Source organism: Cryptomeria japonica, chromosome 1 (genome assembly GCF_030272615.1).
Source record: "Cryptomeria japonica chromosome 1, Sugi_1.0, whole genome shotgun sequence".
NCBI classification, from domain to species: domain Eukaryota; kingdom Viridiplantae; phylum Streptophyta; class Pinopsida; order Cupressales; family Cupressaceae; genus Cryptomeria; species Cryptomeria japonica.
Window position 1 is genome coordinate 275,903,467 of NC_081405.1, and position 144,179 is coordinate 276,047,645.

A 144,179-nucleotide genomic window follows, 5' to 3' on the forward strand; every position below is an offset into this window, starting at 1 on the left:
TATTCATTGCTTTAACTCATCCATTAGATTAAGGATAGTAAGGTGTAGAGTGAATATAAAATTTCTCAAGGAATTGTTTCACCTCCTTGTTCTTAAATGAGGTACCATTTTCAGAAACAAGGGTGGAAGGCAATCCAAAATGAGAGATAATTTTTGTTTAAAAGGAAGCTATAGATTACCTCAACGATAGTGGATCTTAACAATATATCCTCGACCCACTTCATGAAGTAATTAGTGGTTGTAATGATGAAGGTATGGCTTTAGAAGAAGGAGAAGATATCTTACCGATAATATCAAGTCCCCAAGTTTGAAACAACCAAGGAGAAGCTTGGGATTGGAGTTCTTATGTAGGAGATCAAATAAGATTACTATGTTGTTGAGATTGAGGGCATTTCTTGACAAAATCAAAACTTAATCTTTCTTCATTGTTTGCCAATAGTATCCCATGTGAATCAACTTGTGAACAAGGTACTTACAACTGAAGTGACCACCTATAGAGTCTGCATGAGCTTATTGGAGGGCGAGGGGTATCTCAGCTTTAGTCAAACATTGAAGGAGAAGGCCATTATAAGATCTACGATAAAGAACATTAGATAAGATGATATAGAAAGATTAAAGTTTTCAGATTCGAAAGTGAGTATTCTTGTTAGCATCATCAAGAAAACTTTCAGATTTGAGATAGTTGTAGGCGGCCTACCCGAGGGTGGAGTTTCAAACACCTTGCTCCTCTTTGAAATAAAAGCCTGAATGTCTTCAGAATAGCTTCTCCTTTCTTCATATGAGTGGGATGGCATGACCATACACTCAAGAGATCTTCTAAGTGGCGGATTTCCAAAGACCTTGCTCTTGTCTGTGATTAGAGCTTGAATATCAGTAGTGTAGTTGCCCTTGTCTTCTAATGGGTTTGATGGCATTAACACACATTCTACTGCCCACTCTACTTGGTTATGATGGATTAGCCTCTCCATCCTCTTCAAGGATACAATCCGAGGACCCCCACTAGACATCCCTCACAAAACCACTTTCTTCCCTTCAGTCATGAACTTTAACTCCATGGTTTGCAAGTTAAGAGTGATCTCACCAAGAGACCGCAACCACTGAATGTCGAGGACCACATCATTGGTCCCTCCAATATTGACAACATAGAAGTCATCCTTGACTTCATAATTACCAAGCTTCATTGACATGTTCGACACCATCCATTTATAACAAAATGTTGATCCATCAACCACCATGACCTTGAAGTCTTCAACATCATTAGTGATAATACCTCTCTTGGCAACATTAATCCTAGCGTCAATGAAGTTGTGAGTTGCTCTGGTATCAATTAGCGCAACAATTCTGTGCTCTCCCAATGCTCCTCGAACTCTGAATGATTCATTCTTGTGGAAGCTAGAGAGTTGGGCAACTATACCCTTATCATCTCGATCACTTTCAGGCCCTTCTGGAGCCTCTTCATACTCACTTTCCTCTGAATCAAGCTGTTTTTCTGAATTTTTGGAATCTAATCCATCAACTAAATTTGCTTCCATTTGCCGAGCATTACCCTTTCCATGACATCTATGATCTGGAACCCAAGGTTCCTTGCATGAATAACACAAATTCTTCCTCCGAAGTTATTGAAAGAGCTCATCATCCATCTGGGGAGGGAACTTCTTAGGCTGGTTAGAAAATTTCTTCTTGTCTTTATGGAATGGGAAAGGCTTTGACTGAAATTTAGACTTAGGGGCAGCCAACTCCATGTTTCTAGCCTTCTTGATTGCATCACCCAAGGTGGGTGGGTCAAAGGCTTTTACCCAACCTCTCAATGGTTCTTCAAGTCCTTCAGTGAATAGGACCACCAGTCTTTTCTCTGAGATACTACTAACCATAACTGAAAGACTCTAAAATTCAGTTATGAAGGTGTCCATAGAACCCTACTATTTGAGTTGTGCTAGCTCTCTAAACTTCACCTCTGGATCCTTGGTATCAAATCTTTCTATCAACTTTTTGGTGAATTCAACATAGGTATGGATCAAATTGTGACCAAGGGTGATCAACCCATGGTACCACTATTCATGAAAAGCTCCATCTAGGTGCAAGGTGGTGAACTTGATGGCCTCTTCTTCGGGCATAGGTCTTAAGGACAAGTAGCTGTCTAACTTCTGCACCCAAGCTCTAGCCGTGCTCACACTGCTTCCATCAAAGTGTGCTAGAGTGACCTTCCCAAGGGCCCATTGAAAGTCTCTGGGAGTGGAGTGACAATTATCATATCTCCCTTCCCTTCTCTTGTTTTGATTCTTGTATTGGTCAAGAGACATAGCATTTTGAATCTCTTGGGGAAATGCTGCATACTCCACAAAGCTGGCCCGAATCTCCTCAACTACAAGAACTTCCACTTCAGGAGGTGGTGTTTCCCTTGGAAGGAAAACAGGTTGCAATGGCCTAGTCACTGATCCAATAGGCATTCCATTACTATGGTTGTCATTGTTGCTGCCATTTCTATTACCACCAAAGTTGTTGGAAGTATTGGCATTATTACCACTCATATTCTGATTTGGATCTTGATTATGCCCTCCTCCAACACTCTGCCTAAAGGTGGCTATCATCTGGGACATCATGTCCATCATAGTGTCAAATTTATTCTCTATTTTCTCTACAACCATAGCTGTTTCATTATGTCCAAATAGTCTTTCCCCCATTGAATCTGCTGAGTCCACTGAATCAACTTCCTTATCTCTGTTTCTCAAGACTTTTGAAAAAGTCTCTTCAAAAGGCACTGCAGGAATCTGATACAGTTGGCATCTTTGTTCTTTGTTGTAGTAGCAAACATCTCTATCACTCATGGAGAACTCTATTTACCCTGACTTCATAGGCTGGTAGGAAAAACGAGCTTGATACCATTGTAATAATCCCACTTATTTTTTCGGTTTTCAAGCACAACAAATAGTACAATGCACCCGTTAAAGTTAGGAAATATAATCCCAATGCTACTGAAGAGTAACCCTTCCACTTTCTAATCACCAAGAGCCCAATGTGGGAAGGTGAGAGCATACAATGATAAGGGGTTCGTTAGCTCACCAACCTGCTGGAAATTACAATGCAAATACAATACTGGGTGACAAGCCAGGCCATTCCACTTTTCAGCAGGATGAAGAACAAGAACTTGGCGGTAAACCAACAAAGGTAACAAGAGCATAACATAACCAAATCACTCTACCACTTATGTAGCAAGGGGACTTTTACATAAAACTATCACTCAATTGCATATCTTAGCGGGAGGACAATATCACTCAACCACTTGCTCAGTGGGAGGACAAAACTGAATTACAAAACATACAGGTGGCTAAGCCATCCTCTTCCACTTGTTCAACAAGAAATACAACATAAAATGAATTGGTCAGTACTACTGAAGCAATTCTTACAAAGATAGAGATGTGAAAGAAGATATTATTTCCGAAAATCGTTATCTTCGTAACTAGAGAAAGAGCTTGGCGATCTTAGCAACTCTGTACCATCCTGATGACCAAACCCTAACTTACTAAAAATAGTAAGTTCACATTCCACCCCTGACAAGTCTTGTCGAACTCCAAGGAACATGGGAACCCTTAATAATTCACCTTTCCACATAGCCTACGGGTCTCCGGAATAGGCCAATGGACCACTGAATGCAACATCACAAGGAAGGGGACATTACAACCCTTCTCTTTCAGAACAGAGGAAAAGTCCTCATTACCCAGGTACTTAGCCTTGATGATCCTACTCCAATCCGTATCCTTATTCAGAAGCTTCCAGGCAATTTTAGTCATAAGGGCCTTATTGAACCTTGAGATCTTACAAGTTCCCAAGCCACCCACAGCCTTGGGAAGACAAACTTTGTCCTAGCCCACCAAGGTGAGCCTCTTCTTTTCTTCCATTCCTGCCCAAAGGAAAGTCTTTTGAATGTTTTCCAGCTTAGCAGCCATAGCCACAAATATCTTGAATAGGGAGAGAAAGTACATAGGAATGCCCTCGAGGGAGGAGGAAAGAAGCTGCAATTTCCCATCACTACTCAGGAATCTACCTTTCCAACCAGCCAACTTCTTCTGCATTATTTCAAGGATAGAGATCCAGAAGGAATTAGAGACATCTTTAATAGTCAAGGGGAGCCCTAGGCAGGTACCAGGGAGGGAGGCCCTTTGACAACCAAGGATTCTGCAGACTTTATCTTGGAGTTGGGCATTAGTGTGAAAGAAGTAAATGTTGCTCTTTTCATAGTTAATGTGTTGGTCAGATGCCAGAGCATAGGCGTTGAGAAAGGATTCTCGAGCCTTAGCTTCCCAAATAGAGGAGACACCAAAAATAATAGTATCGTCAATGAACTATTGTAGAACATTGGGGGGCGTTGTAGAGGCAGGTTTGATGCCCAGGAGAGCACCCTTGTGAACCATAGAGTTCAAGTTAAAGGCCAACACTTCAACAAGAATGATGAAGAGGTAAGGGGATAGAGGATCCCCTTGCTGCAACCCTCTGGAGGCCTTGAACTTCTCCAGAGGGCTCCTGTTTAGCAGCACAATGTAGGTGACAGTAGATATGAATTCCCCAATAAGTTTGATGAGTTTGTCTCCAAACCCCATATCTTTGAGAACTTTGAAAAGGAAGTTCCAGTTGACCTTGTCATAAGCCTTGGAGATGTCAAGCTTGAGAACCATCCTTGACTAATGACACTTATCCATGGAGTGGATAATCTCATGAGTAGAGATGACCACATCAAGAATCTATCTACCTGGAACAAAACCCTTCTGAGAGGGGCTAATCAAAGGATCCAAGAAAGGTTTGAGCCTATTGACAAGAACTTTGCTGAAGATTTTATAAATAGTGTTGCAGAGACTGATAGGGCGGAGGTCCTTGAGAGTAGATGCCTCTTGATTTCTAGGGACAAGGGCAATGAAGGTGTGATTGAGTTTGTTAAGGAGCCTGCTCGATCTGAAAAAATCTCTAGTAGCCAGAACAACATTAGGGCCCACCACATCCCAAAAATCTTGAAAAAAAGCAGAGGGGAAACCGTCAGGACCTGGGGCTTTGAAGGGGCCCATAGAAAAAACAACAGACTTGGCTTCCTCCTTAGAAACAGGGGCCAAAATAAGGTTGTCATCTTCCATCAAGAGGGGTGGTGGGAGGCAGTTAAGAAGGTCCTCCCGAGCAGGGGCCTCGAGGTCATCATCGTCCCTAAATAAAGTGGCAAAATAGTTGGTAGTTAGTCTGCTCAAACTATCAACATCATTGACCACCTGATTGTTGTCGTCCATGAGGGAAGAGATGTGGTTTATACGCTTGTGGATAGTAGCAGATCTATGAAAGAAAGTAGTATTTTATCACCCTCTTTGAGCCATTGAACCCTAGATTTCTATTTCCAGTAGAGTTCCTCTTTGTGGGAATTTTCCTTCCATTTTCTTTGGAGGGCAGCCTCCATATGGGTGGCTTCAAGGGAGTTTCCTTGATCAATACGCTCTTGGATAACAGTATGTTTACTATTGAGCTCCTTTTTTTGCTTGAAGATATCCTCGAAGGTGTATTTGTTCAATCCCCAGACGTTTCTTTTGACCAAGTCAAGCTTTTGGGCAATCTTGAACATAGGAGTACCAAGTATGTTGGTGCTCCACCATCTTTTAATGCAATCCTTGAACTTCGGATGAGAGTTCCTCATTATTTCATATCGAAAAGGATGATTCTTCCTTGCAGCATTTGTGGTATTCCAAAGGAGCAGGGGGTTGTGGTCAGAGACCGTTCTGGGGAGGGCAGTGAGCTTCAAGGCTGGACCAATTCCCCAGTTGCCCAAGATGAGAAATCTGTCAAGTCTGACTTGAATAAGATCCTTTCCATTCCTAAGATTGGACCAAGTGAATTTTTTCCCCGATAGTTCCACATCCATTAACCCATTCCTACCAATGAAGTCAGTGAGATCAGTCATGCTGTTAGAGTACTTTGTAAGGCCTCCCAACTTCTTAGAGGGGATCAAAGGAGAGTTGAAATCAACCGCAATCAACCAGTGGGCATTGACATTATTTTGTATTAGAGCAATTATGTCATTCCAGAGCTTTAATCTACTAGATCTGACATTAGGGGCATAAACATTAATAAGAATGTAGGAGTCCAACGGGGAAGAGAGTTCAGAGACCAAAAGGTTGGCCGAGGAGGAGAGAAGACTGCCAAAAAAATGGGAGGGGTCCCACATGGTGACCAAGCCACCAGAGGCTCCAGTAACATCACTAATAACAAACTTTGTACCAGGCCAAATTTTCCCAGCAACAAGGGAAAAGGAGGACATAGACATCTTAACTTCTTGGAGAAGAAGGACCATAATTTTATTTTCAAAAATACACTTCTTAAGAGCATATTGCTTTTGGGGGTTGTTAAGGCCCCTCATGTTCCAGGAGAGGACCTTCATTTCTTACCTTTTATGGATGTCTCCAAGATCCGTTGCCTACCATTGGCAATATCCCTTGCTGCTTCCTTTTGTCTTGATAGTCTCTGTGATGGCCGCCCCGCTTTGAGATCCGTCCCCACATCAGGCTTTGCATTCCTGGTCTTGCATCTTTGAGTAATATAGCCCTCATCAACAAGAGTCATGCAACCACTGGATGATGCACCAGGGGCACCAGTTGACAGGATACCCTAGTTCAGGGTGGGAGACACCAATAGGGAGTGAGCTATCTCTGAGGCGAGAGGGGTCCCTCGCAATCTCACCATCTTCCAATTGATCAACTAGTGAAACCGAGCTGACCATCCAAAAGATGCACTGTTCCTTTCGGGCTGAATTAGAGGCTTCCTCCATAATATTTACAGGAGATTTGAGAAGGTTGTTGATACTCTCAGCAAAGGGGTATTCTTCCATAGCCGGGTCCTCGATTGCTAAGGGAGGTAGGTCCAGGCCAGGAGTAGGAGTGACAACAGGCCCCACAACCAGGCCTTGATGAATAATAGGAGCATTTGGCACTGAATCTTCCACCTGGGCTGATCCCTTAAGCTTGAGGGACTAGGGGGATAGAGCCTTGCATTGGGAAATAAAATGCCCAGATTTGCGGCATTTTTGGCAGAAGAGGGTAGTATGCTCACAGTAGCTTGAACACAGAAATGAGCATAGACTAGGCACGATTTGGATTTGGTGATATCATCAACACCTACAAAATGACCAAAGGAGTTCCCAATCCATTTGAAGATGGACTCATCCCAGTATTCAAGGGGAAGCCCCAGGAGCCGAAACCATACCAGAGCAGTTTTCTGCAAGTTAGCCACAGGGTCAAGCCAGCCTTCCAACGATAGAGGGAAAGGTTGTTTCGACCATAGGACCAACATCCATAGAGGACAAGGGCGACATCCTCCTCAGCAGTGAATTTGAAGAGGAAGAGGGTGCCAGGCATGGCACTAACAAAAATACTCCCTTTCAGATTCCATTTGTCCTTGACCCATTTTCTGACCATCTCCACCATGGGGTGTAGGGAGAAGAACTTCCCCACCAGAGTATTGGCCATGTTTTGTAAAATGCGGTCCAAAACAACGTTAGGAGGCTCAAAAGACATTCCCTCCTTAGTTTGCGAGTAGACGGAGACAAAGTTGGGGTCCACAGTCTTAGTATTTCCGACCAACACATTTTTCCAACCTTTGAGATTCGCGTTAACAGCCGGAAGCTCCGTAGTTAGAACAACCAAAATGTCAGGAATAGGATCAGAATCAAATACCATGGGTGTGGCCAGAGAGCTCTTCGAAGAAGAACCGTCAATATGGGGCACCGTCAGACCAGAAGGAGGAACCGTCGTGGGACTAGGAGAGGATGTGATAGACAGTGTCAGCATCGCAGGGTCCAAAACGGGGTCCGTGGGTGGTGGGGGGAGATCCCCACCAACAGACACCATCATGAACGGGAGAGGTTTAAATTTTGAACTTGCAGAGCAGGAATTTTTATCCTATTGCCACTTGTCAAATATTTAAGTTAAAAATAATTTTGGAGGGAAAATGAATTTTTTACTTGTTTTTATCACTACACGTAGTATAGAAATCAAAGCTACTGTATTCGTAAAATAATTCAACAACTCTAGCTCTATTTTTTAGGAGGCCCCCCTCCATAAAACCCCAAACTTATTTGCCTTCCCAAGATATCTTTAATCGCCTCTTAGATGTGTCATGAGAATGCTCTTATTACTACACTCCCATTAGTAGTTGCTAATGCATGCACCCACTACACGCCCTACCATTCTTCTAAGAATTCAGATATTGTCAGTTCTAATTACACCATTATCATAAATGAAGTTAATGATTGAGATTCTATACTGAATTCATTGATAGAAAATAAAATCATTCCCACCTAAATACATATACAATACAAAATATGGTTCAATACATAATTAACATATAAATATAGAATATGTATATATCTATTCATATATAAATTAAAACCATTCGAACATAATTAATTTCAAATCTATTTTGAAATAAATTTTGTTTCATTACGTAGAAGGCGTCACCTATATGAAATGAATGACCTGCTTGAAACAATCAAGACTAAAACGACCCCTCAAATGTGCAAGATGATCAAATTGATCATGATCATTCATTTTCGTTGCCACGAAAATTTCTTTTACCGATGGACTTTTTTTGGGGGGGCATTGCAAACTACTTTTACCCTAGACGTTTCTTGCATGCTGCTTTTCCGATTGAATGAATACACATCCATCAAACACACCAACTCTGTAGAGTGATTTTAGTGACTGTGACAGAAGATCTAAGTCATCTATTACTTCCTTGGCGGCTGCGAACTAAGGGAAAGCCTGAATTCATCGGTGCCCATGAAATAATTTGTAGATTTACGTACTTGAATCATTATACATTTACCTTGCATTCACCTTTATTCATATTCATATAGTTAAGTTCAATTTTAAAATAAAATACGGGTAACACTTCTAAGGAAGGAATATATAACTAAGAATAAATAATATAAGTAATTAAAATATGATTTAGATAAAAGGGTAAAGGAAATGCATTTTGTACTTTTTAGTTAATTTAATAATATACAAGTAAAATTATTTTGAATTAATAAGTAATATAAATAAATTAATATTTTATAATGTTTGTAATAATTAAATATAAGAATGTGAATAGACTTTTCTTTCTTATAAGTTTTGAATTTATTTAAATAAATTAATTAAATTTTGTATGGGATCTTGAATGTAACTAGTTGTACATGATGCATTCATTACAATTTAAATGCACATAAATAACTTTTAAAAATGTAAAAGATCAAGGATTGGACTAAGTTTGTCATGTGTCATTGTCTTCCAATCATGCATTTGAAAAAATAATGCCTAGAGAGAGAGAAGAACATATATATGTTGAAATGAGTAAAGTGAATTGTTCAAAATTTACATCCGTACTAATATTTGTAATCAATTTAACAAAATTATAGATATTTTCTAAAATTAATGGCTATATAATTTAATTAACACTGTATTTTTTCTTATCTATTTTCATTTGGCAATGTCGTTAAGCAATCCTTTTCTCACTTTCTTGGTGCAATATATGGACTATCTTGAATGCATGCATATATTTCATGTGTGAAGGTGGGATACATGCAAAAAATCACAAGGCAAAATACTTTTAATATGGTTATGAATGTAAGTCCTTGGTGATCAATGTTATTGACATTAATTGATGCTCTTTACGTTGACTTATCTTGTGGTTTATGGATTGTTAAGGTCCATGTCATTTGAACAAGAATCTAGCATGACCCATTGTGGCGTATTTGGATGATTTAACTTGGAGAGTTTAATCAATCAACTTTCCTTGAAATATGCATAAATTTAATACATTTTGTGAGATGTTGAGGAACTAGATGAGCATTGTTAGATTGCAAAGTTGCTTAATATATGGAGTTTTGTTGAGAAATAATGATTCATAAGGTGTGAAGCTATAAATCTATTTCCCACATCATGTTAAAGAGAATATTTAATTAAATTTTAAATTTTGCAAATGCACCACACTATCTCTCAAACTTCTAGAAACATGAGATGTCCCACACAACATTCCACCATTGTCAATCCTATGTTCTAGATCATCCCATCATCATAATGAAACCATGCATCTAATTTATTCATCAATGTCTATTCCCCTTTTTTATTAATTGGATGTATTTCATCTTCTAGGAAAAATATGTTAGTATTATATGTAATGGGTAGATCTAAGAGATCTTAAAGACAATCTGATGAGTCCTTAAGCACATGATGTATTGGATTGGTGGATGCTTCCCATGGAGTCATGCCACAGTTTGATTGTTGACAAAAAAGAAAAGAAAATATCAATTCTCTATTGTCAATATCTCCTTCCCTCTAGATATCCATCCTTGTTCTCTCTCTTTCTCTCTCTTTTACCTCTCTATCGATCTACCTCTCTCTTACAATCATATGTCCCTATCTATCTCTTTATTTTTATTTATCTCCTTCTCTAAATATCTCTTTCAATATTCCCACCTCTCTATCAATATCCCTCTAACTAACACTCTCTCCCTCTCTTTTTCTCTCTTTTACCGTATCTCTCTCATATATATTCTTCTCTTTATATATATTTACCTTTCTCCTTTTTTTAATTTTTCCTCTTTCAAACACCTTCCTCTCTCTCCCTCTCGCCCTCTTTCACTTTATACCCTCATCTTTATCTCGAACTCTTTATATATTTTTATGTTTATCTCTCTTTCTCTTCATCTCTCTCTTTGTTTCATTAGATTCTTTTAACTCAATTGTTTCTCCATATCTATCTATCTACATTTATTTTATCTATTTCCCTCTCCCTCTCTCACTCCATCTCTCCTACTCTATATCTCTATATTTATATTTACAACTTACTTGAATTTCTCTTATCTCTATCTATCCATATCTTTCTCTAGTTCTATCTCCTTATTTCTTTATCTCTCTCCCTATCTCTAATTATTTCTATATCTCTTTATTGCCCTCTATCTATATCTCTCCTTCTCCCCCTCTCCATCTTTATACATTGATCTATCTCTCTCCACTCCTTTTCTTCCTTATCTCCCTCTCTACCTATATCTCTCTCCCTCTCTCTCTCTACCGATTTCTCTCGCTCTCCCGCCCTCTTTCCTCCCTCTTTCTATGTCTCCCCTCTCTCTTTCTCTTTGTCCCTCTCCCTCCCTATCTCACTCCCTATCTCTACCCCTCTGACCTTATCCTCCCATATATATCTATACCTCTCTTTCCTTTCTCATATATCTCTATCTCTCCCTCCTTATTTTGTCCCTCTCCATATTCTCTTGTTTCTATCTCCCTCTCTCCATATCTATTTCCCTATCTCTACTTCTCTTTTTTTGTTTTACTCTCAATTTATCTTTTTGTTTTTTTCCCTCTCAGGCTCTCTCTCTATATCCTTATATCTCTATAACTCTATCATCATCTATATCTCTCACAATCTATCCCTCTCCCTCTTCCTCCACATCTCTATATCTTTCTATGTCTCTTTATCTTTATCTCTCTTTACCTATCTATATCTCTCCATGGATTTATTTTCCTCATCATCTCTCCCTCTATCTTTATCTCTCCTCTTCTATCTTTACGCATTCCCCCCTCTTTCCCTCTCCTTTCTATACCTCTATGTCTATATCTCCTTGCACATTCATTTCTATCTCTCCATATTTATTATATTTCTCCCTCTATATATATCTTGTTATCTACCCATCTTTGTCTACCCCTATATCTCTCTATCTAACTATCTCTCTATATCACTCCCAATATATAAATTTATCATTCTATCTCTCCCTCTCTCATTCTCTTCCTCTCCCTCCCTATATATTTATCTCTTCCATCTCTATCTTTCCATCCTCCTCTCCTTATCTCTCACTCTCCTCTCAATATCCATCTCCTTCTCCATATCTATCTCTATCCCCTATCTCTATCTCCTGACCCCTCTCTCATTGTTTATCTCTTCCCCCTCTATCTCTCCTTATTTCTATCCTTACCTATCCATCTTTCCATCTCTCTATATTGTAAACATAAAATGAGCATATTGATAATGGGCTCTAATTATTGACCTTCCATGTCTTTTCGGTGTAACCATTGCACACCAAGGTGCAATTGCTAGTATTTAAATAGTAGAAGAAGAGGTTTATGATAATGGTGTAGACACCTAAAAATGTCTCATTGATCATGTACTAATTATTCCTCTAATTGATTAAATAAATTAAGTTAATTAATATTATACTTCTAATTTCATTTTTCCTCATAATCTTACTAATTATTCTATTTCTTATTCTTTCATCATTTAATCATTTTAACCATTTTCTAACATTGATTAAATATTTATTATTTAATTAATTTTGATTAATTCCATAATTTAAACAATCTTTATTATTTAAATAATTATATTCTTAATTTATATCTCTAATCATCTAATCATTAACTCTTTTCTAAATATTAATTAAATATTAATTATTTAATTAATTGTGATTTAATCCTTTAAATTAAATAATCTTTATTATTTAATTAAGTTCCATTTCTAGCATAATTAAATAGTTTCTTTAAATTATTTAATTAGCTAATTAATTCTTCCATTTTCAAATCCCCAAATTCTAATTTCATTTAATTTCATATTCTTCTTAATTCTTCCAAATTCAAATACATGTGCATAATTTCAAAAATCAAATGAAAATCAAAGTCAAGTTCTAAATATATTCAAATACTAAATTGAATTAAAATAAATTCAATTATTTGAATAAATTTCATGCAAAGATTAAATTGAAAATCTAAGTTAAAATGCAAGCACATGCTAAATTAATTAATTAAATCATTTATCTCTCCAGTCTCTATTTCCATCTTCTAGTTCTCTTTGTCATCTTCTTAATTTCCCCCAATCATTCTTTTTCTTCCTTCAGTTAGCTTTTTCTCAATCAGTTGACTCAATTAATCTATTCAATCTATTCTGTTTCACCTCCAAGACAACAGTTCAACTATCAATCAGCATGTGAGCTCACCTGAGCTCCACCTCTTGATCATTATGTTCCATCTTTCAATCAATCTTCTCCAAAAATCTATAAATTGAGCATTCAATCCTCACAATTCCTCTAGATCACACACTTCAAATCTTTGTGTCAATTGCAGGTTGCCAGTGCAATATCTGAGAGCCATCATACCACAGAGAGAAGAAGAACAATGGAAGCTATGATGCATAATAGGGAGTTTCATATTGCTTAATTTAATTCCATTTTTGCATCTATTTCATTGGTTTTATGTTTGAATTGCTTAGATAGTTAAGGATTCGTGATCGTCCGTATTTCCTATTTAGCAATGGTGTATTTGAGCATGCTACAAATGGTACTCCATAATGGGAATGTGAACATGTTAGCACTTTTCCTTCCAAGGTAAGGTTCCTCCATTAGTGAGCATTAAATCAAAGCTAAAATAGGGGTAGACAAAAAATCTATGTGTTTGGTCAATCTTAGGTCAATAAAATTATGAGTGTTTCTTAGATTAATAAGAATTATAGAGTACATGTTTCTAACTCTACTAGAAATTCCACATCGAACAAATAAAACTTCTATTTCATATAGTGATTGCCCAACATTAATCTTTTGTCATAGTTATAAGAAAACCACTTTCCTTGACAAGCTCACATCATTTCTTTGGTGAGTTATTTAACAAGTGTTGAGCAATTATTGGGGTGGGGACATGGTGATTCAACACAATGTTCCTGAATGGGTTGAAGTTAGAGAATTAGTAGTAAATTATGAGATTATCTTCTACAAGGTTTCCCAAACCTATGACTACCATCATATCCTTGGGTTTCAACATTTACCTCAACCTAAATTTCCTCCTTGAGGTCATCTATAAAACAATTTGTAAAGAAGTCATCGATCAATCCTTTAGTTTGGTTGCAACTTTTTCAAATTCATTTTGATAGTCATGAATAGAACAAAGTTATCTCATTTGGGTTAAAGATATTTAAATAAAGGCTTCAAATGTATTGGGACTATATTGAATCAACAATTTTTTTAAAACTTAGTCCAAATATTTTCTAGTGATATATAGTAGGGTCTATACCATTAAATTTGAGAAAATTAAGTTTTAGGTCATAAGGCATGCACTTGGAGTGAAAAATAGATTCAAGGCTATTAGAAATGTTTTGGGGTGAGTCACAATTAAATATATGGTTGAGAGAATCCAATACTTAGCTTTCAAGATTAAATCAACCATGTAAGGAATCCATCATTAAGAAGGCCCTGATGGGTATGCTCAATTTGAATTTGGTGGATAAGAAAGTGAAAATGAATAAGTTATAGAAGATTAAAAGTTTTAGCCTCCTTGGGAACTCATTTTAGTAAAATTGTTGATGGATTCATTCATAGATCTTTTAAGCTAATTTTAGATTCCATAAGGTATTAGAGTAAAAAAGGTGTCTCTATTTTAAATTTGGACAAAATTGAACAAGTTTGGGAAAAGTTAGGATGAGCCAAAGGTTAAGCCTAGATTGGGAACAAATAGACCTAATGACTAGTTTCAGGAACACTTGGAATATTATACTAAGTTTTGAGTTCCCTCATAATCCTCAATTGCTAATTTTAACAACTTATTACTTTCAAATAATTTAATATCAAAGCTAATTATGGTTATTGTAAAATAACAAAACTTGTCAATAAGTTTATTTTCCTTAAAAATCTTGATTATGGAAGACAATTATTTTTAAAGATTGTTCTAGTTCATGAAGGAAGTGTTGATAAAGAAAGAATGTAGGTGTTCCTAAGGAATATTACAATCCTAAAAAACTTGAAAAGGATTTTTCTTATTTACAAGTTAAAACAATAGGTATTTCCTAGAGAATAGTGAACATCTGACATGTTTAGGATGAAGAGTAAAGTTCTAATAAAAAAGGATATGACCAAATATTCTTGTTGGCTTCCAAATCCTTAACAATAAAAGAGAGTGTTTGAGCTCATAGTAAACTTGGACACTCTTTAAGGATGAGTATGTGTTGGGTTCTCTCAAAAGGTCCTACCCCCAATAATCGTCAAGGACGACGTAGATTCTTTAATAATCTTGACAATTTGATAACTAAAGAGAAATACTAGCATGGGTTTTAATTAACCTTTTAACCTCGACAAGAGTACATTCTTGATAAGTGGAGGGAAAATCATAGAGGTTATCAATGTGCACCCAAAATGGGAAATCTAATGAAGACACATGGTGACTAATCTATGGACCATTTTGAAAATTGTTTATTTATCATGCACCAGAATTAAAAAGGGGAAGAAGCTAATGGGACTTTTTCCCAATGAAGACTAGGGTTTTTAAAACCAAGGAGAGATGATAAAATAGAGGGAAATTTTAAAGAGATACAACAACCATGTGCAGAGTTTGTTGAGAACACTAGGGAAAAGAAGATGTTGCTAGTGAAGATATTGATGTAGGGAGATGGAACAAAGTAGATTTTTTCTATAAATAATCATTGTAAGTGATATTTGAATGAATATAATAAAACATATCATCTTTAATATTTGATTCTATTGTGTGTTATTGTATGCATGACTATGCTACTTTGTAAGGGACCCTAACCATGACTGTACCAAGTAGCATTAGAGTCAATAAGCTCATTAGGAAAATTTGTTGTAAGAGTTTTAGTCATTGGGTTGTGTTATTTTGTTATAGAAGTCTTGTAACTACATTCATATTTTTTTAGTTGTCCTATGACAAAGAAGCTATGTACAAGGTGTAGAGTTCCTCCACTATGTAGAAATGGGTAGGAGTCTACAGAGGTACATCTTCCATATTTTTGTTGAGTAGAGGAATTTTTTAGCAATGTGAAAGTTTTGTTAATAGAGAAAGTTGAATAACTAGAAAAATTTAGAGCTAGAGAAGAGGCTTGTTGACAAAAGGAGAAGCTATGGAAGAAGAAATAAGAAAGATAAATAAAGGATCCCTATAAATGTTGAATGAACTATTTGATAGTTTAGAAACAATGTTGAAGCTCGATTGTCATAAGGATGAGGTTACAAATTTGTAAGTCCTAAGGTGTCTCAAGAAAACCCTAGAAGGTTCTTTATTGAAGAGGATTATGTAACTGTAGAGGGCTTGAGCTCTAGAATCATTTATATTATAGAAGAGAAGATGTTTGTAACTATAGTGGGCTTGACATCTAGAGGAATTGTTGGAGGTGTATGCAAGCCTAAAATTGTAAAGGGTAGAGAAGAAGGAAGAAAATAAATTTACAAGATATGTTTGATTGAAAGTTGTGAGAGATTTGTTGAAGGTATAAATAACTATAGTTGTCAAAGGCTTATACCATGGAGTTGAGATATGGTTTCAAGTGAAATCTTGTAATTGTAGGGGAGATACATAAGTCCTAAGATTTTGCATAAGCTTGTTAAAGTTTGGGAATACGTCTTCAAGACATGGGATAAGAAATCTCACATGAAAAAGAATTGTAAGACTCCTATTTTGAGAAGAAAAATGAGACAAGAGTTATGAAAAATTTGTTATGGAAGAGTTAAAAATGTTCTAGGCTAGGTTAGATGTATTAGAGATTGACGAATATAACTGAGATGGAGTAGATAAGAGGAAATGTCAAGAGAGAATTTGTGAAGGTAGCATGGTGAAAAATCATGAAAGACATGATGCTAAAGGATGTGAAGAAAGGATAGATTTCCATCTTGAAGAGGGAGAAGAATTGGGCATCTCTCCTAAAGTAGAGAGATTTGAGATTAATAACATCCTTTTGAGAGAGGATAGTGGAAAGATAAATAAAAAAAGTGTTGTAGCCCTTGGATAGAAGGGGAATGGGAAGACAAGCATGTGGAAGTTTTAGGATAACCAAAACCTGTCTGTTGGTAACCAAAACCTATCTGCTGGTAACCAACCATAACAACTAGTGTTGACATCAATGACAAAACATCAATGCAACACATAATCAATTCATCCATAATGCCAGCAATCTCCCCCTTTGGCATTGATGGCAACACTGGATGTGAAAAACATCTAAGTACCAAAAAATGCCAAACAAGTCTCCCCTTGTGGAAGACAACCAACAATCTCTTGAATAACTCTCCCCCTGTGAATGATATCTCTGTAAAGTTCTGAGTTTGTTTTTCACATTACTATCTCTCCCCCTTTGACATCAATTCCAGAAATTTGAAAAAAATATCAAAGAAAAAATATAAACCTCTGAATCTCAAAGCTAACTACTCCCCCTGAGTAGTAGCACCACTCATCAGTGCCGAAATGAATAGTATCTTTGATAATGCATGTCAAACTGATGACAAACTGCATCAATCAAGTCTCTATCGGAGGGGCAAAAACCCCTAACCTGTCTCTCAAATACTCAAATGATTCTTTAGTGTTCACATAAACGAATTTGACTTCATTTCCTTCTACCTTGTCCTTCAGAAAGTTATACTTTATTGATATATGCTTAGTCTTAGAGTGAAATATCGGATTCTTAGACATGTCAATAGCTGCAGAGTTATCATAGTAGATAACTACCAGTTCACTACAATTTACCTTGATAGCCTTCAATATTTTCTTCATCCATAAGACTTGAGTGCAATTAGTTGCTGCTACAACATATTCAGCTTTTGTAGTAGATAAAGAAATGCATGACTATTTTTTGCTGATCCATGAAACCAGTTTCTTTCCAAGAAAGAAAGCTCCACCATAAGTTCTCTTCCTTTCATTAGTATCTCCTGCTCAATCCGAGTCAGTATATGTACATAAAGTGAAATCATCATCTCTAGAATACCATAAGCCATATTTTGTTGTTCCTTGCAAATACCAGATTATCCTCTTTACTGCACATTCATGATTTTCTTTAGGATTACTTTGATATCTTGAAACAATACTTACTGCATTCATAATATCCAGTATAGTCTGCATTAGATATAGCAAGCCACCAATCATAGACTTATACCTTGTCGAATTTATTGGTGTAGAAGTATCCTTGATAGATAATTTCTCACTTGTCACCATAGGAGTACTTACCGGTTTGGAATTATTCATACCAAATTTCTTCAACAATTCCCTTAGATACCTAGTTTGACAGATAAAAATGCCTTTGTCAGTTTGAGCATTTTGCAATCCTAAGAAAAATCTCATCTAACCAATCATGGACATTTCAAATTCATTCTTCATATTATTAGAAAATTCCATGCACAATTTATCTTCTCCTCCAAAAATGATATCATCAACAAATACTTCAATAATCAGAATATCATCATCAGTGATATTATAATATAAATTACTATCAGCACTGCCTCTAGTAAAACCAAGCTTCAAAAGATATTTATCCAATCTTGCATACCAAGCTCTAGGAGCTTGTTTCAATCCATATAAAGCTTTCTTCAATCTACAAACCATATCTTTATCATTTGTCAGTGAAAATCCATTAGGTTTCTCAATGTATACTTCTTCCTTGAGTTTACCATTCAAAAATGCACATTTAACATCCATTTGATAAACCTTATAGTTCTTATAAGTTGCATAGGCAAGAAATAGTCTAACAACTTCAATTCTAGCTATAGGTGCAAATGTCTCACCGTAATCAATTCCTTCCATTTGAGAATATCCTTTACAAACCAATAGCCTTGTTTCTTACAACTTGACCATCCTCATTCAGCTTATTCCTAAAACCCATTTAGTTCCAATAACATTCTTATTTTTAGTCTGAGGAACTAAAGTCCAAGTCTCATTTTTCTCTATCTGATCTAATTCATCTTCCATAGCCTTTAACCAATGTTTATCTTTACAAGCTTCAATAACAGATGCTGGTTCAATTTGAGAAATAAGACATACCTCTTCATTTGTCGGTCTTCTTCTTGTCATAACTCCCTTGTTCCTATCTCCAACGATTTGATCTTCAGAATGATTTAATCTTACATACCTTAGTGTCTTCTGAACTTCAGGTTCACTGCTATGATCATTAGTCACAATTGAATTTTCTGATTGTACTGGTGTAACTGTCTTAGTTCCCTATACTGGTTGAGGCATTACCAGTTCAATTATGATCATTTCCACTGTCAGTTCCCTGTCATATGATATAGATTGATTTTTGTATTGCTCATCCACTTTCACATTAGCGCTCTCCATAATTTTCTGTAATATTTTGTTATAACATATATATGCTTTGCTTTGAATTGAATAACCAAGAAATATCCCTTCATCACATCTAGGATCAAACTTCCCAATTGAATCATCTCTTTTGATATAGAATTTACTTCCAAAAATTCTGAAATATTTAATAGCAGGTGTATGTCCAAACCATAATTCATAAGGGGTCTTACCGGTTTCACCTTTGATGTGAACTCTATTGAATGTGTAGACTTTTGTACTCACTGCTTCTCTCCAGTAGATGTGAGAAAATTTGGCTTCCATCATCATAGATCTTGCTGCATCCAAAATGGTTATGTTCTTTCTTTCCACTACTCCATTTTGCTGAGGAGTCTGAGGTGCAAATATTTGTCTCCTAATTCCATTTGTCTCACAATAACTGTTAAATTCATGAGAAGTGAACTCACCGCCTTGATCTGATATTAGACATTTGATTTTCAATCCAGTTTCTGTTTCAACCTTTGCTTTAAAGATCTTGAATTTCTCAAAGGCTTCAGACTCCTCCCTAAGAAAAGTCACCCACATCATTCTATAATAGTCATCAATTATCAGCATGAAATACCTATCACCTTGAAAGCTTCTAGTCCTTGCAGGACCACATAAGTCAGTGTGAATCAAATCAGGCACATCATTAGATTTATCATGTATCCTCTTAAAAGAAGTTCTAACTTGCTTTCCCAATTAACATTCGTTACATACTAGATTATTAGGCTTCATAATCTTAGGTATATCTCTAACTGCCTTAGTTGAACTGATTTTAACAATACAATCAAAATTAACATGACACAACCTCTTATGCCATAACCAACTCTCATCAATATGAGCAATCAAACATGTCTTATTACCAGTGTTCAAGTAAAAGATATTACCTCCAGTCTGAATACCGGTTGCAATCTCCAAACTAGTCTTGTTAATGATTTTGTATTTTCTATCTTTAAACTGAAGTTGGAAACCCTTGTCCACCAATTGACCAACACTCAAAATATTATGCTTTAAACCTTCTACGTAATAGACATTATCAGTATTATGCTTATCATCCAGAGAAATAGCACCTCTACCTTTGATCATACTGTAGATAGGAATCTGGAAATCATCAAAGCAATATGGGAATTTGGTCTAGTTCAATCACAAAAACTGAAATGCAATGATAACAATCCTAATTACACTCAATAAAGACATGAAAACAAGACATCAATTCAAACGCAAACCATTGCAAACTTGAATGTCTCCTTCATGTGGCTCCATTGTCCTTCTTTCTCCTTCAAATAGCTTTGTTGTGGATCTCACCTAGTAGTGCATAAGCATGATGTGAAAGCAAGTAGACAAGATGATAGCACAAGAATACTCGAAGCGTGATTGATTTGACCAAGGATCAGGGATCAGGGACCTTGATTGAAGAAATTCATCCAATTTATAGATAAATTGGAGAAAAGACAAAATTAGCATGAATTTGATTCAAATGGAAATTGCAAATCAACATGACAAATTATGACAAATTTGCACTTTCTATGCAAAATTGATTGATTGACAATTATGACAAATTGCTATGTCAAAATTGATTGATTGTCAATTATGACAAATTTGCTATGTCATTCCCATGAAATTAGGGGAAATATAGGAGAAAATTGATGAAAATTAGAAAATTAGGAATTAGGAGAAATTAGTAAATTAGAAAATTAGGTAAATTAATTAATAATTTTTCATTCATTAATTAATTCACAAAAAGGGAGGAATTAGTTAGCCAATTAAATAAACATTTAATTGTGACAAGAAGACTTAGGATAAATAAATAAATTATTTAACCTAAAGGGAGAAATGACAAACAAGGTTAAACGAATAAATCATGAAACCCTAGAAGATGAATTAGAAAATGCAAGGATGACAATTAGGTCTTGACAAAGGATCATTGATATCGATTCGATTTGATCATGATTCTGACTGACAAAGGACCAATGCTGACAAACGATTTGATAAATGTGCCAATTGACGAGGAACAATGACTAATTGATCCAAATTGACACGATTGAGAAAGACGATGATCGATGACAAATTGATCGCAAAAATGACAAAATTGACAAGAAGACAAGGATCGATGACAAAATAGATTGCAAAATGACAAGATTGAAAATGACCATGATCGATGAAAAATCGATCGCAAGACGACAAGATTGAAAACAACAACGATTGATGACAAATCGATCGCAAGATGACAAGATTGATAACGACAACGATCGATGACAAATTGATCGCAAGATGACAAGATTGATAACGACAACGATCGATGACAAATCGATCGCAAGATGACAAGATTGATAAGAGGACAAAACCCTAATTAGGATTGATGATGTCCAAAATGAAATCCAATTGACGATGTCAAAATATGACAAATGAGCACGCACATTGATGCGACAAGATAAGATCGACCAAAATCATGACAAATATTGTTATCTACAAGACCAAATTCGAAAGCGAGACAAATGAAGAATGCAGAAGAAGGACTCGATGCTCGCAAATGATAAAGACCAAGTGCGAATCATAGGAGGAATGTTAATGCGATGCAAAAACCCTAAAATAAGGCAATGCGTCAATGTTAAAGTATGATTCCGCAAGCATTGACCATTTTTAGATGTCTACATTTTGCCCCTCTTTGAGACAATGCGATTTCAAGCATTGTTTCAAAGAACAATAATGAAAATGCCCCAGACACTAACAATGACATATGAATGCCCCCTTGAGGAATTGGCCGGAAACATCCAGAAAAGAGGCCAATTGATCGATAAGAATGATAGAACATGATAGGAGCAAACAGACTGACAATCAGAGATCGGATGCATGAAGGACAAGCAATTGAAAGCGCAAAAGACCACGACCAACATGAGATGGAGAGAGTGCATGTCCATCTATGCACTGACAAAGATCTATAAATGAGACAAAGAGAATGAAAATTGCTCATTTGCACTAGCCAAAGAGGAGGATTTGTTGCTCTGGAAAAGGACACTTGCAGAGAGATGGCGAACATTCCAATGGCAGATCACCTCGGAGAACATGTATGCACCTACAGATGACCGAACGATGTGGGAGCAACGGTATGTATCTCAAAAACACATATTGTCAATTCTATGAATTTTGATCTCTTGCAGGACATTGCGGGGCCACAGGGAATGCAGAAACTGACTTCTGCGCCTGTGTGAGCGCATCCTACGCTTGTGTAGGGTATTCTGTGCTTGTGTAGGGTACACAGGCACAGGTTGTTGCTACACAGGCGCAGGACTTATCACACAGGTGCAGTTGTGCATTGGGAACCCTAATTTGGCCAAAAACAGCATGCGAATGATCCGAAAAGTGGGGGATAAGAATAGGATAGGTCAAAATAGATGAGAAACACCCTGATTTGGACATGAAACAAGGAAATGCAGCCCGTAGGAGCAACCCCTAAAACTGACAAAATGTGCCCCAATTGTGATGCAAAGTCGACAGTATCCATTGATCATGCAGGAGAACTGACCTGACTGCTTCATGTTACGACATAGACTCAAAAGCACAGATAGAGATACATTAGCAGGACTTGGGATATACTATATCACATTCATGCCCAAGATTAGGGCAAACACAGGACTGCTTACCGCATTGGCAGAGCGATGGCATTCAGAGACGTCCTCCTTCCATCTGGCGACTGGAGAGGTGACTGTGACACTAGAGGATGTATGGCGTATCCTCCGCATTCCGATTCATGGAGAGATGATAGAGTATGACCCAGTGACAGGGAGAGATGCTTTGTGCAGATTATTTGAGTGCGACGTAGATGATTTGGACATCGTAGAGAGGGAGATTGGCTGGGAGACCATGGCATCAGAGTATGATCGATGATATGTGGTGATAGCAGTGGTTATAGCATGCCTACTAGCAGGAGACAGACGAGGACATGGATTCCCTATTGGATGGGGAAGAGTGCTAGAGCAGATGGTGACAGAGGGGACGGTGTATGCATGGGGACCATGTGTACTGGCTATGCTATATTTTCAGTTACATCAAATAGTATATCAGGGAGTTCAGACTTTGAGCTGTGGAGTCACACTACTACAGGTATGGGCATTTGAGCACATAGCCATATGTCGACCGATTGCACAGAGACAGGTAGTACCACACCAACCATATGTGTATTGCTATGGAGGAGCACTGAGACAGGGTCCTTTTGGATACATATTGTATTGGCGACACGAGCTAGACAGACTGAGAGAGTTCTTATGGAGGCCATATCTTGATTGCCCTGGATGGTCAGATGATAGTAATGAGCTATCATATTGTAGATAGGAGAGATACCTAATTGGGCGACCAATGAATCACCAGAGAGTGATTGAGATGTACCTGCCAGAGAGAGTCAGACGACAATTTGGAGAGAGGCAAGATGTACCTAGAAGGACTGCACACTTTGCCCGATCTCACAGAGAGACGAGTCAGTGGGGGAGTATGATTCAGCCACACATAGCCTATGCCGATTTCACACAACTACAACAGAGACAGTGGGATTGGAGATCAGATGTGGTGGACGCCGGGATGAAAGAGGAGTATGAGCGATGGTTTGCACGACGACAGCCAGTGCCATTGACTGATCTTGATATTCCGGTACCTAGGAGACAGGAGGACTTCCCACTCATAGGAGAGGAGGAGGGAGATGATGAGGACAAGGAGGATGAGGGTGAGGATGAGGATGAGGAGGATGATGAGGATAGAGATAATGATGAGGATGACGATTATGAGCCAGATTCAGCCGATCAGGAGTCATTGCAGGATATACCCATAGAGCCGGAGACAACTAGGATAGAGGAGATGGAGATGTGCAGGGCTACCATAGCCAGTCAGCATGATCACATTGTGACATTAGAGAGACAGAATGCCATCTTGAGGACAAAGCATGATTAGTTCAGAGCAAAGATAGCCAGACTTACAGCGGCTCCAGATACAACAATAGCCCAGGCACAGCGAGAAGAATAGAGAGTCACTGAGTATATTGGGTTGATTAGGGATGCCAGTGCACAGGAGATGGCACAAATGTTGGTAGAGACCAGAGAGGAGATACGCCATTGGAGGACACTATATGAGAGTGCAGTTCCACCAGATCAGAGAGCAGCTTCATAGCGGGCACGATCGAGGACAGAGAGCAGGGCACGCTCTCGGAGGTCAGTGAGCAGCATGGGGGTGAGTGGACCTATGAGACCACCATAGCCAGGACCAGGGGCAGGAGGAACATCATCCTTGAGACATGGCAGGGATGAGGAGGACAGAGGGAGCACCCAGTGACAGAGGCACGCGCTCCTTACAACAAAGACATATGACATTATGTAGTGTGATATTATATAGTCAGCATGTGGGCCATACTTAGGACAAACAGTCCAATTTTGTACTCCGATATTATTTTGATATACGATATGATATGCATCAATATGATGGAATGCAATGTGTTATGACTTATGTTATTTTCCATGTATGGATGGCGTATGCACTGTTTATTGTGGAACATGTATGGATACATTTTGATGTGTTTTTTGATGCATTTATGATATGAAATGGATAAAAATGCTTGATGTGATGCAAACGTACTAACCGATGAATGCAGGATGCAGCTTACGTGTTTTGGAGATCGGAACACTAGACCGAACTGAATACCCAAACTGACGGAAGAAATGTTAGTAAGAAGAAATGAGACAGAGGACAGTTAGAGGCGAAGAAAAACTTGCTTTCACTAATGCACTTTGTAGGTGAGAACCTTTATTTAATGTAGCAAAATGGATGCGTAGCATCATGGCATTGAAGGCCAGAGCTTAAATGCAACCCTTTTTGCAAAAGACAGACACATCCCAGACAAACAACAATCACAACAAAAAAGAAAGGGACCGTGGACCATCTCGGTCACTCTAAATCACTCAGGGACATCATCGAGCAACATAGGAACATGATCGAAGCCAAAGATAAATCAATAAAGAGATAAGACTCACTAATTCCAATAAGTCAAACAAACATCTTGATCTTCATTGTCAAAAGTTGAAAGTGTTGATAGGACGATCATGCTGTCTGGTTTCAGGAAATGTGGTACCCCGTCTAAGACAGGACACAGTCGGGTTTCGAGTATACCACACCCTGTATAAGACCCATGATAATGTGCCAAGGACGAACGATATTAATGTTGATTGATTGATATGACAATTGTGATCAGTTTGAATGTGTGGTTTGATTGAAAAAGGTTCATCTATTTATGCATGATTCTAGTAAAGCACAATGTGTGATTGCGTGTCGTTGGAGGGCTGCTCAGTGATCTGTCTTATGCACAAGGGGGATATTTTTTTTGTTTTGTTTTTCGAGATTTTACAAAAAAAATTTTGTGTTCATTTTTTCAGGACTTTATTTGACTTTTTAGGGATTTTTTTTCAAGACATTTTTTGATTTTTTGGATTTTTTTCAGGACATTATATGATTTTTAGGGATTTTTTCAGGACATTATATGATTTTTTTGGATTTTTTTCAGGACATTGTTTGATTTTTTTGGATTTTTTTTTAGGACATTTTAGCTTAAAATGAACACATGATTTTTTTTATGTTTTTGAATGATTTCAATATTTTTTCAATTTTTTTGATTTTTTCAGGACATTTTTCAATTTGTATGATTTTGCCCCCAGTGTCTAGCAAGGCAAGGAATATGACAGGTGAATAAATAGGCTTTCTGAAATGTTGGTGGATAGAGGGAAGACAAAGGCCTTTTATCATGGAGACAATACGGATGCAATTTTCAAGGGCTATTGCGTGATGGGACAAGAGACTGGATATGACAATGTAAAGCAGTGACATGGCATGAGGGACATGTTAAGAGGTTTTTGAAACTACATGTTTAAATTTTGCGTCCTTATGTCAGATCAAGATCAAGGAATGAAAAAGGGTGTATGGATAGTGATAAGATATGGATAGGATAAGAAAGACCAAGAATGGATAAGGGACATGGACTGAAGGTCGGGATTGGCTAAGGGATAGTGGCAGAGAGTTGCAATAAGATAGGGAATATGGATGAAAGGTTGTAATAAGCAAATGGATAAATACCAAAAGCTATGATGGACTAAAAGCTGCAAACAAGATGCATGATGCTCATGAAGATCCTCAGCCTTGTCAAGATCAAAAGTGGAAAGAGGAAATGGACATGAGGGACAATAGGATAATGGAGGAGTATGACATGGGTTCGATAGAATAATGAAGGGCAATATAATATGAAGGAGGAAACCTGCCCCCAAGTGTGGTGTGCAAGAAGTTCATAGATTACGCATGATGCCTGTTTGCCAGGTTTTCACCAGTGGACGAATTATTTTTGCTTTATTTTTTTTCTGTTGTCTTTTTTTTTTTTCACTTTTTTTTTTTGTTGACTTTTTCAATAGAAGATGGACACATGATAGGGGATGGAAGAAGGAATCAAACGTCTTTCTTTTTTTTTGGATAGTAGCCTTGAAAAAAAATGGACCATGACCTTTAAAAGTATGCTCAAAGACGTTGGTAGGATAAGGACATGGAAAATAAGATGAAACTAAGGCAAGGATTTATGTAGAGGATTGGATCAAAGGGATCGAAGGATGGAAAATATGCATTGGATAATGGATAGGGTATTGGAAGAATTGGGCTTCAGTGGATGGAAATGAAGGCAAGATCAACATTGGCACACACCTTGAGGGGTGATGGACTAATGGAGGAAAAATGGATCTCAGATTGTGAGATTTGGATGGAGGAAAGGCTATGGATTTTGGGACATAAGGGCCCAAAACGGATGAAGAAGGTGATGGAGGAACAAATTTGAGAGGGTTGGATGGAGGAATAGCAACTTTGGATGCCAAGTTGGATGTTTCTTTAGGATTTTGTGCTTCAAGGAGTCGCTTAGGGATCCACATGGTTTTTGATTTTTCATGCTTTTGTGGTTCCTTGGAGTGCATTGCTTGCACAAGGGATTTAGGAACCCATATATATTTTGACTTTGCTTTATTTGGCTCAGTGGGCCTCTGTGGCCTTTTGGATATTTCTTTTTCTTTATAGATCATATTGTTCTTTGTTTTGACATGTCGATTATATTGGACATGTTGATCCTTGAATACATGTGGATTGCTAGACTTATGGCGTTTATACTTGGCATCCAAATTGCTTGGAGAGGGAAATGAATGCATGGATGGATAGGAATGAAGTGGACTTCTTTTGGATGGATGAAATTTACTCAAGGACGTGTGCCTTTGCTGACCTTGCATAGAGGATGAAGGGATATAAGGACCTAAGATGGATGGAAGGGATGATGGGGAAGGGATATGTTTGGATTTTGATGGAGGGATACCAATTTCTTGAGAGTGAGTTGTGTAGACATGACCCTTAAGATCTTCTTTGATATGGAGGGGTTCTTTCTCATGAAGGTCTACTCCTTTGTCTTTATGAATATCTTGACTTGTAGGATACTCTTTTCTTTGGGAAGAAGATGCGAGTCCATAATGAGGTGGATATGATATGAGAGAAATAATGAGATCTTGAAGTGGATCAGATTGCACCAAAGTGGAAGAACCCATTATGCAAGTCGAGGGTTCATGAACATCTTGCACTGACACGTTAGAATCATGAGGGGGATTAGGATCATGAGGGGGACTAGAATTGTGTAGTGGACATGGTTCAATGATAGGCTCTTCAAGAGATGGAATGGGAGAAATAATGGGATCATCAAAAGAAATGTGATCTTGGAGTGTATATGGAGCATTAAGACAAGGAGATGGAGGAACAAAAGGATCTTGTGGAGGATTTAAAGGAATAATTTGATCTTGACAAGGAGGAAGATCATTGGAATCCTCTTTAAAGGTGCTTTTCTCTTGACTTTTAATGGGATCATCGGAAAGGATGGAAGGGATATCTGGAATGTCAATGGGATTTGAAAGGACATTTTTTTCATGAAATGGAATGGGATCGTTTGGGATTGGATGGACTAGGATATCTTGATCTTTCTCAGGGAATGGAGTGTCAATAGGACTTTGGATAGGATGAACAAGAATAGGGGAATCATCATGAGTGTCTGGGAACATGGGGTCCTGGTCAACAATTGGATGGGATGATAAGGTTTCAAGATCTTGATCTTGATCTTTTTTAAGACATGTTTCTTCATGCTCTAAATTATCCTCTTGACATGGGGTTGGACTTTGGATATGCATGGAGGATTCTGACAAGGGATCAATGTTTTGGCATGAAGGAAATGCACTTTGAACATTTGTGATGGATTCTGGCAAGGAATCAATGCTTGAACATGAGGAAGAGGGACTTTGATTGGGGTCCTCTAAAACAGGTAATGGCAATAAAGTGCATGGTGGCATTGGGTCTTGTATTTCTAAAACATGACAAGGATGTGCATCATGAATTGGATTATCGTGGCAATCAATTATGGATAGCCCTTGGGTGTATTGTTTGATGAGGACAATATGGAAGGTTCTTGTGAAACTTCTAGAGGTGTAGGGATAGATGCCACTGGAGAGTCAATTTGCTTGCGAGGGGATGAGGCATTGCTAGACACAAGTGTATTATTTTGATCTTCCTTAAAGAAGTCACTTGGTAATTTCCTGAAGAGCATTGCAATAAAGCCACCTTTCTTTCGAGGTTTTGACATAGTTGTATCTGGAATTTGAACTTGTTTGGAAAGGAGTTGGTTCTAATCTAATGTCATGTTTTGATATTGGACTTGGTTCAATTGTTCTGACATGTTTGAAACTTGGGTTGGTGTGTGCTGCAACCTTTGTTTTTGAATGTTTGGTTGTGGTTGTTGACATTGATATTCCACCATTGGTTGAACCATTTGTGGACATTGTATAGTTGGTTGGACATATTGTTGAAATTGGACCATTGGTTGTATTGGTTGTATATGTTGAACAATTGGTTGAACCATTGGTTGTATTGGTTGAAAATCTGCTTGATAGTAAACACCTTCTTGTTCTTGTTGTGGAGGCACATAATGTTGAAATTGATGTTGTCTCTTTTCTTGAAATTGTTTCATCATCTCTATTTGGGAGAGGAGAGCTGGTATGTCTGATCGTTCAAGAAGAGATCTTACATCAATTGGCTCAATCTTTGGATTTCGACCTGGAAATTTTCAAAACATTTTGGACATTTGTGATCTATTCTTCTCAATGTTTTTCACTCTTTGTTCCAAAATCTCATTTTCTTGAGCTAGTTTCTCCTCTAGTTTTTGTATTTGGACATTTACATCATCATGATAAGTTTGATCGATATTGCCTTGTTGTTGGGTTGGATATAATTGTGATTGCCTTGGATTAAAATTCGATTGCATTGTCGGTTGATATGTCAAACTTTGTTGCATCATTGGTGCTTGGAACCTTGTTTCAATAGACATGTCACTATGCAATGTTTTGGGATTTTTGATTTTAAAAGGATGATGTATGATATGCAACTAAATGCAAACTAAATAGATGAAAAATGCAATCTATGGCAAGAATGCAACCTATGTTTTTGTTGTTTTTTCAAGATTTTGACAAACTCATGAATGCAATTCTAAGAATGAGACCCTTAGGAAATTGGAATGATGTCTAGACCTCAAAGGACAAAAGGACAAAAGGACCAAGTGACAAAAGGACAAAATGACAATGTCTCCCCTATATGCTTGGATACTAAGCTAGGTTTGACCAAATGACAATAATGACAAAAAGAGAAAAGGTTTGATAAGGTCTAGACTTCCTAACAATGACTTAGGGTTTATCAAAGATTTGGTTTACTCAAGTATAACAAAACCTAGTTTTGACACTATATGCAAAGGGACAATTACTATGCAAATGACCCTAATATGATATGATAATGACCTAAACTTAATGAAGAGACCTAGGGTATGCAAATGTGACCTAATGTTATGAGGACAAGGATGCAAATGCAAATGTATGACAATGTCAACCTAAGGCAAAACCTAAGGTTGAGTTATGAAATGGTATTACTCTAATGCAAGAGGACACATGCAAATGGATGAACCTTATTGATATGCAAAGGAGTATGACCTAGGTGAAACTTAACCTTGGTAATTGACAATGAATTTGCAAAATGCAAACCTAGGATGAACCTAAATCTAAGTGACATGAATGTTGAGACAAGATTTTGAAAAATGTTTGACAACCATGTTTGAAGGTGTTTTGAACTTTGTTGAATGAAATACTCTTGTGTTTAACCTTGTTTTGAATCAATTTGTCTTGTTTTTAAAATGAGACACAACTCAACTTTTGACAGGCAAAGAAGACAAGATATTTTAACTTAGACTCAAGACAATCATGCTCATTCACACATTTCTTATGGTAGGTAAGGATGGTAGGTACTTGAGAGGTAGACTCGTTATGAGATTCAAGGAGAATACATAGATGCTTGACCCCACAGGCTCTCCTCCACGACACTCACTTCTCAGGGCAGCCAAGCATCAGTCCCCATGGAAATCTCCCCATGGCGAACTTAGTATCTCTTCCAAGTATCCGAACTTGTCCTTCACAAGCAACTAGAAGGATTTTTGGCCTCTAAATACAAGGTGTTTAATAAGGATTTTTGTTAAGTGGTACTCCTTGGTGTCACACAAGCGTGATTGAGACATAAGCCCACCAAGATACCAAACAAATGTAGTCGCGCAAGCATGATTTAGATTGTGAGGCCCTACTTAGATGCTGATATGAGAAAGAGTCCAAGGGTCATCACTTCCCAAGTAACTACAATTCCCACGTAACCCTTCCTTCAAAGCTTTCACCCATCAGGTATTTATTTATAGTGAGTTAGAATGCCAAGGTACTCTGGCTATGCTCACTTTGGGTCGTTCCCTTCTCACGATTGTCACTTGCTTGCAAAAGAAAGCAAATGGTCGGGAAGGCAGGCCCTCTAAAGGTAACAAACAATCCAAGCCATGAGAATGGTATCGAAGATCTGGATTTCTGATCACCCTAAGAAGGATGAGAGCATACTCTCCTACTCCAATGTCAAACTCGACAAGCAAAGTGAACACATGTTCATTCCATCCTACTTAGCAAACATACTAGGCGCCTAATTATGAATTGCAAACACAAAGTTTGGTTGGAATATAAGGCAACCTGCAAAATCACTAAGTTAGGAGTTTGATTTGCTTGGTCTTTGACTAGCGAACCTGCAAACAATTCATTAGTAGTTTGTGAAATAATTCTTTGTCAAGCATTTCGCCACAAAGCTACCAACAATGTTAGAGAATCAAGAGAAATGAATCTCCATAAAAGTTGTGATTTTTTGTCCTCTTAGATTAATCTATGTGAAATTTATCAAATTTACCACCCTAGATTAATCTAGATAAAATTTGCATGAATGCATGATTAATTTGCCAAGCTAAATTAATCTAGATGAAGGTTGCATGATTTTGTTTTTGAAAATTTTAACCATTTACAGCAGCATAATTAAGAATGTCATAACTTCCTTAATATTTATCCAAATCACAAACCGTAATATGATCTGGAAAGGTAAAAACGTGATCTAATATACCTAGAAATCATTTATTTTAATTCTACATGAAATTTTTTACGTGATCAATTGATTATGACTGTTTTTTTTTAGAAGAAAAATTTGCAATTTCTCCACAAAAAAATCTGCAACTTCACAAAACATTCAAAAAAAAAAATTAGATCCAAGCATGTTCACGTCGGGTTCACCAATTAATGTAGCTAGGAATCTGGAAATCATCAAAGCAATATGAGAATTTGGTCTAGTTCAATCACAAAAACTGAAATGCAATGATAACAATCCTAATTACACTCAATAAAGACATGAAAACAAGACATCAATTCAAACACAAACCATTGCAAACTTAAATGTCTCCTTCATGTGGCTCCATTGTCCTTCTTTCTCCTTCAAATAGATTTGTTGTGGATCTCACCTACTAGTGCATAAGCATGATGTGAAAGCAAGTAGACAAGATGATACACAAGAATACTCGAAGCGTGATTGATTTGACCAGGGATCAGGGACCTTGATTGAAGAAATTCATCCAATTTATAGACAAATTGGAGAAAAGACAAAATAAGCATGAATTTGATTCAAATGGAAATTGCAAATCAACATGACAAATTATGACAAATTTGCACTTTCTATGCAAAATTGATTGATTGACAATTATGACAAATTGCTATGTCAAAATTGATTGATTGTCAATTATGACAAATTATGATAAATTTACTATGTCATTCCCATGAAATTAGGGGAAATATAGGAGAAAATTGATGAAAATTAGAAAATTAGGAATTAGGAGAAATTATTAAATTAGAAAATTAGGTAAATTAATTAATAATTTTTCATTCATTAATTAATTCACAAAAAGGGAGGAATTAGTTAGCCAATTAAATAAACATTTAATTGTGACAAGAAGACTTAGGATAAATAAATAAATTATTTAACCTAAAGGGAGAAATGACAAACAAGGTTAAACGAATAAATCTTGAAACCCTAGAAGATGAATTAGAAAATGCAAGGATGACAATTAGGTCTTGACAAAGGATCATTGATATCGATTTGATTTGATCATGATTCTGACTGACAAAGGACCAATGCTGACAAACGATTTGATAAATGTTCCAATTGACGAGGAACAATGACTAATTGATCCAAATTGACACGATTGAGAAAGACGACGATCGACGACAAATTGATCGCAAAAATGACAAAATTGACAAGAAGACAAGGATCGATGACAAAATAGATTGCAAAATGACAAGATTGAAAATGACCACGATCGATGACAAATCGATCGCAAGACGACAAGATTGAAAACAACAACGATCGATGACAAATCAATCGCAAGATGACAAGATTGATAACGACAATGATCGATGACAAATCGATCACAAGATGACAAGATTGATAACGACAACGATCGATGACAAATCGATCGCAAGATGACAAGATTGATAAAAGGACAAAACCCTAATTAGGATTGATGATGTCCAGAATGAAATCGAATTGACGATGTCAAAATATGACAAATGAGCACACACATTGATGCGACAAGATAAGATCAACCAAAATCATGACAAATATTGTTATCGACAAGACCAAATTCGAAAGCGAGACAAATGAAGAATGCAGAAGAAGGACTCGATGCTCGCAAATGATAAAGACTAAGTGCGAATCATAGGAGGAATGTTAATGCGACGCAAAAACCCTAAAATAAGGCAATGTGTCAATGTTAAAGTATGATTCCGCAAGCATTGACCATTTTTAGACGTCTACACATACATGCTTTGTCATCTCCAAGTCTGACTTGACCGCCATTGTATTCTTGCAAGGACAAAAAATTTCTTTTATCTCCAGTCATATGATGTGAGCATCCACTATCAATCACCCATTCATCCTTATCTTCAACTTTTGCTGCCAAGGCCTTTTCTTCATTCATGATGCTCGGTTTCGGTTCATCTTCCTTTAAAGCATAGAAAACCCATTCCTTTCCATTGCCGGATCCACTAGCAGAGTCTGCTGTTGGTTCACCCCCAGAGTCATCACTTACTCCTTCCTCATCCGCTATGTAGTTCTGTTTACTTTTCTTGAATCTATATTTGTTCTAGTTAGGCTTAAATGATTTCTTAACTCTTTCCTCAAATCTTGCATTCCTTTCAGGACATCTAGATGCAAAATGACCAATCTTGTTACATGCAAAACATTTAAAAGGTTCTATTCCTTCATACTTACTTCATGTCGGTCCTTTAGACCTACTCTTCTAGCAAATAAGGCTTCAAGTTGCTCAAATTATTCATCTTCTTTCCTCATATCTTCCAATTCTTTTGCATATAAGGCTTTCCAATCACTTTTGTCGGTAGATGATGATGCATGAAAAGCAGGTTCAAATTTTGCAGCTCCAGAAGATCCGAATTCTTCAAGCTCAAAAGAAAATAATTTCCCAATCAAAATGTCTTTGTTAACTGAAGTGTTTGCCATTGTTCTCAGCTCATTAATTGCAGTTGCCTTCATCTTGCAAGCCAGTGGAAGGGCTCTCAAGACTTTGGAAACTATTTCATCTTCACTTAGAGGTCCTCCACAACATTGAATTCCCATAACAATATTATTTACTCTTTCCATAAACATAGCAATTCTTTCATTATCTTCCATCTTCAAGTTTTCATACCTTACCCGGTAACCATCAAGTTCAACAATTTTGACAGTAGGATCACCTTCATTCAGAGTTTGCAATTTATACCACATAACCTTTGCTGATGATTTATTAGTCAATCCCATGATTTGTTGATCAGTAAGTGCACACAAGAGGGCTTCTCTAGCTCTACAATCATTTTTAATATTCTTGTTCAGGTCTACAGGAGCAGGATTGTCGGATGCTAGATCATAAGGTGTGTATCCTTTCTCAATGATCTCCCAAATATCCTTGCCAAGACATCTCAGATGAGTCTCCATTCGGATTTTCCATATCCCATAATTTGTTCCATCAAGCTTAGGGATTTCTCTTTTGAAAAATAGTTGTCGGTGGATTTGAAGTGTTAGCTGTCATAGGATCTACCTCAAGTGGTTAAGCTTCTGCAAAAGAGGACCAAATCTCTGATACCAATTGTTAGGATAACAAGTGAACAACTAAGGGGGGGGGGTGAATCAGTTGGTAACATATTATATCAATTAATTCACTTAATAACCTTTAACCGGAGCATATAAACATTAAGTACCAGAATAACATAAATAAATGTCGGTAAGTAATGTAGCTTAACAATAAAACAAATAATCAACACAATGCAACCATACCACATAACACCATGATTTGTATGTGGAAAACCCAAAAAGGGAAAAACCACGATGGGAAGCCTACCCACAGTCAGATGATACTTATGCAGAAAGTATGTGTTACAACGAGGGGCCTGCACATGCAGGAAGGCACACTGCATAGAGCGTATTGCTCATTACAAAAGAGTCTCACTGACTACGGAGAGGTAATAACCATCTCAAGATAAATGGACAACAATCCAAAATAATGAACTGTCAGAGATAACATCTACCATGCCTGATTACAGTCCCAGTTAAGCTCAATACCAGAGGCCTTTAACCTCTTCCTTAATCCCAATTCGATCACCTATGATTGACCAAATCTCCTTCGCATATGATATTACATTCCACACCACGAACATATGATCTACAATGAGATCTTACATCAATTTATACCAACCCTAAGGCCTAAACCAATTAGGTTGGCCACCTAAAAGATATTACAATGATATGCCATGTCGGCTTAAGACCAAAATAACAATAACCAATCCATAAATTATCCCGGTAACATGTAGAGAACACGTTAACATGATACGGGTCCATAACCTAGATAGGTACCAGACCTAATCTGGGTCCACCACGCCAAAGCAATGTCTTCATTCAGTTGAAGCACGGTCAAAGAACATCTTCAACATCCTAAAATCCATCTAGAAGCCACACCAACACCACATATGCATCTCGTCAAAGATTCCTCAATGGAAGCTCTGTTGGTTAAACCTTAAACCAATGTTAATATAGGTTTACAAGAGTGTGTGACAGCATCTGATTACCAAGTCCATACCAACTGACCAAAACATGCTCCAGAAGCATGTAACACATAAAATCAAACATACTCCATAGATCCAAACATGTCGGAAGTGTCCAACAGATAGTCCCTTCTGCCGGTAACACTAGATCTTCTACCGGTAACCAAAACCTATCTGTCGGTAACCAAAACCTGTCTACTGGTAACCAACCATAACAGCTAGTGTTGACATCAATGACAAAACATCAATGCAACACATAATCAATTCATCCATAATGCCAATAGGAAGGAGCCCAAACAGTTATAGAAGAAGGAAAATTTGAAAAGGAAATAATTAGGAGAAGAAAGAAAGAGGAAAATAAAAATAAAATGGTCATTGTCAACCATATATTAGTTATTCTTGAAGAATGTGAATAAAGAGTGTGTGAAGAGAATAATAAAACATCGAATGCTAATCTAGAAGAAGATAAAGAAGATGAAAGATTTTAGAAAATGGACTTTGGGATCCCTATATTGTATGAGATAGATTCATTTGAGGATGGTATCCAGTTGAAAGAGGAGATAAAGAAGATAGGAAGATTATCAAGGGTAGGAATGTTAAATGAGACATAAGAAGATGTGGATGAGGCAGTCTTTGAGGACCCCTTGTTTAACAAAGAAATGGACAAATATTATGAGAAGAACATCATTGAGGTGGATATTAAAGAAATAAATAGATTGTTGGAAGATGAATCCTATTATTATGCTAACATTGATTTAGATGCATAGATAGCAAGGAAGAGGCAACATAGTGTCATGTAGATGGTATTGAAGAAGCAAATATCCTCATGCTAGAGGAACGAGGAGGACATAAAAAGAATGTAGTTGAAACATGTCTTTTAAATGAAGACATAATAGTGGAATATAAGTAGTTTTCACATGTAGAATATGTTGCATCAACATAAATCACAAAGGTAATGAATTATTTATTTAATTTTATAAAATTGATATTTATGTCGAAGAAATAAAAGAAACGGTGGATGATAAGGTGTATAATAAAGTTGCTAGTAGTAGAATTCATCCTTTTGAGGATATAATGAATTCAATGCAACTAAGAATAAGAGAAGAAGATAGAGGAGGTGATGAGAAAAAAGGTTGATAGAAAAATACGAAAACTTTTGAATCTTATAATTTTTGTAATGATGAGGTGAGAAAGAAGTGAACAAAATATTTTTGGTGGAGGTGGATAAACAATAGTGGGTTTGATCCTACAAAAGGAGAAAGGAAGAAAAATATTCTTGGTGGAGGAGGACTGGTTAAGATGAGTTAATTCTAAGGAATGAGGAGGATAAAAGTGGAACTAGGCGGAGTTGGTTGGTTTATAGTGAGTAAAATCCCACAAGAAAAGAGAAGGAAAGAATAATAAGGAGGAAATGGAAGGTCTGTGGTGGGTAGAAGCCCATAAGAAGTGGAAGAATGTGGAAAGTATTTTGGACGAGGTCAAGATATATTGGAAAAGGGTCTACAAATAAAGTGAATATTGAAGAACAAATTTAGCAAAGGAAGAAAGGATCCACTATTACCAAATGTTGGAAGAAAAGAAAGAAAGAAACTATTACATGGTACTAGCCATAAAATTGTAGTATGTTGTAGGTTGTTTTGCAACTTAATAGGGAAGTCTTACTACTTAGCTTCATTTTGTGAGCTATTCTCACAAACTTCTTACTCAAAGTATCCAAAACTTTTAATTTTTTGTTTACTTTTGGTTTTTTTTGTTAGTTTTTGGTAAGTTTTCTACTAGACAAGACCCTTATGGGTATCTACAATTTGAATTTGAGTGAAAAATGGATTAGTTATTGTTGATAAAAGGTTTTAGATTCCTAAGGAGTTGGTTAAAAGTTTAGCAAGTTCCTCGTTAGAACGATTAACAATTTAAAATTTGGGCAAAGTTAGGATGACTCAGGGCTTAGGCCCAAATTGGTAACAAATTAATAGAATGACTAGTTCTGGGAACACTTGAAACCCTCGAGTAAGTTTTGAGTTCCATTAGAACCCTCAATTGTTGATGTCAATAATTTCTTCCTTTCAAATAATTTCAAGTCAAAGGTATTTATGGTTCATGGCACAAAAAAACTCATAAATATGTTCTAGTTCATGAAGAAAGTGTTAACGAAAGAAGAGTTTAAGTGTTCCCAAGGTAGCTCAAAATCATGAAAAAAATCTAAAGGACTTTGTTTATTTAGAAATCAAAACAAAAGGTAGTTCCTAGAGCATATAGAAGGTTCGACAAGTTTTTGATGAACACTAAAGCTCTAATCAATAGGGAAATGAACAAGGTCCTTGTTGGCCTCCAAAACCTAACTAATAAAGAAAAGTATTTGAGTTTCTAATAAACCCTTAAACTAGATAAGCATTGGTATGTGTTAGGTTCTTGAGAAAGCTCCCACCCCTAATAGTATTGAAGGAAAGCATGGGTTCTTTAAGAACCTTGACACCCCAATAACTAAAGATAAATGCTCCATAGGTTTTTAATGAGCCCCAAAACCCCAAAGAGAGAAAATTATTGGTAAGTGGAGGGAAAAACATAGAGTTGTGTCCACATGTACTTGAGAATGGCAATTAGATGAAGACACGTGGTGACCAATCTATAGATTTCTTTGAAAATCGCTGACTACCATGCATACTATTATAAAAGTGGAATAAATTTGTAGCTTAGGGACATTTTGGCTAATGAAGGTTAAGGTTGTTTAAACCAAGGAGAGGTGGGAAAACAAAGGGAGAAAATATTGAAGAGATAACCATGATTAGAACAACTGTCATGTGTAGAGTTTTTTAAGGGGAACACTTGGGAATTAGAGATGTTGCTAGTGGGGAATATTGCTATAGGAAGATGAAATGAAGAAAAAAATTTATTTTGTAAAAAATCATCATAAGTGACATTTGAGTGAATGCAATATAACATGTTATCTTCGAGATTCACTTATTTTGTGTGTTATTGGTTGTGTAATTGGGCTACCTAGTATGTGACCCTAGCCATGAATCCACTTGTCAAATTCTTTTAATTTAATGGTCACTACTACATATGTTTTCATAGATCAAGTGTTCACCATCATAAGAGGGATCCTAGGGTGGTGAAAAAATGATACATCAAATTTATATAACAAGATGATCATTTTGAAGAGAGGATAATAATAAGACATTTAGCCAAAGAGAAAAGAAAATTATCTATAGTTTCCTCTAGGGAGAATGTTTCGCAACAATCTAGCTAATATACATGAATACAATTTTTTTCTTAAAAATAAGAATATAATGAATAATATTGCATAAAAAACAAAGTCATATTTTATTTTTGGCCTCTTAGAGGGGGTAACCTCCTAGAATAATGCTCAATAAAATATAATTCATTGATAACCCATTCTTTTATTAAAACCCTCAATTTGAAGTAGGTGTACTAGAGATAACTTCTAACTCCCATGCATGCGGAATAAACTTACTTGACAAAAAGGTTGGAACTTACAATGCTTATGCATCTAGCAATTTTGATTAATACCATCTTAATACAAAAGGAATTAGTTAGGAACAAATGTTTAGGATTGCATGTCATAATAGAGAATGTGTCCCTTAGCAATTTTTAAAACCCTCTAAAGGTATTTATAAAATTATCACTCTAAATAGGAAGTAAACAAAGATGAATTTAATGAATCAAAGAGAATAAGCACAATATGATTATGATCAAATATACACAAGAAATAACACATTTATAAACAACCAGTGATTTAAAGATGTGAAATCATTAACAAATATATATCATGTGTCATACACAAAATTTTAGACAATATATAGATAGAAATAAACCAATCCCAAATTAACAATAAAACAATTCTAAAATACTCATTAGAGTTATTCATCTTTATTAGACTAAATACTCTATATTTGACATCTTATTTCCTAAAATGATATAATTTATCTTACCACAAAATTTATCAATTAATTAATCTAAATTAATTTATACATACATATTTTGTAAATTAATTAAAATAAATTATTATCTTTTGCAAATATACAAACTATGTTACATTTTCATTTAATTTTTCATTCCATATATAACTAAATAAAATATCATTCACAATCTTTAAACTTAACAAACATAAAAAATCATTTTCACATTTTGAAAAAGTGGTAAAAGTGTTTTCTAAATCTGCTAATTCGATACAATTGATAAATTTCTTCATAAAAAAATCTCTCTTACCTCATAAATAAATTCAAATTTAATATAATTTAAATAAAAATAATTTTAATAAGCAATTGTAATAGTTACATGAGAGTTTATTGCTTTGATTTTATTCCAATATTCTCCGCCTTCCTTTAAAGTCTCCCACCATTCATTTGTCCCACCTGAGTCATAATAATGGAACCGCTCTAAGTTTTTCAGTCGCTCCAATCCCTCCACTTTCTTCACTTTCGGACAAAACCATAAATTGAATTGTTGAAGGCATGCCATTGCTCCATCCTCCAATTCAGGGAACTCCTCTAATGAAGAGAAACTATAAATTTTTAAAATGCGGAGTTGTGGAAACCCTCTTGATTCTCCAAATGCCAATGGAAATTCTCTGCACTTCTGGTTTAATTCCAACACCAACATCACTAGATTGGGCATTCTTTGAAACTCAGGAAAATCACTAAATTCAAACCGACTTAACTCTAATTCCCTCATATTTGCCAACTCACATATCCAACTTGGTACTACAAACCCCTCTAATGTAAGACTTTCCAGATGTTTCATTGCTCTCATTTTCTCTGGAAACTGTGGTAACTCCATTTCTTTCTCACTTGCAGACCACGTATTGTCCCTGATATCCAGATGACGCATCTTCACCAATTGCGCAAGGATCCCTTCTTCCAGCCTCTTCAGCTCTATCTCATGCTTAATAATTAAGAATAGTTCCTGAAGCTGAGTCATATCAACCAGATCATCTAAACTCATGAATTCGTCCTCTTCTATGGAGAATTGCAAGGAATCTGATCGCAGTGTTCTCAAAGAGGCCAACTTTGATATTCCCTTTGGCATGCGATCAATATCCCAGCATTCCAAATGCTGAAGACATCTAAGTTCACTTATCCATACTGGTAATTGAGTACAATAGTGAGGTAAAGCAAGAAACAAGAGGCTTTTCATATGTCTCACACACTCTGGTACCTCCCTAATCTTTGTCCCACTTAAATTCAAGAGTTTAAGAAGGATCATCTTTCCGAGAGATGCAGGCAATGCAGTGATGTTTGTGGAGCTCAAATCCAGAATGCGCAGTCCTCTCATAGTAGTAAACAAGCTTTCTGGAATGCTTGTAATCTTTTCATTATGAGACAGTGTGAGTGTACGGAGATAAACAGGATGGATCTCTGAGATGGCCAAATCATGCAGATCTTTTTTGGCCAGTAAAATCCGAGACCAGCCCATGGCACCACTTGTATGTGAAGACACTTCTTCAACAGAGAAAACACTTTTATCTTCTTCTGATATGTGTGTGGCCAAATCATACAACAGATCATGAACTTTACAATATTTTTTTGAATAAAACCTCCCATGTCCCTCATATACTTGAACCAAACACAGCTGGGCAAGTTGATCTAACCAATCCCAACCCATATCCCACTGGTCCTCTCCTGCGCCTGGGATGAATCCTTCCCCTATCCACAGATTTATCAAATAGTTTGCAAATATCTCTTCATCCTCGGAAAAGAATGAAAGACATGCAAAACACGGTTTAAGGTGTGCAAACAAAGAGTCATAACTCAATTTTAAAATCTCCATGATAGGGTCAGGATCACCAATTGGAGTAACTACTCTTTCGAGCTGACGGCGCTTCAACTCCCATTTGCTGAGAAGTGTGGTGTTGGCCAGAGATGCTGCTATTGTTTTGATAGAAAGAGGTAAATTTCCACATTGCTTTACAATCTTCCGGCCCTCCTTTTCCATGTCCTTCAGAACTCTACTTCCCACACCATCTGGAAATGCGTAGACACAAAACAAGGTCCAACTGTCTTCATCTGACAAATTTTTCATCTCATAAATTCGAGCCCCTGAATTTACAGCAACCTGCCTATTTCTTGTGGTAACCACAACTTTACAATCTTTGTCAGCTGGCAGACCAAGTTTATCAATCAGAGAATTTTCAGTAGATAGAGTCTAGAGATCATCCAACACAATAAGAGATCTTTTCCCTTCAAGATGGTCATGAATCAATTCAGCCGCTCTCTCTTCACTCACAATCTCACTATGTATACCTATGTGGGAGGCTATATCATGTAGCAAATTCTTGAGAGAGTAAGATTTAGAAATAGAGAGCCAAATTGAATGATCAAACTTGGATTTTGCCGCTTTGAAGACATTTTGGAGAAGAAATGTCTTGCCAGAGCCGCCCATACCAACAACAGCTATGACTTGAACTTCTGGGTTTTCCAACAAACCTACCATGTCTACAAGTTTGGATTCTAACCCCACTAGACGTGAATCTCTGGGCAGAAGACTAGATTTCTTCACCTTTGTTGATGTACTTGTTGACGCTGCCTGGTCTGCATGAAGACCTTTCTGATGTTTCCCAACTCCCTTAAATGTCTTTCCAACCTCTTGTTGCACGGCCAAAGCAATCTTTGTACACAGCATCTCGACATTACTGACAATTTTAAGGCAGTGACGATTCAAAAGTGTTCAAAATCAATAGGGAGAGGGTAAAGAGGAAAAATTAGAACATTGAATCATGATAGATTGGAAGAAAACAACATAGACAAAATATGAAGAACTAAAGGGCAAAAATAAACTAGGCCTTACTCATTAGATGTGTTGAATTCGTAGCCAGAGATGAGTGAAGAAGAGTGGAGGGCTGTTTTCCACTGACCAATCATGTCGTCGCCGAATCTCCCCTTTTCTTCATGTTTGGCGAATGCAGCTGCATAAACTCCCTTGTCCAGGTAGCGAAGTTCAAAAGGCTTCACATCACAGAATATGGGAATAAAGCGAGCCTTGGTTTCCAACATGAGAACCAGCTCATCTAGACACCATGAGGACTCCGCATATCGTGGTGAAAAGATGGCGATCTGCACTGCAGAAGAGTATATCGCATTTTGTATGGCAGAGGGAATCGAATCTCCCAATTCTAATTCCATATCATCAAGAAATGTCCGACATTCCTTTTCCTCCAGTGAATCGTAAAGGGCAAAAGCTAGAGTTTCTTTCACATCAGGGCCTCGGTGATTGATAAATGCATCGTATACTTTTTTAGATACAGCAGGCGTTTCCCTTTGAAAATCACTGAAAGAACGCTTGTGAGAAAAGGAGGAAGACGCCATGAAATCAAGTGCCAAAAGAGGAATGGAAAATATATCTCAGACTGATCTGGATTTTGAAAAAACCACTCTTAACACGCTTTCTCTCAACTATCTTTCAGATTCACTTCAATGATCCTGCTGTGATATTTGATCACCAATTTCTTTCGGATACACCAACAGTACCAACACAAACACAACTAGCCTTGATAAACGGAAACCTAAACACTTGAAGGGTAGGTACGCACCCGTATAATGAGGGTAATGAGGGAAAAGTAAGAAAACCTAAACACTTGAAATTGAGAACAGATGTGAATGGAACTTTTACTGAAAGGAAAATTGAAGCAGTAACAGTAAAGCTGGTGAGAGAGATTATGGAGGACAAAGAAAAGAGATTACATGTGGGACCAGATAACACTTACTCCTCACTAAAGCCCTAAACGCAATAACATCCCATCACCCATGAGTCAAAATGCTATAATTGACAGTTGCCTACTGTGGCTCAAATAACAGGTAGCCAGGAACATGTTTTTCTCTGCACGACTTGACTTTGTTTCAGAGTTCACATGGCAAGTAGTCTGTTAATGATGAAAATGCTGAAACGATCAGCATCAGTCATCACCCATGTGAGATATCCGTGCAAAATTGCGTGAAGTGTAAGCTAGGCCACTTCATTTTCTCCATGAGTTTTCATTTTCAAACTTTATTTTCTGACAAATATCCACGGAATTTTGTGGACGCGGCTTCTTCCCTTTGAATGGTCCACAGATGAGCAGAGAATTATTAAGCATCCTCCCCCACAAAATCTGCATCTTTATCTTCATAGTGACGTTTCTAATTTGAGTCCACACATTCAATTTTATTGCTGGCTTGCTTATTTATTTACTCATATAATTCAAACGCTGTGAAATCTTTCATACGGTGTACGTTTCAGTGCATAGCCATAATCTTCGCTAATCGCCCAGGGAAAGTGAGGTTGTCTTCTAATCTCACAATGGCAATGATCCTCTGTTAACTATTTATTTCAATAGGTTTCCAACTAGTTTTTTGGTTTTGTGTTTTATTTTTCATTACAAAAGATTTTTGTAATTGCAATTTTTTCATAACTCTCACTGTGCAAGTCATTAATGTTACAAAATCCATTTCAAAACTTCTTGAAATGATGGTTTTGTGTTTAATAAATAAAAGGGATTTATGGTATGGAGAGTAGAGGTATTCTTAATTGCAAAATACAAGATATATATACTACAAATTAATATTAGGGATATGATATTATAACATATATTTTTTTTCCCACAAATCAAGATCAAATGTGGTAACCAAATATTTTGGTCAATATTAAGAAAAGCAGTCGTTCAATTACTTCCGATTATACGTATTATATGCTTGTTATTCAATTGCACTAACTATTACATGTTTAAAATTGGTAATTGATGACATTCATATTACACTTGTTTGAAGTTATATCATCAATTTGTAGTCCTATTTATATATAGTAGGAGTTAGAATGGGGATATGATAGTAGAACATCCATTTTCTTTGTAAGTAATTGAGATAAAATGTGGCAACACCATATTTGAGAAGATAGTTGTTCAATTACATTCAAGTAGATTATATGAGTTGTATGCTTCTTGTTCAATTGCACTGTTTGCAAAAAGATTATAAATATTTATATTATTGTGGTGTTTCAAGTTATATACAACTTGAAATACCATTATAATATAACTATTTGTAACCCTTTTGCAAACTTATATAACAACCTTTTTGCACAAAAGGTTATAAATATTTTAATTATAATATTATTTCAAGTAATATATAATTGTTATCTAATATAACCCATAACTAATATATTTTTATTTTAATGAGATTCAAGACACACACACACACACACACACACACTAGATATGTATACATATACTTATGTACAGATATGCATATATATATCAACAATGTCAATGTTAAGGATTGTATACACAACTTCAAATCCCATTATGATAATGGTTGTACATAAATGTTTTTTCTTGATTTTATGGTTTATTTTTCTTATATATGTGTGTGTGTGTACATGTATATACGAGTGAACTCACAATAGTGGTTCCCACTTTTTTGCCACTTTTGACACTGAGATGAACATTTTAAAAATAATCTTCAACTTCTGAGAACTATAACTTTTAAACTATTAAAAATTTGAAGATGATGTAAATTAGTGATTTGTAGCATTTTGTTTGTAGATTATATATACATTTTTTTCAAAAAAATTTGAAGGATTTTAAAAAAAAATTCCATCTCCCTCAAAAAGTAGTTTTTTACAACAAACTACATTTTTTAAGAGTGATGTGCCTCCCAAAACGCATAACTTTTTTTCTATAAATGATAAAAATTCAATTCTTTTGAATTTTGGTTTGTAACATCAATATCCAGGGCTTGCAATTGATTTGATAGTGATATGTTCAATATTTTTAATTTTATAAAGCTTTGAAGTCCGACTAGTCATAATTCAGACATAGGTTTAAGTTTGAACACATAATTTGTTCTATATATATCGAAATTAAATTTATTTATTTTGTTAGAAAGAAGACATCAATACCTAGGGCTTACATATTTTTCAAATTTTTTTTGAATTAGTTTCCTATTTTTTCCAATGCGTTGAACAGAGAAGTTCATGTTCGGTGAAAAACCAATATTCCATAAAATTAAAAAAAAAGAACATAATAAATTCAAAATATAACAAAATTATACTCGTTGGAAAGCTTGCTCCAAGTACTACCATCTAATATTTTTGGGTTATCAAGATTATTTCATTCGTTCTTTGAACCAGAGCTCCGAAGTCATAAATTCTTCATAACTCTGAAAATTTTTGGGAGAAACCTCTAACAGCACGGTTTGAATGAACACTGGTTCGAGCGAATGGGGGTTCGCTCGAACCATAAGGGGTTCAAGCGAACCCCCATTCGCTCGAACCCCCATGCTTAATTGTGGCCTGTACTTTTTGGTAACGGTCAGGTTCGAACGAACCCGACCATTTTTAACTGTCGAGTTTCGTTCGAACCCAGACCGACGCAATTTTTTTTTTTTTCCATTTAAGGTGGAGTCGTATAAATGTCCATAATTTTTATTTATTTTTATCACACAAATGATTAAAATAATTCACATTTTTGGATGAGAGAAGACATTTGAAAACTATTTTGAGTGCAATAATTTGAAGATATTTGAAGGTTTTTTTAAAAGCATGGGGAACGGCAAAATAAGACTTCAAGGAATTATTCTCTCGAAATGGAAGAAAGATATTGAGAACAAAGAAGACAAACATATTATGATGCAAGTATGTATTTTTATTTTTATTTCTATTTAATTTTATATGTATTACGTACCAAAAACAGTGTTTATTTGTTAGTATTAATTAGTTCAATATTTTTTATCTAATATTTTTAATGAGAATTAATTTAAAACATCTTAATTAAATTAATTGGAAATAGTCTAGGATTAAAAATAATTTCGTTTTAATTGGAAAGCATAATTAATTTGAGATAATATGTGTATTTGCAAATTTCAAATTCCATTAACTTGCTTGTTGTGTAATTGCATTTTTCTCCTAGTATATAATTAAGTCCATTTATAATAAATAAGACCTATTAAGTAATAAAATTAATAAGACCTATTATGTCATAATTTAGGTTCTAACTTATATATATTGAATATTTAAGACATGTACTTAATTTCATGTGATAGGAAGTTAATATCACATAATATATATGTCTTAAGGGGAGCCAAGTATATTAATGTGAAATGTTTTTTGCATACGTGGTCATATTAATTTTAATAGTAAGGCCTATTATGTGATAAATTAGGACTATTACATTGATTATAGGTCTTAAATGTGACATAAATTTAGAACCTATTACATGTCATAATTTAGGTTCTATTTATATGACTTCACGTATACAAAAACATTTTAGATTAGGAGGTCTATTATGCAATAATAGGTCTTAAATACACATGTGACAAATTATAGTCCACCTGTTATGACAGAACAAATTAATATGAGGTCACCTTTATCTTATGCATGCATCAAAATATTTTTACTTTTGTGTGGGGGAAAAAGCGAGACTAGGTTAACATGCCCTAATCCTACCTTTTGACACACATTACGGAATACGAAAGAGCCTAGAGATATCGCACAATTGGCTACTTCTTTTTGTGAAAGAGAGAGCCACGGGATATCTATTAGGATTTCTATTCCTTTGTTGAAATTGGAAGATCAAATGATGCAAGTTCAATCCCTAACCTCAAAATGCAAGTAGGAACTAATGACAAGATTGCAGAATTGAACTTAAATGATGGAAAGCTGTAAACACAAGGATAAGACAAGAATGAAAATGCATACCCGGAGTTAAAATCTGACTGAAAATGTTCGGGACGGGGGCGCGGGCGCCACTGTCCTGATTCTACCCCTGAAACTGCTCCGGAAACTGCTGTTTTTGCACTTTGGAAAAAGCTGTCAAAAATGCTGAAAATGTTGTCGGACCAGGGCACCCAGCGCCCCTGTCCCAGGGACCAGGGTGCCCAGTAGGGACCAGGGCGCCCAGAAGGGACCAGGGCGCCCAGCGCCCCTGTCCTGGCAGGACCAGGGCGCCCCACGCCCCTGTCCTGGTCTTTTTCTCTGAAATTTGGTGGGAAGGTCGGTCTCAGTCTGCTTCTCCCGGATCTGCAACCTGCGGCGTTGTCCGAGTCCTGAAACCTGCACTTATATCTGAAAAGGTGTTTGGGCGGCTATATAGGGTTTTGCCTTAGTCAAACCCCCGCTTCGGTGATTTCCACCTCCACGAATAGCCAAGTTGTATTGTAAAATGTATTGTGTGTGTAGACCTAGTGTGTGTGCAAGGTCCTTAAATGCAAGAAAGCAAACTAGAGCAACCTAGAAAGTAAACCCTAATTGCTTGTAAATGATAATGTAAATGCTCTAAATCAAGATACAAAGTGATCTAAAGCATGAATAAAGGATATATTGAAGCTTATGCAAAGACATGAAAACAACATGAAATCATACCCAACCCTCAAGGGAGGAGTACAAGCCAATCTTCAGTTGGTAATTTCCTATTGTTCTTCAATGTCTTCCAAGCCCCAAGTGGATGAATGAATTTGATAGATGCTTGATAAAATGATGTTGAGTGTTGTTGAAGTCCTCAAAGATCTGCTCTTTCGCTGCATATGAAGTTCCTTGAAAGCCAAAAATCGGATCCTTTCAAATGAAGAAAGAGAGCTCTTATGTATGAAACCCTAGGTCTTAATTTTGACTTTTGGCCGACCTAGAGATTGAATATCCCACCAATTTCTTAGGGTTAAGCTTTATTTTATGATTGGATCGTGCTCCCAAAATTTCGGGAAAAATGTCCGGGACCATGTTGCACGGGCGCCATGGTCCCGACAACTTTTCACCAAATTTTCAGGGCCGTCAGATATGATGATTTTAGAGAGAATCCTGAAGTTACAGGTGATTTCGAGATGTTTTGACCCCCGAAATCAAGCCCCCAAGTTCAAAATAGGACCTAATTAGGGTTTTTGATTAAATGATGTATTGGAAGAATAAAATGAAAGGGGCACACTTTAATGAAAGGGCCCAACTTTATGATATGGGAGATGATAAAATAGGACCTTAGACCTAATTAATTTAATTAATTAAGTGATAAAGGGGAAATGCAATGCAAAATGCAAAATGCGCCAAGGCGGGTGCTAAACTAGGTGTGAAATTGTACCACCCTAGCAAGTGCGTACAATTTACGACGCTACATTTAGCCCCCACTTTAGCGGTCATATGAACACTACGTGCATATGCAAGCTAAAGTACAGAAAAGTAAACATTATTTGAAAAAGGATATATCCATAAGTCTGTTGAACGAAGCCCCCAGCGGTATCTGCAGTACACAGTTAGGAACCACACCCTACAAAACACACGTTAGACCACAAAATCACCTAATGCTTACTAAGGAAGGTGATGAAAATTCAAGGGTAGCTATATGCCCCCCCCTGTTTCGGCTTGCTAATTTTAGTGAGTTGAAACAGGGTATCATGTTTACCACTTCGAATTGTTAAAGAATATTGATGACAAATGCTCACAAGAAGATTTGATATGAGATCAAAAACTAATGGAGAATCATTTGGTAAGAAAGAGGACTAAATCTCAATTCCAACACAACAAAGAGTGTGAGGATTTGGGAGTTCTCTAACACAAGATGAAGGATGTACATGGAAACAAAATGCAAAGAGAAGAAAAAGAAAGGAAAAAAAGGCATGAATACACACATTGGTGATCCATGAGTTAGACAAATATAACATCTTCTAGAATAAGACAAAGAAGAGAATAAGAATGCAATACTTTCTTCTTTTGCGAGTTGAAAGTGATTCTTAATGAAGGATGACGCTCCTTTTAACGCAATTAGGAGAGTGAATTCATTATAGATGTATTTTACCAAGTGCAAAAGAGGTTGTAGTCAAGGACTTACACCTCTTGTAAGAGAGAATCCTTGAACAAACAACAAATGCCTACAAGGAATAACATCAAGTAATAAAGTTCACACCATCCACGAAATAGGAAAAAAAGTGGATCCTTAGATAAAAATAAGGAAAGATCATTGCCTCAATGAGAAGGACTTACACAATCTTCTAGGGAGAGATTTGGACATAAGCAAAAGAAGAGATATATGAAATCACTCTTGTCCCCATAGGAACAAGAAAATTAGGCTATTATGTTGCTTCAAAAAAAATATGATTGCACTTGACATTGTACCATTATGAATGACAATGAGCCCCCAGTAAATGAGCTACCAATGTCACATAATGATGAGCAACATAATAGCCATTAATGTTATTTAAAGACATGATAGATTGAATGAGGTATTTGAATATGACATGCTAAATGCTCAACTATAAGTGAGATCAAAAACATGTATAAAATTGAAGAAGAAAAGTCACAAGAACTCTTAGAAGAGGGATGAGTGTAATTTATTAGAGCCTTATCCCTGGAGGAAAGGACTTTATGATGAATAGGAGATAAAGATTCATAAGTGGATTTAGAAATTTGAGGGGATTCATAAAGAGATTTGTTCATTGCCAAGATTTCCTTATGAGGGGAATGAGAGTTGATAGAAGTAGAAGATGATTTAGTTGAAGTGAGATCATCATCACTACTAAATATAGCATTCACATTGAGAGATGGTCTTTTAGATGCTTTAGTGCGTTTGCAGGGATTATAGCCAAGTCCAAAGGCATAATTGTGAAAATTAGTCTCTAGAGGAACTTTTATCCCTTGTTCATGAGCACCACAACCATTTCCATGATACCCATGCTTAGCAAAAATGCGAAAACCACGACCATAACGATCAGCCATTTCAGGAAGAGAAGGTGGTTTTTCATAAGACAAAGAATCAAACTCTTCATAATTAGAGGTGTGAGGAGAAGAAGTTTGAGAAGCGGCCACAAAATTATTGCTCATAGATTCAGGTAAGACTGATTGATCTCTAGTTTCTTCCTTCTTTTTACCTTTAAGATCTCTAGGAGGAACCCTATATTCACCTACAAAGGTGGGATTAAAATCAAGAGATCCCCAATCGTCTTCCGTGAGAACCTTCTCAGGATCAAAAGCCTTTTCATGTGTAGACTCAAGTCCAGAAGGATCTTCTTCAGGAGCTTTAGGCTCATCCAAAGAATTTTGATTATCAGAGGGTGATGATTCATCCATAGGTATCTTGTTTAACGAGTCATCACTAGAAGAGGAAGGCTTAGAAGAACTCCCTTTGGAAGTAGATGTTTGCAAACAAGCCTGAAGTTTAGTATCACCTATCAAGGTATATGTCTTATTGTTATAAATAAATTTAACTTGTCTATGCAATGTAGAGGGGACAGCTTGCATACTGTGAATCCAGGGTCTCCCTAATAACAAGTTGTATGTTAGATTTCCAGACATAACATGGATAGAAGTAGGCAAAGTAACAGGTCCCACTGTAACGGGTAAGGTGATAATACCTAATGAAGACTTAGCCACATTATCAAAGCCTCGAATGGGATGAGAGTCAGGCTCAATAAGGGATGTATCCACATTCATCTTATGCAATAGATTAATGCTACACACATTAAGGCCAGAGCCATTATCTACCAGTGTTCGTCTTATAGCAGTGTCATTTATGATAACCACAATCATCAAGGGATCATATTGTTGTTGAATTTCACTAGTAGGCAACTCATCTTGGGTAAACACAATTTGAGCTTTAGGATTCATCACAGAGTTAACCAAAGACACTATATTACTAGATGTATTAGGTGGAGGAACATTCAAATCTTTCAAGGCATCTTGTAACATTCCATGATGAGCAGAAGAAGTTTGGATCAAATCCCAAAGGAATATCTTAGCAGGGGTAGCTTTAAGTTGTTCTATGAGATCATAGTCCTTACTAAGCATTTGTGAAATACGAGGCGCTTGAGGAAGAATAGGTTGGGAAGGAGGAAGTGAAGTGGGGATAACTGGAGGAGGACTAGGTTGCCTATTGTTTCTTGTGTTATAGGTATGAGCAACCGCATGATAACTCTCTCTAGTCAGTTGCTTAGCATACTCATAAGGGCTCTTAGAAGAATAACCACCTTGCACAGTAATAATGGGTTTCTTAGGAGTGCAAAAAGAATCATTAGCATAACCACCTTGAACCACTAAGATAGGCTTATTTAAAGGTTGAGAATTTTGAGAAGGACAAGCACCTTGGATAGTGAAGAGGGGTTTGTTAGGTGTCTCATTCACATGTATCAAATTGATTGAGGATGGTTTAGAGGAATGAACAAAAGTGTTGGAAGAATTATTGATAGTCTTCTCTTGCACTAAAATCTTATCATGGATTAAATCAATTTTAGGAGAGAGACAAGGGGTAAGCATTGATGTTCTAGTAGGAAGAGGAAAGGTCAGATCATCCTCTATCATCAAAGGATCTACATGGGGAATAAACTCTCTAGGAGAAGGATCAACACTACTCTCTAAAGTCTCACTTTTGAGAGGGAGATCTTTGAAAGAAATGTTAACCATCTTGCTTTGAACTAGGGTTTCCTTATGAGTAGAACCAAGTTGAGGAGAGGGAGATGCTTTATTTTTAGAGGGAGAATAATTGAGATTCAAGGAAGAGGAGAAACTATCAAGGGAGTTTCCAATCTTGATTTCATCCCCTTTGGCTAGGGGTAGAGAATAATCTATACCTTCTTCTAATGGTTCATCCCAAATAGTGAGGTTGTTGAAAGGAGTGTTTGAAGTATTGTCAATTTCGGGAGAGGAGATAACATTGTTTATTAATTCCTCATCCTTAGGAGGGAGAGCATCAATAGATGTGTTAAACTCATCCTCTTTCCTCAAAATATGTTCAATATGATCTTTAGGGGAGAGAGAATTAAGGAAATTGCTTATTATTTCATCTTCTTTCTCTAAGGGATGCTTATGGGTAAGACAAACTTTAGGAGAAGGGTAAGCATTTATCATTAATTCATCATCTCTAGTGGGAATTTTGTTGGAAAAGGAAAGGCCATCACTAGGGATTGTAGGGATAATGTCATCTTCTTGCACAAAAGGATCCTCATGAAGGGAGTGTTCTTTAAGAGCCACACAGTCATCAAGGTCATCATCCAATAATGCATGATCATATCTATTAAAAGGTTTATCTTTTGATTCAAAAGGAGATAATTCCTCATAGAGGGGATTATTGAACACAACCATGTTACTAGATTCAGTGGAAGAGTTGATAGGAATGTACCCTTGAGAGGAACCATTTGACTTATCTTTCTCATCACATCTAAATGGCATAGTAACAAGGTTTATGAGTTTTTGGTAAAATGAAGGTTTGGTATATTTAGGTTTCAAACATTCATCTAAAGCTTTATCTAACTCATAATCATCACAAATATGATCATCTTGCAAATAAAAATCTAACATTTTGAAATTGCATAAAATTTAAACACACAATGCAAAGAAACACACTTTTTTTTTTCTTTTTAATGAAAATGAAATGAAAACACACTAAATCTAGATCTAGATCTAACAAATGCAATGCAAGAGGAAGCAATGATAGATTCACGTCGGGTTCACCAAAATGTGTAGGGGAAAAAGCGAGACTAGGTTAACATGCCCTAATCCTACCTTTTGACACACATTACGGAATACGAAAGAGCCTAGAGATATCGCACAATTGGCTACTTCTTTTTGTGAAAGAGAGAGCCACAGGATATCTAATAGGATTTCTATTCCTTTGTTGAAATTGGAAGATCAAATGATGCAAGTTCAATCCCTAACCTCAAAATGCAAGTAGGAACTAATGACAAGATTGCATAATTGAACTTAAATGATGGAAAGCTGTAAACACAAGGATAAGACAAGAATGAAAATGCATACCCGGAGTTAAAATCTGATTGAAAATGTTCGGGACGGGGGCGCGGGCGCCACTGTCCTGATTCTGCCCCTGAAACTGCTCCGGAAACTGCTGTTTTTGCACTTTGGAAAAAGCTGTCAAAAATGCTGAAAATGCTGTCGGACCAGGGCACCCAGCGCCCCTGTCCCAGGGACCAGGGCACCCAGTAGGGACCAGGGCGCCCAGAAGGGACCAGGGCGCCCAGCGCCCCTGTCCTGGCAGGACCAGGGCGCCCCACGCCCCTGTCCTGGTCTTTTTCTCTGAAATTTGGTGGGAAGGTCGGTCTCAGTCTGCTTCTCCCGGATCTGCAACCTGCGGCGTCGTCCGAGTCCCGAAACCTGCACTTATATCTGAAAAGGTGTTTGGGCGGCTATATAGGGTTTTGCCTTAGTCAAACCCCCGCTTCGGTGATTTCCACCTCCACGAATAGCCAAGTTGTATTGTAAAATGTATTGTGTGTGTAGACCTAGTGTGTGTGCAAGGTCCTTAAATGCAAGAAAGCAAACTAGAGCAACCTAGAAAGTAAACCCTAATTGCTTGTAAATGATAATGTAAATGCTCTAAATCAAGATACAAAGTGATCTAAAGCATGAATAAAGGATATATTGAAGCTTATGCAAAGACATGAAAACAACATGAAATCATACCCAACCCTCAAGGGAGGAGTACAAGCCAATCTTCAATCGGTAATTTCCTATTGTTCTTCAATGTCTTCCAAGCCCCAAGTGGATGAATGAATTTGATAGATGCTTGATAAAATGATGTTGAGTGTTGTTGAAGTCCTCAAAGATCTGCTCTTTCGTTGCATATGAAGTTCCTTGAAAGCCAAAAATCGGATCCTTTTAAATGAAGAAAGAGAGCTCTTATGTATGAAACCCTAGGTCTTAATTTCGACTTTTGGCCGACCTAGAGATTGAATATCCCGCCAATTTCTTGGGGTTAAGCTTTATTTTATGATTGGATCGTGCTCCCAAAATTTCGGGAAAAATGTCCGGGACCATGTTGCACGGGCGCCATGGTCCTGACAACTTTTCACCAAATTTTCAGGGCCGTCAGATATGATGATTTTAGAGAGAATCCCGAAGTTACAGGTGATTTCGAGATGTTTTGACCCCCGAAATCAAGCCCCCAAGTTCAAAATAGGACCTAATTAGGGTTTTTGATTAAATGATGTATTGGAAGAATAAAATGAAAGGGGCACACTTTAATGAAAGGGCCCAACTTTATGATATGGGAGATGATAAAATAGGACCTTAGACCTAATTAATTTAATTAATTAAGTGCTAAAGGGGAAATGCAATGCAAAATGCAAAATGCGCCAAGGCGGGTGCTAAACTAGGTGTGAAATTGTACCACCCTAGCAAGTGCGTACAATTTGCGACGCTACAACTTTTAATTTTCAAAATTGGAATTCCTAATTTATATCAAAAATTCATTTTATGTGTTATTAGTGAGAGATTGAGGTTTTCAAAATAACTCATCAATATTTATTTCCACTTTTTATGTTTATGTTTATGTTTATTTGTTATATTAGCGCAAAACAAAATTTAACCTTAACACTATACGTAAGGAATAACATAAATTAAACGATAATAATAAACTAATTATAATTCTTCATGTGTAAATCTAGAATTAAACATCAGAAAAAAATTATTAAAATAATTATCATCTTCTTGAAATATTAATTACTGAACAAAATTTAACTCTAACTCTAAACCTACTTGCACACTAAATAAATTTGAGCCCTAATCCTAACCTGAGAACAAATTGAACTTTAAACCTAAACCTAATTTAATTAGAGTTATAACACTAAGGTCCTGAAAGTAATTAAATTTAATAAACCAAATCGAACCCTAATTTTAACACAAAGCTTTAAGCCAAATTTAACACGAACTTGTTGAAGAACATGATATTATAGTTGATGAACATAGGGAGGAGATTGTCCAAGTTGAACCAATGGAGGTTGAAGGAGAGGGGTCAAGCTCCTTACCTCCTACCACAGATATGGATGAGCATATTGTGGATCTAGCTAAATAGGTGAAGAGAAATATTTCTTATAAAAACTTAGATTATTTACTTGAAATGGATGTGGATGAGTTGAAATGTCTCAGTGAAGAACCTAGACATACTAAAAGGAGGTCAATGAATAAAAGTGCAAAAGCAATAATGTCTCATTTCAACAATCTTGATACTACACTAGAAAAAACTCAATTGTTATAAATTGTATTTGGGTAAGTGCACAAAGATGGTGGTAAAAAAGGGGGTATAAGTGAACACTTTTTTTGTCTTTTCTGAAATCAGGTGAACCTGAACTTGGAGGCAAAATTTGAAAGTCATCCACTCAAGATATGAAGATAATCAAAGAACAAATATTGTATTACTTTGAATCTAGTTTCCAAACTACTAAACTTTTTCAAAATTGGATAAGATTAAGGGGGTCAAATCCTTCGCGCACGAAAAACTAACCCTGATTTTTTCTGAAAAACATAACATAGTGTATGACGTGCACATCAAAAAAGTCATAGTTAGATTTAGTATTTCGACAAATCCTTTAGCAGAAAGATAGTTAAGAGTGAGCACTAGAATATGTGTATTTTTTTGTAATTTTTTGTTGAGTATTTTTTTTTTAATGAATTTTCCAATCGAGCACATCCTGAAAAATTAGGTACCTCTTCGTGCACGAAGCATAAGTTGCACTAAACAAATCAAAAATACAATTTTTTTTTAAAATTGTAAAAAATCAAGTGCACTACAATAATATATAAAGTTTTTTAAATTTGGATAAGTATATCAAAAGTTATTCAAAAAATGGTGCACCTATGTCTGTGAGAACTATGGAGACACTAGTAGAAGAAATTCAATAATAATATGTTATTGTTATTCAAATTGAAAATAAATTATATGGTTAGAAAGCTCAGAAGATGGGTGAAAATATGGTGGCAATTTTAGAAATACCCACTTTATGAAGTGTAAACCTGATGATGACAAAGTCAATAAACCAAGTTGATAAAATAAAACACGTCAAAAATGAGAGAAATGGAGGGAAATCAAACTTCCAATCCGTAGCTTTGTCATCCAAGCCTATTTCCAAGCCTAAACAGTCAAAAGCGCGTACGAGGTACTTATAGTGTAAACAATGCGTACGTGCTTGTTTCCCTATAAACAACGTGTACACGCTACCTTTACTATAAACAACATGTATGCGCTATTGTATAATATGATATTCTATGTATAATATATGTATATACATATAATATATGTAATATATAATATGTGTATAATATGACATTGTATATATAATATGTTTATATACATATAATATATTAAACATATATATACACATGTAAGTGTATTGTCTCCCCCTCTCAAACACATACAATCTCTCTCTCTCTCTCTCTCTCTCTCTCTCTCTCTCTCTCTCTCTCTCCATACCCCATACCTCTTTCTCTTCTTCTCTCCCTCCCTCCCTCCATACCCCACTGCAACTGTGTCTGTACTTCTATAGAAGTAAGTGAATTTATTTCTTGTCTACAACTTCCTCTTTGATTTGTATCATGTATCCTCTCCTAAAAAAATTGACTGATGGATTTTTGTGTGTATATTGAATAGGAGGAATAGGGTTTGAAATTGAACCACGGGTGTATTACCATGACAAACAAGGAAACTTGTAGTAATATTCTTTTCGAATGTGTTTTTAATGAGCAGAGCAGATGTGGAAAATAGTGTCAATAAAGAAACATGATGAGTCAGAGTACCTACAATATGTTTTTCAAAAGAAAACAACAGGTAGGAAGAGAAAGAGGGAGACTAACATAGATGATGTCTTGTAGAATGATAGTGGTAGGTATGCGAGATTTCCCATGTTGTTACACAACGCCTGTCACTTAAAGAAATTAAAGTTTGTTGTATGCATGGTAGTGGTAGTATATGATGATCATCACTTGTTAAATAGCTTGGAACGGTACATACCCATGAAAGAAATCAAGTGTGTAACTCCTATAGTCACAATTGAGATCAGTCTTATAACCTTGCAAATTTAATAGCATCATATATTTTGGAACTTAGGCAGTACTCTTAAGGTTAGGTCAAGCTCTTACACTTGATTTTTAGTGAAGCCTCGTTGTTTGTTCGCTTGGAGTCTCGTTGTATGATGTTCTATTCATAACTTTAAATTTAATAGATCATTTTATTAGCCCACCATATGACCACTTAGGTGTCATTAGAGGTCGTATTGTTTCCTAAGAGGTCATATGGTACCCTGTGACCCCTTAAGACGCCTCCTCTTTCCCTCCCCCCTACTCTCCCCCCTCTCCCTCTCTCTCTCTCCCTCTCCCTCCCTCTGCCTCTCTCCCTCTATCTACCTTCCCTCCTCTCTCTCTCTCTCTCTCTCTCTCTCTCTCTCTCTCTCTCTATACCCCTTCTTCTCTCCCACCCCCCTCTTCTCTCTCTCTCTCTCCCTCCCTCTACCTGGGCAGAAGACTAGATTTCTTCACCTTTGTTGATGTACTTGTTGACGTTGCCTGGTCTGCATGAAGACCTTTCTGGTGTTTCCCAATTCCCTTAAATGTCTTTCCAACCTCTTGTTGCACGGCCAGGGCAATCTTTGTACACAACATCTCGACATTACTGACAATTCAAAAGTGTTCAAAATCAATATGGAGAGGGTAAAGAGGAAAAAGTAGAACATTGAATCATAATAGGTTGGAAGCAGACAACCTAAACAAAATATGAAGAACTAAAGGGCAAAAATAACCTAGGCCTTACTCATTTGTGTTGAATTCGTAGCCAGAGATGAGTGAAGAAGAGTGGAGGGCTGATTTCCAAATGTAAGGACACGCTTGTCCTAATCCTAGTTAAACCAAACTTAAACTCACTGTTTTAATTAAAAATTAAATTAATCATTATTGCACATGCAAAAGCAATGATTATCAACATGCAAGTAATAGATAAGTAACTGAGTAAGGCCTATTACTTGCGTGTTGATAATCATTGCTTTTGCATGTGCAATAATGATTAATTTAATTTTTAATTAAAACAATGAGTTTAAGTTTGGTTTAACTAGGGTTAGGACAAGCGGGTCCTTACATTTAGAAAGCAACCCTCCACTCTTCTTCACTCATCTCTGGCTACGAATTCAACACAAATGAGTAAGGCCTAGGTTATTTTTGCCCTTTAGTTCTTCATATTTTGTTTAGATTGTCTGCTTCCAATCTATTATGATTCAATGTTCTAATTTTTCCTCTTTACCCTCTCCATATTGATTTTGAACACTTTTGAACTGTCAGTAATGTCGAGATGCTGTGTACAAAGATTGCCCTGGCCGTGCAACAAGAGGTTGGAAAGACATTTAAGGGAGTTGGGAAACATCAGAAAGGTCTTCATGCAGACCAGGTAGCGTCCGTCAACAAGTACATCAATAAAGGTGAAGAAATCTAGTCTTCTGCCCAGGTAGAGGGAGGGAGGGAGAGAGAGAGAAGACGGGGGTGAGAGAGAAGAAGGGGAGGAAAAGCAGAAAAAAGATTACATGTGGGACCAGATAACACTTACTCCTCACTAAAGCCCTAAACGCAATAACATCCCATCACCCATGAGTCAAAATTCTATAATTGCAGTTGCCTACTGTGGCTCAAATAACAGGTAGCCAGGAACATGTTTTTCTCTGCACGACTTGACTTTGTTTCAGAGTTCACATGGCAAGTAGTCTGTTAATGATGAAAATGCTGAAACGATCAGCATCAGTCATCACCCATGTGAGATATCCGTGCAAAATTGCGTGAAGTGTAAGCTAGGCCACTTCATTTTCTCCATGAGTTTTCATTTTCAAACTTTATTTTCTGACAAATATCCACAGAATTTTGTGGACGCGGCTTCTTCCCTTTGAATGGTCCACAGATGAGCAGAGAATTATTAAGCATCCTCCCCCCAAAAATCTGCATCTTTATCTTCATAGTGACGTTTCTAATTTGAGTCCACACATTCAATTTTATTGCTGGCTTGCTTATTTATTTACTCATATAATTATTAAGCATCCTCCCCCAAAAAATCTGCATGTTTATATGCTTGTTATTCAACTGCACTAACTATTACATGTTGGTAATTGATGACATTCATATTACACTAATTGATCATTTACATTCAGATGTTGTTTGAAGTTTGAAGTTATATCATCCATCTGTAGTCTTAAGAGGTATTGTATTTAAGGGCTATATAGTAGGAGTTAGAATGGGGATATCATAGTAGAACATCCATTTTCTTTGTAAGTAATTGAGATAAAATGTGGTAACATCATATTTGAGAAGATAGTCATTCAATTACATTCAAGTAGATTATATGTGTTGTATGCTTCTTGTTCAATTTTACGGTTTGTAAAAAGATTATAAATATTATATTATAGTGGTGTTTCAAGTTATATATAACTTGAAATACCATTATAATATAATTATTTGTAGCCCTTTTGCAAACTTATATAACAACCTTTTTGCACAAAAGGTTATAAATATTTTAATTATAATATTATTTCAAGTAATATATAATTGTTATATAATTTTAGTGGTTTCATCTACTTTTGTCCAAAAAATTAAAAAAAAAAAATTGTTATCTAATATAGCCCATAACTAATATATTTTTATTTTAATGAGATTCAAGACACACACACACACACACACACACACACACACACACACACACACACTAGATATGTAAACATATGCATATATATCATCAATGTCAATGTTAAGGATTGTATATACAACTTCAAATCCCATTATGATAATGGTTGTACATACATGTTTTTTATGTTTTTTCTTGATTTTGTGGTTTATTTTTCTTATATGTGTGTGCGTGTGTACATATATACATATATACATATACACATATACATACACACACACTTTCACACACACACACACACATACATATGTATATGTATATGTATACATACATATATATAATATACATGTATGTATACATATGTATATATACATGTATGTATATATATATATATATACATGTGTATATATATATATATATATATATATATATATATATATATATATACATGTGTATATATATATATATATATATATACATAAAAATCTTTTGATTTATTTGGGACATAATGACCAAAAAAGCTATCGATGATAGGGATCCACATAAAAGAGTTGCATAACTGAGCAATATCATACTTACATGCATCATTAACCAATGAGATTGTAAAGCGGGTACTAACATTGCAGATTGCTGCATTTTATCTAGAAGACCTAAAGTAGCAAAACCATGAGTTAACATAGCACTTGACGCGGTGATTGCACCTAACCACCAAACATCCTGGCCCCATACTTCTATAACTATATGAATCATGGAGGAAGTACATGAAAGAAACATGAATGACTCATACAAATTACTTAATGGTAAATGCCCCGAATAGAGCGAATGAGTAACTAATACTCCCATTATACAAATACATGTCACTATCATGCCCTTTCCTCCCGAATTACTTAGTTCTTCACTTTTATAAACTAAGGTTCCCCAATAAATGAGAGTGACAACAAAAGTAAGAGAAAAAGAGACATGAGCTGATATATGTTCTAGAGTTATAAATATCATAATAAACCCATTTATTTGATTTAATATAGGATTCATTTCGTAAGAGAAAGATAAAATCGATTGATATGTCATCAATTATATTAACATAGATCCACTACTTTAATGCCTGTTTCAAAGATTGAAAATTTGGTATCCAATTGTGTAAAGGCGAGAGTAGATCTATGAATAGGAGATCTTGTGAGAGCATCTACAAGACCTAAGTCATTAATAGGTTCCCCAAGAACATTAAAAATTCTTCCAAGAGTAGTTTCACCAATTAGAACACTAAGTGGACCTCCTGTATCAATTACTTTCATTCCTCTCATCAAACCGTTAGTAGCACTCATAGCTACAACTCTAACCTTATTATTTCCTAATAATTGTTGTACCTCGCAAGTCACACTTATTGGCTGACCAGTTGTATCGTTATCTTTAACTATCAAGGAATTGTAAACTCTAGGCATATTACCTGGAGGGAAATATGTGTTGAGTACTGGGCTAATTATCTGATCAATACGTCCTGCCTTCTTTTCTACAAGTGTGGGAACTCCAAGAATAAAAGGATTGGTTCTCAGGAGTAAATTGTTCCTTTGGAACCCCTTGATTTAATGCCAGAGAATTTCCTGTAGCTATCCGGTAGTATTCATCTTCTCCCGGTAATAGATAAACCATTTTTTCTTCATTTGATCTCTCAGATAGCCTATAGAATGGACTTTGTAAAGAGTCGTAATGACCAAGCGTTGCATAAATAGATAACAATCCAATAAGCCCAACATTTATTCCTTCGGATGTCATAATCGGACAAATACGTCCATAATGACAAGGATGAATATCCCGTGTACGAAAAGTAGACGTTCAACTTATCAATCCTCTAGGGCCCAAAGAGCTCACTTTTCGACTATGAACTATTTCTACCAATGGATTAGTTTGATCCAAAAATTGTGATAAAGGGTGTAAACCAAAAAAATCTTGAAAAGTTTCTGTTAATGGAATTAAAGTTTCCAATTTATTAATTATTCTCTTTTTAGGATTGGTTGATGCAGATAATATAGTTTTTTTAATTGCTTCTCTAAAATCAATTAGGATGAATCGTAACTGCTCTTGTAATAAATCTGCTACAGAACGAATATATCGATTTTGTAGGTGATCTATATCATCGGGTACATTGTACCCACCTATGCTACACACTATGTTAATGAGGGACTTACCTACTAGTTACTCTTTCTCATAGCTAAGAGATTACTGCATATGAAACTACGGGTTCTTCCTTTATCTCTACCATTGGTGGTTATGGATCTATAGGCTCTGATTTAGGGTAACTTCAGTCAGCTGGCTATGTATTATATGGATTTGGATCGGCTGGGGAAGTGGTGAACCACTTCCCAGCTATGCTCCTCTATCTGCTCCTTACGCCTTAGCAACCTTTGCTTACCTGAACACAATGAAGGTGAGGTATAACCTAAAATAGGAATTTGAGGGGAGGGCGCCCCATAGAATTGTAGGGGGCGTTATAGAAATATATGTATGCAAAACGCCCAAGGGCTAGCACCATCGGGGGCACCATTCCCAATAACGATCAGATCAGCAATATAGACATATATATATATATATATCTTGTTTATGGGTAATGTGTACCTCTCAATGGATGTATCTTGATCGGTCAGAGGGAAGTAACTCCATATATAGAACCAATGTATTAAACATCATGATCTATCAGGAATTTATCACTGAATTGCTTCTTTCGAGAGATGTGATGTTCGAGCATCCATTAATTTAGTATACCGTAGGTAATTTGCTAAACAAAGAATATCGATTTTTCGAGATGAAAGAGTTTCACAACGAAAGAATTGTTAATACCAACATGAGTAGACTAGAACATGAATTTATGTTGATGATCTGCTGACCACGTTTGCCAATTGCCATAGGGGAGTATGGATTGGCCACTTATCTGGGTATCCCTTGTCTCTCATTCAATTGGGTTACTTATATCTTTTCTCCCACAATTCCCTTGACTCAGGTTCAATTCGATTAGATGACAACTTGTGTAAGATTCGACCAATAACAAGATGAGACAACCCTGTTGCCATAAACTACCGCCCACTAAACTGGCAACCTTTGGCTCTTTACAGAGGCAGGCTCACCCATAGAATTGTAGGGCATACAATAGTAGGGATCCATTGAAGAAGTGGGTCGGACCTCGGAAGGGTTTCCATTGACCAAGTGTCTCATCATGAGAAAGGGTGTCGTTCCACCACCACTATATATATATGTATATATATATCTTATGGGTGTATGTCTGTAGTTGGTATGGGGTGTGTTGTTGGTAGTGCCTCTTGGCTCCTGTTAATGCTATTAATTACTTTGATGAAGTAATGGATTACTTTGATGAAGTAATGTATGTATCGTCTATATTCTCTCGCTCTTCGTAGGATAATCTCCCCCTCCTTCCTTTCCCTTCACGGATTCTCTCACTTAGTTATTCTTCTTGGTTGGCATGGCACCTTATAGCAATGATTAGGAAGTGGCCTTATAGTTTAGAATTGAGATCTATCTCCTTCGATCAATAGCTAGGAGGTAAATAGCACCTTGGGTCAATAGCTAGATGGTTAGATCTCCCAATAGCTCCGATTAAAGGGAATAGGGGGCACCCCGATTTTAGACTATCTTCCTGTTCGCATTATTATGTACCTTAGTTCATCTCGTTGGTTCCCACAGCTATGGCTCGCTGATGAAATTAGTAGCTGCCCATCGCATCGCATTAGTAGCTAGGCACTGCATATCTTTATATATTCTTTACTGCATGACACATGCGACTAGAGGCTCAGTTCAATGTCCAGTGGCTGCTCTGATTGTTGATAGCTATTCAGATGGAGGCACCATTTAGATGTTTTACAAAGTCTATCAAGGGTGGGTTGTTGCGTTCCTTAGTTGTGCAAGTGACTAAATCTCGTTCCTTCTTTGTTCCAACAACTATGTCCTGACCGATTTCTTTATGTCTGTTCTAGAACAAGGCGTGGTTATATCTGTTGCGGTTGTCCTGGTGTTTCTTTAGGTCTGGTGGGTAATGATCCCCTAAATAATGTCTACACCGCAATAATTATTATCTCAGGGATGATATCCCTTAGTGAATCTCCTTTGCCGGGGGCTATAGACCTATGAATATGCATCGACAGTGTGAAGGCAGTGTTAATGTGCTTACTGGGGCTAAAGAGTCAAAGACTAATGAATAGAGACCTACCCTATGGAGTAGGCTGCTGATTTGTGGGGGGGTATAGACCTATAAATATGCATCATTGATCTGCTTATGGGAGGGGTTCAAGAGTGGTGAGACAGGGGTTCATGTTGAATATGCATCATTGATCTGCTTATGGGAGGGGTTAAGAGGATATGGGAATGAGATAGGGGAATAATGAGATAGGGGAATAGAGACAATAAAGATAGAGGCTTTGAATAGGGGATGTCTGCGACACACCTGTGTGATGTGCTTACTAGAAATATCAGTTCAATTAATAGCTTGGATTAGCAACTCAGTGACCTTATAGCTGGGATTCATGTTACCTTATAGCTCTGATTATCTATGATTAGGATAGTTACCTTATAGAGTTTGGCACTGGGGGTTCAAGAGAAGGGGTTCATAATCCTATTAGAGTAAGGCAGTGCTTTCCTAGGTGAGAATTGATAGAGTGATACTGGAATGAATATAGCAATAATAAAAACAAATCACCATGCCAAATATGTCCAAAAAAGAAAAGAAGAGCAAATGTAGCATGCCCAAAAGTAAACCAACCCCTTGGGCTACTCCAAAAAACACCATCTGATTTCAAAGTAGCATGATCTAACTCAAAATTCTTACCTAATTGTGCGCGTCTAGCATATTTTTTGACTATAGCAGGATCACCAAAACTAACTCTATCAAGTTCACCACCATAGAACTCAATAGTTACACCTACTTGTTCAACAATATATTTTGGTTCTGCTCTCCTAAAAGGAACATCGGCTTTCACAATTCCTTCTCCATCTACTAGAACGATTGGAAATGTTTCAAAAAAGGTAGGCATATGATGTACAAAAAGCTCATGTCCATTTTTATCTTTGAAAATAGGGTGTCCTAACCAACAAACAACAATTCCATCTCCATTGTCCATTGTACCCATCCTGAATAACCCCCCTTTAGTTGGATTATTCCCAATGTAATCATAAAAAGTAAGTTTTTCAGGAATTTTTTACCAAGCTTCTAATAGACAGATTTTCAGCTAGACTGACACAAACTCGTCGATCTATTTCTTGTTGGAAGTATCCCTGATCCCATTGGTAACAAGTAGGACCAAATAATTCGATTGGAGTGGTTGCAGAACCATAAGCAGTCCAAGGGGAGCAATACTTGAAATTGCAATCCAAAAAAAAATGCCTATACTAAGATCCATTAAAATAATGTGGCGACCAAAGGGAATTACTAAATAGCCTAAAAAAATAGGTATGACCACTACCACTGGTCCAATACTAAATAACCAAATATCCCCCCTAGATGGAATAATATCCTCTTTTAGCAGTAGTTTTATTCCATCTGTCAAGGCTTGAATAATTCCCAAAGGATCGACGTATTCAAGTCCAATGTGTTGTTGTATTCCCACATATATTTTTCTTTCAAGCCATAAAATAACTAATAATCCTATTGTAATTCCCAATAGAAGGATAATTGTGTCGATTAGAATCCATATAAGACTATAGATTTCTCTTGAAAATCCCAATCAAGAAAATAAATTGATAGCTTGTTCTTCGAGATCTGCTATATTAATCACCATTTTAAAGATCAACCTCTCCCATAATGATATCTATACTACCCAAAATCGTCATGATAACGGCTAATTTCATCCTTTTAACCAGTTGAGGAGGGATCTTTTTTGATTGAAATAGAATAGAATTACAAAAACATGGACATAGATAATCTAATCTTGACACTTAATCAAATCGAGATAACCTTGCTCTTTTTGTTGGCATTTTTGATGATTATGTTGTGATTGTCATTGATGGACACACACTTTCTATAAGATCACTTTTGAATGTATGAGTTATGCTCAACCGGTATTTGTTCCAAACCGGTATTACGTTGTAGTCTTTAGACTATCGGTGTTTTGTAGAAAGTGCTCATCGATCTCAAGCGGCATGAAGAGCTCAAGCGATTCGAGGATCTCAAGCAGAGCAGAGCAAAGGAACTAAAAGCAGTTGTTATCATTTTCCCAATCTTCATCTTTGTCAATCAGTAATCTGTTTAAACCAGTATTACTTTGAGTTACGAACTGGTAATCGATAAAGTTGTATAAACCAGTAATACTCTGTGATGAGTCACCAACCAGTATTTTTGTGATGAGTTACCAACCACCGACACTTTGACGGTGATTTTGTGTCGTGTTACCAAATGTGTCTAGATATAATGAACCTAGGAACTTGCAATGTAATCCTATTGGACTGACATGAAATCAGATTCCTTTATAAGGACATCATGTCTAGGGTTTTAGTTGTTGTTAGGGTTTAAGGTGATTATTGAAATTGTTGTATGTGCAATTACAGAAGGAGAATAGGTCTGTGTGAAGAAATGGAGTGTGTAGTGTCTGAAGACTAAAGTAATGCTAAAATGCATTAATAATGAGCTATCAAAGATCTAACCAAGTATATTGTGCTAGTATTTAGATCACTCGTTGATTACTCAAATCTTCGACAAGTATTGAAACCCTTAACCGGGTAGGCTTGGCAGAGCCTTTGTAAATCCTCTAACAAGGTGGTTCACAGCTATGGATCTGAAATCCTCTCACAAGGTAGTCTTTAATCAGAGTTATCTCCTAACAGAGATTGAGATTCCTAACAGGATCTGTTTTGGTAAAGAACATTGTATGACCTTAACCGGTCTGGTTACTATTCTACAGATAGTTACTTGTGAGTTTCATCTCACCATGGTTTTTCCCATTTGGGTTTCCATGTCAAAATCTCTTGTGTTATGGTAATTGTGCTTCTGTGGGTGAATGCCTTATTTGTTGTTTGGTTCGCATGTGTGTTAACCGTTGTGTTTGCAAAACTGCTTTATTGGTTTATTGCTAGACTGTTAAAGTGTTTGAGTTCATTAATTTTTGGTGTACTAATTCACCCCCCCCTCTTAGTATTCATCAATTGGTATCAGAGCCAACCTTTCTATAAGTCGAACCACTTGGAAAGAGATATGGGAGAATACACTGTGAGGGAACTTACTCATCGGCTCACTCAGACTGAGCAAGCCTATGATGAAATTAAAGTCAAATATAAGGCCTCTCAGGCAAAAAGAAGAGAGCATGCTGAAAAACTGATGGAGCTAACTGAAAATAGTTCTTCTGATGAAGCGGACATGGAAGCCCTAGTCCAAGAAGTGGAAAAACTGAATGAATCCAATACCAACCCAAGAAAGGAGTTGGAGGGACTAACTATTTGAATGTGTCAAGAGCTTGAGAACCGGAGGAAAACTGAAGATCTGGTAAAAGACAAAGATCATGAGATCTCCAAGCTGAAGCAAGAAATCAGTTCACTTACCACTCATCTTCAAGAAAGCAAAGTGGAAAAAGAAGAAATGCAAGGCGAACTAAACTTGGCTATCTCTGAGAATGCAATCTTGAAGGAATCCAATGCTGTTATTTCCAAAGAACTCACTGAGTCAAAGGAAATACTTGCCAAATTCAATAAGAGCACTATTAAGCTAGAGCAAAAGCTTGAATCAGCTAAACCGGTAAAGAATACTAATGGACTTGGTTTCTCCGAATATGAGGAAGGTGAGACCTCCAGAACAAAAGATGAAGCATCAAAGAAGCAACCGACACCAAAGGATAAAGGTAAGCAGAAGTTCAAACCCGTTTGCTTTAATTGTCTCCAGGAAGAACACACTGCCAATGTATGTAGAAGTAAGGCTTACAATAATTTTCCTTATTTTCTAAACAATAAGCCTAGATCCAATAGATTCAATGGTAATTGCTATGCATGCAACAAGTTTGGGCATAGAGCATTTGAATGCAGGTTTGCCATGCACAACATCGGAAGGTATCCTCAAAGGAGTCAAGGATTTTTTCCTGAACCCTCTGGGAATTGTAATCCAAACCGGTTTAATACCTATAATAATCAGTCAGGTAGCGGTGGCTATCAAGCGGCAACCGGATGGAGAGAAACCTATTTGATTTGTCATGGTCATGGTCACACTACTGCAACATGCAGAAGGAAGAATGGAAACATGAATAATGGACCTTGGAGAGCACCTAGAATGGTTTTCTATCATTGCAACAAACCGGGTCATACAACAAGATTCTGCAGAACTAGAAAGAACACATCGGATGATATACCGGTCACTCCAGAAGGAAAGATTGATGTTGAAACTGTTCAATCGGACATGAAGACAACTTGGAAGAAGAAATCCGATGAAGTGTTACAAGAGGAACCAGTTTTTGCACATAGTGTGGAAGTCGCTGAACCGACAAACTAAGATCAGAAAAGCTTAGGGGGAGCAAACGGTGAAATGTTTCGAACCCCCGATCGACACCAGTAAAAGACCTTAACCGGTATGTGACACTTGTCTCTTGGCAGAAGACCGGAAATGGTAAAAAGGCAAATTAGGGTTTACACCCTAATAGTGGAGCATTTATTATGGTAGGTGGAGAACTTGTTTAAAAGGATTTTTCAAAGTCATTTTACTTGTCAGTTCTCGAGCAAAGAAGTTTTCAAGTGTAGAGTGACGAAAGGTGACTTGCATTGCGATTCAAAGAGTTTTCAAAACCTTGAAGAAGAATCAGAAGCCAATATCAGTCGGTCAAGTGTTGAACACAAAGCGGTATTCCAGCAACTGAAGGAGTGTGTGGCAAAGTGGAATTTGCAAGCCCTCAATTTTGGTTTATGAAGGTACTTTTCGAATTTCTCTGTTTATCATGGCCTCTGCATCACACTCTAGTTCTAGTATGCCCGTTGATTCAGTAGATTTCATCCAATGAAAGGCAAAATATAATGCCCTATCCCAAATACTCGTTGGAGTCATAGTCGAGGAAGGCATCTCAGATTATATTGACTACAAAATTGAAGACCTAGGATCTCTAATGATCCATTCTCAGTTAAGCCTATTCTGTAGGAAGGACAAAAAGATTAAACCGGAATACAACATCTTGGAAAAGAAAAAGTTTCACAATGCGTTTCCTTGAAGAGTTTACATATGATCACATCCGCCTCATTCTGAGCAGAGTGCACAGTAACAAAATGTACTTAGAGTGGACACATGACATCACACCAGAAGCAATTCATGCCATCACTAGTTTCTGTAATGTCGGTGAAGTGCCAGCCCTAAGGAAGATCAGCAAGACCGAAATGACCAAGCTCACCAGTTCTATGAGCGACCAATGGGGAATGACCATCAATCCCATCAAGGACGATCTGGTCAAGTATGCCTGCATGGTAATAGGTTACCGGACATTCTATGCTAGTAGGATCAACTCTGTCTCTGCTACAATGGTAAATGCTGCCTACCGGATGATAAAAGAAGATGCCTCATTTGATTTATGCACCTGTATGCATAGGCAACTTCTGGTGAATCTGAAGTCAATTAAATAGGACAATGCCTTGAGATTTAAGTTTGGACAACTATTGGTTGGGTTGCTCTTCTACTTCCAAGGTTACTTCCCAGGAGTTGGAGATATTCAATGGTCTGTCGACCAATCGGTTACAAAGAAAATCAAAGAGAGCTTTCAAGCGGTTGGAACCGGTTATCTGGAATTTTTGAACAAATAATTTGATGAGTTTAGACGCAAAATGAGCCAAAGGGTAAGAATATTCGGTGATATTGTCAAGAAGTATGAAGAGGGCATCTGCTTCACCATCAAAGTTGATGAGTGCATAATGGAGGTAGTTGAGCCTAGACAGGAAGAAGTGGAACCCATGGGATATGAGGAAATGTACGACATGTTAGATGGGTATGCCTCTACCCTACTCGCCTCGCCCCTTGATCCAAAGAAGAAGAGAACCAACACCTATTTGGAAAGGGTTACACCAGTTGAAGAACCTTCAATAAAGAAGGGAAAGGAAGTGCCATCTGTATCAGCACTGGTTATTACAGCAAGTCCTAAAGTAACCAAGTGGTCACCGGCAAAGAAGAAACCGGAAGTTGCACCCGCCAAAGTATTTGAGAGAAAGCGGAAGTCAAAAGGCAACACACCAGACTCAGAGGACACTGTATCAGAAGAATAGCCTAAGAAGACTAGGCAAACGAGGAAGAAGACAAAGACAACCAACAATGAACTGGCAACATCAACACCGGTAAATATTGATATTTCCTCTTATAAACCTTTGTCACATTGTCAAAGGACAATCAAGAATATTAGAAGAAAATTGCTTGGTGATTTGAAAGAATATTTTGATGATTTCAATAACAATGAAAAAGAGGAAGTTGAACAGGAAGTCATTCTATATTTATGTGTCAATGACCGGTCGCCATCAGAAATTAAATCTGTGACACCAAATTCTTTGTATAATTCTTTAGATAACAAATGGCGCATTGCCATAGAAAAGGAACAGGAAATAAGAGAGGAAGTATTTGCACAATATTTTCCTGATGTATCTAATTTAGAACTTTATGAAGTTATGGAAAAATACAAAGGGCTCTTCTTCACGAGAAGAAGGAGACTCTTGTTACTTGAAGAAAAAGTCCTCGAAATGGTCAAAGATACCCACTCCCTTTCCCAATTCGCTATAAGATTGCATCAAGTGACTGACGCCAACAGGAAAGCTGAGAAAGAACCGAAAATCGATAAATTGGATGAGGTATATGATAGTGAAGGAGAATCGGTCACTGATCAAATGGACCCCATAGATGTTGATGCCCTGAACGAAGAAAATGTTACTCCAGGTATACCATTAGAAGCGGCAGGACAGGAGAAACAGGACAAAGAAAGGGGTGACAAGGAGCAAGCAGAGAAAGAGAAGAAGAAACAAGAAGAAGAAAAGAAGAAATAGACAAAAGAAGAGGAAAAGAGAAAAGAGGAGGAAAAGAGAAAAGAAGAGGAGAATAAGAAACAAGAGAAAGAGAAGAAGAAGAAGGAAGCGGAAAAGAAAGAAGAAGAGAAACGGAAGGAAGAAGAAAAGAAAAAGGAAGAGGAGAAGAGGAAGCAGGAAGAGGAGAAGAAGAAGAAGGATGAAGAAGAAGAGAAGCAGAGGGAAGAAGAGAAAAGAAAGACAGAGGAAGAGGAGAAAAAGAAGGCAGAAGAGGACAAGCTAAGAGCTAAAGAGAAGAAGGAAGCGACACAAAGCATAGGAGAGGAAACCCCAAAGACAACCGGTAGTCAAGCCAAACTAGTTGACATTACCAGTCCCATTGACCTCCAATTTGCAAACGAATTGGAGCTGCTGCAAAGCATTAAGCTTGCTCAAGAATGCCTGGAAGTGATAAGGAGGAAGAAGGAGCAAGACGTGATTCAAGCTGTGGTGGACACTCTTACCGGTTTGATACCCAATACCAACCTCCCTATTACCGATTCCTCTCTGGCCCAACTGAAACTCCTATGCACAGTTGTGGAGGACCAGGTACAAAGCCTAGAAGAAGTTGCTGAAGCCAGTGCACAAAAGAAGTATCAAAAGGCTCTGAAAACTGCCTTGGTGAAGAAGTTGAATGAGCTTCGGCCAAAACTTCAGAAAGAACAGAAAGACATCAAGGATGCTTTGGATGAGGGGAATCTGCTGCTCAGTAAGATAAGCCAACCCCATTTATTCTGTGATGATGTGCTCACTCAGAAAGAAAAGCTACAATCTGACTTACAGTCATTCATAAGCACTTTCAAGCCACCATATGATTCCTTCACTACTTATGGACAAACCATTCACTGGTTTCAAATCCAATATGCAAAAATAGAGTTAGAGATCAGCAACCAGACACGAGATTTGTAGGAACTTCAACTGGTTCTACTACCAAGACTGCAAATACTCCAGAAATGCTATCTCAATATGGATGCCCTAACGGTCACTCAAGAGATGAGTACCCTGGATGCCATGGAAGAACATGTTTATCAGATGCAAACGGAGAATGAGGTTGCTACCTCATTGCTTGAGTCATGGTCCTTATCCGTGAAGCAATTTATGCAGGACTTTAAATCAGCTTTTTACAAGTTTCACTCTTTATTGTCATAAACATTTTTTTTGCTAATGGAAATAGGGGTTTTTCAGCTATACTTTGTAATTGTTGGCAAAGGGGGAGTAGTATTCTGGCATTCAAAATTTTGATGCATATTATGTATACTTTCATGATTATCTCTGTAAGGAAGTAGTATACATTGTATTTTCTGCAAAGGGATAGTGTATGTGCTTAGGGGGAGTAATTTTGATTATGGCATTTTTTTTGTAAAACACTTAGATGTCAAAAATTTTCCTAAGTGTTGCCATCAATGCCAAAGGGGGAGATTGTTGGCAATTTTGATGATTATTTTGTGATTGTCATTGGTGGACACACACTTCCTATAAGATCACTTTTGAATGTATGAGTTATGCTCAACTGGTATTTGTTCCAAACCAGTATTACATTGTAGTCTTTAGACTATCGGTGTTTTGCAGAAAGTGCTCACCAATCTCAAGTGGCATGAAGAGCTCAAGCGGTTCGAGGATCTCAAGTGGAGTGGAGCAAAGGAACTAAAAGCAACTATTATCATTTTCCCAGTCTTCATCTTTGTCAACCAGTAATCTGTTTAAACCGGTATTACTCTGAGTTACCAACAAGTAATCGGTAAAGTTGTATAAACCGGTAATACTCTGTGATGAGTCACCAACCGATATTTTTGTGATGAGTTACCAACCACCGACACTTTGACGGTGATTTTGTGGCGTGTTACCAAATGTGTCTAGATACAATGAACCTAGGAACTTGCAATGTAATCCTATTGGACCGACATGAAATTAGATTCCTTTATAAGGACATCATGTCTAGGGTTTTAGTTGTTGTTAGGGTTTAAGGTGATTATTGAAATTGTTGTATGTGCGATTACATAAGGAGAATAGGTCTGTGTGAAGAAACAGAGTGTGTAGTGTCTGAAGACTGAAGTAATGCTAAAATGCATTAATAATGAGCTATCAAGGATCTAACCAAGCATACTGTGCTAGTATTTAGATCACTCACTTGTTGATTACTCACATCTTCGTCAAGTATTGAAACCCTTAACCAGGTAGGCTTGGCAGAGCCTTTGTAAATCCTCTAACAAGGTGGTTCACAACTGTGGATTTGTAATCCTCTCACAAGGTAGTATTTAATTGGACTTATCTCCTAACAGAGATTGAGATTCCTAACATGATCTATTTTGGTAAAGAACGTTGTATGACCTTAACCGGTCTGGTTACTATTTTGCAGATAGTTACTTGTGAGTTTCATCTCACCGTGGTTTTTCCCATTTGGGTTTCCACATCAAAATCTCTTGTTTTATGGTGATTGTGCTTCTGTGGGTGAATGCCTTATTTGCTGTTTGGTTCACATGTGTGTTAATCGGTGTGTTTGCAAAACTGCTTTACCGATTTACTACTAGACTGTTAAAGTGTTTGAGTTCATTGATTTTTGGTATACTAATTCACCCCCCCTCTTAGTATTCATCACTTTCACCTAAAATTTATTGTGAGTAGAGCATAATAACTTTTTATTGTAGTACATCTAGCAGGAATTGAACCCACAACTTCCCAATTATGAGTTGGGTGCTTTAACCATTCAGCCATGGATGTCATGGTAAAGCAGAAATCAAAAAAGTTGATTTTATCATAATAAGTATGGTAATCAATTGAATTCTAATTTATGTTTCTAATTTTCAATAAGAAATAGATTTGGGATTGTTAGCAATTTCTATAGGATAAATTGCTAATTAATGGAACAATATAGATAGATAAGATCTAATTGGGGGGTACAAATAGAGATTCTTAAATTAATGAAAATTGAATGAAAGAAGTATCATTCTAAATAGGATTAGTTTCTCCCGAACAGATTCTCGCTTGGTTTGAAAGAATATTACCTAATGGAGAAAGAGTTGGACAAGTGACTACAAAACACACTTTAGATTATAGAACTTATGAACTAGTAAGAGATGGATTATTTTGTGAAAGAATATTTGGACCTAAGAAAAGGGGAGTTTGTGCTTGTGTAAAACCTCGAATGGACTAGACTAGCCTTGATTCTATACATAACATGCCTGCCTATCCTATAAAATGGTAGGGGTAGGGCCCAACCCATATAGATAGTAGGGCTTTGCTCATGCTTTCTAATGTGCTATAGTTTTTTTAGTTCTTTTAGAGGGTAACTCAGTTCTCTCTACGTTCCATTTCCGATTGAGACTCCATTGCGGATGCAGATTGAGAATTTGAGATCCCTCCCTGGATGCGGATTTAGAATCCATAACATGTTCGTTCCCCACGAAGGTAGCATGTACCATCCCTGAGTGGCTGATCTCAGTTCAAGTACATGTTCCTTATATACGTGATACCTTTGGATATTCACCCATAATATGTTTATGGCATGTCAGCCGAGTATAGGATCGTTATAGTATATGTATATATATGTATGTATATATATATATATGTATATATATGTATAAATATACATACTTATATACATATATATACATACATACATACATATATATATATATATATATATATATATATATATATATATATATATACATACATACATACATACATACATACATATATATATAGACACACACATATGCATATATATAGATATGTATAGACGTATGCATACATATATATGTATACACATATGCATACATATATATGTACACACACACATGTATAGATATGTATATGTATAGATATACATATATATCAACAATGTCAATGTTAAGGATTGTTCATACAACTTCAAATCCCATTATGATAATGGTTGTACATATGTTTTTTTTTTTTCTTGATTTTTGGAAAGTGTGTTGAAGTATCGAAAAGACAGAGATTTTAGTCTATAAGATCATAAACAAATATGGTGGACATTCACCAAAGATTGCACATTTGTAGATATATGAATGTATATTTGAAGGTTGTCCACAAATATCATGGATTTGGTGAAAGTTGAGTTAGATAGACATTGGTTATCTTGGAAAAGTGAAGGCAGATGTAGCTACTCAAATAGATTGCAAGCATAAGCAAGGTGTTTTAAAATTGTTTGTTTGAATGAGAAAAATTAGTCAAAGGTGAAGAAAGAAAATGCAAGTTTAATGTGTGAAATATTTTTTGAATGATGAATTGGTGAAACTTAAAAGGTTTAATTCAAATTTGGTAGAAACTATAAAGTAGTTGATAAATGATACATATGAAAATTCATGCAAAAGTGACATTCTTAAAAAAAATTGGAGTAAGTTAAAAGGAAAATAGAGAACTAAAAGAAAAATTAAAGTTGTTTGATGAAGTAAAAAAGAAGAATGAAGATTTGGAAAACCAACTAAATTTGTTGGAAAAGGTGAACGAGAATCTAATTTTGAAACCTTCATACAAGTGCAATGCCTCATGTGATACTAGTGATTTCTTTTCTTGATTTGATGAATCATTTGATAAGGGTGATGTAGCTAATACTTCTTCAAGTAAAAAGTGTGAAGTTGAAGGTAAGGATGTGTTTAGATCTACAATTTTTATAGCTTGTGATGTTAACAATAAAGGTTGAGTTGAAAAGAGTGTTGGTTTGCAGATCATGAAGAAGATGGATTTTGATGGAAAAGATTTACGAAAAAATATGGGAAATATATTAGAGAGCCCATTCATCCAGCTAGGAACCCAAAGTATGAAGGCTCAAATATGGTAAGAGAGATTCTAATGATGGTACACATGTTAGAGGTTTATGAAAATCAACTCAAACATTGTAGTGTTTGCATTGTCACAAAGGACATACAATAAAGAAATGTTGGGATCTCCATCCTTGTATAACTTGTGGGTTAAAGAATCACTCTAAAAAACCATGTTGTAACAAAGAGTGGAATGAACAATCTAGGAAATATTTTATGCGGATTAATTATGAAGGGATCAATGGATTTAGTTGAAAAAAGGTAACAAATATGTTCAAAAGGTTGTACAAGCCTAAGTGTTTTAAAGAGTTGTAAGAATAATGCATGAACTGCATGTTAAGATGAAATAAATGGTTATGATGATATGAACAATGTTAGACATCATTACCTCTATAAATATTATTCAACGCTTGGGACATGTTGATGTTTCTAGATGGAAATCTCCCCATGAATGGCCACCTAGAGGGACAAAGAGATATTGACAAGAGTTAGCTCAAATTCTAGCTAGTAGGCAGTGCAAGTCTCTTGTAAGACAAGATATCTTGGCATGGGGTTAGGACTCCATAGGTAAGTAATCTATGGCTTTGGGTTACTTGGAGCTTGATAGGAAAACATTTGGGATTGTAGGAGTTCCATAGTGGAAATAGGTGTCGAACAAATTTCTTGGCCTAAATGCTATTTTTTCATGTGGTTGGTGGTTCACAAAAGATGTCTTACTTGGGATAATTTATGCAAGTGTGGCTTCCAAGGGACTTCTATTTGTGTCTTATGTCTTAATAGTGAAAAATGTATCCCTCATCTTTTTCATTCAGTGTTCTTTCTCTCAGGAGATTTGACATCTTTGGTGGGGAGTCTAAAATCAAGCTTGTTGGCAGAGTTTTGAGACCATTTGGGTCAACTTCCACTTAAGACATCTTTTCTTCAGGTAGTCTTGGTTCTTAAGCCTACTTTCATTGTCTGGCATATTTGGTTAGAACGAAATTGATGATATTTCAAAATGCACAAATGGTCATTCAACAATAATGGGGGAGAATTGTTCATACTCTTCGGGAGAGTGTCTTAGCCAAGTATGATCTTTATGGTATAGTGGATTTTAATGATGTAGATATTTTTAGAAGATTCAACTTTTGTGTTCAAAGGGTTGGTACTTATATTGGTGGGAGTTGTAAGCAAGATAAGAGGGTTAGATGCAGACATTCTATACAAAAGATTGATTGTGCGGGTCATTGAATTCCTCCTTCTCAAGGAGTTTTGAAGATTATAAATACTGATGTCTCTTCTAGGGGGAATCATGGTCATGCTAGCATTGGTGGCATTGGTCATGATAGTTCTGTCGTTGTTCAATTTTTCTTTAGGGTTTCATAAAAATAACTACATGGAAGCTCTTGCCATCTTGTATGCTATGAAATAGATGCAAACACTATCTCTAAGAAACTGCTGATCTGAAGAACCTCCACTGAAATAGAACATGACCAGGTAGAGAAGATTGTAATCTATATGAGTGCCCTCAAATGACACTACTTGAATCAGATGGAAAACAAGGCAAACAACTGCAATCGAAGATACAGATGGCATGAAAAACCAAAGCCTGAAGAGTTGATCAATCGAACCACGGAAACATTAGAACCAATAGGACAAACCTCCCCATAATACTAAAGAGGGAGAGGGACATGAACACTGAAAAGAATGACCAATAAGAATTGCAAGATGAAGAACCAGGAACAACAAAGGTGCTAAGAAAAGTACACGGTGTCATGGAAGGAACACTCAATTGACACACATCATGAGGTGAATGTCATGGAAGGAACACTCACTGGACAAAGGAAGATGGCAAACAACATGCAAACATCAACCCCCTCATGGCACTTTATAAGGAGTGCATGTACAACAAGGCACAAGATGTGCATGATCCCAAGTAAATAATGCATGATGGTACTTTATCTCAGTGCATTTGCATATATACAATGCGACAATGATAACAAGACTGGAAATAGAAATGAGAACCAAAATAGAGACATCCTACTCAGAGAAGAGATCCCAGGATCTGAAACAACCAAGATATCCACCAGAGTGCTGAAAATAAAAAAATTGAATAAAAAATTCCTAGAGCAGAATCTGGAAATAAAACTTAGATGGACATGCTTTCCAAAAATGTAAACTTTTCAAAAAATAGAGGTCAGATGCTCATTCTATGTCTCTTGGAGTGCAAAAAAGAGACCTCACTTTGACTGGAAAAAAAACATAGTCAAACAGAAAAATTGGAAAAAATTACCAACACCATGAGGTTCGGCTTGGAACTAGCTTTCCGACACCTATTCGTTTTTGAAAAAATGACTCTGTATGTCCAAGATAGGGCCAAAAAACCAAACCCCCTTCAAAACAAGAGGAAGGGGTAGTCTGGTGGCTCTGGCGGGTGGAGGTGGCCAGTGAGTGGCACTCCGACGACTAGATAGTGGCACCCCGATGGCGGGTGGTGCTCCGATGGCTGGGCGGTGGGTCTGGGTCGGGCGGCGGCGAGGGTCGGGGGCTAAGCATGGGCGGCGGGAGTAGCGGGGGCCACAGGGCCAGTGGGGGCTGGAGGGAGATGGAGGTTGCCGGGGTCGGTAGGTGGCCGGATTGACAGGTCCGGTCGCCGTACGACGACCGCACTGTCAGCCCAGTACCTTGCGGTAAAACAAAGCCCCCCCAAATATATATTTTTTTTTTTTCAAAAAATCAAATTTTGGCCTGCATGCTGTAAAAAGGCATTTGTTTTTTTGAAAAAAAATTTCGAACTGCGTGCCAGGGCCATACGACCTGGATCTGAAGAAAAAAATACTCCCAGAGGCTCAGGAGTCAAAAATAGATAAATTTTATATGACTATAGGGGTTTTCGGGCCTTCTGAGCATGATGGTGAGAACCGTTTAGGCCCAAAGTGCTCAGAAAAATCCTATCCCTAGATGCATAAATTTTTTCAGAAACCCCAGATCTGCTTCCGATGCAAAAATTCTCGAAACAAGAATAGATAGCTATAGATCTGGAGCTCTGATACCATGTTGGAGTTGAGAAAATACAACACCACAGGAGCCTAAATGATCTCTGCAAGCTGAAAAACCTGTTACAAGGAGAAATAATGAAGCGAATCATAGAAGGAACAAATACACAGAAAATATGCTGAAAAAGAAAGAGCTCAATAATCTCCAAAAAATGTATTGTCAATAATAAACCTTCTTCTTCATATAATGAAAAGAATGAACTCAACCTTTAATAGGTCAAGAAACCCTAAAAGGGAAAACCTAGGTTTGCACATAATAATTAATAAAAGAATTAATTATTATGCACCTAAAGTTAGCTTAAGTGTAAAAGAGATAAAGGGAACTTAAATAATTAAACAAATATTGTTTAATTAATCAAGTAAACACCCGAATACTCTAACAAATTTTAATGATGTAGATATTTTTAGAAGGTTCAACTTTTGTGTTCAAAGGGTTGGTACTTATATTTGTGGGAGTAGTAAGCAAGATAAGAGGGTTAGATGTAGACATTCTATACAAAAGATTTATTGTGCGGGTCATTGACTTCCTCCTTCTCAAGGAGTTTTGAAGATTATAAATATTGATGTCTCTTCTAGGGGGAATCGTGGTCATGCTAGCATTGGTGGCATTGGTCATGATAGTTCTGGCGTTGTTCAATATTTCTTTAGGGTTTCATACAAATAACTACATGGAAGCTCTTGCCATCTTGTATGCTATGGAGAGAGGTTGTGCTCTTGGTTGGCAAAGGATTCTTTGTGAGTCTGATTCACAAGTGGTGGTAAATTTGTTGAATGAGTGGTGATTGGATGTTCATGTTATTTGGCACTTAGCTATTGTTACTCAATAAATTGTGAGATTGAGTAGGTCTTTAGAATATGTTGCATTTCCTCATATTCCCCAAGAGTGGAATAGAGTAGTAGGCTATCTAGCCAAATGGGTATTTGACCGGATGGATGATTAGAATATTGAGGATAGGGGACATTTGCCTTTTAATTTTTTTTTGCATGTTGGAGCAATTAGTTGTTGAAGAGAGGAATGTGCAATTTTTCATTGTTGGGCTATTGACCCTTCTTGTTATGAAATTCTCTTTGCATATTTAATACATTTTTACCCCTTTTGAAAAAAAATGTATTTTATTCTAATTAAAAGATTTATTTATGCTAAGAGTTAATTTTTGTAATTACAATTTTTTTTCTCTATTTAGTACATGTGTTTTCAAAACCCACAAAGAAGAGGCCATGAAATCTAATTGCCAAAGAAAGATGAAAAGTATAACTCGGATTGATTTGGATTTTGATAGAGCTATAGAAATCTTTGAAAACTTCAAAGGATAAAGTATGTTTCTCCAATAATTCACTCTAGAATGCTTTCCCTCAAAGTCTCTTTTGGAATAATGGTGTTGAAGGAAAGTGGGTGGGTAGCTAGCAAAATATGTTTTGCTCTACATGAATTGACTTTTTTTTTAGATCTCACATGAAAAGTGGGTACGTAGCTTGAAATAATGATGAAAACTAATGAAACCCACTCAGTAAATGCTAAAATGGTCTGAAGTGTAAGCAAGGCCACTTCATTTTCTGTATGAGTTTTCACTTTCAAACTTTACTTTTGACATCTCACAAGTGTGACAGATGTGGACATAGAATTTTTTTTAGGCGGTTTCTCCCCTTCAATGATTTTTGGTCAGGATAAAGCCGTTTGAAGATGAGCATCGTCCCCCTTATCTTCATCATGATGTTTGAGTCCACACATTCAATTTTATTATTGGATGCTTATTTATTTATTTATTCCCATAATTCAAATCTTGTGCAATCTTGATGTATGTTTCAATGTAGAGCGATAATGGTTGTAGTTATTATGGCTCCATGATCTGAATAATGGTTTCAGATGACAACACCTAAGTGAGAACCTGCGGTATTGTGGATTTGCTTACACAAACAAGATAAACACGAAATTGAAACAAGCCAAAAAGTAATTCATTCTATTCAAAAATCTAGCATATAACAATTCATGAGATTCCAAGGGTCACCAAAACCCCTTGAGAATCAAAAATTAACAATCATATTTGTTTATTACATAATAAAATAAAAAACTATGAAATTTTCAAAAAATCATATCAAATTTTGTCCTAACTTTGAGTAGACCAAACTTTCTACTCAGGACTTGAAACTACGAACCGTTTAACTCATTGGAAAGGTCTCCAAGAGTTGAAGACAAAATCCTAAAGGACAAGGTGAAATCCTAAAGGACCTAGCAAAGTTTCAAGGGCTGAAAATGCCCCGAAGGCCTTCAAAAATCCCAATTACTAACATGTAGAAAAGACTAGAAAAAATGTGAAAATATTTTTCTCGATATTTCAAAATTGTTTCTAATCATTACTTCCCCCTTGAAAAGAAATGGGCCGCATTACATTAACACTATGGATGAGACGAGGAAAATGAGGCCGAAGTTGCTCCCAAGTAAACCACTTTCCTTGTTGAGCAATCTGCCCTGCTCGAACCACTTTGTAAAAATAGATCTACTGTTGTTTGAGGGTTTTCACCATGGTGTCCACAATATGATCACATTGCAAAGGAGAAGTTGCTTCTGGACTTAATTCTATAGTGGAAATTGTTTCTGCCACATCTGCAACATCTAATAGTGGGGGAAAATGTCTTCAAGAGTTCCACATTGAAGATTGGATGAAGACCCAGAAAGGGGGTAAATTAAGCTCAAAATCATTATCACCAACTTGCATGATGATTGTGTCTGACCCATAACGCAGAGGATGAAGCTTTCTATTGGAACCCTGCAATCTTTCCTTTTGGATATGTAACCACACCTTCTCCCCAACTTGAAAATTATGGGGAATATGATGCTCATCATGTCTCTCCTTTTATTTCTTATTGGTATGCTCCAAGATTTCATGAACTTGTTGTTGTAGATGATGAGCTCTATAAATGAACGGTGTTGCCTTATATTCCTCCTTATCAACACATGGAACCAGATCAAGTTGAATAAGTGGTATGGCAACATCCATGGGTGCAAGTGGTTGATAACCAAGACAAACCTCAAATGCCTTGTGACCAGTCGAACTGTGAATTGCCCTGTTATAGCTATGCTGAACATATGGAAGACTTTCATCCCATGTGCGAGGATGTTTTGAGTGATATATGTGTAGGATGTGAATGATCATCTTATTCACTACCTCTGTTTGGCCATCTGTTTGAGGATGGAAAGCAGTAGACTTTGTTAATTTTGTGTCCATCTTCTCCCATAATGTAGACTAGAACTTACTAAGAAACTTGTTGTTCCTATCTGAAATAATGGTATTTGGTAGACCAAAATGAACCCAAATGTGTTCAAAGAAAAGCTTTGCAGTGTCCTCTGCATAAATTATCTTTTTAGAAGCCACTATTACTGCCATTTTTGAGAACCTATCTACCACAACATACACACAATCGTGGCCTCTTTTGGTGGCAGGGAGATCGGACATAAAGTCCATAGAAACTAAATGCCAAGGTTTTCAGGAACAGGAACTGGTGAATATAGTCCAAGTTTATGATTGGCAGGCTTAGCAATAGTGTTGGCATTATGTGAACTGGTATGAGGACATAATGACATTGTATGTTGTCATTGATGTCAATATGTGAGAAGAGAGAACCGGTATATATATGAACCGGTAGATGTGAGAACCGGTATATGGGCCAAAGTGAAGTGGTATGTTTGTTCAAGGTGAACCGGCATGTTGATATGGGAATCGGTACATGGAACCTTTGTATGACTACCGGTTGGTAGTCTCAGGGTTTCCGGTTGATAGTCTCAGGGTTTCTGGTTGATGAGCTTCAAGCTTGTGTGACTCAACCGATGACTTTATAAGATGAGTTAGCATTACAAAGCAGAACAGACTGTGTTTCCACGTTAGCCTTGTGTGCATGAAGAATCTTGCATGAAGGAGATTGTTCCTATCTACCTCGGGAATGTGTGAAGTCTATAAACAGTGAAAACGTGTGATGGGTTATCAGCTGCCATGAAAGCGGTGGAAAATGAATGATGGAGAACGTCTTGAGATCAGTTCAAGACTATTGCATTTAATGCAATGTGCTCAATGGTCAGGATTGAATCATTTGAATTGCTTAACCTAACAGGTTTAGGGTTTAGGGTTTATGCTACCGACCTATTTGTTTCCTATAAGGTTGATGTTGTGTTTCTTTCTGAGGTTGTTGGCAAAAGTTGTGTGTGTGTATCCAAGTGAAGTGATATGTGATTCTTGCCAGACCAAAGGAGAGAAGTGATATCTGTAGTGTAAGAGCAGAAGGTAAAGAGGAGCTAAAGCAAATCTGCATTGGCATTGAGTGCTATCATCAGATCATTGTAATACCTGTTGATCTTTAACCACTTCAATAGTTGAGAAATCCCTTAATAGGGTAGCCTTAACCAGCTTGTTCTAAATCCTTTAACAGGGTGACTCAAAGCCATTGAGCTCTTGAAATCCTTTAACAAGGTAACATTTAACTGGGTTTAACCCTTAACCGGGTATTCTAGCCATCCCTTAACCGGATGATCCCTAATAAGATCGGTTCCTAGTAGAACCTATTGTAATGTCTCTAATTGGACAAGGCTCCTAACAAAGCGGACTTCTAAAGAGTTCAAAATAGCTTGTGGGTATTCATCCCCACCGTGGTTTTTTCGAGTTGGGTTTCCACGTGAAAATTATGTCATGTGTGATGCTTCTTTCTTGTGATGCTTTGTCATTTTCTGTCATGCAGTGAATTATGATTATGTTGGCAAGCTATTATACTTCTGATGATAGATTACCTGTTCATGCATAAGGGTGAAATGGGAGTGTAGTATTGAGTTAAGTGAAAAGCTAAGTGAGTAACTGGTTTATGCTTGTCTCAGTTATTCTGGGTTTTGTCGGTTGTACTCTATTTAAGACCGGTGTTACTGTTTGTCTGTCAAAGCACAGTGTCTGCTGACAAACCAGTTTAGGACTGTGTTTTGTCTGTATTAATTCACCCCCCCCTCTCAGTACCGGTTCGGTACTATCCATTCATCATTGAGTTATCAATTGGTATCAGAGCATCCTCCAGGTCCTCTATGTTATAAGCTTAACCGCTTGAGGAAAAGATCCTAGTCCAATGATGAAGAGGGAAGGTCCAAAGTTCAATAGAGCTAATTTTAGTGTATGGAAAGACTGAATGAAGATATTCATTAGAAGCATGGGTGCTCAACACTGGAGCTATGTTGAGAATGCTTATGTTGCCCCTACCGGTACTCTCACCGATGACCAGAATAGAGAGATGCAGGAGAACAGGCAAGTCATGGAAGCCCTAATTAGTAGTTTATCTGACATTGAGTTTATTGATGTCCAAGATAAAGTAAATCCCAAAGAAGTATGGGATACTCTTGAAAATATCTATGGCGGTGATGAGCATGTAAAACAAGCTAAGGAAGAAATCCTTAGACGGAAGTTTGAAGACATGCAGATGGTTGAAGGTGAAACCATTCAACAGTATGGAATAAGAATCAAAACTGTTGTCGGAGATATCAAGAGTGTAGGTGGTAAAATAGAAGATTCCACTATTGTGAGCAAACTTTTGAGATCCTTATTACCGGTCTATGCAATAAGAGTTGCTGCTATTCAGGAGCTGTGATCAATAGAAAAGACTAAGGTATCCCTAGACTCCATCATTGCAAAGCTAACAGCCTATGAGCTGAACAGTTTTGATGGCAGTGTTCAAAAGACTGAATCAGCTTTTAAAGCCTCTGCTATACCATGTAGAAAAGGAAAAGAAGCAAGCACCAGTGATGAAACAAGACAGAGCAGAGTGATGGATGATGTGGAGTTTCTGATGGAATTCGAAGCTCTTCTTGCCGGGAAACTTCCAAAAGGAACCGGTAAATATAGAGGTAAGCTCCCTTTGAAATGTTTTTCTTGTAGTTGGATAGCACATATTGCTATAAACTGTCCTAATAGTGACAACAAGGATAAACCGAAAAGGTTCAAGAAATTAAAAGGAGGAAACCGAAGAAACTATTTTGTTGCAGTTGATGAAGGTGTCACAGATGAGGAATCAAAAGATGAAGAGAATGAAGACATTGTGTTTGTTGCAGTGAAGGAGGATGTGTCAAACAAGAAGGCTCTTGTCTCCCGCTTTGATAATTCCAATGAGTGGATTATTGACAATGACTATTCTCACCATATGATTGGTGACTGGAGCAAGTTTCTATCTTTAGAAGAATATGATGGTGGCATGATTCATTTTGGCAATGATGCACCACGTATAGTTAAAGGAAGAGGGTCCATCTCTCTGAATGGAAAGAGTAGTGCTGACAATGTGTATTGGGTTGATGGTCTCAGACACAACCTTTTGAGTATTGCCCAGCTAAATGATAGTGGACTCACACTGGAATTCAAGAATGGAGTGTGCAGAATCAAAGGAAAGTATGGTGAAATTGTGGCCACCGGTATGCAGACCAAAGGTAACCTGTTTCAATTGAATGCTAATATCAGTACCCATCTTATGGCTAAGTTTGATGATAGCTGGATATGGCATAGGAGACTCTGCCATATAAACTTTGATAACATTGTGAAGGCCAGTAAGAACAAGGTAGTTAGAGGATTGTCGGTACTAAGCAAACCGAAAAATCCTATGTGTAGAGAATGTCAACTGGGGAAAATGTCTTCCACAACTTTCAAAGGTAAATCCTTCTCAGTAGACAATCTACTTGATCTTGTGCATACTAATTTGTGTGGTCCTATGAAAACTAGGAGTGTGCTGGGAGATAGGTATTTCATGATTTTGACTGATGATTGCTCAAGAATGATGTGGGTCACAATCTTGTAAGATAAGTCTGAAGCTTTTGGAAAGTTCAAAGCTTTCAGAGCACTGGTAGAAAAGGAAAGTGGTAGAAGAATTAAATGCCTTAGAACTGATCAAGGAGGGGAATTCACTTCTGGTGAATTCAACAAGTACTGTGAAGAATTTGGCATCAAGAGGCAACTGTCTGCCCCCCGGACTCCACAACATAATGGCCTAGTAGAGAGGAACAATCGGACAATGGTTGAAGCAGCAAGAACAACACTGATTCAAGGAAAGGTCGCTCACACCTTTTGGAGAGAAGTGGTGAGCACTGCAGTCTACACAATGAACTAGGTACTCATCAAGAAAGGTAAGGATAAAACTCCTTATGAGTATTGGACCGGTAAGACACCTATGGTTAGCCACTTTAGAGTGTTTGGTAGCAAATGTTACATCAAAAGGAGCGAACACTAGAGAAAATTTGATGCAAAGTGTGATGAGGGAATATTCCTAGGATATTCCACCAAAAGCAGAGCTCTCAAGTGTTTCAACAATAGGACTCAAAAAATTGTTGAAAGCATCAATGTTAGAGTTGATGAAAACTTTGGAAAATCTGAGGAAACCGACAGTATTCAAGTAAAAGATGAATTGGTTGCAACCTTCTGGGAACCGGCTGCCAGTCAACTGAGTACTAGTAACAGTGTCCCTGCACTGGTAAATGCTGATGTTGATGAAGATGAGGATGAAGAGGAAAAACAAGAAGAACTAGTCAAGAGTATTCCTCGGTATGTAAAACTGAATCATGATCCTAAGTAGATCATAGGAGATAAGGATGCAGGAATCCTTACAAGAAGGAAGATCAGAGAAAACTCATGTATGATCTCTAAATTTGAGCCTAAATCATTCAAAGAGGCACATAAAGATGAAGACTGGATCAAAGTAATGGAAGAGGAACTTGACTAGATAGAGAAAAATGGTACATGGTCCTTGGTACCTAGACCAAAGCATAAAAATGTCATTGGTACCAAATGGGTTTTTAGAAATAAGCTGAATGATGATGGCACCATGATTAGAAACAAAGCCAGATTGGTGTGCAAAGGATATGCCCAAGAAGAAGGAGAAGACTATGGAGAAACCTTTGCTCATGTGGCCAGATTAGAAGGAGTTCATATGGTTCTTGCATATGCTACTTTTAAAGGATTCAAAGTATATCAATGGATGTAAAATCTGCATTCCTAAATGGTGTACTTGAAGAGGAGGTGTATATAGAGCAACTAGATGGGTTTGCCCTATCTGAAGATAGTGACATGGTGTGTAGGCTACATAAAGCCTTATATGGTCTAAAACAGGCACCTAGAGCATGGTATGAATGTCTGCACTCCCATCTTGTGAAAATTGGATTTGAGAGAACAAGTGAAGATAACAATATCTACTTGAAATCTGAAGGAGATCAGATCCTGATCTATGAGGTATTTGTTGATGACATTATCTTTGGTGGAGATGACAAGATGAGTCATGAGTTTGTAGATGAGATGAAGAAAGAGTTTGAGATGCCATTCATAGGGGAGATTAAGTTCTTCATTGGACTGCAGATTCAACAGATTAAAGATGGAATCTTTATCACTCAATCCAATTATGTCAAAGAGGTGTTGAAGACCTTTGGCATGGAAGATAACAAACCGGTTGGTACACAGATGGTGACCAGTTGTAAACTATCCAAAGAAGATGATTCAACATTGGTTGATGAGAAGGAATACCGATCAATGATTGGTAAGTTGCATTATGTAATGCATAGCAGACCAGATATTGCACATGCAGTTGGCATTACTACAAGGTTCCAGAAAAGTCCAAAAGAATCCCACTTGGTTGTAGTCAAGCGGATTCTTAGGTATCTGAAGGGAACAATTAACTATAGATTGCGGTGCCCATATAACAATGATTTCAACTTGAAAGTATTCAAAGATGCTGATTGGGCAGGGAATGTGGATGACCGGAAGAGCACAACTGGTGGTGCATTCTTTCTCGGTGGTAGACTAGTCTCATGGATGAGTAAGAAGCAGAGTTGCATCTCTCAGTCTACGGTGAAAGCAGAGTATGTTGCAGCATTCATGAACTGCACTCAGACAATCTAGATGAAGCATGTACTAAATGGTTTCAAAGTTCCTGTATCTGAACTAGTAAGTATATTCTGTGATAACACAAGTGCTATCAATATTTCCAAGAATCTGGTTTTACATTCTAGAACCAAGCATTTTGAGCTTAAGTGTCATTTCTTGAGGGAAAAGGTTCTGAACAAAGAGATTGCACTGGAACATGTTTCCAGTAAGGAGCAGTTAGCAGACATATTCACCAAGCCTCTCCCAAAGGCCACATTTATGTACTTAAGAGGTGAATTAGGGGTACTACCCCTTCAGGAGGTGAACTAAAGGTATTTGCTCCACATCAGTCTGGTATTGCATAATCATATTTTTTTTAGGATTGATGTGTTGAAGGATGCTACTCCTCAGGGGGAGTAGCATAATGGAACAGGAAAGCTTGTGCCTCCACTTTGGCATTGTTGTCAAAGGGGGAGAAGAAGTGAAGTGGAGAAGATATCTGCAGAAATTGGGGGAGAAGATGAGATGCGAAGAGATATCTTTGTATATTGCCATCAATGCCAAAGGGGGAGATTGTTGGCATTATGTGAACTGGTATGAGGACATAATGACATTGTATGTTGTCATTGAATTCAATATGTGAGAAGAGAGAACCGGTATATGTGTGAGCTGGTAGATGTGATAACCGGTATATGGGCCAAAGTGAAGTGGTATGTTTGTTCAAGGTGAACCGACATGTTGATATGGGAACCAGTACATGGAACCTTTGTATGACTATCGGTTGGTAGTCTCAGGGTTTTCGGTTGATGAGCTTCAAGCTTGTGTGACTCAACTGATGACTTTGTAAGATGAGTTAGCATTACAAAGCAGAATAGAATATGTTGCCACGTCAGCCTTGTGCGCATGAAGGATCTTGCATGAAGGAGATGGTTCCTATCTACCTCAGGAATGTACGGAGTCTATAAACGGTGAAAATGCGTGATGGGTTATCAGCCACCATGAAAGTGGTGGAAAATGAATGATGGAGAATGTCTTGAGATTGGTTCAAGACTGTTGCATTTAATGCAATATTCTCAACGGTCAGGATTGAACCATTTGAATTGCTTAACCTAACAGGTTTAGGGTTTATGCTACCGACCTATCTGTTTCCTATAAGGTCGATGTTGTGTTTCTTTCTGAGGTTGTTGGCAAAAGTTGTGTGTGTGTATCCAATTGAAGTGATACGTGATTCTTGCCAGACCAAAGGAGAGAAGTGATATCTACAGAGTGTAAGAGCAGAAGGTGAAGAGGAGCTAAAGCGGATCTGCATTGGCATTGAGTGCTATCATCAGATTGTTGTAATACCTGTTGATCTTTAACCACTTCAATAGTTGAGAAATCCCTTAATAGGGTAGCCTTAATCGGCTTGCTGTAAATCCTTTAACAGGGTGACTCAAAGCCATTGAGCTCTTGAAATCCTTTAACAAGGCAACTTTAACCGGGTTTAACCCTTAACCAGGTATTCTAGCCATCCCTTAACCGGGTGATCCCTAACAGGATTGGTTCCTAGCAGAACCTATTGTAATGTCTCTAACTAGACAAGGCTCCTAACAGAGTGGACTTCTAAAGAGTTCAAAACAACTTGTGGGTATTCATCCCCACCATGGTTTTTCCCAGTTGGGTTTACATGTGAAAATTATGTGTGTCATGTGTGATGCTTCTTTCTTGTGATTCTTTGTCATTTTCTGTCATGCAATGAATTATGATTATGTTGGCAAGCTATTATACTTCTGATGATAGATTACCTATTCATGCATAAGGGTGAAATGGTAGTGTAGTATTGAGTTAAGTGAAAAGCTAAGTGAGTAACCGATTTATGCTTGTCTCAGTTATTCTGTGTTTTGTCGGTTGTACTCTGTTTAAGACCAGTGTTACTGTTTGTCTGTCAAAGCACATTGTCTGCTGACAAACCGGTTTAGGACTGTGTTTTGTCTATACTGATTCACCCGCCCCTCTCAGTACCGGTTTGGTACTATCCATTCATCATTGAGTTATCAAATAGCACATGCAATACAAGCTTGAATATATGAAATGACATCATTTCTCAACTTTGGTAAATGATATCATTTCTCAACTTTGGCCAATAAAAATACCTCTAAATTATAGCAGTAGTCTTACCTATGCCAAAATGACCAGCAAATTTACTATAGTGAGCTTCCTATATTAGCTTTTTGCGTTCTGCATTAGGCACATAGATTTTGCCAAGGTGACAAAGCATTCCATCCTATAAATAGAAGTCATTCACTTGATTTCCCTTCACTAATTGATTATAAAGATATGCAAACTCAACATCATTCTCATACAAGTGAGCCCACGCTTCAGTTTGATGACCACATGAGTCCAATACCATACTTGTAGCTACAATCAGAGGCCTTCTCAAACAATCTGCTACTTTGTTAGTGCTTCCGTTCTTGTGGTGAATATTGAGATGAACTTGTTGAAGATAGGTTTACCATCATTAATGTCGATCATTCTGCAACTTCCCTTGTGTTTGCAAAAATTGAAGAGGTTTGTGGTTTGTGTGGATGACAGTCTCCTTACCCAAAATATAATGTTTCCACTGCTTACAAGCTTGAACAATAGCATACAATTCCTTGTCATAAGTGGAATATTTGCGCACTTTATCAGAAAAAGTCTCACTATGATATGCAACTAGGTGACCATGTTGCATGAGGAATGCTCCTAGGGCATATTCAGATGCATTAGTTTGTATTTCAAATTATTGTTGCAGGTCAGCAAGAGATAAAACTGGTGCAGAACATAACCTTTGTTTTAACTCCTTAAATACTTCTCATTAAGCACCTGTCCATTTGAACTTTTCTTGTGTTCCCCCCGCAATGATTGATTTAAAGGCCAAGACAAATGGGAAAACCCCAACACAAATCTCGATAAAAGTTTTCCAACCCGAGGAAACTTCGTAACTTTATGATATTTCTAGGAGATGGCCAGTCCTTAATCACTTGTATCTTCTTAGGATCAACATGGACATCCTCATTGTCAATAACATACCCTAAGTATCTAATACTCTGCATACCAAAGGAGAAATTTTCTTTGTTTGCATAAAGCCCATGATCATGTAAAGTTGATAGAATTTTTTCCACATGTTGCAAATGTTCCTCACAAGTTTTGTTGAAGATGAGTATGTCATCTAGATATACCACCATAAAGGAATCAATGAACAGTTTGAGTACATCATTCATCATTCTCATGAATTTCGTTGGGGCATTTGTTAGACTGAAAGGCATCACTAGCCATTCAAACAATCCCTTTAGATTTGAAAGTTGTCTTCCATACATCAACTGAGTTAATTGGTACTTGATGGTATCCCGATTTCAAATCAATTTTTGTGAAGAATCAGGCCCCTCTAAGCTGGTCCAAAAGGTCATCTATCCGGGGAAGTGGATACCTATTTTTGACTAAAATTTTGTTCAAGGCCCTATAGTCAATACAAAGTCTCCAAGTTCAATCCTTTTTCTTTGCCAGAACAATGGGTCTGCCATAGGGTGATGCACTTGGACAAATATGTCCATTCTCAATCAATTCTTGTATTTGCCTCTTAATTTCATTATTTTCTAATACTGATCTATGGTAGACTGGTTCATTGGGCAATGGAGTTCCCAGTATCAAATCAACAGTGTGTCTCACTTAGAAATGTGAAGGTACCCCAATTTGTAACTTAAACATATTATCATATTTTATCAAAATTTGATCCATTGATCTCTTCTGCAGTGTTGTGGTGTTTGTGATGGCATGGGAATTATAGACTGATTTCCTTTCTTCTTTAGAATGAATCATCAATAATATGAATGTTTCCATTCTAGCAACCAAGCTCCTACATTACTTAGCACTAATCAAAGATGTAGAGTATGTAGGGCTTACCTTTGGTATTCAGTATTTCTACTCACCCAATCTGATTGTCACGCTACGAGGTCTAGACTCATAAACACACTAATACATTTGGACTAGATTTTCGACTGAGGTTTCCGATGGAGAAGGTATATTGTGGCCAAATTTGATTTTTTTTGAAAAAAATGCCCGCATTCGTCGTAATTCCAATGGAAATTACCCATTTGGTTTCGATGAAGAAGGCATTAGCAATGAGAATTTTTTTTTTTTTTTAAAAGTGCTCGAGTTCATCTTAATTCTGACGACAATGACCATTACAAAATAAAAAAAGAGGGAGGGAATTCATTTGTGAATTTCAATCCTGCGTAGGCATCCGTGGTGACTTCAACCCCCAAGAACATCAAACCCGTGTCGAAGGCAATCCCACACAGGAGGTAGATTCAAATTGCCCTAGTTTTTAATTTCATGTTGCAAAAAATATACATGTGGTGGTTAATTGTCCTAGTTTAATCTTGTAAAACCATAGAACTGTGATTGAGGAGTGAGCGTTCAATTTTGTATCAGCAATCCCTTCCTCCCATATACGCACGTGTTGATTGTTCACATGAGATCACATCTCTTTGCGACATCATATCAAACAATTCACAAGCCTTGTCCATGTTTCCACATTTTGCATTCATGTCAAGTAGGGCATTTGCAAGTACAACACCTAACAAAATTCCTCTATCCATTATGCTTTGATGGATGTCCATACCTTGTTCCAAAGCTCCCATTTTTGCACAGGCAGGGAGGATGCTGGCAAAGGTTGTGGAATTTGGCTTTATGCCTTCCAATTTCATTTGCTTGAAAGTGTCTAAAGCCTTTTCGACAAATCCATTTTGTGCATATCTAGCAATCGTTGCAGTCCACGAGACAACATTTCTTTCAGGCATTCTATCAAATAGTTCACGTGCCTTTTCTATGCTTCCACATTTTGCATACATGTCTACCAAGGCAGTTACAACTACAACATCTGACAAAATTTCTCTATCCTTTATGCTTCGATGAATGTCCATACCCTATTCCAAATCTCCCATTTTGGCATAGGCACGGAGGATAGTAGCAATGGTCATGGAATTTGGCTTTACACCTGCCGATTGCATTTGCTTGAAAGTTTCTAAAGCCTTCTCAACAAATCCATTTTGTGCAGTTGCAACTACTTCTGCCAAAATTCCTCTATCTTTTATGCTTTGATGGATGTCCATACCCTGTTCCAAAGCTCCCATTTTGGCACAGGCTGGGAGTAGGCTAGCAAACGTAACTAAAGAAATGAAATGATCAGCTCCAAAGACATCAAACCACTACTAACAAAACCGAGAGTCTAAAATATGATAGGGAATAGTGTGAGCTGTCCTGAAATAAAATATTTTATTTTCAATTTCAACTAAAACATAATTACTCAGCCATTTAATGTTATTAATAAGTGTTTAATTTATGAAAGAGATAAATGGTTGGCCACAAGTACATGAGCTACTAAATACACACAAATAAGTGAATTTGATATTCAAAACTATCTACAATGAATTCAATTCTTGTCCATTAGTCATTTATGTTTGCAATAAGCATCTTTCTTTGTTTTTCTTAATCTTTATTCATAGTTATGTGCATATTTCACATTCTATATTTAGGATATCAATTGCTATGGCTGAACACTAGCATGATGTTTGTGTTGTGGTATAGATGTGTGGAAACATAATTATGGGATTGTTATATTATAGAGATCATAAATCTAGATATCACATATTAGTTATAGCTCTTCTTGGATTGAGTCTAAAGTTGACATACAGTCATAAAGCCATTATTAGCAGATCTATCCATTTCTAGTAAAGACAATTGAGAAAGTCATTTTGATATTGAGAGTTTCTTATCTGTTTACCTATTGATCATTATTAAGACATAATTTTTAGGTCTATTTATCTCTCTTGCAAAACCTCTATAAGTGTCCTAGATTGTCCCTACTACTCACTCTTCAATTCGGAAAAATGGAGTTCTAAAGTTTTGTTGCACAAGATGGTGTTGAACGTATCAACAAGGCTAGCATGGAAGGCATGTTCAAGCTTCCACTTGTACAACTTACAACAAATGATTTGTTGATAGAAAAAATTCTTGAAATAGGGATACAATCGAAAGACAAGTAAGTACATACAAACCTCCTCAGTTGAAAGTAAAATCTGTAAATAAAAAGAGTACATTGAATCCCAATCCACAAACACAATAGAGATACCAATGGAGACTTAATTGGATGTAGCATGTTGCACCAAAGTTTATGAGTATGCTAAGCTAGTACATAATGTTTCATAAAGCCACATTAGTATTTTACCCAGATCATTATCTACCAAAACTAACTATAGTAATCCTTTTGAGGATTAATTTCATGGTGCTAGATCTTCATTTAGTTCCACTTCTTATTGGAGAAAAGAACATTTATTTCTTGAGGTAGATGAATATCCCATTAACAAAGGACAAGACCCTTTCTAGAATATAACAAATTCTACTCCAACAAAAGATCACAGGGGGTTTCACTAGAGATATTGAATAAGAGATAGACTTCTACTGCTGCATTAAAAGCATTGGCATGTTCTTCATTTATTGATGTAAACTCTCTATGACGCCACCACAACCAACAAAGGTGTAAAAAGTTGTTTGAAATGCATGGATTTTTAGGATTGTCCTTTGAGAAAATAGAATTAAAGTATGGAAGCAGGATCTGCCAACTCCTGAGGGAAAGACCGTGTCAGACAATAATTTCTATTTTCTTGCTTGTGAAGAAAAACCATGTCAGACAATATCAACGAACAACAAAATAAGGAGACAATTGCTAGATTGTGGTCTAACTTGAAAAGAAAAGGTGATGGAAAATGTTATTGTCCGTGCAAAATTTGTAAGGGGTTAAAGACTAGAAGACTTCTAATCAAAACAAAGAAGAAACATTGTAGGCTACATGGTCACATTGAAGGTGGACATGATTATCATCCATTGGTAAGTTTTTCATTATATCGTTTTGACAATTTATATACATAATAAATCACATGATGATGAGATCATGATCACGGTTTATTTATGTATATCAATTTTATATAGGTCTAGCACCTTGGAGCACATGGTATGGATCAACACAACCTTGAGAATATGGTTTTCGAAGTGGATGAACATGGAGGTGTGAATATCGAAGCTGAAGATAATGATCCCATGGAAGATGACGATCATGAGCTAGAAAACACAATTGAAGATGATGGTACAAATACATTGATCCATGACTCATTTAGTACTCGCGCAGCTAATCATGATTATGAAGATGACCTTGATGTTGTTCACGATGTCCCTCTACTTGAGAAGGCATCTGAGGCCTTTTATGAAGGCTCACAGGCAACTCTTCTCTTCGTTGTATTGTTGTTGGTTAACTTGGAGGTTATGAATGGTTTATCCAACATAACAATGTCACATATGTTAAGGCATGTCATATATGTCATAATAAACTATGAATCATGCTGTACCATTAATATTCTTTATTATAACAAATTATATTTTGTTGCTGTAGATTGATAGGTGAGTTTTTGTTACCACCATCAAATATTCTACCTCGCTCATACCAAGAATTATCTACCGTTATGAAAGATATTGGAATGGAGTATCAAGCAATAGATGCTTGTCCCAATGATCATATTATATATCACAAACAACATGAATTTCGAATTGAATGCCCTGAATGTCATATCAATAGATATCAAACAGATCAAATAACAAAAAGGGTTCCTCGCAAGGTTCTTCACTATATTCCCATTTTTCCACGTATGCAACGATTATTCAAGTGCACTAGCTTGGCACAATTTATGGATTACCATGCATGCAATAGAAGTCAAGATGACATTATTTGAATACCTGCGGATGGTTCAACATTTATGGACATAGAGGAAAAGTGGCCACACTTTAAAGAAGAACCTCGTAATCTCAGGCTTTCATTGGCAGCGGACGGTGTCAATCCATTTGGAGAGATGAGATTTGTTTACTCAGTGTGGCCTGTTTTTGTTATCAATAATAACATTCCTCCATGGATGTCAATAAAGAGGGAGCACATAATGTTGGCAATGATTGTTCTAGGTATTTTATCATTTAAATATAGTCGTCTAAATTTAATTATAAATATTGCAGTAAAATGGTCATAATAATTATGTAATGTTTTTGTTCATTCGATTAGGTAAGTACCAAGTTAAAGATATGAATGTATATATCGAGCCTCTTATCGATGAGTTGCTGGAGTTATGGAATGGTGTCACTATGTATGACGTCTCTAGACCAATAGGACAAAGACAAGTTCAATTCCATGCGATGCTTCGATGGACAATACACGATGCCCCGAGGCTAACACATTTTTGTGGTATGTTATAGTTTTTAAGTTGTGCACGAACATTATAATTCAAAAAATTACCATATTTAATCCAATTATACATTATCTTGTAGGTCTTCAAACAAAGGGAAAATTTGCATGTCCTGTTTGTGGTCCAAAGATGAAATCTTGTCATTCAAAAAGTTTAGGAAAGTAGGTTTTTGATGAGTATAGGCACTTTCTCCACAAAAAACATAAGTATCGAAATACTGAAAAGCATCTTTTCAATGGGAAAGAAGAGAATACATCAAAGCCACAAGAATGACACCTCACCCGTGGAAGTTGGAATATAATAGAATTAATCATCAAGGTAATGCAATTCCATCTATTGGTTTGTCATAAAACATCTTTTCTATTTTGTTTTGTTTACTGATGATGTGATTGATGATCATGAAGGTTGTGAAAGCATAAATGACCACCTTCCTAAAGTTATCCCCGACAATTTAGTAGGTTGCCCTACTACGAGCAGTTACAAATTGTTCATTTGTTTGATAGTATACATATTGGAAAGAATATAACAGAGACATTATGGAAAATATTGGATGGAAGGCGTGACAAAGAAAAAATTGTCAAAATATGTAGTGACATTCAGGATTCCAATCATGCAATGATAAATGTCATTCAATCAAATAGCCATGGAGATCAGATTAATATAAGTGAGCTTCCTTGGTTATTAACGAACCAGCAAAGCAATGCTATAAAAGAAGTCATACGAAAAATTTGATTTCCCACAAGATTTGCTGCGAACATAAACAATCTCATATCAAAGAAAAGTGAATTTGGGCCAGGGATGAAAATACATGATTGGCATTACCTTCATTAAAGTAATTCTTGTTCTTGTGTTTTTAGTATGTATTTAAGTACTGAGCGTACGTGTACTTTTCATTATGTTACAAAAAAATGAAGATAATTTTATAATTGTTGCAGTACGTTCTACCTCTATCTCTCCTAGACAACTTTGACAATAATGTCAAGCAAGTCATATATGATCTTGGAAAATACACGAGGTAAGTAATGATATTTGTTTAGTTCATTATATAGATATTATATTTGCGATTTGTTTTACTTCTTATGTAATATATTTTTTTGCGTCTTGAATACCTTGTAGGTGCTTGTCATGTAAAAAAATCCATAAAGATGATATAAAATATTGGAAGAGAAAAATTCCTCATTTAATGTGTGAAATGCAAAAGTTTCTACCTCCAGCTTTTTTCAATGCCCAAGAACACTACCTCATACACCAAGTTGAGGAGATTGAATTGTGTGGACTTGTACACACTAGGTCAATGTGGATGGTTGAGAGGCACTTGAAATTTTTGAAGGCTTTGGTTCAACAAAGAGCACATCCTGAGGGTTCTATGGTGGAGGGATGTATGGTATACCAAACTATGGTGTATATTTCTAAATATCTTCCTAAGTTTGTAGCAAAGATCCACGTGGATCGCATTTGGGATCCCAACACCATTAACAAATTCGAAGGGGAGTACTTGATGGGGAAAGGTAGATTGAGGAAAGTGAGGGGTAATTATAAGATGTTATTGTATTTAATTAATTATTAATCTTCAAAATAAATTGATTGTAAGACGTCTATTTATTTTTTGTACAGTTGGTCAAGAGTGGGATGCACTACATTTGTATATTGCAAACAATCTTGATTGGATGACAGTATGGATTGAACGCTGTCAACATTCTAGATGTACGTTAACATGGGAAGGTGTGGCTTCATTGGTTAAAGAAGAACATCGTAATAGAGATTCCAATGTTACCCAAAAGGAAAATTGATTTGGCATATGGTTTAAGAGATAAACATGTACATATAAATTTATTAATCACCCATATGTTTATCAACTCACAATGCAATAAATTTTACATGTTTGACATATCGCAGGTCAAACACCACAACGCTATGTGTTGCAATGGTCATAAATTTTGCATAAAAAAGTTGGATGACACGAAGAAAACTTGTGATTCTAGCATCACTATAGTCTTTGAGGTGACAAATATTTCATCGAGAAATGACATTCATCCTCAACAGTCTCAAAATCGATACTATGGCATTTTGGATGATATACTTGAGTGTGACTTTAATTCCTTCAAATTAGTTTTGTTCATTGTCAAATGGTACAGGCTATGATTGAATAAAAATGATCCTGATAGAACTGTTATTGAACATGATAACGGTTTTATAATGCTAAATACAAGGTCATTTGAACCAGTTGGGGATGAGCCCTATAATCTTCCAAGCCAATGTGAGCGAGTATTTTACTCAGAGGTTCCACATAAACCGGGTTGGTCATTTGTTGTTAGACATGATCCAAGAGGAAGGCCGATAAAGTATAATGTGATGGAAGAAGAAGATACTAAAGAAGTAGAAGATGAAGTGGATGATGATCACAATCGACAGTTTCACAATGAAGAAGAAGAAGAAGAAGAAGAAGAAGAAGAAGAAGAAGAAGAAGAAGAAGATGATGATGATGATGATGATGATGACGATGGTGATGATGGTGATGATGATGGCGAAGACGTTGATGATGATGATGATGATGATGATGATGACGACGATGACGATGATGATGATGACGACGATGACGACGACGACGACGATGACGACGATGATGATGATAATGATGATGGCGATGATGACCTTGATGTTCATGATGATGAGGAATGAAATGTATGAGGAATGCAATTAGTATATTATCTATTGAATATTGACTTCTTGATGTATTTTTTTTTACATAATTAATTCATTCTGTTTTGAATTCTAATGCCATTACATAATTAATTCATGATGTACCTTTTAATATGGAGATGGAGATAGGGGGTGTGACTATTTTGGTGACAATTTTTAAATTGTGTTTATTTATGGAAATTGGATTGTTTATTAGCTATGTGACTATTTATGTGACCATTTAGTTGAGGATCCTACATAGTCTACATAAAGTAAAGGTAAGGAATTACAAAATTTACAATGATTTTGATGACAACATCTTTTTATTATTTAATACTCTTTTTGTCTACAAAGTTCATGTTGTTCATGTTGTGTATGATGTAATTACGCTAACATTTTTTTATATTTTTTCTTTGTCACAAGCCGACATGGATCCATCACATATCACAGACAAAGATGTACCTTGTGACACTTCTACCGAGCAGGTAAACCTCATTGTAATTGTACAAATTAGGTAGAAGCGAACTGTTACATTATTATGTTCTTTTTTTTAGTGATTTATACTAATTTTGTAATTTTTAATGATATTCTTGACATAGACGGATGTTCAAGGAAAGGGAAAGGGAGTTGTAGTACCTGAGCACCTTTCTATGGATGTGGAATCATTAGGGTTAAGCAATGATGACCCTGAAGATCCCATAGACCTTGTGAAATTCTTTAAAATGCCTCTTATAAAAATTAGAAAAGAGATTGTTGCTTTGGCAGCTGTGCATCCTACCACTGATGAGATACGACAGAGGGTGGAATTATTGTATAAGACAATAGAAAACTTGCAAGTAAGAAGTAATGAAAGCTTTAATTATAACAAAAGTTCAATAATGGTTTATATTTTATTCTCTTTTTATGTCATTAACTAAAATATGTACGTATTGTTTTTACAACAATTTATCCGCCCTCATGAAAGTCGCTCCTACGATCAGGGTGTTGCAGGATCAGGTGATGACGATTTTCTTCTATTATCACTTGCTTGGCTTATCACTCTGAGTACCCAAAACATACCATACTTGATATTGTCAATTTTCAAAATAAAGGTTCATCCTTGTTTACAATTCTTGCACTTTTCTTATATTTAATGTTTGATATATTTAATGTATTATTCTTTAGGTGCTGTCGATGTTACTGTGCAAATGCCAACACCGCCTCATTAGAGGTCACCCTCACCTGTATTGCCGACTACAATGTCGACAACACGTAGCATGCAAACATCCTCTAGTGCACGTCATATTGGCCCGCCCACTGTTGGTAGATCCCTCTTTTTCTCTATCTTCTGTCATGTGTTTATTTCCCTTGAAGCGTTCTTTCTTAAATTCTAATGCCATTTCATAGTGGATTCATTTTTTGCAGGAGGAGATGCACATGAGGATGTGCCACAGGCAACTATTGTTGATATCATAGCATCGTTTCCTGGATCTTCTCATATTGCTAGTACGGGAACATTGCAGGCCACATTCATGGTGAGTGACGAAGAAATGCTTCCCTTAAAGATACAAAAGGTTCAAGGTACTTTAAAATTATTATTATATATACTCTAATTGTAATTTACTTTAAGATCACTCATTTTGGACTAATATTGATCCCATGAATTTTTTGCAGGCAATGATATTTTCTATAAACATCTTAGTGACATTGCATTGCAGATATTTGGGCCCACCATACGTAAAAGGTGGTACATCATATGTGAACTAACTCTTATCCACTTTTGATTTCATATCATTGCTAGAATACTTTTCCTTTGATCCATTTCTTGAAGTGTAATAAATGTAGCTTCAGTTCATTTATGAATCTAATAGGTTTGTTTTTGCTTTAAAAGGTGGAATGACCAAGAAAAAAGGTTAAAAGATGAATTGACAAACCAAATGGTTGAGTGGTTTGGAAATGACACCTTTGACAAAACCAAGCTCCTTGAAAAAGCTGGCACACATCTAAAGTATGTGAGGGACCAATACAAGACCCATTTGGAGAGTAACCTAAAGTATGAGCGTCCCCCCATGATTCTAGAGAGGGAGTGGAAGGACCTAATTTTAGATGCCAAGGAGAGAATTGAAAGGAAAAAAGGAAATACACTAGTAGACGCCAGAAGAAGGTACGTGATACTATTAAGAATGTAATTATGTACTAATTAATTAATCTTTATATTTATATAATCTAACATATCTCAAACTTTTTATAGACTGAGTGACACGCCAAAGGCAACCAAGGCAAGGCAAGAAAAGCACGGGCAACACAAACTCGGCTCTGGTGGTTACATGAAGCTTGCTGCACAAATTGTAAGCATCTCATGTAAACTCCCATATTGTCTCAAAATATTAATAAATTACAAACATTTTTTTTTATCAAACAATGCAAGCAAAAATACAGGGCTTTGAATTCAATAGAGAACCCATAGAAGATGACAAGAGAATTGCCTACCAGCAAGGCTATTCAGCCGTGGCTGATCAGCTACGAGAATTGAGTGGGCATACACAACATTTGAGTGCATCCGTCACACAGGTAAATATGCTAAATGGAAGTTGTTTCAAATTGAATACTTTACCAATAATCTAATTGATGTTGAGTTCCAACATAAAGTGACTATATTTATTTTAAATAAGCAAGCAATGATAACAATGTGCATGTCATTGGAATGCAACTTGCTAATTGTGAAACACCACCTACACATGAAGGTCTGGATGTGCATCCCAATAGTGGAGGTGTTCATTTGCTATTCAAATTTATTTATTTAGCTATTAATATAATTAAACATCTTAATTTGTAATTAGAGTAGTAATTAATGTAACCTTTCTTGTTAATATTTTAGAGCATGTAGTCAGTGGTGAGCAAGTGGAGCATGATCTAGGTACACAACCTCAAGAATGTGATGTTACCCACTCAGGTAAAGAGGACCGTGGTGTTCAGCATGTTGAGGTTGAGGCTACACAAAATGATGTGGCCCCATCAGGTAAAGAGCACAACAATTATGTTCTCTAAATTAATGAAATACTTGTAACAATAATAATAATTTTTTTGAATTTAACCCATTTCTTTGTTATTGCAGAGGACCTCCCTTTGCTTTAGTGTCCTCATCCTCAGTATAGGACTAGGCATACATTGATATCATGAGCAGTTGGCAGAACATTGGTAGAGGGGGGAAATGATGAAGACACCGATGTTCCACTTAGTCTTTTCATAGCTTCAAAGAAAAAACAAAGAAAGAAATGATTGTAATCTAACTTATTTGATAATGACTGATTTTTATGTGTTAGTGAGTGTAATTATGTGCTAATTAATGGTTATGGATGATATGTGTTAATTAATATTGATGAATGTTGCGTGTTAATTAATATTAATCAATGTTATGTGTTAATGAACGTTATGTGATATTAATGAATGAATGCTATATTTTATTAATGGTAGAAAGAATTAATGAATGAATGTTATAAGATGTTAACGGGGAATTTAGAGTGATGTTAGGGGGGGGGGGAGGGGCCAAATGAGATTCCACCTTCATGTGGTTGGCCCTATTAAGTAGAGAATATTAAACTATTCTCGAAACCAAGTGAAGCTCAACAAGGTAACACACTTTTCAATATTTCATTATGTTGCACAATTAATCTTACTGAATAATGTATATTGAATCTTAATTGCAGGGTCCAACAGAGCCAACACGAATAACAACACCATGAGTTGCTGGGTATAATGAACTCCCATATTGTCTTGTCTGTACACGAACAATATGAGTTGCTTCTAGTGTTGATATCCAAGGTGGGACTGCAAAAGTTATGAATATGCCTCATCCTTGTAAGTTTTTTTATTACAAATCCTAATTCTTGAGACTAAACTTTTTGTTCTTGATGTTTTTCACTAGTTGTCATAACCTCTGACTTTGATGCTTGTGCCTTAATAGAACTAGATGTTTATTGTATGCATACTTGGTCAAGGACTGCATTATGATGCTATAGGGCTACAAACTAAGATTATTTATTGTATTGAGTTTCACATTTGACATGAGTTTCCCTATGACTTCTATGCACATTTATGTATATACACTATTTCTAGTCTGTATATTGATATTAATTTTGAGAAAATATTACAAAACTCAGAGTATTCTCCATAAGACTAGAAAAAAGCTCAGATAAATTTCTGCAGCGTTTTCTTACAATTACTTGTGATCATTTTTTTAGGAGTCCTGGTATCCATTTATAATAGTATGGATGCATTGGACCCTTCAAAAGAAAGTTTGTTACAAACAACTGGTCATTTTCAAGAAGCGGTTATAAGTCCTTTTCAGCATCTGCGGCTTCCTCTGCTTGTTGTTCTATTGCAACCTCCTATAACTACTCCCGAGCATCTTCTTTTTGTCCCATATACTTATCTTTCCACTCCTGATACACATCATCACTAGGCCAAGTAAAACTAGCAATCTTCTGTTTCATATCTTCTAGCCGCTTCCAAGTGACTCGTACATGCCCAATCTCTGTTTCTATGAAACCATAATGAGATTTCACTTTTTCAATTTCCTCAATTGTTTGGACAAACAAGGATGTGTCATCAGTACTAATAATCTGATTGATCCTTAGGGACAAATTGTGGTCCACCTCCTTTAACCAAGTCTTCTCTTCCTTTAGCTGGACAGGACCAATGAAACCTCCTGGAAACATTTCAAATTTATGATTTGAATATTCTTTCCTATAAAGTTGGGCTTTCCTTTTTATACCTGCTCCTTCCACTGAAAGAATATTCATCTCTTTTATAAACTCACATGTGGACCTTAGATTGTCATTCTCTTCTACATCTGCATGGGAAGAACACATGAGCTCTAACTCTTTACCTCTAGGCACCCACTTATTCAGGATTGGTTCCAAAGTGGCTTCTTCTTCTCTCAATTCGATCAAAATCTCAAGAATCCTCTTCATATTTATGCATACATTGGAGGTTTTGACTGAGTCAACAAACTTCAAGATGGTGGCTTTCACCTTATCCTCATATTTGTTTGCATACAATGTCCGAGCTTGTTTCAATTTTTCCAACTCATGTTGGACATTTTCAGGTAATTGGGAACTAGAAGGCATAAGAGAAGGGGGATATTCAATGATGGGACTAGTAGGAGGGGGTCTTGCTGGAGAGGAGGCTATCATGAGTGTAGAAGATTCATCGGGATGATATTGACCTACCAGTTGACTCTGGAGTCTAGCAATTATGTTGTCTCTGTTGGCTATTCCTTCTTTAGCATCATTGTAAGCTTTTAAAATAGTCTCCAACTTCAATTGGAGATTATCCTTTTCTTGTGCCTCATTCTTTTCCACCGCAACACTAAATTTTTCAGTCTCTAGGACTGTGCTTGCAGCTTCCACTACCCCTGTGTCTTGAACTCTTTTAACTATCATGCCTCCTAAGAGGCTAGAATCTGATGCATCCTTCCTTCTTTTGTTTTCATCCTTCTTTAAAGACCATATGACAAGAGAAACATTATCTTTGCTAAATGTCACTCCTTCCACAGGCTTTGTTTCTTTCCTCGCTGCATCAAACACTAAGGCATCAACTATATCCCATTCAGGGAGAATCAACACACCAACCTTTGCTATCATTTCTCTTCCTTTCTTAGGGGTGATTGCTTTGAACTCCTCCATCATTTCTTGCTTAACCTCTTCTTCTACCTAAGTTGTATTTTTAAGAGGCTGTTCACTTTTCCTTTGTTCACATCTAGTCTTGAATTGATCAATATTTTGCTTCCTCAGAAACTGTATAAAAGCTTTTGATGTGACAAAATTATTGTCAGCTAGGAATTATTCACTAGCTTTCTTAACAGTAAGGTCCATTTCTTGGCCCTTTAACTCACCATCAGTCAAATCCATTTCAGCATTAGGTGGCTATTCGGGCATCCCCTCTTGGGTCTCCTCATAGGTATAGGCAATCTCACCGAGACTCCCTAACTGCAATAATTGTTCAGCCATAGCTTGTTCATCTCCAATGTGGATAGGAGACTGAGATGGAGAATATTAAGGCTCATCAGTTTCAATTTCCTTTCCCACTCTTTGCTTCTTAGGGGAATCCTGGATGTCAATGACATCTTCAATTTTCCTCTTCCCTTTTGAAGTGGAAGGCTCACCTATCACTGGCATTATCATGGTGTACTTTGACCTTTTGTGCATTACATAGTCACCATGTGGGATATCTCTAGAAAAGGTAGGCTTAGCCAATACCATCTTAGCCTTATTAGGTTCATTTTGCATTATGGCCTCCCACTTTTCTTTTAAGGTTTGCATGAGATCTTCAAAATAAAGAATTAGGAATTTTATTTTCTCCTCAAATGGATTGAAGTTAGAAAGGGGGTCATAGCCAGTGTCAAATTGATGGATAAAATCAAGGGCTTTCTTATATGCCACCCACTTCTCCTTCCTCAGTTCTTGCTCATCTAAGCTGAATTCATTTCTAACCAGATCTTCTTGGAACTAAAATTTATGTGGCCTACCTCTGCACATTGCTCTTTTTCTTGAACATGCCATTGAAAAAATCCTCGGGGTCTGCACATCTTGACACTGGAGTAGACAACCTATATGGCTTAAAGAATTCTTCAAAAAATATCCATCCACCCTTAGTGATCACAAATGGTGAGCCATGGTAATAGTTGGGAAAATAGTCCCTTTACCTCTATTGGTTATCTCTGCTTCTTGTACTCCCCCAATTTGTCTCAGGACTTCTGCAATCCCTATCTTCAATGGGACCTGATAGGGTAGTAAAAAGGGGGTGCCTCAAAATCCAAACACTCTAAAAATAGTAGACATAGGGTACAAATATATGTCTCCCCAATTGTGAACAATCTTGATATCCTCTACAAACTCCTTTGGTTTGAGAAACTCCAAAAGAGCCTTAGGAATTCTAGGGTTTTCTTTGCATAGAAGAATCCTAATTTTAGATGCAAAGCATCTATCAAACTTTAAATAACTTGCATCTTCTCTATCCCAAGATAGAACAGTACTCCACAATTGCACTGGCATCTCCTCTTTATCCTTGACCTTAATCAGGTCCATCTCCTTTCCAAAATAATCAGCTCCTTTGAAGAGAAACATATGCATTAACATGGAGTACAATCCAAACGGCCTATCCACCTCACCATTTTTGATTCCTACTAGCCCTTTATGAATTCCATCAGCAAGGTATGAGGCATAATAAAATGTTATTGCTAGGGAGGGGTTTAGAATTTGTGCAATCATTAACATGTAATGGGTTGGCATATTATTTTCAACATCCTCTCCAAAAATCTAGCATAATGCCCAATACATACCCTTAGCTCTCAGAGTGAATAGGTTGAGAGAGAATGGTTCCATTGTGTTGGGGCCTACAACTGTTAACCCCCCTATCTTTACAAAGAATTCTTTCAATGGGCCACTTCTAAGATGATCCCTTTGTGTGTTATAAACCTGGGCTAATGACTCAAAGTCAATAGGTTCTAACAAATTGGAGGACTCACTGAGTTTAAACACTTTCCTGAATTCATCTTCATTTATCTCAATCAAGACTGATCCCTTTATGTTCTTGATGCATCTTGCCACATAGTCATAATTCTGTGCAATCAGGGCTAACAGATCTACATCCATAAAAACACCTGGGACCACAAGCTTTCCTACATCCTGCTCCCATATGCCATTCAAAGGAGCTGGGGAATTCCTCTACCCAAAACTAACTTTGAAGAGTCCTAAGCCTGATAATCCTATTTTTGGGTCCCTCAACCAATTACCTTTATCATAAAGGCCATCTCCGATTTTTAGATGAGGGTTCTTAGGTACTAGCTCTTTGGCCTTAGCCCTAGCATTGGTGAACATGGTTAATTGCTCTAAAAAATCATCATAGATATTTCGGTCCTGGTAATTCACTTTCCCTGTAAATTCTCTTCTGGGTGCCATTTTGGTCAAACAATTATACCACTAGAAGCTAGCAGAGACCTCTAATGAAGTAATTCACACAACACTATTTGAGAACAAACCAAGAGTTATCAAGAAAAGCACAAGAAACCTGATTATTCGCCTGAAGAAAATCGCTCTGCAACAATTCGCTCTGCAACAAACTTTGATGAAACAATACTTAGCAATCAAGTTGATGCGGACTGAAAAGGGCAAGTTGGCATTTAAGTTTTTAGAAATTAACTCCGCATGCTTCGACTTTCTTTTTTAGAATTAAATTCACCAAATCGAATTCAAAACTGGCTCCAACGGGTCATAATTTCTCTGTGTTTCCTCTGTTTCGCTCTTTCGCTACTTTGCAGAACATAAAACCCATGCTCTTTTCTTTTGCGAAACAACGCTGGCCATTGGATCTTGAGAACTTACATCGCCTTTACCTCTGTTTAATCTCTTTGCTTTAGTGTCGGGCCCTACCTCCTTTTCACCACTTCGCAGAGTTTAACAGTCATGCACTTTTCCTTCGTGAGGCTGTGCCAAGCGTTAGATCAAACTCAAATCACCCAGCCTTTAACTCCAACCGGGATCATCAATCCTTTTAACTAACCGCGCCTCATCTTGACGGCTAATGGTTTTCGCCATTTTGCTGAGGTTAAGCTGTGGGCATCTTCGGGTCATGAAACAACGAGAAGCGTTGGATCAATCTTGAGATGAATGCCTTTTAAGTGGGCCCTTTATCCAAAAATTACTTACCCCACTTGTTCTCTGGTTAATAAATGCCACATGGCAGTCGACCATTAGCCCTGGAAACTCCTTTTGGTTCCACCCTTAATCCGCCACGTGTTCCCTTTTACTATTCCCACATAACTGTCGGTTACACCTAGGCAAGCTCTCAACCACTTTTTTAAACCACGTGTCACTCGACACATTACTATCAAGCTCTACAAAAAGCGGCAACTGTTATGCCACGTCACTCCTCCGTGTGATTTCCACCTGTCTTTCACGACTTCGCGAACATTATTCTTCATTTGGCTTGCAGCCACAAAACCACGAGAACCGTTAGATCAAAATAGATCTGATCTGCATTTAACTTCATGCCATGCCTGTCCCTTGGGCCCATTAGCCTTTTTGCTACTTTGCAATGACTAACTTGCTAGCATCTAATCTTTGCCAATTCACATGAGCCATTAGATCTCAAGAACTTGCTTGTTGTTTACTCTTTATATGACAACCTTGCCCGGACCCACTACATACCGCCATCTAAGTGCCTTGTCACCGCCATGTCATCACCAACTAGGCTTACCACATTTACTACCACTCTTAGTGGGACCCTCCACCTTTTCGCTATTTTGCTGAAGGCATAGCTCATGCATCTCCCGGCCACGAAACAACGAGAAGCCATTGATCTTTTTCCAACCTGATCATTCTTTAACCAAAGAAGACTGCTTATCTCTGGGACCCGCCAAACCCTTTCGCCACTTCGCGAAGGTTAAAACACGTTTAGCTTGATCTCACAAAACCACGCTGTCCATCCGATCAGATGAAACAAAGAGAGATGGCTTCTATTGATGAAACCATGTGTATCAGAGACATGCCTTTTAGTCTCCTCGAAATTCATTCTCATCGAAATCTTTTTGCTATCCGCCGGGTTTCATGTCGAAGAGACTTAGGACTTCGGTGACTTCTTTTGTCCTCCCATCGAAACTCATATCCTTATCGATATCATTCAGCGATGTAGTTTTCTTTTGTTATATCGATATCACTTTTTCGATGAGAATGCTTCTTTCGATGAATCTTCTTTATCTTGCATCAATGATATTGTTTCTTCAAAAGCCTTTTCTCATCGGTGGGGGCCACCTCTACTTTCTTCGATACCTTTTGTTGGTGGGACCATCCCTTTCGGTGAGTCTTTTTACACCGATAGTGTTATATCCTCGAAGACCTTTTCTTGTTGATGAGAACCATCTCCACTTTCCTCGATAGCTTTTATCGATGGAGTTACTGTCTTCGATGAGTCCTTTCTGAAGTTCATCGACATTTTCTTTCTTCGATGCCCCTTTTATATCGATGAGACATCGCTGGGTCTCATCGATATTGTTTGAATCTTAGATACTTTGATGTAATGCTTTTAGCCAATAAAGAAGTCCTTATCGTTGGGTCCCGCCAAACCTTTTCACTACTACGCGATAGGTAACTTTCGGGCATGTTGAGTTCGTGAATCCACGCGGGCCAACCGATTGACTGAGAGTTGCACGACAATTACAAGGCCCGACGGTCATTAGAAAAGGCAATTTAAAGGCGAATAAAAATTAAAACATTTAAAAGGACCACCTAGGTAAAAAACAACGGGGGGAACACTTTGCATGACAAAAGGACCCATTACTTAAGTGAATAAAGTAACACGGAAATAGAATTATAAGGGTTTTTTCTTAGACATTTTGAAAGTGATTAAACCTAAACCCTCTTTAGGACCCAAAGCAATAGAAGTCACAAGGCCATACTAGACCCAAGAATTTCATAGACTTAGCCAATTATGGAAAAGAATACCCATTTTTTAAACAGTGATAACAGTAACCTCTGAACCTTTATCTCTTCCCTCAAAAATGAAACTTGCCATTTGAATTCCTTTCACATATTGATTAGCTTAATAATATTTGTTCAATGTTTTTTATCATCAAAAGATTACCTTCCTTTTAGATAAATTAGTTAGATTCTTATTATGTTGAAGAACATTTAGTTAGTTTTCTCCTTCAACTGAAGTAGTTATGTTTTATTTTGAAATGCTCAATTTTTTATCTTAATATAGATCACAATTTATTTTCTTTAAGTATAGAATTAATGGAATATTACATATGGTATCAGAACAACCAAGTTTGACATTGAACCTCAGGCTTTCCACCTATAAACAAAACTATATACATATGCAAGCGCACCATGGTTGAGATAATATGCATGCGCACTATATACAAAACTATATTCGCAAGTAAATCTTTTATTCAAATCCACAATATGAAACACAGAGTTTTACTGGAAGAACACAAGTAACCTTATCTCCTTTAGATAATATCACAAGCAACTGCCTACAGAAAGATGTAGTAATCCATAGCATATACACAAAGGAAAGACGACTGATTATATTATGTATGTTCGCAAAATGGTACAATAGTAATCCTGAGGCTATATTCTACTTCTTCTCTAATGATCCTTATTGTTACAAAAATTTCCTCATTTATATGAGGGTATACATTGTCACCAAGCATCGTGGCTTTTCAGCACATAACTATTAACTAGCACTTTTTTTAACAAACTGGAAGATAAACAAGTTCAACATTCCTATGTGTTCAATGTACTTATCATCTTTATACATTAGAATGTCATTGTTTAGTGTCCTCATGTCGCTTTTTGTCTGGAAATGATTGGATAGAATATTGTTAAGACAAAGTGACAAATCTTTGTCCCAATCCAACTCTGCTATTGCTCGATTCTTCTCATCACTGAACTCTTGTTTCCACTGTTCCAACGATACTAACTCACCATTACTATAAAAAGAGGGCACCCTAGGGGTATTACCATCATCCAACCTCTAATGCTCTTTCCTTAATTGATTTGCCAATTCATCATAGGACTTCAAGTGAGCCTTGGCTTCAATTTTCTCACCTAGATTCATCAGACTGTTGTCATTCATCAAGCCTTTCATGCTCTTTCACAGCTTTGACTGTTCCAGTGTATGTCTTCCAATAGATTTCTGCAACCTACATCATACTTTTGAATCTATGGTCAACGACCTCAAGAACTAACTTATCCATCTTTTGTTGTTCCTTTTTTAGTTGTCGAGATGTCTTTTCAGCCCTGCTCCTCCAATACATAGCATTTGTCAAGGCATCCATGGCATCTCTGTCAACACCATATGTCATCCCTGTTTGACTAGTACTTGTATCAATTTGAAGCAATCTTTCTTACAACCTCTGTTTTTCTTCATCGGTTTTCTCATATAGGCTTTTGTATGTACAATTTTCTCGGACCAGAAACTCTATCTGATCTTAGTTTAGTTTAGTGACATCCAAATTTAGTTTGGCAGTTGTTCTAGGGCCAGTCTTTCCAACTTGCTGCACCATCAAATGTCCAAAAGCTTCTTCTATATCAACCAATATAGGTCTTTTATCTTTGGGATAGATAGCCCACTATAGAAGAGCCTTCTGATCTAGATCATATCCTGATCCTCTAAAGAGTTTATCAATCTCTTTTGGCATCATTTGCCTACTTGGGTCCTATTTCTTGAGGAATACATCAAACAACAAGGTAGAGTTCATGTCCCATCCAGAGTATAATAGCACACCAGCTTCCTTAAGCAATTGTCTTCCCTTCTCAGGTGTCATTTCTCTCATCACAAGATCCATCTCCTCTTGTAACTTTTGAAGCTACTTCTCTTCTTCACTATTTCTCATGTTATTCCTAATTTGAGATCCTTTATATTGATAGAGGAATACAGTGAACTCCTCGGAAGAAATGAAGTCACTATCAGCAATGAAATCCTCATGCTCCAAGAATCTGATGTCAGCCACTTCTCAGACATTCAGTTGTCCTGTTGCCAAGTCTATCGGTGTATCCTCTACATAACCAGGGGGGTAATCCTCTTGAGGAGTGAATGGAACAATGCCGGATGTGGAAGAAGGAGACATATGAGCCAAAGGCTCTGTATTCCTAATAGTATCAATATAATCCCTAAAAACATGAGGCGGGACTCCCTCAAGTATTTCCAATTCATGCTCCACAAGTTTGTTGGCCAACTCCAAGGGGTCTTCAATCTTTTGTAGCACGTTCTCATCCATTTTCCTTCTATAAAGCTTCCATTTATAAGCCTGCATTGCTTTCTCAAACTTTATTCGCTTCACTCTAGCCTCTTCTCTGCCAATGTTCTTAATGAGGTCATCCGGTATGTAAGATTTATGCTCTCCAACCTTCAACTTTTGTGATGATCAGGCTATCCTTATGTATCCTCTAGGATCAAAATTGGGCCTTGGATCCCCCATAGCCATGCCATAATAATCCAATTTTGTCTACATTAGGCCATAACTCTTTGAACTTTTCACAATAAAATCTGAAAATACTAACAACCCAAGTACAATTGATTGTTTTCCATGGCTTGTCAGATGTTTTGTACTCACTATTGACAGTTGCCTCACAATTTCCAAACAAGCCACTCTATTAGGGACTGTAAGTGGTAGTAAGTATGGTCTCCCTTCGAACCCGTATACCCTGACTTGTGTGTAGTTTAAAAAACAATACCAATCTCCCCAATTATGTTCAATTGAGGGATCTTCAGTGAAATCTTTTGGTCTTAGGAATCTTTGAACCTCTGTTGCAAGGGCATGATTGCATAGGCATCCAATAGCCTATATAATGGCTTGACAAAGAACTCCTCAAAATACCAATATTGATTATTCACATACCTCTAGTCCCATGAAGAAACCCATAGTTGGACTGGTTTTCTCATTCCAGCATTGTCATATGTCCTGACACATAACTCTTCTAGCCATAACCCTTCATCTTGTCCCACATATAATAGCATACGCATAAGTAAGGAATAATGCTTGAAATGAACATTGATGACATCCCCCTTTAACTTTTCTAACCCATGATTCAAAACCTCAACCAAATAAGCAGAAAAATCAAAGAAGCGGGGGTCCTTAGACTGCAAATCGACACAAATGACCATGGATGCAATATCCATCAAAGGATGGGCTTTTATCCCTAGCACTTGGGCAACACAGTAATAGGTATACTTGAAATATGGATGGAAAAAGTTGACTTCATAGGGAGCTTTGTCATCCTGGCCTAGTGGCACTAGGGACCCTGCATTCCTAGGTCTATGTATAGGGAGTCTCCACGTTTTGTAAATGTGCTCTAGGTTAAAATATTCACTTGTTAACTTTTTGAGGTCAATCAATTCTTCAAATCCCCAATCCAACTCGAACACGGTGTCAATAACCTCCTTTGTGATTGCAAGAATTGGCTCACACATGTAGTTATATATGGTCCTGGTTTTAGGGTCATAATTGTTTGCCAATACCTTCATGAGCTCCACATTCATGAATACATTAGCCATAGCTAACCTTCCTAAGTTCAATCGCCATAAATTGTTGATAGGTTAAGGGGCAACTCTTCTATTGTATCCATATATGAATAATTCATACCCTCTCAACTCTATCCATATGTCTCCAAGATCCTCAAACCGGTCCTCCAGGCCTTCCTCATCAGCTCTAACCTTCTTGGACCTCAAACTAGATGATGGGCACTGGTCAATCAGGTCCTACGCCAAAGAACACCCTTCCCTTTTCTGTCTTTTAGGTTTTTCTTTTGCAACGATAGGTTCTTTTCCCTTTCTGGTCTTATTAGTTTTAGATGATGATTCTGTAAAGCAGAAAATCGCAATCGAACCCTAGTTGCTCTCCCCTCTTCCAACTCCAAGGAGAGAGAAGGGAGATTCACTAGGGTTGATGGTTTTCACTTAGGGAAGAGACTTTACATTCAAAAGAGGGGTTGAAACCCACAAGATCCAATCCCACACAATGCAAGATTGGATGCTAAATGAGTTTCAAGGGTTATGACAGCAAGGCTACCCTCTTTTGTAAAGAATGTGCATAGAGGAATTAAGCTAGGAATGCATAGAAAGTGACAAAGATTCGCTTATAAACTGAGATAGGGATATAGGATAAAGCTGCGGACCTGGAATTAGCAGTGAAATGTTGATACGGCACTGTCCTGCAAATTTGAGCAAAAGTTGTCAGGACGATGGCGCCCGGCGCCACGGTCCTCCAAAAAATCCGCGAAACGAAGGGGGATCTGTTCGTCTCTGCACAAGGATTCCAGATCTTCAATTTCAGCCACGTACCTGCAACCTACACACAGAAAAGCGAAGACGATTGGGGGGTTAGGGATTAGGGGTTTGCCTTTAGGTCAAACCCCGATTTTGGAATTAACCAAGAAATGAGCAAGTGTTGTAAATGTAAATGACTGTAAAACAAGTACTAATACCTTGTTCTAAGGATGTTTGTATCCTTATGTGCGAAGGTATAGATGTTGTATGTTGTTGTGGTATGTTGTATGTAGCATGTAGTATGTGATCTCCTCTTCAATGGTTGAATCCTTGTCTTGAATGCAACACTTAGCCTTGAATGGAGACTTGAAATGATCAATTGCTTGAAGGAATGCTTGAATGCTTGAATGCTTGAGTATAGTTTCCACGCTTTTTCCATCATATCGAATGAAAGGGGAAAATGTAGTTTATATACTTGTCATTTAGGGCTGATAGACTAATTTTCCCGACCTTAGGCCGACCAGGGAAAGTTAATTTCCAAATTGCAAACAAAAAGACCCGAAGTCCAAAAGAGACCGGGCCCAAAATAGGACCCAGGGACCAGGGCGCTGGGCGCTCTGGTCCCACCTCCCGGGACAGTAGGGTGCAAAGGAGGTTCAGGCCAGGGTGCAAGAAAATGCAGTTTTCAGTGTCGTGAGCAAGTTTTGGGGTCTCCATTCAGGTTGCGTGTTGCGTCGCCATCATGAAGACCGAAATGTAGTCGAAATTGCAAGTGTCGCAATTTTAGGATGCTACAGATTCCATTTGAATTTTGTAAAAGAGGTCTATGTGCAAACAACTTACTTGGAATTACTGAGCTTTATCTATGAATTTGCCCAATTCCTGCTTTCAGTTCGTCGCTTGTGAATTCCTTAATGCTGTGCGCTTTGATGGTTGATCCATTACTTATGGCATATTTAATCAGTTAGTAATGGTGCTTTGGACAACAATCACTCGGGCACACATTTGAATTTAATGGCGATGTGACCTTCCCTAGGATTTGTTTATATTTTTGCAGAAATCAATAATCATTTCGATGAGGATATGTCTTTCGATCATTTGTTTCTTTAGTCCATCGTTCTCTTTGTTTCTATCGACAATACTTTTGTTTCGAATATTACTTCGATCAAGTATTTTTTCCCTTCATCGAAATACTGTATTCGATCAGTATGGCTGTCTCCTCATCGAAAAATATATGATATCCATCGGGTCTTATGTCGAAGAAACCTTGGGCTTCGGTGTCCTCCTTTATTTTTCCATCGAAATACTTCTTTCATTGATATCACTATGCCCCGTCGATGAATGAGTCTATTATCTCACCAAAGCTTTTCTTTATTTTCCCTTATTGTTCTTCACCGATAAAGTTACATTGGCAAAACCACACATATCAAGAACATACCTTTTAACGTTCTTGAAACCTATATCCTCATTGATATCTTTTATCAATGTAGCTTCCTCTTGTCTGATCGATATTATTCTTTCGATGAAAATGCTCCTTTCGGTGGGTCCTTTTTATGTTGCATCGATAGTATTATTTCCTCAAGAACTTTTCTCGTCGATGAAGACCCTCTCTACTTTCTTCGATATCTTTTGTCGATGAAGTTTAACCTCCTTGAAACCTATATCCTCATCAATATCTTTTATCTATGTAGTTTCTTTTTGTTTGATCGATATTATTCTTTTGATGAAAACGCTCCTTTCGGTGGGTCCTTTTTATGTTGCACCGATAGTATTATTTCCTCGAGAACTTTTCCCTTCGATGAAGACCCTCTCTTCTTTCTTCGATATCTTTTGATGATGAAGTTATTATCTTCGGTGAGTCCTTTCGGTGTTTCCTTCCTTCGATGGCTCTTTTATATCGATGATAATTATTATTTTTTTTATAAAAATGATCATCGTCGGAATTACGACAAATATCAAGCTTTCGACCGACGACTTCTTTGACCATTGGTAGAGTCCATTGGATTGTCGAATTTCCGACAGGCATGGCATCATTGACCAATCCAATGCCAAGTTTTCAACGGTGGATTTTGTCGACACTGACAAAAATTTGTTGAAAATCTGACAAACGACCGTCGAAAATCAGCTCTGAATGTACTAGTGACACTATAGCACTGGTACATATATGGTTATCCCAATAGGACATCACAAACATCTAGAGGAGCTACATCACAAATTAACTCATCTTTGAAAGGCTTTATAGAGTATGAAAGGCGACAGTGCTGGTGCACTTGAATATCTCTCCCTTGACTTACCCATCCCATTAAGTAGGGTTGTGGGTGTGTTGTTGTTTTTCAGATTCAATCTCTCCATAGTCTCTGTTGATATTAGGTTATTTTGACTTCCACTATCAACAATAAAGTGCAAGGCTTTTCCTCTGACCCACATTTGTGAATGAAACAATCTTTCCTCATCCTGCTGGGGCAATATATTTGTAGTAGCTATTGTTGCATATGGATCAACCTCAATGACCTGTTCATGACTTTCTTCTATGCAAGATTCTACCACCTTAGGTTCTGCGTTGTCCTCATGCATCTCCATCATTAAACTTTTTAAAGTTCTACAATCTTTTGTGTTATGAGAGGGACTTTTATGGAATTCACACCACATATAGTTCTCTTGTGCCTTCTTCATACCCCATGCCTTTTTCGGTGGTGAATTGGGAGAAGATTCCTTGGAAGTTTGTTTCCATGTAGTTTTGCCACCTTCACCCTTCCATTTGTTATTTGTGAAGTTTTCCCTCCTTCCTTTCTGTTTGAATTTTTCCTCAATTTTTGTAGCAAATTTATATGCACTAGGTAAAGTCTCTATGTTCAGGAATTCCATTTCGGTTTGGATATACCTATGGAGCCCACTTTGAGATTTTAGAACTCGGTGCTTCTCACAATCTTTGATGCCAAGCTTTGCTGCTAAAGCATGAAACATATTAGTATATTCTTGAATAGTTTGGTCATTTTTCTGTCGAAGTAATTGCCACTGCATATATTTATGTTCATATGTATCTACATGAAAATATTCTTCCTTTATGTGCTCCATGAATTCTCCCCATGTGGGTTTTTGATAAAAAATAAAAGTACTGCCAGTTTGTACTGCCTTGGATGCTAACTTTACTTTCCACGAATCTTTCACATGATTTTCAGCTTTGAGAAGAGCGAAGGTAATTTTCTCTTCATCTGAGAACTGGTTGATAGAGAAATACCTTTCCAATTTTGAAACCCAATCATCAACAACATTCGCATCAATATTTCCTTGAAATGTGGGTATATCGAAGTTCACTTGTACCTTGAATGGTGTATACCCTATGAATGGTGGGTTTTCTTGTGACCCATGACTTTCCAACATTTTCTTGAACCGCTCCATCATTTCTTCATGTTGTTTTGTTAATGCATCTGCAACCAACGCTTTAATACCATCATCGGTCTGCAACTTAGCCATTTGTGATCATGTGCATCTCAAAGGAAGGTAGTCTGAAGGATTTATTATTTCCAACCCCAATCTTTGATATGTTGATCATGTGCAATATGACATATAGGAGCAAACTTTCTTTGATACCACTGATCTAAATTATGGATTTGGATGACAACACCTAAGTAAGAACCTGTGGTATTGTGGATTTGCTTACACAAACAAGGTTAACATAGAATTGAAGAAAACCCAAAAGTAATTCATTCTATTCGGAAATCCAACATATAACAATTCATGAGATTCCAAGGGTCACCAAAACCCCCTGAGAATCAAAACTCAACAGTCATATTTATTTATTACATAATAAAATCAAAAGCTACGAAATTTTCAAAAAAATTATATCAAATTTTGTCCTCACTTTGAGTAGACCTAACATTCTACTCAGGACTCAAAATTGCAAGCCGTTTAACTCATTGGAAAGGTCTCCAAGAGTTGAAGGAAAAGTCCTTATTAGACCAAGAAAAGTTTCAAGGGCTGAAAATGCCCCGAAGGCCTTCAAAAATCCCAATTACTAACATGTAGAAAAAATTAGAAAAACATGAAAATATTTTTTTTTACATTTTAAAATTGTTTTTGATCACTCCAAATCCACATGTCTTTCCATGATGCTAGCTCCAAATCGCATGCCCTTGCATGATGCCATGAGACCCAGGTTCTGGGACACACCATCAGTCTTCCAATGACGTGGAGGCATGTTGTTGTTTTGTGGTTGATAGAAAGCATTTGCATGTAGCTAACATTTGCTAGCCGCTCTCATGGTCATGGGCACAACTATAGTTTATGGCCATGTGTGTCCAAAAATTTGAAACGTCTGGCACAAACAAAATAGAAAGCCTCTAACCTGATAGCCTGAAAAATTTCACAAATTTTCGTACAACTTATGGGTGAGAGAGATGAAAGGTCGAGAGAAATAATATGGAGGTGGAGGTTTTGGTTGAATCACAGAGTGAGGGGAGTTGCAGTCGCCACGAGAAGGGCTTGCTATCCAGTCAAGGTCTATTTAACATGTGCATTGTATGATTATTAGTTTTTTAACTCTTTGGGGTTTTCATGAGTCTACTAATATGCCTATGGTTTTTTATTTAGGGAGGAGGGATTATATCATAGAGGTGTGTGGGAGGTGTCAAAATTGGACACAAGGGTTTGTGGCTTCAAAGATGAGGTCAAACCCAAATGCATAATGCGAGCATTATGGGTTTACCGATATCACCTGGTAACATGAGAGTTTTTTTTGTGTAGGGAGGAGGGATTATAGTGCAGAGGTGGGCAAGAGGTGTTAAGATTAGCATGTAGGGTTTGGCAGTAATGGTAAGTGATCATATCATTTTTAATGGTCTAAGCTTTTCCGCTGGGTCCCCTCGTTGGGTTTGCCTTTTTGTTTTCCAGCAGCACTGGGTGTGTAGGACAATTGGCAGCATGACGTTGCTCCCTCGGTCTGCAATTGGTGCCTAGTTTTTGGAGCAGCACAATGGTGACAAATGGCAGGGCGTGCTGACTGTTTCCTTTTTCAGGGCCCACCATGTTACACGGTAAGCAAGCAGTTCCCCCCCTTTTTTGTAATTTTCCAACAGCCTGTCCGTAGTTAGCAAAATCTTTTCGGTTCGGGGTAGCATGTGATCCTGCAGGCAAGAATTGGAATTCCAAGGGCCGTTTTGCTGGGTGTGATCTCTAGAGCGACACGACATGTTTTTTCTATTTAGGAGGTTACGCCCTTTCGGTGAGGTTTAGTTTTTGTTTTCAAGAGCCGGGGTGCTCTATTTATGCTAGTTTTTTCCCTGTTGAAAGGGTGGAGAACTTTCCAAAAAGAATAATTAAGTTTACTAAGTAGAGTTTTTAGGCTTTTAAGGCTATTATTGTCTGTAGAAAGGGGATTATTCAAATTGTGCCTACGGCCTTTATGATATCTTTTTCAGCATGCTCTTGATGGCCTTTTCTGTGCTATTTTTATTTGAGTTCCAATGACTTTGGGAATATATCTATCTAAGATTTTACTAATTAAACTATGTTGCACACTTGTTATCTGGTAAACGCATGATGAGTATTTCCTTATGTTGTAAAGGAATTTGATTGTATCTTTGCTTATGTTCTTGATCCGGACTTGTAGATTGTTGAATGGGCTCATGAAAGCCATATTTTCTTGGATTTTATATGCTCATGTCAGTTGATGATCAGGCGTACCGCCTCAGTAGTCTAGTTTTTTTACTATTTTAAAGGTGTTTCTCTATCCCTTTTCTTCAAAACACCAAGGAAGAGCCGACTTCTCAATCCCGGAGGTCATTCAGTGGAACCAGCGCAATCAGTCCCTCACCACTGAATTTCCCATAAGGTTGTTTGTTTCCAAGGTACAATTTAGAGTCAACAGTTCTTTTTCTGGCACGCCTGGTGGGACCAGTTACTTAAAATATATTTCTAAGATAGTTTATGAGTCATAGGCCTGTCACTAGGAGTCAGATAGCTTTAAACCCCCACCTTCTTTTCCCTCCATTGGTGACCGTCCATTTAGCCAAAATTTCACCTTCTCAGGGTTTTCCCACAATCATACACATCGTGATGGCACTAGCTCCTCCCAAAAATTTCATAACTTGGGATAATGGCAGCCCCCTCTTTCCCCCAGTTCTTCCTATGGTTTGGGGAGCCATCCTAGCAGCCGCACTCAAGGTCGTTCCTAAGTTCACAGGAGAATGTCATAAAACCCCTGGGGAGCATTTGCAAGATGTAGCTACCATTTGCACTGTCCATGGCATCACCAAGTAGAACGTAGCTCTACGGTTGCTCGTAGCGTCTTTCAAAGGTAAAGCTTTGGACTGGTTCACATCTTTAGGCCCCAGCACTATAGGGGATTGGGATCAGTTGGGAGATCATTTCTTTTAGAGATTCTCAGACAAAGCTGACAGATCGTCCTTAATGCACCAGCTCATTACGATCAAAAGAGCTCCAATGGAAGCATTAACTAATTTCAATATGAGGTTTCAGCAAACCTAGCAGATGGTACCATTGTTCGCTCGCCCTCTAGCGGATATGGCTTTTGTATTCTATCTAAAAGTGTTCAATTCTGACATATCAGTAATGATCCAATCTTTAGGAGGTGATATGCTTCCGCAAGCATTTTCTATAGCAGTCCAAGTCGAAAATAACCTTATTGACACTGGAAAGCTAGCCCCTCGCCCTATGATGCCAGTATTCCCCGAAATGTCTGCCCAAGTCATGGAAGAGACCATTCCTAGTACATCCGCTCCATAGTCCATGTACTTGTTCCCTACTCCCCAGTCCACCTCTTTGGCTGCTGAAGTCAATGACATGAAAAATCTCCTTAGATCCTTCTCCAATGAAATTGTCAACCTAAAAGGAGCTCAGGTCTCACCCACCAAGCCCCCTTTTTAGCTAAATTTCTAAGGAAACTGCCCTTCGTACTAACATACGAATCATCATGTTGAGAAACCTCTTCCACCGAATGGCCAAATAGTCCCAGTCCCCAATCCATTGTAGGCCATCTACCCAACCGCTGGTAGAGAACTGACAATAGGCCAAAATAACTTGGCAGACGACAACAACTCTTGGTGTTTCCCGTGCAACAATGATCATGCTCTGAGAAATTTCCCAAGGGGAAATTTGCAGTAGAGGGTTGCAGAACGAAGGAAATCAAGTATGACATCGGATGAATCTGCGTATACATCTACGGGTATGGAGAATGCGGCTTTTGTCACTCATATGCAAGGGATGTCATTACAACAAGAAGTGGAGATCACCCCTGACCATGCACTTTTTTCATGGATGGAGGACGAGGATGCAGTACTGACCAACAATATAATCACCCCAAAGGATGGAGCCCCTCTTGTGCACTTAGATTATGATCTTCTCTCTAAAAGGTGCTTAACCGGGGAAGACACCAAAAATATGAGATCAGTACCTGTGGATAGGCCCCCGGAATCACCGGTCGTCAATCCACCCTATCCGAGGAAAAAGTTCATCCCTTATAAGCCAAAAGAGCCAAAGGTTCTCACGCCTCAAGTGCTGGATGTAGTCGAACAATTGAAGAAAGCTCTGGCTCATGTCTCTCTACGGGATCTCCTGGGTATCCTAGAGCAAAAAAATAGATTAAGAGTGACATTATCTTGTGACCAAAAGGATGCAAGTGCGGTAGCTTCTCCATCCTTTCAGATTGACAAAATGGGTCACCGACCAGTAGCTGGTAAAGCACACTCTCTGGTCATATTCGCCAATGAAGGCTCACCCTCTATTGCCCAAGGAGAAGGTAAGCCTAAGCCAAATCTTTTTTACCTTACCCTTATAGTTGGAGATAAACTTTTACATAATTCCATGATAGATTTTGGGGCCAGCACTACCGTCATGCCCAAGAAAATTGCTGAAGTGTTAAACATCAGGTATGATCCTTTGGAAAAGGGGGTCATGCAGCTCAATGGGAACAGGGTCTAGATGGTAGGTCTTATCAAAAGCCTCCCACTAACATTATCTGCATGCCCAAGTGTGACAGTGTCCCAAGAAGTGGTAGTAATCGATATCCCCCCTGTCTTCGGACTCTGTCTTTCTCAAGATTTTACTTCTATAATAGGAGGCTATATGTCCCTAGACTGATCCCATCTTATCCTTCGTACTCGACATGGTGCCAAGATGAAAATATTTTTAGAACCCCTCCATGCTGAGCACATAGCTGACCAGGCCTTGATTAACTTCAAGCCCACCCACACCTCTATATCCAATGATGAACGAAAAGTGGTAGAGCTTTTAGAAGAGGAAGAAGTAACGCGAGACATTCCACCTGAGCAAGAAGCCTTCCTAAATGAGCTCATAGATTTGGACCCCTTCACCAATTACCATGCCATTGGCCTAGGTACTTATTGCATTTTTGAAGAAAATCAGATCATCCCAAGGCTCACCAAAGATCCATTCTCTAAAGATCAGTTGTCTTCGACACTATGGACCCTACACTTCGACGGTGCTAAATGTAAGATGGGCTTTGGAGCTGGAGTTTGCCTCACTCCCCCTGTGGGCAATCAAATCCAGAAGCCTTTCCGGTTGTAGTTTGCATGCTCAAATAATGAAGTAGAGTATGAAGGACTGATCCAAGGTCTGAACATGGCGGAAAGGATGGGCATTACAAAATTGAAAGTCCTCAGTGATTTCGAGCTCGTGGTTCACCAGGTTCGAGGGATATCCAATGCTAAGAATGTCCACATGAGGTCTTACCGCACCGGAGTGTGGGATCTAATAGAAGGTTTCGATGCTTTCAATATCATAAGCATTCCTCAGAAACTAAATACCATAGCTGATCACATGGCCGCCATAGGAGCACATTTTGATCCTGCTGTGGACTTCCTAACCAGCTCCCAAGTAGTCAGCATGGTGGTCCGCCCACTATTCCCGATAATGATGCATATTGGCAAGTGTTCAAAAGTGATGAACAGATCACCTTGTTCCTCCAAATCTCGGGAGAATTCGCCGACCAGCTACAACCTAATAAGATAGAAGAGGCTTACGGGGATCAGGTCATTCAGTTAATATCAAATAAGCTCCTTAATGGTTTGATCACCTTAGAAAACCTGTTCGACCACGAGGATATTAAGAAGGATAAGCAAAAGCTCACAACAAATAAAGAAGATTACGTTGAGATGTCAGTCGACAACAAAAGAGTTCTCAAGGTAGGAAAAGGTGTTTCCCCTGAAGATAGAAAGAAGCTGACCCAATATTGCGATGAATATGAAGGTGTCATGGCCTGGTCTTATGATGATTTAAGGGGTTACGATCCTACCATTATCCAACACACCATCGAGCTCGCCAATGAGGCTAAGCCGGTCTGGCAGAAGCAAAGACCAGTCAACCCAAAAATTGAGTCCCTCATGGCTCAAGAGTTGAAAAAGCTGATCGAATCAAGGATTATTGACCCCATAAAGCATAGTACATGGGTGTCCAATTTGGTTCCTGTTAGGAAGAAAAATGGAGATATCTATCTTTGCGTGGACTTCCGGGATTTGAATCGAGCATCACTCAAAGACCACTATCCCCTGCCATCAATGGAACAATTACTGAGCATAGTGGCTGGATCAGAAATGTTCTCGATGCTTGACAGTTTCTCAAGATATAACCAGGTAAGTGTGAAAGTGGAAGACCAGAACAAGATGACTTTCACTACTAAGTGGGGAGTGTTTGCATACTAGAAGATGCCTTTCGGCTTGTCAAATGCTGGGGAAAATTTTCAAAGGGCCATGGATTTAGCTTTCAAAGAGCTAATTAATAAGATCATCTTAATATACTTAGATAACCTGAATGTGTTTTCCAAACACCAAAAGGACCATTTTGATCATCTCGAGTTAGTCCTCCAAAAATGTCTTGAGTTTGGCATCTCCTTGAACCCAAAGAAATGTATTTTTGGGGTTCCTTAGGGTAAATTACTTGTGCATATAGTTTCTAAAGAAGGTGTCTCCATTGATCCAAACTGGGTCAAGGCTATTAAAAACCTCACCCTTCCAGTCAACAAAAAGGGAGTCCAATATTTTCTAGGGAAGGTTAATTTTGTTAGCCGCTTCATCTCTGACTTCGCTGGAATAATAAGGCCCATTACTCTCATGCTGATAAAATATATTCATTTCAAATGGACTACTGAAGCCAAAAGGGCTTTCGATGAAGTAAAAAATGCCATCTGTTTCGCTCCTATGTTATCTAATCTAGACATGTCTAAGGATTTCATAATGTACATTTATTCTGGTCAGCATAGCATTTCCATGGTTCTAACCCAAAAGGAAGCCCAAGAAGGAGGAGAGCGTCCCATAGCTTTCCATTCAAAAACTCTTAAGGATTATGAGGTCCGATACAACTTTGTTGAGAAGCAGGCCTTAGCTGTTGTAAAAGGACTAAAGAAATTCAGACACTTCATTGCCTGTAATAAAATCACGGTGTTCATAACCCATCCCACAGTAAGGGAATACATCATGGAGGGCGACATCACCGAAACGAGGGCAAACTGGGTCACTAAGATTCTAGAATATGATGTCGATATCAAGCCAACAAAGCTTGTTCATGGGAGAGGCCTATGTGAATATATAGTGCAAGACTGTGAATCTCGTGTTGATGAAATGACCACAAAGGAAATGGTTATGTTTGTACCGGATGTTCCCAATAACAGCTGGATTGACAAAAGGAAGCATTTTATGAAGATTGGGATTTTTCCCGAAAATCTTCCCGCGACTAAGAAGAGGTTCTACAGAATCCAAAATAGCGGTTTCCGCTTAATAAATGGAACTCTCTTTAAAAGAAATTTTGGTGGAGTTCTACTCCATTGTGTAGACTAGAGCCAAGCTGATAGGATCCTCCATGAGTTTCACTATGGCTCTTCTGGAGGCCACTTCTCCGCACCTACAACCGCTATCAAGATCACCCGAGCTGGATATTTTTGGCCGTCCATGTTCAAAGATACACACAATTTAGTAAGGGGATGCAAAGAGTGCCAATATTACACAGGACGAGGTAAGAAGGTTGCCATGTCACTCAGGCCTGTGTTAGTAGAAGAGCCCTTTGCTCAATGGGGCCTCGATTTTATCAGAATGATCAACCCCCCAAGTTTACCTGGACATAAGTGGATCCTGACCGCTACTAATTATTTTACCAGGTGGTCTGAAGCCATTCCTTTGTGGAATTCATCAGAAAGCGAGGTGCTAGCTTTCCTGGAGGATCTGACATGCTGGTATGGTCCCCCAAAAACCATTATATCAGATAATGCACGTGCATTCATAGGCTCACGGATTACCCAATTTGCCCTTAGCAGAGGTATTTATCTCAAAACCTCTTCCAACTACTACTCTCAAGGGAATGGACTTGCCGAATCTACTAACAAGAACCTGATCAGACTTGTCAAAAGGATAGGTTTTGAATACAAGAGGGAGTGGCATCACCACCTAAGAAGCGCGCTATGGGAAGATTGCATAACTCCTAAACAGATTCTAAAAAACTCTCCATACAAGCTGGTATACGGGAAAGATGCACTTTTTCCCATGTCACTAGAGATCCCGGCATTGCAGTTGCTAAAATCAATGGAGGTTGCTGAAAATGGCCCCATGACTGTAAGGTTGGCGAAGTTGATGGAGTTAGAAGAAGTGAGGGAGGCAACTTTCATGACTCTCCAAGACAGACAGGAAGTCGTCAAAAAGATGGTTTGTGTAAAGCGGAAAAATCGAACCCTAGTTGCTCTCCCCTCTTCCAACTCCAAGGAGAGAGAAGGGAGGTCACTAGGATTGACGGTTTTCAATTGGGAGAGACTTTACATTCAAAAGAGGGGTTGAAACCCACAAGATCCAATCCCACACCATGCAAGATTGGATTCTAAATGAGTTTCAAGGGTTAAGACAGCAAGGCTACCCTCTTTTGTAAAGAATGTAGATAGAAGGATTAAGCTAGGAATGCATGAAAAGTGAGAAAGATTCGCTTATAAATAGAGATAGGAATATAGGATGAAGCTGCGGACCTGGAATTAGTAGTAAAATGTCGAGATGGTGCTGTACTGCAAATTTGAGCGAAAGTTGACAGGACGATGGCGCCCGGAGTGCACACGGTCCTCCGAAAAATCCGCAAAATGAAGGGGGATCTGTTCGTCTCTACACAAGGATTCCAGATCTTCAATTACAGTTGCGTACCTGCAACCTACACACAGAAAAGTGAAGATGATTGGGGGGTTAGGGATTAGGGGTTTGCCCTTAGGTCAAACCCCGGTTTTGGAATTAACCAAGAAATGAGAAATGCTGTAAATGTAAATGATTGTAATGTAATCAAGTACTGATACCTTGTTGTAAGAATGTTTGTATTCTTACATGCGAAGGTGTAAATGTTGTATGTTGTATGTTGTATGTAGTATGTGATCTCCTCTTCAATGGTTGAATCCTTGCCTTGAATGCAACACTTAGCCTTGAATGGAGACTTAGAATGCCCAATTGCTTGAAGGAATGCTTGAATGCTTGAATGCTTGAATGTTTGAATGTTTGAGTATCGTTTCCACGCCTTGTACACATATGTCCTTCCTCCTCAAATGGGAGAGAAACTATAGTTTATATACTTGTCAATTAGGGCTGATAGACTGATTTTTCCAACCTTGGGCCAACAAGGAAAGAGTATTTTCCAATTTGCAAACATAAAGACCCGAAGCCCCATAGGAGACCGGGCCCAAAATAGGGCCAGGGACCAGGGCGCTGGGCGCCATGGTCCTGGGGGACCAGGGCGCTGGGCGCTCTGGTCCCACCTCCTGGGATAGTAGGGTGCAAGGAGGGATCAGACAGAGTGCTGGAAAAATGCAGTTTTTGATGTCGTGGACAAGTTTCAGGGTCTCCATTCAGGTTCTGTGTTGCGTCGCCATCGTGAAAACCGAAATGCAGTCAAAATTGCAAGTGTCGCAATTTTAGGATGCTAAATTTAGCCCCCACTTTAGCGGGAGTATAAGCGTACGCTCATACTTCCGGTAAAGTACAAGGAAACAACATTGAAAGACTTTCACCACGTCAAGGAGGCAAGACACACCAAGCCCCCAGTGGACTAAGGATCTTACGACTTCAATTAACAAAGTAAAAGGGAAGATCACGAGGGAGAACCATGATTGTCAGTAGTAAGGTTCCCTCACTATGAGTCATGCAAGAGAAATGCCAAAAATTTTCAAGGCAAAGCTAAGTTCGTCAAGAAATTTTCAAGTATCTTGAAGGGATAGACGGGGTGCATGCCCCCCTACGTTAAAGCGATCGCACACGCCTCAATGGGGGTGATTGCTTTAAGGTAGTGATACACATAATAAATGAGAAGGTAAAGGAGCACGTTATCACAAAGATTTAGCCCCCAAGTGTGAGATAAACCCAAGGATAATAGACACAAAACACAAAGCACGAGGTGACTTCGCTTTCCTCGGGGTTAGTATGCTGTATGATAATTCATGTATATCATATGTATGTATGCATAATTGTTCTTCATTCCCCAATCAAGGAAGGTCACCTAGAAGAAGGGAACACATGTGTCTTTTGAGTCAACATGAGAGAGACCAAAAGAGATCTCAATGCTTTGCATCGTTCTCAAGTAGACCACACTAAGGATAACAAATAGAAGAATAAGGATAACATATAGAAGAAGTAACAAAAGAGAGGAGGAGAGAATCTGCTATGCTAATGAAACTAATCTAGCACGTCATCTACCCCTCAATCTTGCTGATCAATGTTTCGGGAAGGCAGGAAACATGCTAGAGGAGGAACATTCAACATAGCAGATGGAGCTATCACAAGATCCAAACAAGGGCTATGTTCATGTTCCAAGCCACGTTGTTCTTGTCTAGGAGCTAGGATAAGTGCTTTAGAAAATTCGTTAGATAAATGGTTATCAATATCAACAAATTCATATTCACTATCAGAAGCAAGAGAAGTAACATTTTCATCTATATCATCATCAAGATTTATAAAAATAGGGTTTTTAACTCGCACAGGATCAAGACCATCATGCATCTTATGTTTAGGAGATTTTGGCTCAATTTTCGGTTGAGGAGAAAATGGAATAATACTAGCTGAAGGTGTTTTTGGAGATTGCAAAGTTTGAGAAGCAGCTGCCTGAGCTCTAAGACGATGCTTTCGTTGGCGTTCACGTGCAGAACGATTTCATCTAGTCTTAGTAGGAATTGGAGAAGATTGAGGAGGAGGAATGTTCTCATCCTTATCACTTGGGTGTTTAGGTTGTGGTCTCTTAGGCTGGGTAATAGGAGAAGAGGAAGGTCTCTTTTCTCTATAAAAGGAAGGAGGAGGAACTGCTCCATATAAAGGAGGAATATTTGGTTTAGGAAGGAGACCAAGTCCATCATGACGAGGAGGTATAGGTCTACCTTTAGAAAGCTTATTAGACAGAGACATAGTCACATCCATAGGAATGGGTTGGGAATCTTCTTGAGGAAAGGCATTAGTTTTATCTTTCAAAGGAAGAACTTCCTTCTCAAGAATGATAGGAATATCAAGTTTGGGTGTTCTAGGTTCACTTAGAGATAGGATCATATCTGTTTTCCACTTTTGATAAGATTTGAACAGATGATCACTTCGCGGAGGAAGAGATTGGAATTGTTTAGGCCAAAAATAATCAATAGGAACGCTATAAGTTCTTTCAGCTGGTTTAAAGAGACTATGATTGATAGTAACAACTTCACCATTATGGGGAAATTTCAGACATTTGTGAATAGGAGAAGCAATAGCTTTCATGGAAGATAGCCAAGGATAGCCTAGCTTCACACGAAATTGTTCAGATGAAGGAATAATAGCAAAGTTCACATCAAGAGATTTGTTATGGACCTTAATAGGTAATGTAATAGAACCAATTGCAGGAGAAGAAAATACATCAAATAATTTCACAATCACATCTGTTTTGTCATAGATCACTTGATTCAATTGCAAAGTAAAAAGAAATTCTTCAGTAATAACATTAACCATGCAAGAAGGATCAATAAGCACTCCACGGCAAGGTGTATTCTTGATTTTTGCAACTATGTATAAAGGACCATCAGGTGCTCTGATAGTTTCACTAGAATCAAATGTGATGGAAGATTCTTTAGGGTTTTCTTGCTGCTCTACAAAGTTAATCACATTCGGAGTCATAGACACAAGACCATCAGATGAGAGAGAGGAATCATTAGTCTCAATCACATTAGAGGTATGAGAAGGTAATGGATCAGTAAAAATCTGAAGATTTTGGTTAGGAGGAGCTACAGATGTGTTGCCTTTATCATTCACTCTAGAAATAGAGATAGTATTATTATCAATCAAATCTTGAGTTTTACCTTTTAAAGCAAAACATTGTTCAGTATCATGCCCAGGTTGACGATGAAATTGACAAAAAGATTTGTTATCAAAATAGGGTGAATTAATCTTTGTAGGATCAATTTTCTTTATAGGAGGGAGAGTAAGCACATTTTGTTCCAATAACTTATTCATAATACTATGCAATGATTCATTCAAAGGAGTAAACTTTCTTTCTTTCTTGAAAAATTTAGAAATAGGAGGCACACCTGATGCTGCATTCACATTGTTGTTGATGATGTTTTCATTGAATTTAATGGTCTCTCTATTCGGTTTAAACTTTCCAAATGGTTGTTGACTACTATCACCCTTATCACTCGGAGCCATAGGATTTGCTTGTTCCATTTGACTCACAGTCAGTTGATAATTGTGAAGAGTTGCACACAACTGTTGGAAAGAAGTAAACTCAGAAAATAGAAGTTTGTCTCGAATATCTTTTTGTAAATTAGAAATAAAGATTCTTTGAATATCATTATCAGGCACTGGAAAAGAAATTTGAGCATACAAATGCTTATATCTACCAATGAAATTAGTCACTTTTTCTTTAACACCTTGTTTACAATGCATTAAATCAATCAAAGTAACTTTAGGACTTATATTGTTTTGAAATTGTTGAATAAAAGCATTTGCAAGTTGTTCGAAAGAAGTAATAGAATAAGAAGGCAATGAGCAATACCATTGTAGGGCTTTATCTCTTAATGTTCTAGTAAACAGTTTTGCAAGCAACCTTTGGTCATAAGCAAAATCGGTACATATTGTTTGAAATGTCTTAACATGTGTTAAAGGATCACCTTTACCATTATAAAGCTCTAAATGTGGGATTTCAACATGTTTAGGAGGGATAGCTCGAACAATGTCAAGAGAAAGTGGGCTCGCAACATCAAATGTGGGCACACTAAACTTAGATTGATTCACAGAGGCAATTTGTTGCTATAAAGAAGAGACAGTTTTTGCAAGATTGTTAATGGTCGCTTCAGTCGAGGAATTCATATTAGACGTGTTAGATTGTGATGGAGGTGTTCTGTTATTGAAAGAAGGCATTGATTGAGAGTAAGGTGGTGGAACACTATGATAGTTAGTCATAGGAGATGATTGGAAAGGCTGAACACTACAAGGAGGAATGGAATGGTTGAATGAATTGCCCCCTTGCGTCATGTTCATTTGTGGAGATGTAATAGGAACACTCATTGAAGGAATGAATGAAGAAGTCGGATTAAATGAAGGAAAAGGGTTGATTGAAGAAGAGGGATTGCCCCCATGACTGGTGATCATAGGAGGAATATCTTGTATTGAAGTAATCATTATATTTGATGTAAAGGTAGGTATGGTAGCAATAGAAGTTGTCAAAGGAATAGAATGATTGACTTGAGTAGGAGGTTGTGTACAACCTAAAGTTTCAGCACAACTCTTCATAGGCATCACATTCGAATCCACAATGTGTGCAATACCACGCAAAATATCAATTCCATTCTTATCACTTTGAACCATGCGTTTTAGACCCTCAATTAATGAAAGAGCTTGACTATCGGGATACTCTTGAGACATCCATTGCTGAAAATCATCAAATTGGTTATCCAATTTCGAAAGTTGTTCTACAGAAACCTCATGGAGAGCTTCTTCATCATTAGGAGGATTAGAGGAATTACCCGTGTCCTTGTTAAAAAGGCTATTCAAATTAGGTTCCATCTCCTCAATAATTAAACCTTGGAAAGACTTAATTCTACGGCTTCGTCTAACGGGAATAGTGTAGGTAGGGCTTATTGTTGTAAAACTCATGCACTAGAGAGGGAGAGAAGATTTTGAATTTAGAGGTAGCAAATTTCAGTAAAATCAGCCAATCTCCTAGATTTAGGCTGTTAAATGCAATCATAACAATCTCCTGAAATTTCAAAAAAAATGTCAGGGACCGTGGTGCTCGGAGTGCACACGGTCCTCGCAAATTTTTTCGAAATTTTCAGGGATGAAAGTTAGGATGATTTTAAAGCTAATCTGAAAAAATTGAGTGATTTTACGATCTGTAGATAGGCGAAATTAAAGTTGCAATCTCAAAATTGAACCCTACCAAGATTGTTGAAAAATGCAAAATTTGAATTTTGAAAAAGAGAGGGAAACTGAAATTTTGAATTTTATGATTTTAGAGGGAATACCAAAAGCAATGCAAGTTTTGAAATTTAAAAGTTGACTGAATTTCACGCAAAATTCAATTTTGAAAGCGGAAATCAAATTTGTTGTAATTAAGCACTTAATTTCGAAAGTCACAAATTGCAAGAATTTGAATAAAGCACTGAAATTTCGAATGAATGCCAACACACTTTTCAGATTTAGGACAGTAAGAATACAATTTTAACACAAAATTTCAATTTCAACAATTTTTGAATGATTAGGAGCCTTAATCCAAGCAACCACTAGACCAACTTTGACTTTAATTTTGAAAGTGTTATAATTGATAAAATCAGCCAAAATTTTGGATTTTAGCAGAAAAATATAGTAAGATCCAGCTCCCGAAATTTCAGAAAAAATGTCGGGGACGATGGCGCTCGGAGTGCACACGGTCCTCGCAACTTTTTTTCAAATTTTCAGGGATGAAAGATATTGTGATTTTGTTGCAGAATCCAAAGTTACAGCCGATTTGGAGATGTTTTGATCAGTGAAATTGTCGGTCAAAGGTTGAATCAAGAGGGTTTTAAAAATTAGGGTTTTGACACTTAACCACTTAATTTTCAAAATTAAAGCACAGATATGATTTGATAATTTGCAGTAGAAAGGTAGATCTAAAACAAGCATTAATAATTAAACATTTCACAAGCTCAATTACTAAAAAGAAAATTTAGGGTTTTTATGCAATTAACCTCTAAAATTTGCAAGAGATCAAACATGGAAATGTAATCAAGGCATCCAATTTTCAGATCTAACCATGAATAATCAGAAAGGATGTTCACGTCGGGTTCACCAAAATGTAAAGTGGAAAAATCGAACCCTAGTTGCTCTCCCCTCTTCCAACTCCAAGGAGAGAGAAGGGAGGTCACTCGGGTTGACGGTTTTCACTTGGGAGAGACTTTACATTCAAAAGAGGGGTTGAAACCCACAAGATCCAATCCCACACCATGCAAGATTGGATTCTAAATGAGTTTCAAGGGTTAAGACAACAAGGCTACCCTCTTTTGTAAAGAATGTAGATAGAAGGATTAAGCTAGGAATGCATGAAAAGTGAGAAAGATTCGCTTATAAACAGAGATAGGAATATAGGATGAAGCTGCGAACCTGGAATTAGCAGTAAAATGTCAAGACGGCGCTGTCCTGCAAATTTGAGCGAAAGTTGACGGGACGATGGCGCCCAGAGTGCACACGGTCCTCCGAAAAATCCGCAAAACGAAGGGGGATCTGTTCGTCTCTGCACAAGGATTCCAGATCTTCAATTACAGCTGCGTACCTGCAACCTACACACAGAAAAGCAAAGACGATTGGGGGGTTAGGGATTAGGGGTTTGCCCTTAGGTCAAACCCCGGTTTTGGAATTAACCAAGAAATGAGAAATGCTGTAAATGTAAATGATTGTAATGTAATCAAGTACTGATACCTTGTTGTAAGAATGTTTGTATTCTTACATGCGAAGGTGTAAATGTTGTATGTTGTATGTGATCTCCTCTTCAATGGTTGAATCCTTGCCTTGAATGCAACACTTAGCCTTGAATGGAGACTTAGAATGCCCAATTGCTTGAAGGAATGCTTGAATGCTTGAATGCTTGAATGTTTGAATGTTTGAGTATCGTTTCCATGCCTTGTACACATATGTCCTTCCTCCTCAAATGGGAGAGGAAATGTAGTTTATATACTTGTCAATTAGGGCTGATAGACTGATTTTTCTGACCTTGGGCCGACAAGGAAAGAGTATTTTCCAATTTGCAAACATAAAGACCTGAAGCCCCATAGGAGACCGGGCCCAAAATAGGGCCAGGGACCAGGGCGCTGGGCGCCATGGTCCTGGGGGACCAGGGTGTTGGGCGCCCTAGTCCTAAAGGACCAGGGCACTGGGTGCTCTGGTCCCACCTCCCGGGACAGCAGGGTGCAAGGAGGGATCAGGCAGGGTGCTGGAAAAATGCAGTTTTTGATGTCGTGGACAAGTTTTAGGGTCTCCATTCAGGTTCCGTGTTGCATCACCATCGTGAAGACCGAAATGCAATCAAATTGCAAGTGTCACAATTTTAGGACGCTACAGTTTGACAGTAAAAAGAGTTCTGATTCGATTTCTGGCCCTAGAGATCTTGTGTTAAAATATAACGAGAGGATGGTGAAATCGGGACAACATGCCAAGTTCGACTGCCTATGAGAGGTACCTTTCCATATTATAGGTTGCAAAGGATTCAATTCTTTCAAGTTAGAAGACATGGATGGATACTCCCTCCCCATCTCGGTTAACAGTTTCCACCTCAAACCTTTTCATTAAGGGTCCCCTTACCCTTTTTAAAGTATATAATGTATATCGTGTCCATAATATATATAGTGCCTATTTATCTTATTTAATTTCCAGTCAGAATCAAGAAAGAAGGTGGAGAGAAAAGAGAAGACTGATAAAGGAGAAAAGCAAAATTGATTATATTTAGAGTTGCTTATATTCTTCGTTACAAAATGAGTAGGCTCTTGGCCTCTCCTGTGTCTACAATCTTTTGTTCTTAGGTCTAGGGCGATGGCTCATCACCTTTTCAACGACTCTCCTCAGTATCTCCCTCGTCAATATCAGAGTCTCCTTCTTCTCCCAGCCACTCCGAGTTGGAGGAACTCTCGAGTTCCTCGGGCATGAAAATGACGACCAGGTTCGGCTGCTAGTCTGGCATTGAAATTCTTGGGAAGATATAGTCTCAGAACCTAGTATACCAATCTGTGCCTTCTAGAACTGAGATTATCAAATGAATGCGCAGAAGAAATTCCACAACAAGTTTGGCATGGTACTGACGAGAAGACAACGTCATGGTTTTCAGTCCACTGATAAGTGGATGGCAGGCCACCTCCTCATTGAGCATGATGAACCGCTCCAAGTCAGATGACACAGGGAGCCCTCTGAAGGGTATGTAGTATGCAACTACATTATCCAGTCCTCCCAAGTAATCCTCAGGAAAAAGAGCTTGAGTCAGCTGTGCTGCTAGCACCCCAGACTGGCCACAATCCAGCAGAGAGGCTATGAAGCACGAGAAGATGTCCGTATTCACTCGATAATGGTCTGAGTTACCAACGAAATCCTCTCCGAGTATCCATTTGATGGCGGCTATTATTATTGGGTTCTTCCTACGCGTTATCCCTTGCAACCTCCGATATGAGATGTTTCTTAAGAAAGCGACTTGCGTCTTCTTGCTAACAAGCCTAACAGGGGTATCCATTTCTTCAGAAGCTCCACCGTTAAAGCTCACAATATGGTAAAAGAATGTCTGAAAAGACATATTTATAGTAGGATTTTGGTAGATGGATGACGAATGCTCAGAGCTCGTGCTTTCCCAATTTCCATATTTATGTCATATCTCCATTAATTCACATCAAGCAAATGGGATTGCCTTCAGGATATTGGGGTCTTGTCAGTTACCTCAAGGAGAGAAATGGATGTGAGCAAAGAGCCATGCGTACATTCAGGTATGTCATGCTTTAAATATTAGGTTTCACCAAACTATTTCAGCCTGCGTGATCATTATTTCTGACTGATCCCCTCGATCAAAGAAAATATTTGCCTGAGGAACGTCACCCAAGTAATGTCAAAAAGGCCAAAGCTTTCCTAGGGAAGCAGGAGTGATGACACCCTTCATCCGTGGGGGTTTGTTGCAGTAACAATTTGAGCTGGCACACGTGTAAGCAAGTCCTTGCCATTAAACACTCAGCTTTCACAAAAATCAAGGCACATTATCATTTAAAAATTGAGGTTTTTTCCCTCCTATCAACCTTTTTCCATTTTTAAGGAACGAGAGAGAAGAAAAACGAGCAAGATTTTATCTCCCATCTCTAGTTTTTTTTCCTGAAGTGAGAAGGAAAGTTTCTGCCTATAATGGATTCTGAGGCTGCGTCCGCTAGTGTTGCTCCCAGGGGTTTCTGGGTAAATGTTTTCGAAGAGCTATCTTATTCTGCACATGCTATCCCTCCAAAGAAGGAATATCTAAAGATGAAGGCCAGGGCTAAAGCAACAACCCTGAATGTGTCTGTTGTTCTGGATTCTTTGGAAAATATTTTCAAGTCCAAGATTCGTAAATAGCCCAAAAACCTTAGAGAGGCTGCTCGCTCAAGGATGTTACATCACAAAAATGATCCTCAGTCCATGGCAGTGCGTTTTTGGAAAAGCGGTGCTCCTCAATCTTTGGTGCCCGCAGTCCCATACTGCCCTGAGCTCATAGTAGCTTGTGCAGAGGTTTTTGACCCCACCTTGTGCTCTGTTAGCGGCTCCCTCCTAAAATTGGTCATATCTCCAGAGGCCATTAGGGGGATGCTGTGCTTCCCAATTTTTGAAATGGTAGAGGTTTTCTTAGAAAAATCCATGGAGGAGTTCTAGAGCACCATGAGGGATGCTTTGAATTTCTGTCAAAATACCCTCAACCGAAGTCTGTCAGCTGGACTTCCGAAGTTCCCTCTATCCTGTAGTGACCTAAAGTAAGACGGCCTCAAAGATGTCTCCTCTACCTTGGCATGGATTTGTGGGCATGACAACGACCGAGACATCATGACTTCCATGATGGGTTTTCTTTTCAAATGTAGGAAGCAAAGAGAGCCTTTTCACTTTGACTTCTCTGTAACTATTGCTAAAGCCATCGTTAAGCAATTGTTCAAGTTCTAGCAGTTGCAACGCTTCAGATTCTCCTTGGTATTGGTGCACCTTCTTTTGCACCAAAATGAAGCCTTCTTCGCACAGTTCATGCGCTTGGCCACTTATGACAAGTCAGGAAACGTAATGCCAGTGTCCTGCTGGACACCCTGCTGTTGGCTTCTTATGATTCCTATCAATTCTTAGATCTGTTCATGACTCTTGTACTCAAGGATTTTGGAGTGATTCTTAATGAGCTGCTAGCCCACTTCTCTCAGATCCAAATGAACTGGATCCAAAATGAGCACCCTCCTTGCGACTGGTTTGTGGGCCTTGATTTTTCTTTCATCTACATGCATAGGTTCTCTGAAGAGCCTTTCTGGCTGCCCACCTACGTAATTGACTGAACCCTGGCCATTTAGATGGCAAGGTAGTTGGCGAGAATCGAGCAAGCCATTGGCACTAGAAAGCATGATACCTCTATCACCGAAGATAATAAGGCCATTGGCCCGATCACTCTAGTGAGAAGGAAAGTCGTAGAGGAAACCCTGACGTCAAAGATGGTGTAGCTTGATTTTGTAGTAATTGATGACTCTTGGAGTTATGATCCCGATGGTTTCTTAAGTAAAAGAAAAAATGTCATCAGGCATGAGCCTCAAAATTTATAGACAGAATGCATGAACCCCCAGGTTGATGACCCAAAACTATATGTGGGCCTTGATGATTTTCCTATTTTAGAATGCCCCCCATGGCTAAAAATCTATTCTCCTGTGTAAAGGTTCAACCCCGTGAAGCTTATTCCTCGGATGTTGTTGGAAAACATGAAGACTTTATTTTGCTCTAGAAAGAAAAGGGAAGATTTTTGGATTTATCATCAGGAGGTAAATCAGCAAAGAACTAGCATTCAGAATGCATCCCTGGATGAGATTTTTGACCAGGAATGGTGCAGGGTAAATAAATCTGATGATGAGATAGGTTCCAATTGCTCACGTGAAGACTCATCTCCTGAGGTGGTAGTGTGACAGGAGGTTGAGGTTATAAATATCGAAGGGTAGGAGCCAGAACCACAAAATCTCCTTCCTTTAGATAGCGCAGCTCACAGGCCTCGTTCACAAGCTAGTAAGAGGTGATCCGAGAAGTAGTCTCTCGAGAGCCCTCCAAAGAAGAAGGCATATCCTAGCACCTCAGGAGGAATTCTATCCTCTCAACTTTCAGAAACATCTTTAGACTTTCTGCAGCCGCCGCCTTCCGCTGTTCAGGTACATCCCTTTTTCCCTTCATCTCTGGCTCAAGATATTTTTATGGCTTCCCCCATGACCGTAATGCAGATCCCAGTCCCTACCACTCTCACTCTAGCCCCGATGGGTATGCCGGTCGCTCCCAAAGAGGTAATCATGCAGGCTTCGATCATTTTCCCAGACATGACTTTTACATCCACAACATTTCCATCGCCCGCATCAGAAGAAGCCCCAGTGTCACGTAGGCTAGGTTTTGAGGAGTCATCTCCCCAGGTTATGGGCACAACATCCTTAGGTCCTTCCCCGCCAGGGGGTTCCCCTTTTGTCTTGTTATTTTCCCCATTGGCTCTAGCCCATCCTATCCAGCCTGCCTTCACTGGGCCCATTTCACATTTCCCCTTTTGCAGTCCCTCCTGGTGCAGCTTTCGCAGGACAAGCCATCGATCATCCAGATGTTTTCCAGCAACAAGTCATTCATGATAGAACTGCTAGCCTGAGTAAGACGAGCAAAAGGAAGGAAAAGGAAGGTGATGGTCTAGCTCAACCCCGTTTACAAACACACTTTAGTGAGCAAAGGGATTGCCTCTACTTTGCAAATCTAGTTCCCAGGGTCAACAAATTAGAATCCCAGATGAGACCAGATGACTATGTGATACAAGCCATAGGAGTTAGTCTCCAAAGTGCCACAACATCTGACAAGGTTGGAATGATGGAGGAGACTTCGAAAGTAGTATCCATGGATTTTATTAAGAAGAGCCCTTGTCTGGAAAAGATCCAAGCAGAAAATGTTAGTCTGTGAGATTCCCTGACTCAGCAAAGGAAGGAAGACAAAGCCCGGGGCTTATAAATCAATCATCTGTAGAGTCTACTAGCTCAGGCTAATTTAGAAAAAGGAAAGTTGCAATTGGCTCTTAACAATGTAAACTCTTAGCTAAAAGGCTAAGAAGCAACAAGGGATGTGACTTTGAAGGAATTGCAAGAGAGGGATGTAGAAATACAACAGTTAAAGGCTACCTCTAGGGATGTTGCCCAGGTCCAGATACAACTGCATGAGGAAATCCTTCTCAAAGAGGATTATGCCCATCAACTGAGTGAAGCCCAAGTATCATGGTTAGAGGAAAAACCAAGTTTCGAAGCAGAGCTGGAAGTGAAAGAGGCTAGTCTTAGACAATCCGGTGAGTGCATTTCAGAGCTGGAGACTCTTTTGTGGTAGGAACAGGATCACACGTTGCAGTTGCAGTAAGATGTTAGGACTGGAGAAGCAAAGATCCTTACTTTGGAAAATCAAGTATCCATTGAGAAAAACAACCGCAGTCAGTTCCAGCAGGAGATGGTTACAAAGGACAATACAATTTCACGCTTACTAAACATTCCACCTCCACAACAGATTTTTCCAAATTTTTCTACCATCCTAACAGAGCTATGTATTTCTCATTGGGAAAAGGTGAAACAGTACTGCCCATCCCTGCAGCCGGTGTTAAGATTCCTTAGTGACGTAGAGTCCCTCTGTGCTGAGGCCGAAGCCCTTATTAGCAGTTCCATGTTTGTCGTTGGTCCTAAGTTTCTAGTAGCCCAAGGCCTTATTTAGTTGCTGTATTCCACCCAGGATGAAGGATCGAGGGAGAAAGGGATTGTTGACCATCGACAATTGATCAAAAGGACTAATATTTTCATAAATTGACATAGAATAATCATGCACGCTTCAGTGGCCTTGGCGCCTTTGCAATTTTCAGTTCCAGACATCAAGCGACATTTAGAGAGGTTCATTTCTTTGGGTCTGCCCTCCCCTTTTCCCGTAGATGATACTATGCTAGGGATTGATCAAATATTATAGCAAGTTGAGTATTTGCAACAATATAGAGCTTTCTTACAGTGCCTGGGGAACCCTGTTTCAGTGACGGAGGTGGAGTGTCTTTTGCATCCTCTGGCCTAGATCTATGCTCTCCTGAAGCAAGTCCAGGACGAGCCTGTGCCCCTACCTTTTGATGAAGTAACATGCCTGGATCAATATTTCCAAGATTTAGAGGCGTAGGCTACGCTCCCTAAGGAGGAATGGTTACCTTTGCAATAGGCCTTCGATTTGCTTCGTCCCATTGTGGCATGAAATCTGGTTAGCGAAGCCAGTAATTTTGGGTTTTCCTATTCCACAGGTAGAATATCCCCTATTAGTCACCGAGAAATGTTCACATTATTTTTAATGGTCTAAGGTTTGCCGCTGGGTCCCCCCGTTGGGTTCGCCTTTTTGTTTTCCAGTAGCACTGGGCGTGTAGAACAATTGGTGGCACAACGTTGCTCCCTCGGTCCGCAGTTGGCACCCAGTTTTTGGAGCAGTGCAATGGTGACAAATGGCAATGCATGCTGACTGTTTCCTTTTTCAGGGCCCACCATGTTACACGGTAAGCAAGCGGTTCCCCCCCTTTTTTGTAATTTTCCAACAGCCTGTCCGTAGTTAGCAAAATCTTTTCGGTTCGGGGCAGCATGTGATCCCGCAGGCAAGAATTGGAATTCCAAGGGCTGTTTTGCTGGGTGTGATCTCTAGAGCGACACGACATGTTTTTTCTGTTTAGGAGGTTACGCCCTTTCAGTGAGGTTTAGTTTTTGTTTTCAAGAGCCAGGGTGCTCTATTTATGCTAGTTTTTTCCCTGTTGAAAGGGTGGAGAACTTTCCAAAAAGAATAATTAAGTTTACTAAGTAGAGTTTTTAGGCTTTTAAGGCTATTATTGTCTGTAGAAAGGGGATTATTCAAATTGTGCCTACGGCCTTTATGATATCTTTTTCAGCATGCTCTTGATGGTCTTTTCTGTGCTATTTTTATTTGAGTTCCAATGACTTTGGGAATATATCTATCTAAGATTTTACTGATTAAACTATGTTGCACACTTGTTATCTGGTAAACGCATGATGAGTATTTCCTTATGTTGTAAAGGAATTTGATTGTATCTTTGCTTATGTTCTTGATCCGGACTTGTAGATTGTTGAATGGGCTCATGAAAGCCATATTTTCTTGGATTTTATATGCTCATGTCAGTTGATGATCAGGCGTACCGACTCAGTAGTCTATTTTTTTTACTATTTTAAAGGTGTTTCTCTATCCCTTTTCTTCAAAACACCAAGGAAGAGCCGACTTCTCAATCCCAGAGGTCATTCAGTGGAACCAACGCAATCAGTCCCTCACCACTGAATTTCCCATAAGGCTGTTTGTTTCCAAGGTAAAATTTAGAGTCAACAGTAAGTTCAAACCCTAATGCATAACACAAAATTTATTTTTTGTTAAATACATCAATCCAATTTGTCATCTTTTGTATTTATGAACAAAAAATGGACATGAGGGTTTGTGGCTATGAAGGTGAGGTCAAACCCACATGCGTAGTGCAGGCGGTATGGATTTACTAATATCACCTATTAACATGAGGGTTTTTTTATGCAAGGAGGAGGGATTGTAGCATAGAGGTGGGTGGGAGGTGTTAGATTGGCATGTAGGGTTTGGTAGTAGCAGTAAGTTCAAACCCTAACGCATACCATGAAATTTGTTTTCTATATTTGTGTTAATCTAGTTTGTCATCTTTTGTATTTATGAACAAAAAATGGGCACGAAGGTTTGTGGTTGTGAAGGTGAGGTCAAACCCATATGCATAATGCGAGCGATATGGGTTTACTAATATCACCTGCAAACATGAGTGTCTTTTTGTGTAGAGAGGAGGGATTATAATGCAGAGGTGGGTAGGTGTTAAGATTGGCATGTAGGGTTTGAAGGAAATGGTGAGTTCAAACCCTAACGGATAGCATGAAATTTATATTTTGTATTTATGCATTAATCCAGTTTGTCATCTTTTGTATTTATGAACATACATTTTTTTAAAAATGAATTACTATCATACACATGCAATTTATTGTTAGTCTTTGCATTATACAGTATTTAATCTTTCCCCCTTTTTTATATGTATTCAATCTTTTTATTCTATCTTAGGAAGTGCAATTTGTTGTAAAATGTAGGGTATTTAATTCAAATCTTGGATTAATGTATTCAAAAGTAAGGGGGATTTGCTCTAAAATTTACTGTTTTCACCCTGATTACCCTAGAAAGATAATAGTCTTATTGAGTTATATAAAAGTCATAATAGTGTTGGCTTAATCTACTCAAATGATCATAGTCCACCTTGATTACCTTATTGTGAGTTTTGATTTAAATTTAAAACATAATGTTAAGTGTAATGCTTGCCAAAATACCCTAGAGAAAATAACTAAACTAACTAACAAATAGAGATAAAATTTTTTTTAAATAACTACAAGTGAAAATTAATAACTATCATGACTCGGGATCATAGACTAGCATCTACATGAATGCATAGAACATCATGAACATAACCATATCCACAACAACATATAACACAAGCAAAAATAAAAACATAGCAACTGTCTCATATTGCATACTTTTATCTATTCATTCATTCCCTAGGGTATCTCAACGTCACTACTTAAACAACTCTAACACATGAACACGTCTCCATCTAATGTATCATATGCACACAATACAATCATTTCCTAGTCAATTACTTCCTTATTAACCATGTGAATTACTAATATCATATGCATATTCTATCATGTCCCATTATCCTTTAAGTTCATTTTAAAGCACCAAATCAAATATTCCTAATTCCCTTATCTTTTTTTATATTCTAATTAACCATCTCTACAAAAAGGATACACACAGTTAACAATTTCAAATCATATTCCCATATAGATTCCAATCTCTTTTCTACATAATGAATATTCTTACAACATGAACCATACAATGAATACAACATCTTATTCCATTACAAGATCATAGTCTCTACATCATCATGTCCTAATGCCTAGGAGTGCAAGGTATAAGAGTACACAATCTCTTTGCATTTACAATATCATCGTGATACAATATACTATCTCAAATACATAGAAATCATCTCCACATCTATCCACATAATGAAGAATCATAGAATCCATATCAACGCACACTACCATCCAAGGAAGAATATCCTAATAGAAGAAGGCATAAAACCACCTGACTATGTGGAACCAAATAGGAACCACCCCCCATGCTAGGAGATGACATGGGGTTCCAACTCACACTCAAGACCTAGGCTAACACCTAACAACCAATGGAATCAACAAGGCATCCACAAGCCAATAATCAAGAATACAATAACCAAAACACATCACGAGGCTGACACAAAAGAAATAAACTCCCATAAGCATAACCAACAATAAAGGCATAAGTATCATGAACCATGTAGGAAAAGAGTGTCATCAAATGCTAGCCTCATGTGGAATCTGTCTCAACCTTGGAGCTAAATAAGGGAGATTAGTTTACTGCACCAACGGTCTTCCCAATCTTAGATCCCAAAACAACCTCCTTGGGACTCTCCATTGGGGTACAAACTTAAATTTATTATCTTGATTAAGTGAATCCTAATTACCCAACCCAGTAATCAATTTGTTTAATTTACACTTGCAATTACAAAGGAAAACTCTTCACGTGCTTCCATCCGGTCTAGACCCCCTCATAGAGGTCTATTGCTCATGACCCTGGTCCTACACATGCAAGAGCCCACTCCCCCTAACCATGGATCAAGACGTTAGGGTAAAACATAATTCATGATGATATCATGAAGGATTAACAAGAAATGGAGCAATACCATAATACTGATACAAATTTGAAGCATAATTAAACCATTAAGCCAACACATAAGCAAGAGCCTTCACCAAACAAAGCATAAATATAAACAAGAGTAAGGTATGAATTTATCTTACTCACACATAACTAAATACATCCTCAACAGTGAGGCACAATCATCTCACTAGAGCCAACAAAATATGTCCCTCAACAACAAGGCCTTCATCCTCTTGCTGGAGATAAGCATCACATATGCACAACCCTCAACAATAAGGCACAAATCATCCTACCGAAGCCAAAATCAATAATGAAATGATTAACATAGAATCAAATGACCTCTCTGAGAACTCTAACCAATTACACAAAGCCTCTAGTACAAGCTCAAAAATTGGAAAAGTGACCAAGATGAGAAAACACTGACAAACTGGCAAAAGCAGAGTAGTTCAATGCATCCAAAGGCTAGATTAATGCATATAGCATAAAAATTAGTAGATAGGGGACATTCTATAGTGCATACATGTCAAACTCTAGTGCATAGGAGGGTTTCTATAGTGCATCTAGGGCACCAAGCAAAAATGATAGAAAATGGAAGAAATGCATTGACGATCTTGCCCAGACTTGCATGAAACTTGACAATAGGGTTCATAACAAATTCAAAAGGTACAGGAGGCCAAAATAAAGCCAAAGGAACATAGAAACAAAACAATATGTTCACACCAAGGGAATTTAACATCATTTTCCAGGACCCCCCCTTTCATAAAACATACACTGAGTTTCCCAGATTCCAAAAGACTACACCGAAGGATGAAGCAAGGTAAAGATAAGACTTAAACACCAATAGGAAAATAAATAAAAGTTTATACAAGTCAATATTGAAGGGAATTAAAAATAACATCAAACACAATGCAGACAATCCACTTACTATTCCAACAATACACAGCTACAATTTCTCATTGAATAAGTACATATGTATAAATACAACCGTAAATTTATTTTCCCAATCTATATAAAAAAACCTATTATCAAATAACTATTCCAATATACCCAAAGATAGTCTTTGAGAAAACACAAAGAAGACAAATCCTTCCAAATCAACAATTCAAGAAAGAAAGGCAAAGCTCCAATTTGGAGAAATTGAAGTAATGACCAAGACAATCAATGAAGCACATCAATTCAATCCAAGAATCTAGAAATCAATGAAGCACATCAATTCAATCCAAGAATCTAGCAAATATAAATCCAAGCTTATCCAACCAAAGCAAAAAATCTTCAAAATGCAAGAAAGAGCTCCCGAAAATCCAACAAGCTTCAACAATCCAACAAAGCTAAAAATTGAAACCAAAATCTCTAGAAACATTCAAAATCCTCCAAAATCGTAGAGAAATCAATCCAGAAGCTAACTATGACAAATGCTCAAAAATCTAATAAATAAAATCTCATTCAAAAACTATAGAAGAATCCCAACTAATCAAAATATTGCAATAAACTATATTCTATAACAACCCCCTTCCAAAAATTGAGGTAAGAATATAAAATAATATTATTTACTTACCCCCAAATCTCAACCAATGAAATAATAGGGTAGGTATAAGAATAATATTTGATTACTCAATTAGTATCAACGAAATGTAATAATATAATAACCAATAATAATAATAATAATAAATCAAAGCCCAATAAAATAAATCAAAGGCAATATAGATAAATGCTCAAATTAAATAGAAATCCATAAATAAGATAAATAAACAAATAATAATTAAATAATAATATCTTCACAATCACAACTCTCAAGAGGGCCAATCATAACAAGGGGTAGA

The 144,179-nt window shown here is 37.6% G+C and overlaps 2 protein-coding genes across 2 annotated transcripts; both read right to left on the bottom strand.

Annotated features, from left to right (window-relative positions):
• Positions 1-39,902: 39,902 nt before the first annotated feature.
• On the bottom strand, positions 39,903-43,356 carry LOC131065382 (putative disease resistance protein RGA3). The gene is made up of 2 exons (XM_057999879.2): positions 42,455-43,356; positions 39,903-42,299 (listed from the first exon to the last, which is right to left on the bottom strand). Exon 2 carries the CDS (start codon positions 41,687-41,689, stop codon positions 39,923-39,925), a length of 1,767 nt encoding a protein of 588 aa, XP_057855862.2. The 5' UTR covers positions 41,690-42,299; positions 42,455-43,356; the 3' UTR covers positions 39,903-39,922.
• LOC131065367 (probable 2' cyclic ADP-D-ribose synthase BdTIR) lies at positions 42,451-42,972 on the bottom strand. The gene has a single exon (XM_057999861.2). It carries the CDS (start codon positions 42,970-42,972, stop codon positions 42,451-42,453), a length of 522 nt encoding a protein of 173 aa, XP_057855844.2.
• Positions 43,357-144,179: the final 100,823 nt, after the last annotated feature.

What these genes read in the sequence shown, in the direction of transcription:
- LOC131065382 (XM_057999879.2), bottom strand. Translation starts at nt 41,689, where the DNA reads ATGAAAAATTTGTCAGATGAAGACAGTTGGACCTTGTTTTGTGTCTAC.
- LOC131065367 (XM_057999861.2), bottom strand. Translation starts at nt 42,972, where the DNA reads ATGGCGTCTTCCTCCTTTTCTCACAAGCGTTCTTTCAGTGATTTTCAA.